Source organism: Rhea pennata, chromosome 3 (assembly GCF_028389875.1).
Source record: "Rhea pennata isolate bPtePen1 chromosome 3, bPtePen1.pri, whole genome shotgun sequence".
NCBI lineage: Eukaryota > Metazoa > Chordata > Aves > Rheiformes > Rheidae > Rhea > Rhea pennata.
The window spans coordinates 19,869,638-20,013,816 of record NC_084665.1 but is presented as its reverse complement, the minus strand read 5'-3'; the positions used below and the strand labels follow the sequence as shown (position 1 = coordinate 20,013,816).

At 40.5% G+C, this 144,179-nt stretch overlaps 3 protein-coding genes across 5 annotated transcripts; 1 reads left to right on the top strand and 2 right to left on the bottom strand.

Annotated features, from left to right (window-relative positions):
- Positions 1–8,902: 8,902 nt before the first annotated feature.
- On the top strand, positions 8,903–30,852 carry KCNK12 (potassium two pore domain channel subfamily K member 12). Its single transcript, XM_062571299.1, has 2 exons — positions 8,903–9,245; positions 29,957–30,852. Exons 1-2 carry the CDS (start codon positions 8,903–8,905, stop codon positions 30,850–30,852), a joined length of 1,239 nt encoding a protein of 412 aa, XP_062427283.1.
- A 35,790-nt stretch (positions 30,853–66,642) lies between these two features.
- MSH2 (mutS homolog 2) lies at positions 66,643–120,421 on the bottom strand. Of its 3 annotated transcripts, none has more exons than XM_062573553.1 (16): positions 120,173–120,421; positions 117,332–117,486; positions 116,695–116,973; positions 116,154–116,300; positions 114,678–114,827; positions 112,216–112,349; positions 93,213–93,412; positions 87,866–87,975; positions 82,543–82,666; positions 81,396–81,546; positions 79,493–79,590; positions 77,828–78,073; positions 76,125–76,329; positions 75,468–75,715; positions 71,346–71,518; positions 66,643–68,140 (listed from the first exon to the last, which is right to left on the bottom strand). In XM_062573553.1, the coding sequence occupies exons 2-16, from the start codon at positions 117,449–117,451 to the stop codon at positions 67,970–67,972; spliced, it is 2,556 nt and encodes an 851-aa protein (XP_062429537.1). In that variant the 5' UTR covers positions 117,452–117,486; positions 120,173–120,421; the 3' UTR covers positions 66,643–67,969. The 3 variants fall into 3 exon arrangements, with proteins under 3 accessions (XP_062429537.1, XP_062429536.1, XP_062429538.1); XM_062573552.1 differs by having other exon boundaries at positions 120,177–120,421; XM_062573554.1 differs by lacking the exons at positions 117,332–117,486; positions 120,173–120,421 and having other exon boundaries at positions 116,695–116,774; positions 116,849–116,898.
- Positions 120,422–127,011: 6,590 nt separating this feature from the next.
- Positions 127,012–132,633, bottom strand: EPCAM (epithelial cell adhesion molecule). Its single transcript, XM_062573551.1, has 9 exons — positions 132,567–132,633; positions 132,099–132,203; positions 131,108–131,348; positions 130,752–130,817; positions 129,968–130,031; positions 129,283–129,384; positions 128,877–129,071; positions 128,425–128,466; positions 127,012–127,758 (listed from the first exon to the last, which is right to left on the bottom strand). Exons 1-9 carry the CDS (start codon positions 132,631–132,633, stop codon positions 127,717–127,719), a joined length of 924 nt encoding a protein of 307 aa, XP_062429535.1. The 3' UTR covers positions 127,012–127,716.
- Between the last annotated feature and the right edge of the window lie 11,546 nt (positions 132,634–144,179).

Sequence of the window (144,179 nt, the reverse complement as noted above, 5' to 3'; positions counted from 1 at the left end):
ACGGATCTCATGCAGCTAAATCCCTGCTCAATACTTATAAAATATAATATAGATACGAAATTTAGAATCTTGATCATAAAAAAACACATTAAATCAACGCAGTATACTTCAGAGAGTGAGAATATATTTCCCTTCATTAGAAAATAATATGTTATGCTGGCATTTGGACAGAAATGAGGCCTGCCCACTGGAGCACACATCCTTTTCATAGTAGCATTTTATAGCCATATATGATTAACAACAGAACTATGTCATTCTAGTATATGATTCTCAAGCCAATAAGATAGTCTTTATTTCCTGCTTGAACGCTGGGAAGCTTATCAGCAACCAAGTTGGGGAGAAGAACCCCTATTTTGTAAGCCGGAGTCAGAAGACCTGGCTACTAGACCAGGTGTCATTAGCTGACAGCACAGTGCCTGCAGATGGCTCAGCCTCTCAGCATAGGCTCAGCCCAAATGATAAAAGCACCGCAAAACGGGAACTGTTGTGTCTTGAGATGCAGCTGAGAGTTCAACAGGAGCCAAGAGCCCCTACCCACCAGCCAGGCATGATATTCAGCTGCCCAGCAGCAGCTTTCTTTTATGAGGGACACATTTCTTACCTCCAAAATGTTGTCTATTAGCACTCTGAGCCTCCATTTCAGAAAAGAAAAATACAGTTTGGTGATCAATGTTTGAAAACTTTCCAACTTCTGCATTAGGCCATGCTGACTATCTAATTTAACTGGAAGTTAACCAACGAGGCTAGCAGAGACACTGTGCAGCTAGGAGAAAGTCTCTTGAGAGGACTGAAAGGGCAACAGAGTACAGAGTCACAGCAGCTACCAGAGTAATCATTAAACATATTTACTCTAGGTCCGAAGCATCCAGTTTTAGGCATCTTTCATCCCACTATTGTTTTATCTTTACCTCATTCCTCACTTGAAGTCTTTACTGCCTGAAATAAACCATTTAGCCAGTTCTCAACATCATATGTTCTTCATTGTGCATTTTTATTTCAGATGTTTCTGCTGATGTATTTTTATGAGATTAAAAAGTGCTCGTTATAAGCTAAATTATAGTCTGGTACTCTCAACTACAGTGACCATATTGGTCACAGTAGACCTACAATGGATTAAGTCCACTCTCATTTTAATGACTTCCCCTTTCCACTGCTTGGACTGCTTATTTGCAAAACGACTGCAAATTGCTGCTGAACAGCTTCATTAGATTCTCCCCTCATGCCCAGGTAGAATGTGGGCAGCGGCCAACACTTAAACTAGGAAAACTAAGGAAGTTGAAGATCACTTACAGGCTAAGAAAGACCACAGATGTGACTCAATCTGGTCTTGAAGGCAGTTTTGCCTTTTTTTCCCCCTATCAAGTTTTGTATGCTCAGTGGCTTAACAGTTCTCCTTCTGTTACATACTGAAAGAATGTATAGTTATTATGTATAAAACATCTTTTCCACAGTTATAATGGAAAAGCTTAACCTGGAAAGAAAAGTCCTTTAAAACAGAAACTCATTGCATGAAAAAATGGACTTTTTTTCTTTTTTTTTCTTTTGAAAGTTTGACACATTCCTCTTCTTGCTCAGCATGTTCTGAAGTGGGAACGGACAGATGTAAAAGGGCGCCCTTCTCTCAGTTATTTTCTTTCTTTACCTTCTGCTTCCTAGCAGAAGTTCAGCATTTGTTTAAAATATGATATGCTGCTTTCCTCGTATGTTCCTCATCCACCCAGATATAGCATCCTGCCATAACGTCTCTTCACAACACAAATGTTCCAGGAGAAGAAGTAACAATAATGGAGCAGCAAAGCAAAATGCCCCCTTTTCCCATCATTTCTTCCTTACATTCCACTTTTCCACAGTGAATTGCGGCCACCGCTGGCAGGGTCTGTGTGAGGTTTGGCTAGATTCAGCAGTCTCTCTGCTGGGTGCACAGCAAGCAGGTGAGTGGCCGTCCTTGGCTTGCTGCCTTAGTGACCTGCCTGCTGGATTTCAAAGCTTTGTCAAACAGCCTGATGCTGGACTGAATATCAGGAGGTAAACAGGAACAGGGCATCAACTCAGAAAATGACCCACACTTCCACTTTTTAGCAATGTTGGACAAAAACAAGGGAGAGGGCATGAACATGATAGCCTGATTAAAGTCGGTTACTTCATGGAATGAGATAAATTTGCTTTGTTACACGTGCAGTGAGACTCATGTCGCAGTGATCCTGCATGACCATTCAACTTAAAAATTTACCCATATTTCCAAGAGCGCTGCCACAACACAGGATGCATTGATGATCAACCACCTATACCATCTTTTCATTTCCCTTGTTTCGTGTACAAGTGCACATATGTGCACACACGCAAACACGTCAACACACACACACACACTGCTGGGTTCAGGCCGCTGTCTAGAAACCCACCAGCCAGTCACTCCCCAGAGTCTTTGGTGAAACACTTCTGTGATAAACACTAAACATTTCCTAAAATTGGCAGCTATGAGCAACCCTGACACTTGCATTTGAACCAAACCACAGTTAAGCTTTGTATGTGCTTAGACTCATGTGTTCTTGAGAACAAATTAAATTGTATGATATTGTTTAGTCAAAAGAGGAATTTAAATTTATTTATTAAAAGCTTAGCAGGATAAATGACCTCAGAAGACTGTTGTCCAGCCTCTACCTGAGCAAGACAGGAGAGACAGGAAGAAAACAAGGACATCCACACTGGGATGGCTGTTTTAACTTTTTTGTTAATATTCATAGCTGTGTGTGACCAGCACAGGGTATCTACCTGCAGCCTCTCACCCTACAAGAGCAGTAGCCCAAGGGGTTACAAATGCTTTCTCAGGCGCTATGACGAAATGCTGCATTAGCCCTCCTGCACTTCTAAAGTTTCGGTCTGATCAAGTGTTAGCTTAGCAGAGCTGCTGGCTGCAGAGACTTGTGAGAGAGGCAGCTGCAGGATCTGTAAAATACAGAGTAAATCTTTAGATGGCAAGAAAAGAAGTATTTGCAACTCCGCTTGATAAATTCTTCAATCTTTTATGTCAACAGGATAAAGCAGGCTTTCATGTCTCTAAACTTCGTCTAGAAGCCTGATTTCCAGATACAGCTGTCTGCTATTTCCCTCGAGGACAGTGAGCCCCTAGGGAAGGCGGGCAGACTTATCTTTGAGGTGCCTATTAAGTGAGCTACGTTAAAGCACTCACCTTACATTTCACAGCCAAACGCAGGAAGGGACACGGAATGGGAGAAGATTCTGACGACACATTTCCATTTACTTTTTCCCACAGTGCCAGTGCCAGGCTCACGCACTGAGCTTCCAGTTCCCAGCTTCCAGGCAGTCGCTCTTGCCCCCCAGCCCCCTTTACCACGCTCTGTTGCAGCAATACAACTGCTTCTGGGAACATGCCGTGGACTGGATCCCAGCTGAAAGTAGCCCTTCAAAAATAGCTATTTTCTAACTGAATCATTTTCCAAATCACACTCTAAAATTACTTCCATTCCTGGCAAGCTCCCTGCAGCTCTTTGGTACACAGACAAGTGTGGATTTGGAGGATGCAAGTTCCTCAAGCACTGCACCAACCCCAGCCTGCAGGTCCCTGCCAAGGGTGGGTAATGAAGCCCCATCCTCTCTGCAGCACTGGGAACCTCAAGCATCTTTGACTATGGGGGCCACGTGTTCAAAAGAACGCAGCACGCGATAGCTCACCTCTCTCACCTTAACAGAGAGGGAGATTTTACAAAAAAAGCTTTTCCCCTTTTCTCCAAGTTACTGTCAAGAGAAATGGCAGGCTGCTGAACACTTTTGCTGCCTAATTGGGCATTCAGCTCTTTTGAAAATTCAGCCATTAGCTTAGAGAGTTGCAAGCTGCCAATCTCTTTTGAAAAAACTGGCCCTGGTTGTGCTGAACAAGATGAGACTCCAAAATAGACAAAAAGGTTATGGTTACCTACCGTTCTACGTTAATTCTACTGTGCGTTGTGTATTCAGAAATTGTCCTTGGCAAGTTCTCAAGATATTACAGAGCTAACTGTTTCTCACTGAATTTTAAAATACTATCTTTCCATTATTAAAATGAATTAAAAATCCTTCGCATGCCTAGACACTGACAGACATTTCCCTGTGCTATGCAATAACAGAAAAAAAAATAGCAAAATCAACAAAGGAAGAACATAATCCAGCAGAGTGGAAGGTGCAGAGGTAAAATGTAAAGTTTCATGCTGCCAAAGATGTAGATGAAAAAAAAGTCATTTGAATAAAGACCAATCTGAGAAGGTGCTGGGTGCCTTCAGCTTCCATTGATGTTACTGCAAGTGAGAACACACTACTTTCCTCAGGAGGCTCTCAGCACTATCCAGGATCAGGCCTTTGGAAATGGGCTATTTATCTCATTTACATTGAATGTAATTGGCAAGGCTGAATAGCTAATTAGATTATTCTCTCAGGAAAAAAGAGAGAAAGCATAGTAAGATTATCATCAGGCCGGGGAAGGGGGGTAGAGGGAAGACCTTTGAATAACTATGTATGAATTAGCAGGAAGAATGCAAGCACTTCTTAATTTAAACAATTGGGTTTTGTTCCTCTTAAATCCGTGGAAAATCCTAACATAAACTTTTCCCTTGATACTTTGTAATTAGAGTACTTTTTGTTATCTCAATCTGCTCTTGCTCTAACAGGGGAACAGGAAGAATTCAGCCTCCATCCCAAGGCATCCAAAGCTCTAACTCAGCAAATTGACATGTTCACTTATTTTATACATTATGACCAAAGCCCTTGCCTATAACGCTACCAACACTCTGGCTGCTTTGATTGCATAGACTAGCAAGTACGTCATGCATGTCTTACAATAACGAAGCAATACAAATGCAGACAAAGTCCCAGCATGAGGCAAAAGTGAAGAAGAGGATCTCTGGGACTGTGTAAGTTTTCAAATACCACACTAAATTTTATTCTCTAATAATGGGACATGATGTTCAGTGTTATGACCTATTTTCAGACAGCAGTTTAATTAAACACTTAATGAATGCATCTCATTTCTTTGCGCGAGCTTTGCTCTAAACAACCAAGCTAATAATGTAGGCATCACTGTTTGATTATTAAAATAATTGATTTCATGAACACTGGCCTCCTGATAAACAAAATGGCTAAAATCATACATATGACCAGAGGGAACTGGGCCTCGTTGTGCCCATTAGGCAACACTTCAGCTTTAGCCTAAAATCAGGGGTTGAAACTACCAGAAGATTATTCAAAGAAGGCAGCGTAACTCCAGTGACACGCAGGCTATTCAGGCAAGTGAGGCAGTGCATAAACTCTGTGAATCCACCATCGGCTGTATTCTTGTGAAAGATACTGATTTTCAGCTGTGGAGATGTGACACTGTCAAAATGTGCACGTAGAATATATCCCACCATTGCAACACACTGAGACACGATACACAGAGAGAGCACCTACTTCTGCTGCAGGAAACATCAATGTTTATCACCCAACAAAGCACTGGACCTAGAGTTGACCACCTACTTCTAAAAATTTCTTAGGCAAATGGTTGTAAACCTGGTAATATTTTGGCTAAATGCCTGGCAATTTTATTCAATTTATCAAGTAAACTTAACAAAACATCATTATTTTAAGCAGACAACTGCCTTTAGGAGTTTTCCTTAGGTAAGGACTCAGCAGCAGCTCCAGGACCTTTCCTCAAACTTTGCTATCGGTATTAGGGCAATACAAACTGTCTCTCAAGTCCTGTAATTGTGCAGCATTTGTATCAAGCAAATGGATTTCTTCCAGGAGCTGGTTACTTTGAAAAGGATCATACATTTTAACCAAGATCTTAAAGGGTAAAATAAAGGACATTTCGATTATGCAATCTCCCCCCCCCCATCTCAATAACCAATGATAAAATGGACTATTTTTGCAAAACGGTGACAAATTTCAAGACTTTAAGTTATAAACTTTAGCGAAAAGAGTTGTCAAAATATTTTGAAAAGCTGTCAAGCAGCTCTAATTCTTAGAAACTATGATTCAGTGATGCTTGGAATATTGTTTTCCTCAGTGCTGAAGTAGCTAAACCATGTTCTTTGCTGCTTAAGCTTAGCTTCTTTTCTTCATGGAAAGTTACCAGGACATCTCTTACCTATTGTGTGATCCTTCAAGCTGATCAGCACCCCTCCGGCCTGATCCCTTCATAGGCTGGACTTCTCCAGAGCGGGTACCACAGAGTCCAGAGTCAGTGAGCTTCTAGCACTTGTAGAACATCCAGTTCTGTTACCCAAAGAAATAGCTAATTTTTCAATTTCTGTATATAGCCCAACCATCACTCAAGTGGGACAATGCATGATCAGACCCTCTTTTTTTTATGTTTTCAATTGAAAAAAAAAATTGATCAGAATTATTTCACTGGTAAACACAAAAAGATCAGGAATCCAAACTCCAATATCCAGCTACAACAGCGTATTTCCAGGGTGTTCAGGTAAGTTATCTTCGATCTACAACATCTGACCCAGTAGATTGTACATAATCACTCCTGGATTACCAGAGTGGAAATTATTTTAGCTATAGCTATTAGCACTAAATGGTCCAAATCTGACCTATTACATTAAGCTCTTGAACAGCAATGGGTGTTTTTCCATTAGGTCTGATATACTTTCTCTGCTTTTTCTCTTTTTTTTTTGTCCTTGAGATCTGCTGTTACTTCCCACAGCTATTGAATTTGGGGATTTACTGGTTTAATTATTTTATTTTTATTTGGTTATAGTATTCACAAAGGGAAGTAACTAACCTTTTGAAATAGCCACTATTTTTCCTAACCTGCCATGTGGTATTAGTCCCTTTGAGCAAAACAGGAGACTGGAAATCTTTGATAGTTCTGGAGACTTTCTTTTCAGCTCTGCTAAACAAAATGCTCTAGCACAAAAGCAACGCAGGCAAAAAGCTAAGTTTAAATGGGTTAGTGGCTATTAGAACATTACATTCCAGGATTCTCACTCAATGGAAGCCTTGAATAGTGTTTATTATATTCCTATAAACACTATTTGGAGTAAAAATGACATGCTGTGAGTAGAAAAGGTCTGAAAGAAGTTGTTATAATACACTCATTAACTGACAACTTGTGAATTTTTGCAAATTCGCTCTATTTGCACAGACTTGGGCTGATTCTTCATGCAGCCACTCAATCTCTGCTTCACCTGAGAAACTACTATCTGCATGAATGCAAGTGCTAGACCCCGAAGGCTTTGGGAGAAGGGCTCATCAATCTTGCCAGTAGAGGTGGTGGTGGTGGTGGTGGTGGTGGTGGCGGCGGTGGTGCACGCAAGCATACTGCAGACACAATTCCTACTCAGAATCAGTGGATGCCAGTGCAGTATAAAAGACAGTACAGGACACAATAGTCTGTGGACAACGTTTCCTTAAATGCTTACGGCTGAATACAGCAAAGACTTTCCTCTGTGATCTAGTTCTCCAACAACTTCTGCTCACACCACGCTCAGTCCTGAGGCCACAATGTATTTGCAGCTGACAACAGTGTGAGCGTTATCTTTGACTAAGTGTCATTTGAGATGATGTTTAGTCATAGTTGGCACTTTGTAAAAGATTTTTTTTTTTTTTGCACTTTTCCTGTCTTCTTTCCCTTGGAAAGCCTATTTAAAAGCATAGGTGCAAGCCCAAGCCATTTTGTTGAGCTGGTAAGTATGAACAGTCCATAGGGAAGGGAGGAAATCCTCTCATTGCGGGTGTTGCCAGAGAATAAATAACTCTGCCAGCAACATGAAAACTCAGGGCAGAACAGATAAAAAACAAATGTGTTAAGAACAGCAATAGAGAAGTACTGAAAACATTAATTTGCTAAAAGGCACCAAGTGGCTACCTAGGGGTAATGAGGATTTCCCTGCATGAAAAATGGGAAACCTCAAGTAAACACACAGGTAACAACAGCCCACGCAGGCACGGCTGCTGTGTAATGACTGTTTGCCCTTTCAAGCCTAGATCTTTCCCACACGCATTATCATCCCCTCTATGTATGCTTGCAGGACTGGCATCACTCCCATCTTCTTTGCAATACTTTATTGGCATGAGTTTGCAATTTTTTTTAATATTAATGTTATTATTTAGCACAAGTCTCTCAGGAGAGGACTGCAGTTCTTACTGCTGCCTAACAGATGAGAAAGGAAATAGGGTTTGAGCAAAAGAGCAAAGAAAGAATCATTATCTTGGGGGGGGGGGAGAAAAAAAGACCTTTCAGATGCAAGCTGAGATCGAGTGGAAGTGTGACACGGAGGGGAAGATTTGCCATTTCCTTGGGTCTAACTTTCCGCAGTCAAGAAACCGGAGGCTGCTCGGAAGCAATAATCCGCGCGCGGGAGCTAGCAGGTTCGCGCTTCCCGACACGGCCACGCGGGAACCCGCGACCCGCGCGGCGGGCAGCGCGCCGGAGGCCACGCTTTAGGGCTGCAAAGGAAAGGGAAAATCAGCAGCCACCCGCCGCGGGGAGCGGGCAGCGGGGAGCGGCCGGGCGGAGCCTCCGGCAGCCCGGACGGGGCGCGCGGCCCGCGGCGCCTCCCGGCGGCGATGCGGCCGCCGCCGGGCGCCGGGGGAGCGGCGCCCCCGCCCCCGCCTCCGCGCCCGCCCCCCGCGCCCGCGCCCACGGCCAGGCGGCGGCGGCCGGCGCGGGCCGGCGAGGCCGCGCCGCAGCAGCCCGCGGCCCCGGGGGCGCGGGGGGCCGCGGCGGCGGCGGCGGCGGCGGCGGCGGGCTGAGGGCGGGCGGGCGCGGCCGGCGGCCCCGGGGCGCCGCCGCCGCCGCCGCCGCCAGCAGCGCGGGCGCCGCCGCCGGGGGATGAGTCACGGCCGCGGCCCCTGCAGCGAAGCCGCCGCCGCCGCCGCCGCCCCACGCGCGGGCCCCCCCCGGGGCCGCCCGCCGCGCAGCATGTCCCCGCGGGGGGCGGCGGGCTCCTGCCGCCGCCTCTCGCCCCTCAACGAGGACAACGGGCGGTTCCTGCTCCTGGCCGCCCTCATCGTGGCGTACCTGAGCGCCGGCGCCACCGTCTTCTCGGCCCTCGAGAGCCCGTCGGAGGCGGCGGCGCAGCTCCGCTGGAACCGGACGCTGCACAACTTCAGCCGCATCTTCAACATCAGCCTGCCGGAGCTGCGCGCCTTCCTGCGGAGCTACGAGGCGGCCATGGCCGCGGGCATCCGCGTGGACGCCCTGCGCCCGCGCTGGGACTTCCCCGGCGCCTTCTACTTCGTGGGCACCGTCGTCTCCACCATAGGTGAGCGCCGCCGCCGCCGCGGGCAGCGACCGGCCGGGCCCGGGGGGCGGGGGGCGGCAGGAGGGGGGGCGCCCGGCGGCCCCGGCGGGGGGGGGGGGCGGTTGTCATGGCGACCAAAGTTTGGGACGCGGCGCGGAGACGCCGCGCGTTGCCCCGGCAACCGGCGGCGGGGCCCGGAGCCCGCGGCCGCGGCGGGAGCGGGCGCAGCCGCTGCCCGGGGGCCTCTCGGCCCCGCCGCCCCCTTTCCGCGAGGGGTTTCGCTGCCGCCGGCCCCCAGCGCCCTCCCGCAGCGCGGCGGCGGCGGCGGCGGCGGCGGCGGCGGCGGGGCTCGTCCCTGCTCCGCCGGCGCCCGGGGCCTTGACGGCCCGGCCGGGACCCGCCGCAGCGGAGCGGAGCGGAGCGGAGCGGCCGGCGCCGCTGCGGCAGCACCTTCTTCCTTCTGTTTTTTCTCGGTTTTTCTTGTTTCTGCCGCAGCAGGTCTCGAACAGAAAATCGGGTTTCTTTTTGGCCGCTGCGTCCGCTGTCCGGAGAGCGGAGGGGTAGAGGGTAGCGCCGTCTGCGCAGGCCGGGGGAAACGCCAGGCGGGGGCCAGTCCGTCTGTCAGGGCAGCCGAACCGGGACCTAAACTTCGGCTTCATTTGCGTGACCGCTGAGGCTGGTTTCTGTGTGCTGATAAAGTTCATACCTGTATGTACAGATACACGTATACAGCCCCTCTTCTAATTACACAATAACATACATTTTTAGTACCTAACTGGTTACAGTCAATTGCTATTAATCATATCCCAGAGTAGTTCAGAAAGAATAGTAATGTATGAGGGAACAGTGGTTTTCTGGGAAAGATTATCTTCTTTTTTGCGAAAATAGCACCATTCAGAAACATTGTGTAGAAGATTTACTTTAGGTAGGACCCAGCTGTGGCTGTCTGAGTATTGCTTTAGAAATCATGTTACTATAGACAGAAGATCTTACTGATTTTTGTTCTCTGCAAGTTTTTAAGTTTTGTAACAAGGAAATTGTCCTGGGGCTTCTGAGCCTAAATAGCACGCTTTGCATTTATTAAAAAGGAAGAAAAGCACAGCTTACCATTGCAGCTACGTTCATTAGATTCTGAAACATCTGAAAATATTTTATCGATAGTGACTGATCTCTATTATAGAGTCATGATGATGGCTACAGCAGTGTTGTCGAGTATTGTTACCTTATGCACTGAATTGTTCAGCTAACTTTTCAAATTCAAGAACATTTAATAATCCAGTCATTAAAACACCAATCATCATTAGGCCATCTTCATCACACAAACATATTTTTTTAAAAAAGATCATTACGGATGAGAAAAAAAATATATTAACAAAATCACTCTTTCCTTACACTCACTATAGCAAACACAAAATCTTTAGAAGGGTAAATGGAGATCCATCCACTTCTTCTCCAATCCTGGCTTCTCCTCTTGGTGGTTGTTAAATAGTTTCCTCTTCATTTGCAAGCATTTGTTCACATCTTCGCTTCATTGCACTGTCTGCAGTCAATGGTAATTGTGGAGAAAGTGAAAAACTCAGCAGGATTTTTCATCAGTCTTGACAGGTGTAAATGAGTGAACGAAGTATTGTATTTCTCACGTTTCTGTGTGTAACCTGGGGCACAACATTCCTGTTATAGCCAATAATGTGTACACCTCTTTGATGCAGGATACAGACTAAAGATTGTTTTTTCCTGAGCTGTAGCAAAGGCCTAATTCTGCCAAGTTCCACTGAGTACCATCTTTTTTGGCTGTATGACCTCCTAATACCTGTTTCTGGATTTCTTAACATTATTTTTTGTGATTTCAGTGGACGTGCTGCTGAGCAAAGTACTGCCCAAGGTGAGGAAATGTGACAGAAAGTGACTCAAAGCAAAGGCTGAGTTGTGCCTTTTGGGCACAGAGCACCGTGAGAGCCACATCAGAGCTGCTGTGCTGGGGGCGGGAATAACATCTGCTTGAATACCTGCATCCAGAAGCTGTTCCACCCCATCTCAGCATAGCTCTTAGCACCAACATGTACAGTTACTACCAAAGAAGAGGAACTGATACCCCCATCTGTCTCTTGTCTCTCACCTCTTCATGTTGCTGTTGCTATTTAGAAAGGCAAAGCCAAAAGTGAGGTCAGCTTCTTTCACATGGTTTCCCATTGCTAGGTTTGTTCTACTACACAGTTGTATTCAGTTACCGTTGTCAGTTGTGTTTGCACAACAAAAGCAAAATGCTAGCAAATTGACTGGCTTTCCTACTAAAAAAAACAAAAGCTGTGCTAATAATGAAGCATGCAGGGAAGCTGTCTCACTCACAATCACAGCATGGGAGAAACTAAACAACAGACATTAAAACATCACCTTGAGAACACTTCCAAAGAGCCATTCTTTTACAGTCCCCTTTTTCTCTCCAAGCCAGCTCTTTTGTATACCTAAATATCTGAGGAATCTTTGATTCCACTGTCAACTCGAATACCATGTTATACTAGGTCAGAACAATTTCACTTGCATTTATACCACAATTCAGTAACTGTGAGAATGCTATCGTTACGTAAGCTTTCCAAGAAGTACCAGACATTTAGAGTCAAAACAGCTTGCCTTCTTAAGCTATGTTATCAGTTACATGTGTCAAAGCAACTTTATTACTCCAGCTAAACACACTCCAATCCTAACAACACATCAGAAAGCTTTCTTACTCACTGCTTAATGAACCACAAGTAGATACCATCCCTGTCAAAGTTAAATCATCTACCAGGTACTCTGTCTCATACCAGTCAAGGATCCAATTTACAGAAAACTCACTGGGTCTTCCTGAGTCCTCATTCCTCTCTCCTTAATGTTAATAAAACTACTACATCCTAAATACACAGCCAACAATGATACAGTCTTCTAGGGACAGGGCTGCTAATTTGTTCCGAGTTTTTTGTAAACTGAACAGAAACAGGGAACCTCAAACTCTTCTGCCTTCTGTGAAAACAGGGGTTAGACACAATCAAGCCTGGAAAAAAACACTTGTGTTGGAGGGCATGATCGCTCATCTCTGCAAATTCCTGTATGTTCCTGCGAGCATTACAGTGGTGCAGTCCTGTGTTCCTGGACAGGTGCTCCCTTCCCTCTACCCTCCTACACAGCGAAGGTAGTGCAGGTGGTCACCAACACCACCCTGGTGACCTGCTGCACAGGGTTGACAAGAATTACCTAGTCTCCATCTGGCAGAGGACAAGGGCTGCACCCTCCAGCCCTCTAGAGCACAACGCCTTCCCCTTCAGGCGGAGCTGAGTGGCTGTTTCCAGCTAGGTGCCTAGTTTCTTTTATTTCCTTGGCTGCGGTTCTGCATCTCACCTAATTACACAGAATGCAAGACACAGTCAGACCCTCTTAATAAGAAATGCATAGCTGAGATCTTTAAGGATGGGGTGGGGAGGCAGAGGGGGAGAGGGAGAAGAGGAAAATGAAATGCAAGGTCTAATTTTACTGCATTTTTATGAATAGCCCAGAAAGTGACTGGCTTATAACCCATAGAATACCTTCTTGCTAGCACTTTGGGCCTTTATTTATTACTACATTGTTTGTGGGTTGAATAACTAAATGTTGAGTCTGTTTTTCATTATACACATTTGGATTTTCAGAACTATTTAAGAAAATTCTTCAGTCCAATTACCTGCTGTCAGTTTACACATTTATTCAGTCATTTACTTGTCACTTTAAACGTTATTTTCTTGTATGCAATTATTATTGTTATTTTTGTTCTAATTTCTTCAAGGAATAGCTAAGTAAAATTTATTCTTGATTCATTTGCCGAACAGGCAATAAACTTTGTTTTTCAGTTGACTTTTTTCCTTCCTCAAATGCAAATCACAAATGGTTCCCTGCAGGTTTTTTTGGTGTGTCTTTTTTTTTGTTTTGTTTTTTTAAGAGAGTGAAAGCAAAGCATAACTTAGACTAATTTTCTTCTGAGTAAAATGTTGCATAGTATAGCGTAATCTATCACGCATCTGCTTTGTGCATAGGGCATGATGCATTCTGCTTTGTGCATAGGGCACTGGATTCCTGACTCTCTCTCTGAGTCTTTACTTTGTACTCATATTTTTTTCCTGTCTTAAAAGTTAGAAAATACGTTACGTACCTACCTACAAAAAACATTTTGAGGCATTAGGCTTATTATTACATTTGGGTTTTAAGCTTCTTATATGTAAATATGCGTTTTCCTGAAACCCATGGAAAACCGGGAGAAAAAATTGCTCTAGCAAAATTCGTACAAAGCATTACAAAAATGAGGTCAGAAGTAGTACTCCAATCATAAATATGATTTTTCAACAAAAGACTTCTAAAATGCCCCACAGTGCAGATGGATTGTTTTGGGATAGGGCATGCCTGGGGTACTGGCTTTTGAGAAGAGGCCGTGGGAGGCTGGGAAGGAACGAAAGCATGCCGAGATGTTCCTTTCACTCCATACAACCCTGTGTGGGTTACGAACATTTAGAGCCTGGCACGGAGGTGCAAGCAGAACTATGTTTCCAAGCATTCCTTGTCCCTTAAGTATCATGTTAGACTCAGCATTAGTATGGACTAACAGCTCCCCCCAAAAGGATGGAGTATGCTTTTCTTCCCTGCTATCTCAAAGAGGTGGCCAGGGCACTCCCCTAGAAGATGAGAGACCATACACAGAGGGGGCCAGTCATTCATGGCCAGCATATGTGGTCAAAGCACTAGGTGATTCCCTTGTAAGGGACACAAATATCAGAGCTACGTGTTAAGAGAAGCATTATCCCTGCTCAGTTCTTTGAAGGAGAGGTGTCTTCAGTTTGGGGCTTGTGAACCTCAAAGTAAACAAGACATTGCTATAGATGTGTTCAATATTTTCTATCAGTTAACTAACTTTCTGCAGCTACAATTTCCTGGCTTAGGACATTGGCTGGATTGGATCCTGTTCTCTCTGGGTCCTCTGCAGGGACCCACTGTATCTACCACATCATTTCTGATCGTGCTCCATAGGCTAGGCTCTGAAGTCTAGACACCATAACCGCTCACTTCTAAAACCTCCTCTGGCTCTCTTAGTCTTTTGAAGAAATCTTGAGATCCAGATCTGCTGAAGGTGATAATTGAATGCTAGTAACATGCAAAAGGCAGCTTGATGGCTCAGCAAGTGCATTTTCAAATGTTTGACTGCATTATCAGGAGTCAATGAGTTAGCCTGCCCAAGAGCAAGTACTTTAAATGGCAATTTAGTTAGAAATACCACAAATAACCTAGATGGTTTGAACCTAGGTGTTTTGAAGGCTTCTTTGGTGTTGTGTGTCAGGATGTGGATTTGAGTGGTAGCTGCGGGAGGATCCAGCTATCTACTGTCAGTGAACACAGATAATTGCTCTTTACATAACCACCCAAACCAAAAAGGCAACAGTCAAACCAAAGTGCAGTTGCGCAGTTCTGATTAGCATGTTACATTTTCTCAGGGCTGTACAATTCTGTGAGGTTTGCACAGGCAGCTTGTGCAAAGGGTTCAAGTTACAGGGCCAGGGCTTTCAGATGTGACCCTCTTGAAGTTAAAAAAAAAAAAAAAAAAAAAAAAAGCCTAACAGGCAAAAAAAGCAATTGGTAGAGCAAGAAGTATAAATCTTTCCTTTTTGAGCTGCAGCACCAGCTTATTTGTCTTTGCCTTGCTATATGCAGTTGGAGCTGGCATGACAGTTTTTTAGAAGGGTCTGCAGTGGGCAGATTTGATTCCTTTGGCACGTGTAATGCTTTGTTCAACGTGCAGGTAGATTTCCGAGAGCTGTTTTCTCATTCTGGCACTCTCAATGAATGAATGAAAGGAAAGAGGCTGAAAGGTTGTCACTCCACATATTTCTCTGGACATAAGCGACTCTACAGTGATTTACCTTCGTGAAGACCTGGCTTTCACATCAACGTTTTCTATTTCCCATAGCTCTATGAGAGTATTAGCTTCTTTCACTGGTAGAAATTTCCTAAAAGTATGGACATAGGTCAATTGCTGTGCTCAAAGCAGGGAAGTAATCTAAATCACAGCCTGTCTTTTCGTAGTTGAGAGTCACTACAGGAAGCTTGACTTGGAGTACATCCACGTAGTTAGCTATACAGGTGACTTGAGATGCCCTCACTGAAGGGTCACAGTAAAATAATTTTAATCCTCAATTTGTTTTTTGGGAAGAAGGAGAGGGGAGGAACTCCAGCACTTTCAATAAAGCCATACTTTTTTTAGCATAGAAACGTTTTCCAAAAATTTTGATGAGTCTCAGTACTGCTTAGGGCTTACCTGCCCCCCCGTAAGATTATGCTAGAAGCAGAAATTGAAACATATTACTATGCTTCTGTAATCTAAACTGTGTGATTTTTACAGAGCATATCCACTCAGATAATTTAATCTAAAGGTTTACTTAGGAAGTTTTGGTTTCAAATGTGATTTTAAACCTCATTTTTACTAGAACTTGAAACATCGTATGAAACAATCCCTATTACTGCCTATAGCACCAGATCACGCTGAGCTTAAGTCAGCTTACCCTTGCAGTCTGCAGACAGTACAGGCTCCCTCCGACAAAACCAGCAGCATTTTACTGCGAATAGAGGAAGAGGGTTTAGATCAAGGACCTCCAGCCGCTGACGCTCCTATATAAAATCAAGGTTTCGCGTTGCAGCAGGCTGTTAACCGTTGTTTCTCTTGATCACCCATCTCGGAAATCTGCACACGCTCACTATACGCTTCAGCAACTTTCGGTCTGTTGAACTCGAGCGAGTGACTCCAGCCGGTTCATCTGTATTACTAAGCAACCTCGCTGTACACCGGTTACCACGCCGGTAATTGCAGTGCGGGATCGTAACCGCGAGGCTCCTCACCTGGGCTGTTTACTGCCGGCTCATAAATCCGAATCCTGACTGAAATTTGCTGAGCTTGTCCCCGTGGAGTTCGGCCAGACCCTAGCCTCTGCCGCCCACATTTGCTTTTCTGCGTTGCTCTCTCAAGGATATGTCCCCTTTTCTTTTGTTACAGCTTTCCTGTACCCCTCAGTCACGTGCCTTCCCCAGGCACTCTTCATTTCTCCAGCTTCTGCTGCCTCCCTCCCCGTTAGCATGCCCTCTCTTCTGATGATTTGTTTGCTTGATTATATTTTGAATGTGTTTCAGGCCTTTTTAGTCTTTTGAGTTAGTTAGTTACCAAAATAATAAGTAAAGATTTATAGTTTCTTTCTATTCCTAACTACACCTGTCTCTCTTCAGTAGTGTTAATCCTGCTGTTGACCCCATTTCTTTTCTCAGTCTTAAGTATTTCTTCCTTCTTGGATTGTCTTTGCCTGTCACCTAACATATGCACTTCTTTTTTTTCCTTGCTTTTACTGATGGGTCATTTCTGCAAACATGCCACCTTGCTCTTATGCAAACTTCAATTGCTCTTCATCATAGAGAGAAGAGGAAAATAGTTATAGATAGATCTGGCGGCAACTTCATGTAACAATATTCACTCAAGCTGTTGTACAAGGAAATACAATTTTTGTTTTTAAGAATGTAATGTTACCTTATCTTTGATCCTACTGAAGTCTATGAGAATTTTACTTCTTGTCATACTAGCATCAGGATTCGCACACAGAAAATACTTGGAAAAATCTCATCTGTAATATTTAGTACAAAGGCAGCATTTTAAATTTGAAATTTAGCCTAAGTCAGTCAGTCATATGAACCTCACACTGTGAACATTGTCTCTTCGATAAAGAGATTAGCAACAACCACAAAGCTGAGTGCATTTTGGGACAAAGTAGGTATGGACAAAGATTGAGGTTCATGTTGGTAACCTTGACTAAAAAAAAAAAAAACCAAAGGTTAAAGATCCCCAGAGACCAGTAAATCCTAAATGGTATTAAATGCTGCTATTGAAAAAAGGTTTTAAGTAACCAAAAAAAAAAAAAAAAAAAAAAGGAGGGGGAGGCAATTGCATAGCAATCTATGCAAATCAAATGTTTAATTTTTGTCTCCTCAGTAGCCTGCTTCTGCTAAAGCAATGGTAATAGGCCTGTGCACAGTGTTAGGAAAACCCATCTTACAATTTTACTGGCACACTAGGTTTATAACAGAACTGCAAGTCTGATGCTGCCAGCACTTCCTAGGGCCTGTTAGTTCTTACTGTATGTAACATAGCTCCCTGAGTTCGGTTGATCTGTTCATGGGAATGGGCAGTACACCTAGTTTTAGGCATTGCAAGGTTTAAATGCAGTATCTTCTATCAGACAAAAAAGTAGAAAGAAAATCAAGTCTACTTGCATTGAAGGAGATAAAGTGTTAGCATCATTTGCGAGGAATGAGAGCTTTAGCATGGAATAATAGATAAGACATTGAAAGGTTTGATGTTAACCTGATTACTTACATAGGCGAGGTACTACTATTACTCATGTTTAAAAATCCATAGCAAGTGATCCTTACTTGAATCAAATAAATAATAATAGTAATACCTTAAAAACAAGTGTAGCCTCACAGCAATTCCTCAATGAACTTCAAACTTTATGAGCTAAGAATTGTACTACTACAGCTTATTCTCCTTTACAAATTATGGGCCAAATGTTCACTCATTCTCAAGTCTTGCCCAAAATTAATTACAGCAAAAGCAGCAATTAAGGGGAACTTGCTCAACTGGATGAGAAACAATAATTCAGTAAATTTAAACCTTTGGGCCTGGAACTGACTGCAGTGCAGCAGTCTTCAATCCACAATGGGTATTAGAGAGAGGGAGGAAAAGCAACCTGTGCAACAAAAATGGTTTGTCCATTCACAAAAACTGTTTCCGACAGAGCTGAAAGGATTGGGAAAAGATTTTGATAAGATTTAAATCTAAAAATAACTTTGATAAATTGGAGAGGTTGTTCAATAAGATCACATATAAAGTAGTTGAGAAAAGTACAAATACTAAGGAAAGTCAAATGCAAAAATACAAAATGAGAAAGTAGTTAGTTAGCAGTACTATAGCCCTGTATGTCTAAGATAGTTACTTAAAATTAGGTCTTTGTGCCTTTATGAGTGAAGTAGGAGAGCTACCCAGTATATCTAGAAATGTCTTCCTTTGCCTTCAGTTATAACTTTTTAAAATAAGGGGTTCATGAAGCCACATTTAAACTACAAAAAGGTAATGTAGATTTATCTTTTTTTTCGCTAATTCATGATTGTAAGTCATTTACACAGAAGTTCAGAAAAAGGCTGAAGTGTATAAAAGATATTGCCAAATGTTAAAGTTCTGTTTGCTACTGCTACACCTTTATAGGTTATTCATAAGTCATTAGATTCACTCCTTGTAAAGCAGAAGAGCTGAGACAGCTATCAAAAAAAAATACATCTTCTTTAAATATCTGCACAAGTATCAGTGGCAGGAAAAAGAAGCCTTTCAAAGTCTTTATTTAATCCAGTGAGAAAAAAAGGTGGTGATTTAACTACTTGACAACCATTCCCATCTGTAAGGCTAAGAAAGCCCAGGAAACACATTTTTTTTTTTTTTAAATCAGACTTCTTACATGGAGAAATAAGATCTGTGCCTCAGACCACTTGTGAAATTCAGATAATGTGTTTCTTGGCCTTAAAGCAGCAGCATCCTGAGAGGTACTGCCACTGGAGTGTGGTACTGGTGCAAGTCTTCAAGCAGAACCATCTTTCAAAGTAAAATTATGACAAGAAAAACAGACATTTAATGTGTTCCTTTCTCTTAAACTTTGCATTTTTTATAGCATTTAATTTAAGTGGCCTGCTGACCAACAAGTCCATAGTATCTCAGGAATATAACAAAATTAAGATCCCTTTTTTTTTCCCCTTAAAGTTCAGAAGAATTTTGTACAGCCTTGGCTCTTTCCAGGCATCGAGAATGCAACTGCAAGTTTCAGTAAACAACAAAAGCAGATGTGAATGCTAATGTTTGAAACACTCAATTTGAGACAACAAGGCATAAGCTTTTTCTTTAAGGGTGTTGCTTAGATACACAATTATCCACAAACACACACACCAAAAAAACCCATATTCTCAAAACCAGAAAGAAGGTAAGAGTAGAAGCAGCTGTAAAAGATGAAAGATTAAGATCTTTAGAAATTAAAATTTGAAACATTTACCTGGAATTATATCATCAGCTACATCAAAACTGTAGGAAGTTTTCAGCTATTTGACACATCTCAAGAGAGAGAGTGTGTGCGAAGGAAATGGGGAGTCAGTGAGCTGTATCTTCATGTATATCCATGGTTACTGAGATACTGACCTCACGTATTTCTTGTATAGACCATTCTTTGGTTTGCTTCAGGTTTTCAAAACAGTTACTCTAAATTCAAAGGTGTTTCCTCTGATAGTGTTAAACAATCTCTAATAAATCTCCAAGTTTCAGCTGGAAAAGGCACTCTGAAATCCTTTAGTGGGGTAAGCTGAGATAAATGCTTCTACACACAACATGAAACGTGAATAAGGGTTTGATGGCAGCACAACAGCTTTTAAAGGCATCATTTTAAAGACCAGTAGCCTCTAATGTGGGGAGGCTAATTTTTTTTTCCTCAGCAGTACAGATTACTCTCTCAGCTGAGGAGTGTGGGGGCTATATTTTTCCATTATTAACACCACCATGATTTCAGAAAAAAATCATCACAGCAAAATGGTTTTCACCTAGCTGTTAGGGTAAAGAAAGAAAACAAACCAGAGATACAACTCTCTGATCCTAAGATGCTGAGACAGCCATGAGAAGCAGCTCTGAAATAGTGTAAGCCAATTCATAAGGACACTGGCTGCAACTAAAAGAAAGAGCATTCTGCTTTCATCCCCTTTCTGGGGGACTTCCACTGCAAGGTGGTTTAGCACCAATTTAGCCAACACTGACACAGATTCTTTCCTGTTCAGCACCCTAGCTGCGCCAAGTGGCAAACTGAGAAAACAAGAGAGGATATAGTATATTTGTAAAGATTTGCTCAAGAAAGGCATAACAAAACAAAGAGTAGTTTCACTACTGATTTTTGTTACTGTAAACTTAACCAGAGTCTGTCCTCAAGAGTTTAGAAGAAACAGAATTATAGTATTTAGAGCAGCAATAAATGTTGAAGCATTGGGGAAAAGTTTATATATGAACTATACGTGTGTACACACACACTGTCATGTATTAATGAAGACATGAAGGGAGGTTGTCACACTGCAGAACACTGCCATGGTTTTCAGTCTAGAGACTCGGCGGCAGCAAAAATAATGCCAGCTTGCAGATCGTGGCTTTCTTTTTTTTTGTTTAGTTTGAATTCATACTCTTACGATTATCAGAAACTCTCTTTCAGCCTCATTCTTGATGGTCTCATTTTAGGATAGGGCCGCTCTCCTTCGTCAGGAACTTTTGTTCTGATGTAATAGAATTCACCAGAAATCCAAATATAAGCTTGCCAAAGATTTTTCAGCCTGAAGCCTGTGACCATCCTCATCTATTCCCCTTTAGAGGGCCTGGCAGCAAAAAATGGGAACTGCCTAGAAAAGCCTTGCTGCTGGAACAGCTTCTCACTTGGAGACACTGGTGGCTTGGCACAAGTCTATGCTCGTTTGCTTGTACAACACATGTAGAGAAATAGCCAGCTCCAGACAAGGAACTGCAAAATGGACACAGAAGATACTTCTGCTTCTTACTCACCTTGGTTCTGTGCCAAATGCAGCTTGGCCAGGCCAGATGACCAGCCTCCTTCTGTATTTATTGGGTTGTGCATTTACAATAATAGCATTCAATAGCAAACAAGTTTTTTTGTTGGCCTTTGATACGCACTTTTTGATCTCATGCACATCACATCGAAAGGACAACATGCAGTACAACCTAGAAAAAAGAAAACTTAACTTCTCTTCAGTGAGAGTGCTGTTGATCCTACAGGTGAATGAAGTCTCAACGTTTTTCCATATAAGGGCTGTTTATCACTCAAGCTTAAATTATTTAAGCCACTTAAGCTAAAATGTGTCCCTGCTGAGTACTCACTAGAAACTGAAGATCTTTTTGGAAAGCTGAACTAGAAGGGATCAGCATAGAAAAACACATTAGACAAAATTGCTATGAAGAAGATAAGGTAAACATGCACAAGCAGACAGGTTTTAATCATTTTTTTCCTCTCCTCTTTTCTAATGGGGAGGCAACAGCAGAGAGAAATCCCCAGTGATCAGACTGAGTTTACTCAGTGAAGGCCACCATCAAGATGATAACACTCCAAATACGCATCTCCCTTGTCAGAGGTCAAGGACAGCTGGCTCTTTAAGTGCACACAAACAGCAGCACAATAGGTACAGATTTTTTTTTTTAATCCCTAAACGTGACATGCACTTACTTTTGAAATTACTTTTCTTCAGAATGGTCAGCATTAGACCCCACACATCCATTTCACAGTCACATATGTCGTCATACCTTCCCTCCCTCCTCTAGTCTGTATTTCTGTTTTAGTTTGGTTACTTCCAGTATTCTACCACTCAACCTCTCATTCAAGGCCCTCCAAAAGCCCCCTCACATCTCAGATACCTGCTTCAGGCTTTCCTCCCCTTCCCCCCGACAAGGTTAAGTCACCCCACCACATCTCCTCTCATGCTGCTGCCATCTCACACTTACTCAACTCAGGTCCAGCACCTCCTTCTCCCTAAATACCTCACTACAGCTCCATCATGCAGAGCACTTTCTCCATAGGCCCAAGGTCTTCTCCTCACCTTGTGTGCCAACACAGGCAGATATCAGCTGTATACAGCACCAGCTCCACGCATAAAGATCCTGCATGCAGGATCAGGCTTTACATTCCCTTCTCTGAGAGCTTTCCTGAGACAGGATTCATTAGAGTTCCTTAACACAACAGCTAGCAGGGACCCTGAGTGGCCACCCTCTCCCCTTCCTTGCAGCACTCCCCTGCTCCCAGCCTGGCAACTTCAGAGCTTTCCTACCCAGCTACTGCTCACACTCAATCACCTAAAACCACTCACCCTCCACCTGCCCCCTGGCAGAGTCCCCTCTTAAATCACAGGGTCAGTCATGCCTCTCGTTAGCCTCCACAGCCCTTTCTGGCACATTTGCATCCTCACTGCTGCAAGAGCCTCCTCCTGAGCAACCTGCCCCTTTCCCACAGGGTAGCTCCTTCTCAGCATCCCATTGCTGCAAGCTCCACCTGCCTTCTATCACTGTATTTCCTAAAGGCTTCAAATCCTCCCTTGCAGCCCCAAGGCCAGCACTGCCAAGGGCTTCACAGGTGCCAGATATTTACAGCACCACTCCCCTAAGTGAAGCCTGGCTACTTACAAGATCCCCTGCTACCCAGCAGACAGAAATTATCAGGAGATTTTCTCTCCTGGTCCTGCTCAGTCAGTGGGAATGAGTCCACATGCATATCTCTGGGCTTCACAGGGTCTTCCTCAGCCAGAGGCTTCCCCATGGCTTGGCTAAATCCTCAGCATGTAGCTTGAAATAAATCCGTTGCAATGGCTTCGCTCCTGCACCTCTGGGCCAGGGTGCAAGGCCCTCTCTGCAAGCCAGACACTGCACATGTGCTGTCTTGCCACAGCCCACCATGGCCCTCGCAGAGCCTCTCGCTGCCTGCCCTGAGTGCCAGATCCCGTGCACAGCGTCGGTGGGCACACCACCGCTTTTTGGCGCAAGCGGTTGTCTTCAGTTCCTCGCTGGCTTCATTGCACCCTTCCCTGCCCCCCCCCCAAAGGTTCAGGGCTCTCTGTGCCCTCCCACAGGGATGCCCTATGGGAGCCGCAGCCCTTGCCCGAAGCTCTTTGCTCGGCAGCCTGGAGCGCCCCTTCCCCATGAGCAGAAACCCGCAGGACTGGCAGGTGCGCAAGCAGCCCAGCCTGGCAGAGGACATGGGTCTGACATCCCCGGCCTGGCGAAGCTGCCCCAGCACCTCCCAGCCCTTCACACAGGATGCTTCTAAGCAGCCCTGTATTTGGTCCTCACCCAAAATTAAATGCTTTTAAGCTCTTTGATTCACTGTGTGGCTTAATTTTAGGTCAGACTATCATTCACCTCTGCAGAAAAGGTTTTGTACCTCTCAGTCTCTTTTTATTCTCTTCACGTGCACAGAAAACTGGCAATTATTTAGTAGCTTTGCCATTTAGTCAGTTACTCCTTATTATGGTTGCCAGTTCTTCCGCAAGGAAGCTTAGGTGTTTTAGACAGACAACTCTATTAACCCTTTTGAATGTCAGAGTACTTTTAAGAGGATTGAAAATGTGGCTGTGACCTTTCCGGCTGTGGTTTAAATCACAGCCAGCCAGCACAACACTGAACATGACTGATGCTGGTTTTCACTGATGTTATACATAGCAACATGCTGGATAACCACTAACTTGATCACAGTTGTGTATAAACAGAATAAAACTGGCACTGTAAACAACCCGTTAAGAATTGCCTGCAGCTCCTAGAAGCTCCTTAATGTTGAAGTAATCATTGCCTGGCTCTCTTCTCCCAGCACGGACTCTTGCAAACAACAGCTGTCTGGAGCACCTCACTAATATTTCAATGGTGGATGCAAAATAAAGAGCAATAGGAGGTGACTTGGCTGGTTTTCTGTTGTATTTATTGGGTTTTTCATAGTGCTCTTTCAGGTCACAGAGTAGACTGGGAATCTTTTCCTCCCACGTCTGGTGAGGTCAGTGCATGTGTGCACATTTTCATAAACCAAACGGTCAGGAGATGGGCGGGGGGAATATTCTAGCCCACCACAAGTGCAGGACTAGTTCACAAAGCAAATCTACAGGATCTCTGACTACCTGTTCACCATAAGTTTTGGGGAGAGTAATTCCATGATAAAAGAACAATAGTAAAGTTACAAAAAAAATTAGGAAATGCCAGAAGCAGCCTGCTTATTCAACTTTAATTGGTGTATATATATTACCAAGTCTGTATATTACAAAAGTTTTTAATTACATAGCCACGTATTATTTTTTCCATGAGATATCTAATTCAATATGTGAGATCTTCAGGACTGCAGCACATTCAAGGACCCACAAGTGGCTGTTACCTGTAGCAATTTTACCTCCTTTGTTGTGGAAGTTTCACTGTATATAGGGAGTAGACAGGGTTGTCACAAGATAAAAAGCAGTTTCCACACTCTCGTCCTCAGATTTCCCTGGGCAAATGAAGACTCAAATGTCGCATTGGTGTTCTTTGCAGTTACTGCAGGGTAAGACCGTGTACATGGCAGGTGATCGCTGAGGGCTGCAAGCTCTAAAACTGCCGTGGTACCTCGTGTCCTCAAACTCAGTGTGAATTTTAAGTTTCTTAGTGCACTTAATGCTGAACAGCCTGATACAGAAGGCCCCCTTCAGAAGCTCTGTTTTCAGATTTTAATATAAATGAGACTAAATGCAATTGTGCAGTGACATTAACTGTAAAGGCTTTTGCAATGCAAAAAAGATCTCCCAAAATTTTAATATTGGAGCCCAGAGGGCTCTATTTCAATAAAGCCATCTGACAAAAATATTAAGGGAAAGTAACATTTTCATTCATAGTCTGAAAATGCAAACCCAGATGGAGAAATTACCTCATAATATTCTCAAACCTTGAGTAAAAGTGCCTTTTGCAGCAGCAGAGTTTTTCATCTGCAGCAGTTTTATCAGTTCTGAGCCGTGACCCTGTATCCAAGGCAACTGTTTCTGGATATTAGAGTGTTAAGGATCTCTAGAATAAATGAGAGGTAGTTGTGAAATGTATATGTATAATTCTATCAAGGAGAGTAACAATGAAATGCTAACATTTGAAAAGGGATGAAGGGAGCACCAGAACCTGAATACGGAATTGTAGTCTCAAAATTCAGAATATAGTGTTTTCTTCCCTCATACAGTACATATATTAGTCAATAAAGACCTACCAAGACTATATGGGAAAGCCATGAAGTAAAATAAAGGTAGAAAAAACATGAAACAGAATTGGTGGCTTTTAGTTTGTTTTCTGTAGTTTTCTGTAACCCATATCTCTAGTGCACCAGCCCTATATCAAGAAATTTTTTCCCTCTGGAAGCAGCATTCCAGTTGTAGATTTTTTTTATTATTTTGAAAAAATCATTTGTTTAAAAAGTATATTCAACAATTCCAATTTGTTTTGGCTCCTTTAAATATAATTGTGTTATTCATAGATGATACTCCTCCCATGCTTTAAGTGCTATTAGACTTTGGAATTTAAGATGATAGTTCAGTTTGCTGACTTGCTGTGTAAACCGAGTACCATGAGAAGACACTTGTAGAAGAAGAGCTGAGAGGCTAGCTGAAAGGGACAGGGACTGCTAATGCTATAGTTACAGCTGAAAATTCTTCTGCATACTGAATTCTTTTGTCTACTTTTTAGGGTGATCAAAACTTTCCTCCATCTCTGGGTAAATATATCTTTCCTGGAAAACTTTCATCCTTCAAATCTCAAACTATACAAAAAAAAAATAGTGATCATCAAAGCAGTTGGCATGAGAGAAGAACTCATGAGTTACTAAAGCCACTATTCCTTTTTGTGTTCTGGCATCAATGATCTCCCGTAAGAAAGTGCAAGCCTTGCTGACAGAAGCACCAGTATATGAAAAGGGACAAGGCCTATGGGATCTGTGCAGAACTACGTGGTAATTGTAGAAGGGCTAACTGCATATTTGTATGGAGCCACAGCACAGCAGATCCCCTCAGAGCTATTCCTAACCATGAAGAATTTTGTCCATTTTTTCACATATCTAGGAACAAGATGTGTTGTCAAGATTTTTAAGAAAACTACAGAGTCACTGATTGAATATTCAGGAGAACATTCTTCATCTTTCAGTTTAATAATCCAAGAATTCAAAATAAAATTTAAATATAATAAAAAAAAGCAAGGGGTGAGCATTACCAAACTTGTGATCTTCCTGATAGCTCTAGAGACAGTTGAGGTAAGCAGAAAATTGGTTATCTGCTCAAGGACATTTCCACTAATCAAGACTCTAGCCCCATGCCTTCCTCCCTTCTATCCCTCTTGTGGTGTACCCACCCATTTCCAGAGCAGGAGTCCATCTCTATGAATCATGAACTTTTACTGACTGCATTTCCCCACTCTAGTACCTCAACCCTATATCCTCCACTTCCTCCTACTGCATAGCTCTGCATCCAGCTCCTGCCTTACCGTCCAAGTTCATCCTATTCTTCTCTTGCCAGAAGCAGAAATATTAATCTTGAATGAGTTCCTGAGTGTACTTAGCCCACACTTGGAAACTCCTTTCAACATGCAACTACTTGTTACAACAATAGATACTTTATTTTTTTACTACTTTTTACTAATACTTAGACATATAGAAAGCTCTCACAGAAGCATGCGCTTGTGCCGTTGGCCTCAATGGGAATCCCATGGGCTGTCCCCAGCCTACAGAGACAGGCATGTGGCAACCCTTTTGGTGTGAGTGTGAAGCAGGGGCCAGTAAAATTACAAAGTTCAAAAGATAGCAGCCATTTTCTTCTGTTTTGCAAATAGAACAACTAACTAGTCTTGTCTCATTAATATTATCTTGGTAGTGAATAACCTATACTGTTCCTGTTTTGTTTAATACAGTTCTCTTATATTTCTGTTGCCCTATAGCCAAGTAAGGAGGACCAGATCAGATACCAAGCTGATGAACATGGTACAGATGGCTAGAATAACAGATAGCCACCTACAGAAAAAAAAAAGCAAGTGCAATGAGAAGCAAACCACAGGCACATAAGTCTTTCAAGTGTGTCCAGTTGCACTCTCTCTTGTATCTATTACCAATTTAAATAAGCAAATCAAAAACCCCCAAAGCTGAATAGTAACTACAAGACCTATCATGCAAATCAGGATGAGGGACTTATTAATTAATGCTGGCGCTTACCCATGAGAGGCTACTGAAGGATAAGAGTTACCTGAGAGTTTTTATCAGCTCATCTCTACTAATTTTATTTGTTTGGGGAGAGGAAGTATTAAGCACTTGAAATTAATGCTGCTATAGAGCTCGTATCTGAAGTGCTAGGTTGGAGTGGCGCAGAATTAGCATGAGGTTGATTGAAATACTGAATCCTAGTGTCTGAGCCACACAAAATCAAGGTACCTATAAAATATGTATTAGCACCATGCATAATGCACAGCACCTTTCTGCTTCTTTCTGTGTACTAAATCAGAAGCACAGACAGCTCTGAATGAATTTATTTCATCCAGGGATCATGACATATTTAGCCTTGAGAATAGACTGAACTCAAATGTACCAGGACTAACTCCTCACGATCCCAGTGGTGTCAAAGAGATAAACACAGATAATGAAGGAAGACCCTGTATGAAGAGTACATGAGTGCACTTCTCTTGGCTAGCTGTTGAAGGAGTCTTACTTTGCAGATTATATGCAAGTCTTAGCTCTCTTGTTGTAGTGGTGTGCTTCACCTTGCATCGCTGACATTCTGAATTTTGGTAAAATGTGCTTCAGAAATCTCAATTAAACAAACTGTCGAAATACAAAACTTCACCACCTCCCATGCATGATCACTAGGAAATTCTAAAAAGCAGATTTACAGCTTGATCTAAACTGTCACTATCATTTTTGAATTAATAAATGTGTTTAGCAATATGTGTTACAATAAACCCATTTATTTTGATTGTGATGTTCACACGCTTACACTGAAACACAAGTTTAAATGCTTTGCTGACGAAGCATGGGCTAACAGATGCCAGCTCTGTAATTAGTTGGCCCTGTATTCCTAGCTGGCAACTGCAACCAACTTCCTGATTTCTGAGGACCAGGCAGTAACGGATATTGATTGTCAGTGAGAAGGCTCCTCCAAGTAGCAAAACTGATTCAAATAACAGCTTCCTCCCACAGTCAAGAAACTGAAAAGAGCATCCCATCCAGCCATATTAGGTCTGGGACCCGCAAGGTAGACTTGGTGGAATCTACTCAGAAGATAGTCTATTAACATGAGAAAATGGAGAGCCCATGGGCCCCCAAAACAACATGTAATTACCTCATTTTTTTTATTCTCTGGTAATATTCTGCAAACTTGTCATTTTCTTTTATGGAAAAGATTATTTTTCTACTGTGAAGGTATTAATGATGCAATAGAGCCTGAATTACTGGAACAGAGATGTCTCTGAGCACAGAGAATCTATTGGGAAAGCAGGAACATCTCTTTCCTCACACACCTTCCTTTAGTTGAGAGGCACGTTTCAAAGTTTACTTGTCAACCATTTAATTTCTTTTATCAACAAATGCAAAGTTTTGTATCAATGAAATATGAGTATATGTATACACACACACACACACACACACACAGAGAGAGAGAGAGAGAATTATATTTCACAGAAAATGCAGCATTACAAAAATCAATAGAGTTCAGGCAGCAATGTCAACCCATTGTATATGGGAAATATTTTTCTGTTTCTATTTAAAGGTGCATCATCATAATAAAGTGGATATAATGATTTCAGTATGATAACATTATCCATTAAATGTAGCTCTTTTTTCTTTCCTAGCAAAAATTCTACTGATGTGGTCTGATGTTGATATTTACTTCTCTATATATACATATATAATATATTCCTTGCTCACTATTTTCATAAAACAGTGAGGTAAAGAAATTCCAGCATATGGATTTTGGCAAACCATTCATTTTGATTATATCTGGTTATTCGTTCATGGGACATGATCAATCACTTCAGACCCGTCAGCTCAGTTTTTGACTGAATCGCCAAGTATTTTTAAAAAGAATAGCTGTAGCAAGGACAATACCTACAGAATTAAGTTTCTGAAGAATATTCCTGAGATGATATGTGAAATAAGTGTTATTCATTTTTATTAAAAACTGATAAATATCAACACATAACATGGAGAAAACTTACCATACTTATTTGAAAAAAATAAGATAACTTTTGCTGTTACTTAAGCATCTATAGCTACAAGCCATTACTGCTTATATTTAAAATAATGTGTATGAGTAACATCAAAACATACTTCATGTAAAGAAGAGGTGAATAATGTTGCTTCTGGATCTTTCCAGAGTTTGTACACTCTGATTTTTCTATTTAACCTTGTAGCAGTGGTCTACATTGCTCTAATTATCAGGCTGCAAAGTCCTAGTGTTCCCAGTCTGACACACGGCTCTGCAGCGTGGGTATCTTGCCACTGACTTAAACGGGGCCATGGCTTTTCCTCTGCTCCATTATTAATAAATCAGGTGGGCTAATCAGAGTTGATATTTGGTTAAAACTTTAAAGTGATGTTATTTTTTAAATAATATTCAGGCTTTGGGGAGGTTGTTGTTACACAAACTGAAATCCCTATCGTCGCAGAGGGGTAGAATACCACGGTAACAGTGAGGCTACACTGATTGACTGCTTGTGAATAGCGTACTTAAACTTTTCAATATGCCATGTCAGTTCGTATGAGTAGACACAAGGAAATGGCCTCTTTACCTGCTCGTGCCACCAAGAAGTTTGGGCTTAAGAAGGATTTCCACACAAATTTGCAGAGTTGTGCCAAATACCATAGTGTTACTCTGTTAATACGCTGCCTTTCATCTCTGCAAGACCTTTTTGCTCCCTCTTGAATTCTAGTCATCGTGTTGCCCTTTGTGTCATTTGTCATTCTTTACAAAACTTGGTTTCAGGCTGGCCTAAGCTGACGTAGAAATAGCACTCTTTCTTTTGTCTGGTGAAATGGGACCTATGATAAGAGTTTATACGGGAACGACTATGCTATTAATGTTACCCATTTATCTCCATGCTTCTGCAGGTTTTGGAATGACCACACCAGCAACCGTGGCTGGAAAAGCATTCCTCATTGTTTACGGTCTTTTTGGGTGCGCTGGGACTATTCTTTTCTTCAACCTCTTCTTGGAGCGTATTATCTCTCTCCTGGCTTTTATCATGAAGGCTTGCCATGAGAGACAGCTGCGAAGAAGTGGTCTCCTACCTCCCAACTTCCAAAGGGGGTCAGCTATCTCTGGGGTTGGCAGCCTTGTCGGGTGGAAGCCATCCGTTTATCATGTGATGCTGATCCTAGGAATTTTTGCTATCACACTTTCTTGCTGTGCCTCAGCAATGTACACAGCAGTGGAAGGATGGAACTACATTGACTCCTTGTACTACTGCTTTGTCACCTTTAGCACCATCGGCTTTGGAGATTTGGTAAGCAGCCAAAATGCTGTATACCAAAATCAGGGATTATATAGATTCGGAAACTTCATATTTATATTAATGGGGGTATGTTGCATATACTCTCTTTTTAATGTAATCTCAATTGTAATTAAGCAAATTTTGAACTGGGTGTTGAAAAAATTTGAATGCAGATGTTGCCCAAAGTGCCATAAATCAAGTGCCCGCCTTGGACGTCGCAATGCCATTACCCCAGGAGCTCGCCTACGTCGACATAACATCTCTGTGGAAGCCGATGGACAGTATGACAGTGACACCGAAGGGAGGAGGCTCTCTGGAGAGATGATCTCTATGAGGGAGCTCACGGCATCGAATAAAGTCTCTCTGGCCATTCTGCAAAAGCAGTTGTCTGAGACAGCCAATGGCTACCCAAGGAACGTTTGCATCAATACAAGACAAAATGGTTTCTCTGCAGGGGTGGGTGCTCTAGCCATCATGAACAATAGATTGGCAGAAACAAGTGATTCTAGGTAGAGTTTTTGAAATTCTCTTCTATTTCTTATTGTTTCTTTAATAAAAATAAAATGGTGATTAGGGTGGAATTATCACCATAAACTCCTGGAAAGTCTTAACTTCAGAGACAGACTTGGTATTCATTGGAACTTTAGCAGTTTAGTTTCTGGGTTTTTTAATGAGTTTTCTCTAATATGCAGTAACATCTTAACCATAACATTACAATTTTCCCTATAGCAGGTGTAGGAAAGACATTGTACAGAACTTGATGCAGTTTTAGAAGGATAGTGTGCATAGTTAAGATGGTGTCTAAAACAACATATTCTTTTTCAGAAAATAGCCTGAACCAAACTCTGGGTTAAAGTGCATTTCGGGCAAGTTCAGTTCCAGATTCAAGCTTGAAGGCTTAGGGCCAGCTAAACCAGTATCTCTCAGTTTGGTGACAGGTGGATCTGTCCCTGAACTTTGTACTTAATGCTCTTCACCAGCTCCTCAGTCCAGGCCTTTATATAACATACATGTAGGTGACTGCAATTACACCATCTTCAGGGTGATTCTGATTGTTCACTTGATTAATACTACTGATCTCAATGGTAGAAGATCAAATTGACTTAATTCCCCTGACTATGAATGATGTTTTTCAGCCAGTCTTGTCTGAAACACTACCTGTTACCTGGCTTTTAAAAGTCAGGGAGTTATCAGTTAGAACGACCATGTTAGAACATGCAAAACTATTCCTACCTGCCGAGTAACTGAAAACAGACAATTGTCAGCTTCAGTACTGACCCCATCCATTGCAAGAGAACCCAGTATTCACCTCTGATGTCAAATGTTTGTATTGCCACTGGAATGTAAGGCAAACAGTTTATTTCTTTAGTTTTTACAAGAAAATAAGCTGCTAATGTGAATATAGGCTCTATTGTCATAAATTTGCATCTTCAGCAATGTTATTGCAGAGGTTCATGCAAACATTTTCTTTGCAGTTCTTGACAGCCCCTAACACAGTACTTGTTTTGAACAAATCTGACAGTGAAGCTTACAGGAAAGAACATTGCTTCAGAACTCCCCCAGAAGCCAACTTCTTCCAAAATGTTGATACCCAGTCATAATTTGGTCCATGCTACTGTGTTAAATTGTATTTACTCTGTGTTAGCGCAAACTGCTTAAAAAAAACAAAAAATCTTTAAATAGAGCTGCTCTAAGTGTCTAGTTTAGCTTGACAAATGACTGCAGAGGAATTTCTGCAGATCTCTTTCAGAAATATTTGCAAAGCTCTAGGTCATTTCTCTAAACTATCTGTAGTATGCTATTCCTTTAATTCTGCGAAGATAGTAAAAAGGCTTCAGCTGATTTTAGCAAGAAACAATCCAAGTTTGAAGTCTGAGAAACCATGGTGGCCTATTCTTGCAAACTGCTTGGCTAATAAGAGGCAAGGTCATGACAGTTAGGTTGATTGCTGAATAAATTGAAAAAGCTGGAATATTGGAAATGTTTGAAAAATATTTCCATGAAGTTTCATACAGAGATTTTGTTGTTTTGTTGTGCATAGGTTTGGGATCTCCACCATTTTGGTTTTCTTTAAATCTGTAGAAGTGCAAAATGTTTTGGAATTTAACCTTGAAAAATTAACTTTTGACAGCCTGAGGTTTTGCACACCTGAGACTGCCAGCTGAAGTGTAACAGTGATTATATCTTTTGTCTAAAGGAAAGGGAATTGGAGCAGTAGATAAAACATCATGCAAGGATCTATATCATACTGTAAATGCAGTCACCCCTTTATCAAGATACATGTGGCAAAAAATGCTCAGTAATGTATGTGATCTGAATCTACGATACAGAATCATAATTAATACTTGGAGACAGCATTCAGGCAGCATTCATCTGGCCAGAGCTTCCTTTCTGGCAGAAAGACCCCCCTAAATGCACTCGCCTGTTTGAGTGCACTCACTGTCTCAAAGTCTACATTTTAGTAGACTCCACCTTCTTCCAGAGGTGGTGGAGAAGTAGGTAAAGGTCAAAGTGGTGGTGATTGATCCCAAATTAAAGTCCAATGAAGGTTTAGTTTAAACTGGATCTATAGGTCTAGGTCCTGGTCTGCGAAAGACTCAGTTCGGGAAAGCTGCTTCCAGAGCTGCAGGGACCGTCGCTGGAAACAGACAGCAGAGGCAGGGTGCTGAAAGAACTGAAGATTTTCCTTCTCCTCCTTGGGAATACCCCAAGGGGTAAAATCTATTTATTATTATTTATGATAATAAATTATTATTAATAATAATTATTATTATTAGACAGGCTCTATCCCAAAGGACTCAGAGTTTAAACGGATAGGACTCCAAAACACAGCAGAATTATTTAGGTTCGGTAGCTAGGCACTAAGGTTTATTCATTTTACTCATAAAAACAAGTTAAATTATGTTAACATTGTGTTCTCAAGAACTATATTTTTGTGATAACATTTGCAAAATAAGGGGTTTTATTTTTTCAGTAAGATTTTTTTAAAGGATAATTATTATAACTATCCTTCAGGACTTGTTTAAATATTTGTAAATTGTTTTCAAACTACCTATATTATTCCTGCGTGCAAAATGTGAAGAAGTAATATGAAATCGTACATACCTCTGCTGATATTTCTGTACTTTTTCTGAGTCAACACTGAGGCAGACAGAGTCTGCTGTAACACAGTTTAAATGTTTCTGATTCTTCTTGTCTTCATCTGATCTGGATACTATACTGGACCCAAGGCAGTACCATCGCAAGACTCTCTGCAGTTCCTATTGACTTCAGTAGGAGTTGGATTGGCTCCCAGAGCTGGGTTCCCCAAGGGATTTGGGCATCTGGTTGCTACTCTGTGCACTTATGTCTGACATTTCATTACTCCCAAGATCCTTGAAAAACTCCATTCTGCTGCTTCTTAATCTTAGAGGCGTGCAAAGAAAGTACATGCCCAAATTTCTACCAGCAAAGTCTGCTCAAAGCCACTGTTCCTTGCAGTCCAAATATCCCCAGATGCTGACACCCCTCAGTCACGTGGACCCCTGTCTTGTACTTAAGCCCATAAAGATTTATGGAGCCTTGTAGCTCAGCAAGCCCAGTTTATTGGGGGTTTCAGAGCATGCTACTGAATTAGGTCTCACTGGAGAGCTTCTGACAAGGAGTGGCCTTACAGTTCCCTCATATTCATATTCGGTGGCCAAAGTATTTTTCAGGGATGCATGAAAACCGACTCCAAATCTCTATTTATCTGCCTAATAGCATGGCTTGGACACCTGTCATCTGTGTGCATAAGTGCACTAGCTGAGAGGAAATAGGCGATTCTGGGATCAGTTTTTCTCAGTCCTGCCTGCCCTTTCTTTAGCTTTTTTATGGCAACTTCTCAATGAGTTTGCAAGACTTGGACACCTAATTCTTCCTTTTTATTGCATATGGTCCAACTCAGGATTCCCCAAGGCGGTTGGTTCCATTTATGAATTAAACCCTAAACATGCACCAGTTGCATCAAATGCAGTTCCTGCTGGTATTCCATTTTCACAGACAAAGCAAACACCTGGACACAGACTGAAGCACAAGAAACGCAGAAGGAAATGGAAGGAACAGAGTAGAAAAATGAAAGCACACTGCACTAGATTGTACTTTCTTTTCAGGTAACTTGGGAGTTACATTACATTCTCAGTATGTTTTTTTACAAGGTTTTATTTTTGGCCAGCCTCGTAAAACTAATTTCCATTTAAAAAATGCAAAAACTTAGGATCAAAAAGTTTCTCCTCCCTAATATATGCTCTTCTGCATCACAGTGCAAAGTAGCAACAGTGACTCCTGGCTGATCCAGACCCAGCCATCACAGTTGTCTGATGGGCAGTCATACAGGCAGTTCAGGGTGGGTAACTCAGATTCTGTGCTCAAAATTAGTCTTTTGCTATTTGAGCCTGAGAAGTACATTCATGAGCATCAGAAAAGTACAGTACTTAGGACTTCCTTTGAGCCAGCACCTAACGAGAGAAACGACTGCACAGTAAGGAGCTGCTCAGACCTCCAGCAAGAAGGGAGAAAAGACTGTAACCTAACCCATGCACTAATATCTTGCTCATGAGAATTAAAATGTAACTGCAAAATAACAACAGAGACCAAATTCAACAGAAGTATTTTCCTTCTCCTGCAGAAATGCTCAGAAAAGAGCATTTACCACCTTCCTGTGAAACCTGTAGTGTTTCCTTGCTTCAGGTGGCTTCAAAAAGTCACCAAATTTATTTCTTAGTATTTGTCTTTCCCTGTGTGTCTCAAACAAAGCTTAGAGTCACATTGACATATCACTAGATTGAGTTTATTTTTTTTCTCCATCTGAAAATAAATTTGAAGATTTCTGCAAAAAAAAACATATTGCATTTTATTTCCTTGAAATGTAAAGCATGTCCTTCAGGCAATATAAATGTTCAAGTAAGTCATCTTATTGACCTCAGTAACAAATGGAAGTTTTTGAAGGACAAGGCTCTAGTTTGTCTGTCTTCCTCTAGAGGAAGCATTTCATAAGTAACTCCCATCAATGGTAACAAGAATTACAAATGTACTTCAGGAAGTAATTGGAGGCAGCGCAGCAGAAGACAGAATTAAAGTGGAAAAAAGAAGGTCTATTATAAAGGATATTTATGCCTCTGATATGTGCATACTAATTGATAACCTAATTGCCAATGTTTTGCAGACAAATTTATTGGGGAAACCCAAGAGAGGTATAAGGATCATTTTAAAGTGCTTGGTGAACACCCCATTGCTATGCTCTGGTTATGCAGAGATGCGTGGTGATGCTGCCTGTCAGTTTAGTATATTGCCCCAGCACAGCTTTAGGCCTCAAATTTGGCCTTAATCTCTTCTCCTGTCTAGGGTTCTGTGGGTGAAAATTTGGCTATATTAGGACCATTTACATCTATTTCTGTCATCTTTTCATTTGTTACTAAAAGGAGAACCTAAGCAACAGCAGAGGCCATATAGCCAGGCATATGGTAGAGGTTGGATATAAGCCCAATTGCTTGTATGGGACTAATTTACAATTATATAGAAATTATCTGTCGCACTGAGACAATTCTCACTTTTTTGTGTTTTCATAACCTTTTAATTTGAAAAAATATTCAGTAAATAGTTATTCTGATCAATGTTCAAACACAGTTTAAACAAAATCATGCTTTGGGTGATGTTGATTGTCAGCATACAGAAAATCTATGGATATGGCTCTAACGGCTTCTGCCCTAATTAGATTATTAATGTGCCTTTCCAATCCAACACACATTTTCAATGCTATATTTAAATAATACAATTAATGTTATGTTACATAATGAGTTCAGTTAGGGCCTATTAATACTTGACTTACAAAGATAACTAATGAAGTGTAAACTGCACATTTTACAACTACTATGTAATTTATTTTTTGTGAATACTTCCACATTTGAGCTTACATTCTGCTTTTGTGAATATTCATCCTAGGAAAACAGAAGCATTAAATTATCTATGGAAAATACATGAAAATTTGGCCAATTCTACAAGATTTTACTCATATGCATATTAACATATGCACAGTAAATGTTTCATTATGCATCATAAATATGCTATGTAGCAACAGCACAGAGATCATGCTACTTCCAGTCTACATTGCCACAGTCAGAAGGCAGCTACCAATAAAGACATATGCCTTTTTTCTTACTCTTCTTATTTACTAAATGGTTAACTTCTGCCCTTTAATTAGAATATACTTTTAAGCCAGGAAAAGTGCCAGTTCCAGAAGTATTACATAGCCAAAAATAGGTCTAGGGTCAAATCAAAACTGGTGTCCTCAGCTCTCAGGAACTGAAATGGTATGATTTTGCTTTGAAGGAGTAATGCGCCTGCAGTATATAGCAACTTGAAGCCTTCATATCTATCACATTAACTCCTTCCTTAGGAAAGGAAAGATACTGAAATTATGGATACAGTTTATAGCAGGGTACCCAGCAGTTTAGCAATTTAGTTTGAGAATAAAAATATAGACTTTTATCAATGTATATCAAGAAAGAGGCCTTCTACCATCTGTTGATCCCTTTTCATTTCCAAAGCCTTCAGCTATTCACGCTTCTGATTTTTCTGCTGTCTGTATTATGATGATGCCATAACACAGTTGCCCCCAGAAGAATGAAAAGTGTGAGGAAAGGGAAAGACTTGGAAGTATTTTCCAGCAAATCCAGCAAAAACCAAAGACTTGTTTTGCTATAGACAGATGCATGTGCATTATGCCGGTGTCGTAAAACGATGAGAAAATACCACAGCCCATAGCAGCTCAAGTTGCATCACGGCTCATTGACCTCCTATGGAACATTAAGAAAAGTATTTAGTGGCGTATGAAGGGAAGAAACAGAGAACGCGCGCTTACATGTGCTGTCTGTGCTTCATTCGAGAGGTGAACACTGTCAAGGCCTGATTTGCAAATGTATCACCAGGCATACTACTAAAAAGGCAGCCAAACCAATATATTACAGAGATGGGCATTATTTAGCCCAGCTGAGATTTCCATACCCAGGTTCCACCATCATCCCTGTGCCTCTGTCGTGCCTCGGCTAGCCAGCTCACAAGCCTAGAGTGAACGCGAGGAAACCCTGGGCATGGTGATTTAGGTGGATTTTAAATTGTGCAAGTCTTAGTCCATGTGTTTTCAGGATTAGGCTTTAAAGCAGCTGATGCTTTATCAAGCCTTCTAAGAAATATAAATATGATATTCTCATAATCTCTTTGTACTTCACAGACTGTAAGATTACTTTTTAAAGCCAGTGAGCCAATGCTTTTATAATACAGTAAATAAATTGAAAAGAATCACTGATACTTCTGACACATGCAATTCAAACAGCAAGTATTTGCTTGATGGATCTCATTTCCTAGTTTTTACATTATTGGATCAACATTATTCCCTGCAAGTAAAATATGTCCGGAAAATTTTTGCTTATAGTAATATCTGTAGGCTGTACAGGCAATGCAGGACTTCAGTTCTAATTTTACTGTAAACTTCAGTATTTGAAAGCACAACATCTAAAAAATGTTATTTTTAATGGAGATATTGCTTATATACAAAAATAAATAACATGATTGCTTTACATATAGACACACTACTTTTAACTCACTAGCATACTACCTTGTTGTAGACTTCTTGCAAAAATTTTAGGCCAATATAGAAAAACTTGAATGACATAAAAATATATCTGCTCAAAAGTATTTCTATTTAATTTCAATTTCTTTTTAAAGGGCACAGCTTGGTAGAAATCTTTAACTGAGCTAGCATTATTATCTCCCATTATGAACATCAGAAGAATTTTGCTTCTGCAGTTAGGTTTACTATTTTTGGTATTTATTTACTTTGCATTTCAGTCAGTGTGAATTAAAAAAGGAATGACCAGTTCTGTGCTGGCTTCTGGTTGGTACCACTTTCTCTTTTATATACGTTGCAAGCTGCTGAAGTATTGGCTTGACCAGCAAGTGTCCCCAGATACACTTAGGAGAAACAGCAAAACCAGACACTTTTCTGAGTACTTTTTGTTAATTTAAATTCTAACTTTTTATTATGATGTGATTGTTGGAATTAGTAGACTGAAGATTCTTACTTAACATTAATTCAATGAAGGATGCTAAAGACATAGTTTTATATAAAGTCATTCCTATTTTATTTGCTATTTTATCTAACTTGTATAAATTTTTATAAGAAAAAAAGAAGGATGTAAAGTCCATTTGGAAAATGCCTTATACCATACATTCATTCTTATGAATAAAACTTCTAAAGGGAATAAAATAGAGCATACCGAATCGCTGTAAGCATAATTATACTTACAAACATTCAAAACTTGAGTATTTTTACCTGTTTGGCAACTACCAAATAATGGCATGGTAATGAAATTCTAATTTGGCCAAGTAAACATAAATAATAAAATACCACATTCAATTAACCTCTTCTACAAAAAGATCAGTAGTAAAAAGCTGCCACATCAGGCATAATTTACTGACTCATGATATACAAATGTGTTATTTGCAGATTGGTTCAGATGTGGAAGTTTAGACTGGTACTTAGGTTATTCAAGCAGCTTGATTAGGTGGCTGTGTGCTAAGGGGCAATTCATGTCCCTGTGCCTCAGGGCACGGTTTGCTGTCACCTCAGGATGCTGCAACATCTAAAGACCATCCTCATCTTCCCCTGCCTCACCTCTAACTCCTGTCCCTGCCCTTGCTTCAGGGCTGGCTCTTGTCCAGCCACAGGATGAGTTAGTGTAATAGGCTAGCTGGTGGAATAAAATAACAAAAAAAAAAAAAAAAAAACACTTTAGTCAGCTCATCGTACAGTGACAGACTTGACAGACAGTGCAAGGGGAAGGAGATCATGGTCAGAAACAGCAGCAGGAGCAAGGCTGCCCTTTGCGATAGCCGCACACAGTCACAACAGAGCAAAGGCAATGTACATCTACACCCTCCTTCACCCCGTCTCTGAAATGGGAGAGGTAACTTCCTTCAAGGTCATCATATGAAAAGCATTTGAAAAGAATGAGACATTTGATACTGGCATTTTCCACTTTTTGGCAGAAGAAAGCTGATGCAATTAAAGGGAATTTTTATTCAAATTGCCAAGATGTAAAGAACTAGAGAAAGGCAAAAGGAAAAAAGAAGGAGACTGAAATTTTATTCAGTCATTATTGAGAAACATAGCAAAATACTATACATGTTGTAGCCTATTCTAGATTGTTTCCGGCTATCCTTGAGCCCTGCTTGTTCCTAAAACTGGAATGTTTTGAGTCACAGAGCAGCTATCGGCTCATTTTACATTCAGCCTCTGCACCAGGAAAGCCATAATGCTGGAATCCTACTTTGCTAGTATGATGAATGGAAAGACTTTTTCTGGCTTTCTCTGTGATGATAGCACATATAAATATTACAAGATGAATCAATTACCAAGTCTGGTTTTATTTGCTAAGAGGTCTATAGTTATCTTTAACCAGTGAAACTTGAAGAATAGTCTTATCACCATACATTTACAAAGAAACAACAAAGGAAGTGGTGCTCTGAACAGGTGCTAAAAAATACAGTTGGGCCCAAAACCTCTGAAATATGATACAAAATCATAAGCATTACTTTTTCATGCTTAGTTGTACTCTGTGGCAAGCTAGACCTATTTCTTGAGGAAAAGCCTCTGCTCCTGGCAGCACTGGGATGGTAAAGACTCACATTTTCTTCTTCTGTATGAAAGCAAAATACATTTGGGGACATACGTAGTCTGAACAAGACCTACCTGAATAGGATGTGTTGGACTGAGGAAAAAGCAGTTTTAAGAACTCCTGTGGTTCGGGACCATGAATACTGGTCGAGCCTCCAACACAAAATAGATCTGCTAGAGGGCTTCTGTATTTTGCGGGGACAAGCTGAATGTCATGGCAACTTGCAGCAGCCTCTTCTGGCCAAGCCTCTCCAGCAGAGGGGCCAGGAGGCAGCGTGGGATTCATCTCACTGCCATCCACCGATTTGTGGCCAACGAATGTACTGCCAGTAAACTGGTGCAAATCATCAGCAATGCGGTCATAATCCTGGCTTTTTAATGGGCTAAAAACATCATAAAATAGAAAGATCATTTTCTATTTTAATTATTAAAAAGGGTGTTGCCTGTTATTCACAGCCTACACGCAAGATGTCATGGTTTTCAGTTTTCCTGTGCTGATCATTCAGTCCATTTGACATTGACCTTCAATTGCCTTGCTAATTCTGTCAAAGATGAATGATTACCCAAACATGCCTTGTTATTGCTTGATAGTTTTGCCAAAAAAAAACAAACAAACAAACAAAAAAAAGACCATCCCCAGATCAATATATCAGAAAAACAGTGTAGTCCTAAATGAATGAAACAGTAATAATCACACATGCAACAGCTCTGAGCAAAGCTTTCCCTGTCCATGTCAGCCAGCTGCTCTCCTGGCATTAAGGAGCTTGATGTTTAGGGTACTGGATGTTTAGTTGCTCTGTGAACAGCTGCAGGAGCAAAAATGGCATTTTCTGAGAAGAACAGTCATTTCTACACTGTTCTGAAATTTTTCCTCAGCAACAGATTGAAATCGGAGTAAGATGGCAAATCTTACACACGCACATGCTTATTAAGAGAAACCATAACAGGTAAATATAGATGTTAGCCAGGGAATATTGTTAAGGTCTGAGAAGAATTTCAGCTGATCCTTGATCAGAAAAAACAACCGTTCTCGGACCAGAAACAGCTCTGGCAGTTCCAGGTGTCTGATGATCAGTCTCTGTTTCCAGATAAGTGAAACTCTGAAAACCCGCCCATTTATTAACCTCCCCCTCAACAAGCCATTCACTCACTCCTAGCAAAATTCACTTTTCAGAAAAACCTCTCATATGGACCTCAGGAGGATTGCAGTCTTATAAAAACCTCATGCACTGGAAGTCTTCCATCCCTCAGAGCTCAAATTTGAACAATTTTCTAACTGCAAAAGTGACATAACTGGTTAATGTAGAGAAGCAGCTGAAGGCTCCCTTAAAATAGTACTAATTCCCTTTAGGTTGTGGTTTCATGAAGCCCAGTAGTCTGTTGAAATCTGGAAAAATACAAAGTGGCATATGAAAACGCTTGCCCACAAGGATGGTACCTAGAGGTTTCAGGGCTCCCTTTCCAACCTGGCCTTTCTGCAGGCATCACTTGTTTTTCCTGGGAGAAAGGCAAACAAACTTTCTCCTTCATCTGAGTAAGGTGAAGTTGAACAAAATTCTAAAGTGATGTATGATAATAGAAATTACATGATTAAGTAGAAAGAGTTGATAGGTTTTAGGAAGCAAATGCTGCTTGAAGATGAACTTGTCTAGACCTGGAATAACTTTGATAAACTCCAGATAATAAATACAATAATTAAATAGACATAATTATTTTTTTAATTTCTGCTAGAAATCAAAAAGCTGCGTGAATTTCCTAGCACAACTTCAGTTGCATTTATTGAGCCAAGAGGTGAAATGAAGAAATAGTAATTCTTATAAATTGTTGATTAGAACATACACATTTTTCTCCTTCAGAGGATGCTTCCTAGCAAAACATTACACCAAAATAAATTTTAAGATTGAAATCTATTTAAACTAGTTACATTTTAAAAACATAATTTAATTCCGGGTTGACAGGAACTTTGTGATTGCTTTTGACTAATCAGTATTTTTGTCGTCAACTCAGGATTTTTCCACTACAAAATCTTTGAACGAAGAGGACTAAAAGCCATATATATTAAGCTAATTATATGGATCACATTTCTACTGGTAATGATATATACAGTCTGCAAACAAAAATCCATGTACACTGAAGTATGTTTAATGGAGCTAGGAGGCAGAAACAGACCGTCAACAGATATATTACTAAGCGATGCACTGACAGAAAATGCATTACTGATAGTTCATGAGTAAATAGAAGAACCTGCTGATTATATTCAGTGAACATTCCTGTGTATTTTGATGTGATGTATGACTGCTTATGAATTCTGTACACTTGAAAGGATATCAAATTCCAAATGACATTTGGATTGTTGCAATTAAGGTATTACAAAGACTTTTGAAATAAACAGAAAAAGTATTGCCTGGAATATGCATGCAAATACTCTTCTTTCCTGAATGTGAGAAACAGGAGGCGAGGTGGAAGCATCTCCCAGCAAAGGTGGCCTTTTCAAAATCTGCTATTTCGGGATAACATTGCTGACAGGGGCCATAAGGGGAGATTGCACAGCCTTCCAGAAAGACGCGTCAAGCATTTACCCACTGCATTTCATGGGCACCTCTGCCTCAGAGGGCTCCCCCTGCTTGTGCCTCCCATCCCACAGGCTAGCCGTGCCTTAGTCCCCACGCCAACAGCTCCGATTTTAATTGCATTTTATTTTCTTTCTGGGAGAGAAGTTGCCGCATGTGTAAAGTATGTTCATTTTCCAGTGTACAGCTGGGCAGAGCTGGGAGGACAGTAAGCATAATGACATACATATATATATATAATTGTTGTATGTTAATGATTGCAGCTGACTAATCCTTTGCATTACACTAAAATGGAGAACAGACGGAAACTGTTTGCTCAGTTAACCAGCTATGAGGAAGTCCCTGTATATCCCCCGCCCCCAGCATTCATTCAAATCAATAGGCTCCTTCTGTCCAAGACATTAAAATAAATCCTGAAAATCTTGGTATCGATTAGGTAAATGCTTAAAAAATTGATGACACCACAAACAGAGAAATGTCACCGAGCTGAATGTGGAAGCTTGCTACACTTGCCAGATGATAGGGAACCAAAGTACAAACCATTTCTGTTCACAAAACCCCAGTCAAAACTTGGATTGCTGCACCCATCGCTCCACCTAATTTAAGTAAGCTGCAGAGGGTGAGAGATGATACTGCAAACACGCTCTTTGTGGCACCTGTTTTCCAACACTGCAGCCTAGTGCAGGAGCTAAAAGCGCTGATCTGACAGCTCCAGCTTGCCAAAACAGAGACACATCACTTTCCGGGCAAAGAGGACGAGGGCTGAAGAGACACCACCACCAAGCACTACACGGGTAGAGGCAGCCCAGGGGGAAGGGGAGCCGCTGGCTGCCAAGCACTGACTCCAGCGCCTACACTGCAGTACCCGTGCCCCTGGGGTTTACTGGGGGGGGGGTCTCTCATTCTTCCAGTTAGTTAAGATTCCCAGCAGGTTTCTGTTTCTCCGCACCTGCAACCATGAAGTCTTCCATCACAGAATCTGGAGACTGCTAATCCGACGCATACTTGTGCCCTCATATTTACAGAAAAAAAAATCCCTCTATCTTTTTATCTGTATTTTTATTTATTTATTAGTACCAATGTGCTTTCTACAGCATTACATTTTAAAGCTACCACCCTCACGGCGGTACTCAAGTCACTGAGCAGGCCTCACCTCCTGCCGGGCGGCCAGCCCCAGGGCGCCGCTGAGCGGCCACGGTCACCGCGGAACGGCAGCGCCGCGCCCGAGCGTTGAAACGGCCGTTACCGGGCGCCGCCCGACCGTTGGGCGCGCGCTCGCGCCTGCGCCGCGCGGAGCGCCCCCCTCCCCGCCCCGCCCCCGGCAGCGGCTCCGCGGCAGCTGCCGCCAGGAGGCAGCCGCGGGCGCGGCAGGGCAGGCGGCGCTGTGGCGCCCCCCGAAATGGCTGCCTGGGCGGCCGCTGCGCCCCCGTTTCCCGCCGAGGAAGAGGGGCCTCGGCTGTGGGCGGCGGTGTGGCGCGGCTCGGCGGCTCCCCCCCTCCGCACTCTCGGCCTCCAGGCTGTCTGGGTGAGGAAGGGTGATGGATAACATCAGTGCCGCGGCTGGCGCTGAAATGAGGAGGCAATTACGGATGGTTGAGGAGACCTCGCGTAATACCATTTGGGCCTAAATGGAGTATTAAATTTTTAATTGCTCCAGTCACCAAACCTCACTGTGTTGGAATTAACTGCCATTCCATTTATTTGAATTTCCTTCTCCCTCTGGTGGAGATGTGGTCGCATGCTGAGAGATAGGCAATCACCTCCTTGGCAATTCCGGATCCCACATGGAAAGTGCATGTTGTGCCCTCTCCTAGTGCTTTGTCAACATGTGGTAAAGCCTGGTGTCCCACCCCTCCTTACCCCGAATGGATATGTAACTATTTAATTCATGTGGGAAAACTGCATAAAGATTAAAGTCCTGCTCACCTTATTCGTGTAATTAGTTATGTTGGTAGAAATCGGACTGTTTCAATGAATGAACCAAAAGAAATCAACATCGAAAAAAATCACCTGAAATACTGTCTAAAAGTGCCTTAGAAATCATTAAGTCACTCAACATGCTTTATATTTGTCTCTTTGCTTCTCAGTAGTTTAACTAGTCGCTTAACCTGTTTATTCCACTACCTGGTTCCCAGCTCTGCTTCAGAGGTTCCTGTTTCCATCCTTGTTCTTCAATCTCGCAAACAAATCCCGAAGCGTTGTGTGAAACTGCAGCCTGCTGAAACCAGTGACAACATTTCCATGTTAAGCTCATCACTGCACCAGTTCTGAAAGGCAATAATAAAATGAGCTTTGTGAGGAGCATAAAATCTCACCACAGGCAAAAGTCAGTGGATATGGAAGCAAAGCTTCCATATGCGTTGACGGATGTTAGGCTTTTGGCTAACAAAGCAGCTGCAAAAGGAGATCTGTAACTTTAAAAAATCCCGTGGAAAGTGCTGCCTCCCACTGAGCTCTTATTGCAGCTCGCCTTTGAACGGTTTCTGTGAATCTAAAAAAAAGGATATTCCAGTTTTCAAACCCTTTAGCTTGTTATAGTATCAAACCTGAAAGGTATTATTGAATTCTGGGTTTATTAGGATTTTTTCTCAGATGCTTAGAGGCCCAAAGTTATTACAGCTATTGGATGTGGTTCAAGCTCCAGCTTTATAATTACGTTTTGTCTGCCTAAAATTTCCCATAGTTGCAAGGGGAAATCATATTGTTTTTCACCACCTATTTCAGGCTGTCTGGCAGGACTCCCACGTGCTGTTCAATAGTTAAAATGTTCCTCTGCAGAGGTGTCAGTGCTTCAATATAAAGTGAAGTTACTCTTGTCTGCCATACAGAAAACTTAAATTTGTATCCTGTTAGGACTGCAGGTTTAAAAATTCAAGTGCTAGGAAAGCAAAACACATTTTCATAGGAAACGAACTCCCACAAGAAACATTTAACTCAATTTTGCTGTCTTCCCACAGACTTCTCTTGGAAGTCAGTTGAAGTTGTACATATACATCTAAAATAAGTTAGCCCTGTAAAAGTTTAATTTATATTTAGATTGTCATAAATTTCACTCAATCAGTGTAGCCAATATAAGAGTTTTATTAATTACAGCAAGCAAGATATAGGCAAATATCAGCGCTGGGCGACAGGGGAGTCTCCGCTCTGCCAACTGCGGCGCCGGGTGGATCCCAGTTCCTCTTTTTATATCATTCTGTCTTCCTGTTGTAACAGCATTCTGCGCATGTGAGTCCTGTTGCTAGGGTTCTAGTTTCTTCTCATTCGTTGGAGGTCGATCGTTGACCTTTAAGGGTATAGCCAAGTGATTGGCCAAAGTTCCTTCTCATTCGTTGGAGGTCGATCGTTGACCTTTTATGGTATAGCCAAGTGATTGGCCAAAGTTCCTTTAATCTTTTAAACCGGTTAGGCAAAGCATCTTTTTCACAATATGTATTACTAGGTTCTTTGATGTTTTGCAAAATGAAAACAGGATACCTATCTGGTTCTACTACAATTCCCCCATTTCTCTTATCCTGATCCATTTTGCTCATTATATTGGCGTAATTCTTCCGCGGCTAGTTCTAATATTTGCAAACTATATCAGGCAGGCGGTTATATCTGGTGAGATATGGACCCAACAGCACCCGCTAATTGTACAATCAACAGAAGAATTTGCAGAGTCAAGGGGGAAGTCCTGCGTTGAAGGAGGGAGCGCGCTTCGGTGGATCTACAGGGGGTACCAATTCCAGTCCCTTTCACGGGGCTGTATCCTGAACGTCCTACGGGTGTCCGAATCCGGAGGTTTCGTTCTCCACTAGCTGTTACCCCTCTGCCTCGCTCGTCGACCCGGTTGCTTCGAGCCACGAGGTGAACCATCTTCTCGGCAGCAAGGATATTCTTCAGGAGCCCTCCTAGACAATACCCGTGGTTCTTTATATAAATTTTAGTTCTGGTGGTCAATCAAGGCGGAACTGCACGGGATACCTCTCAGTAAGTTCCCTAGATATAAGCGATTCCGCCAGTTTTCTCGCCAGGAATTTTCTAGCCACAATGGGCTTACCACTTGCCTCTGCAAATTTTACAAAGGAAAAGATTCAACCATGGGTACCTCATACATTCCCTCCTCCCGAGTGGAGATTCAGTTCCTCTGGGCATTTGATGTTTGAGTTCTGCTAGTCCCTTTCCTCTGTATTTTTAACTTCAGTCCTCCAGGACTTCCAATTACTTGCCACTCGGAAGTTGATTCGAGTTCGGGGCCAGGATCTTGGATTTCCACCGGTCCCTTAATTCTGCTGGCATGAGTCCATCCTTTTTCCGCCGTCCGAACTGCAGTTTCTGTAGTCAATAACACAAGGTAAGGCCCCTCCCATTGCGGGGTCAAAGTTGCTTCCTTCCATGTTTTGATCAATACCCAGTCACCCGGCCGTACACGATGCAACTTTAGGTCTAACGGCAGTCTCTGCGCTAAGATTCCTTTTTTCCATAACTCTTCCCTGTATTTCATTAATTGAGTAACATAATTGGCCATGATCTGATCTCTGACTATTGGGTGATCCTGCGGTTCTCCCATATTGTAAGGCATTCCATACAACATTTCGAATGGGGAAACCCCCATGTCCGTTCTGGGTTGTGTCCTAACATTTAGTAGAGCTAACGGCAGACATTTTATCCATGACAGTTTGGTCTCAATCATGAGCTTTGTTAACTGTTTTTTTAATTTCCCCATTCATTCTTTCTACTCGCCCTGAACTTTGGGGATGCCAGGGGGTATGATGGTCCCATCTAACCTCTAATGCAGTCATAATGTCGGTCACAATTCTAGACGCGAAATGGGGGCCCCAATCAGAATCAATAGTCTCTGTAATCCCATAGCGGGGGATAAGTTGTTCTAAGAGGATTTTGACTACCACCTGAGCAGTGGCTCTTGTCGTGGGAAAAGCCTCCACATAATGGGTCAAATGGTCCACCATTACTAATAGGTATTTATACCTTCCAATCTTTGGCAGTTCAGTAAAATCTACCTGAATATGTGCGAACGGCCGCCGCACTGCCGGTCGTCCCCCTCGCACGGGGTGCCGTAGATGGGCCTTATTCACCTTCAGGCAGGTGACACATCCTCGTACCACCTGTTTTGCCAGGTCATCGGCCCCAAAACACATGTATTGTATAGTAAATTGATCCACTAGCGCCTGCGCCCCCCAATGTGTCCGACCATGTATCCTCCTCATAATTTCCATAGCTACTGATTTTGGTAATACTATTCTGTTTTCCCCCGGAAGTTTCCACCGCCACTGGGAATCTCTCCTCAGCCCCATCTTTTCTAGCCTTTCCTGCTCACGCGTGGTAAAACTGTACACTCTCCAAGGTGGGTCATGGACCGATTCCTCAGGCCTCCGATCCTTACAGATGCAATCCGTCACAAGCAACTTCCCATTTTCTCGATAAACATGGCAAGGAGGTTGCAGATATATTCTCCCACAAATCTGACATTGTGTTCCCTGGGAGATACGCAAAGTTAATAGTGCAGCCCTCTTTGCTTCTTGGTCTGCGGCATTATTCCCTCTACTTCTGAAATCTTTTCCTTTCTGGTGCCCTTTCAAATGTACCACAGCAATTTCCTTAGGCCCCCTCAGAGCTAGCAATACTCTTCTGATCAAATTCTGATGTATCAGGCTCTTGCCCTGGGAGTTCATCAGTCCCCTCTCTTCCCAGATCTTGCCAAAAGTATGCACAACCCCATATGCATATTTCGAGTCGGTATATATAGTACCTATTTTACCTTGCAGTATCTGCAGGGCTCGTAGTAAAGCATAAAGCTCGCAGGCCTGTGCCGACCAAGACTTGTGCAGTGGCCCCGACTCGAGGACTGTTAACTCCTTTCCTGAAATTATTGCATATCCAGACACCCTTTCACCATTAACAACCCTAGAGGACCCGTCCACAAATAGTCTGTCTCCCACCTCTAATTCTTCTTCTTCCAAATCTGGCCGTATCTTTGTTTGCTCTTCTATGACTGCCAAACAGTCATGCGTCAAATTGTTCTCATTTGGTTCTCCATATAAAAATTGAGCTAGGTTCTGCATGCTAGCTATCTCTAAGGATAATTTTGGGGAGTCTAATAGAATGCCTTCATATCTTAAAAGTCGGGCATCTGTTATCCACTTCTTGGCCTTTTGTTGTAATACTCCCCTGATATTATGAGGGGATAACACGTGCAGCTGCCCGGTAAGGGTGATCTTGTTGGCCTCTTCAACGAGTAATGCACAGGCTACTATAGCCTGCAGACAAGTAGGCCATCCCCGACTTACTGGATCTAGCAATTTGGACAGATATCCTACGGGCCTCTTTTTACCCGCCCATTCTTGCGTCAATACTCCTTAAGCCGTACCGTCATCTGTGTTGATGAACCAATAAAAGGGTCTCTTAACGTCAGGAAGGCTCAGTACCAGAGCATTGACTAAGTCATGTCGCAATTCCTTTAAGCGTTCCTCATCTTCATTGCTCCATTTTAATAGTCTCTCCTGGCTCAATTTGTCATACAGGAATTTGACTTTCGCGCTATAGTTTTCTATCCGTTGTCAGCAATACCCGGCAAGTCCTAAAAGTTGGCGTATTTGTTTCTTATTCCTAGGAGGTGGCAGCAGTAAGATCCCACTTACCCTTTCGGGGTCTATTCTCTTCTCTCCCTTCCGAAGATAGTGCCCCAGGTATTTTACCTCTTCCTCAAAGAATTGTAGCTTAGCTTTTGACACTTTTAGCCCTTTTTCATTGAGGAAGTTCAGGAGCTTAATGCTTTCTTCACGGACTCTATCTTCAGTCTCACCTGTGATTAAGAGGTCATCCACATATTGGATGAGGGTGATTCCTTCCCCCGTCTGATACTCCTACAAAATTTGTTCTAGAGCTTGTCCAAATAATTTGGGGATTCTGTAAATCCCTGGGGAAGTACCGTCCACCTCAACTGTTGTCTTCTATGTGTGTCTGAGTCTTCCCACTCAAATGCAAAATAGTCTCTACTCTGTTCGTCCAGAGGACATGTCCAGAATTCATCTTTGAGATCTATCACACTATAGTATTGTTTTTCAGGCCCCAATCTACTCAATATAGTATAGGGGTTTGCCACTACCGGAAAGCGGGCCACAGTTCTTTTATTAATTTCCCTTAGATCGTGCACTAGTCGATACGACCCGTCCGCCTTTCTCACGGGCAAAATAGGGGTGTTAAAAGGAGACATACAAGGTTCGAGGAGACCTCTCTCCAGTAACCTCTTTATCTCGGGTTGCAGTCCTTTCCTGCCCTCAGGGGAGATGGGATATTGTTTAATTCTTACAGGTATCTCTGGGTTTCTAATAATAACTGAGAAAGGCGCTATATCAAGTTTCCCAACACTGTTAGGAGTGTACCAAACTTCGGGGTTAATCTGTCCTTCATCTTCCACCCTTAAAGGGCAGAGTTTAATCCTTATTTCTTTGTCTATTACTTTCATATTAATACCTAATTCCGTAATCAGATCCCTCCCTAACAAGTTAAAATCTGCCTCTGGGACTAATAGCAGGTTCCCCAGTCCCATTTTAGATTCTGTTTCAATTAATACATTCTTAATTGTGGGGACCTCAAAGGGTTCCCCTTTGGCTCCCACTACTTGAGCTATTTCTCTAGATATCTTACATCCCTTTGGGATTTTCTGAACAGTCGATCGTTCGGCTCCGGTATCTACCAGAAACTCGACCTCCTGCTGTTGATGATTCCAATTGGGATTTTGAAGTGGCCATTTGGTGTCCGCTAAAGGCCTCTGAGCGTGTTGGTTATCCCAAATCCACATTCCTGCCCTTCTAATCATATTCCTTTCCTCGGCTGTGAATAGGATATTCATTATAGCCTGCAACTCCTCCCAGGTATAAATGCTGGGTCCCAAAAATTGATCTAATCTTTCCGATACTCCTAGTGGGTCCTCCAGAAGGTTCCCCATTTCTTTCTTAAAGTCTCGCACATCTCCGGAACTCAATGGGACGGAGATGAATCCTATAACTGGGTTTGGACCCCAGCCTCCAATGGGCATTTCCTGGAGCGGGTATAGATTCTGCTGCTGCGTCCGCTCTGGAGTTATGAGATCTTGACTTAGTTCATCGACCCTAGAGGAATCTTGCGATGCCTTAGGAAGGGGATCGTCTTGGGGCGGTACATAAGGGGGGGGGGAACTATTGGTGTTTCTTCTTTTCTCCTGTTCTCCTTTTCCCTCAAGGAAAAGAGGGCATCTACGCCCGGTCTAGTCACCCATACGCCAGCATACTCGCTCTCCTCCTTACTGAAGGGGATTTTACTTTTCACAATCATCTTTGCCTTATCTTTATCCTTTGTAGTGAGGTAGTGTTTCCAATTGTCTAACATAAACCCCAGTGGACTATCCCTGGGTATCCGAGGAAATTTTATGGAACTCGGGGGCTTGCTTTTCCCCTGTCCCATCTTCTGGGGCGCCTTCTATCGTGAATGTATCCACTCGCTTCCCCTGGTTTGTGGCTCACACCCTCGCGGGCAATGAGAACCGCACTACTGAGGGTCCACACTCGCTTGGGGAATCCGGACTACCAGTCCCCCTCTCATGCATACATTTGCTGCACCTCCAGGATCCCTGACCCAGACCGAACGGATCTCCTTTTTCACAAAATACTCACGCGTCCCGCATCTTCGTCCGGACCTTTGTGCACAAAGTTTATAGGGTCTGCCGGCCTCCTTTGCCTAATATCTTGAAATTTGGGTTCGTCGGTGCAACCGGGAGGGGAGATTGGACTGCCAAGGCCGCCTATTGATAGGCAGGGCGCCTCCCTGGTAGGCCAAAGAAGATCCCGTCTCACAGGTTACATCCGAGTCACGGCACCAAATTGTCATAAATTTCACTCAATCAGTGTAGCCAATATAAGAATTTTATTAATTACAGCAAGCAAGATATAGGCAAATATCAGCGCTGGGTGACAGGGGAGTCTCCGCTCTGCCAACTGCCGCACCGGGTGGATCCCAGTTCCTCTTTTTATATCATTCTGTCTTCCTGTTGTAACAGCATTCTGCGCATGTGAGTCCTGTTGCTAGGGTTCTAGTTTCTTCTCATTCGTTGGAGGTCGATCGTTGACCTTTTAGGGTATAGCCAAGTGATTGGCCAAAGTTCCTTTAACTTCTCATTCGTTGGAGGTCGATCGTTGACCTTTTATGGTATAGCCAAGTGATTGGCCAAAGTTCCTTTAATCTTTTAAACCGGTTAGGCAAAGCATCTTTTTCACAATACGTATTACTAGGTTCTTTGATGTTTTGCAAAATGAAAACAGGATACCTATCTGGTTCTACTACAAGATCATCAGTTAATTATGTACAACGACTATTTTAACAGTGCAAACAGGACTAATGAAGAAAGTGGAATGGACCTAACGCATTTGTAAGTTATGTGCTTGGAGTTGCTTTGATAACCATAGCCATCTAATTGCTAGATGTCTCTTTTCTTTCCTGGACTAATTCTTTCAGTATGTTTTTACCTCTTACCATGTATTACGTCGAGGGGAGGCATTTGTATTAAATGTACCTTGACTCTGATAAATCGGTAAAAGTGTGCACCATGCTGCCTGCCAGTCCCTTTGTCACACAAATTTGGTTCCTCAGATCTATTACCAGACACAGTGACAATTCTCTGCAGTCTCTCTCCCCTAATGTCAGCTGTTCTGCTAGCAATACAAACTGTAACCTGTGCGTCTTTGTGCTGCAGCGCTCTGGCAAGGCGCACCCAGCCGGTGGCCACGTCTCAGGAGCGCTGCTGCAGGTGTTTGCCTTACTCAGTCACCAGTTACGGCTGATTACTGAGACTGAGGTACTGTCAGAGACATACTTTTCTGTACGCCCTGGCCACTAAGGCCACGAGGCAGTTAGATCTCAAGAGGAATGCAATCAAAAAGTCAGACAGTATCAGTGAATTCACCGAATTCCTCAGTTGTATTTGAATCATTCTAGTTTATCGCATCATATTCACGTGGAAAAGCTGCATATTCTAAGTATCCATGCTAGCATGGAATATTTCACTTATTCTCTTAGTTCACTTTGCTTTCTTTCCTCTGCATTTGTTTCATTCTTATCAACTGTTTCCCGTCACTTTCTACTCCAGTTCAGTGCTGACTTCTCCCCCAGCCCCTTATATTTCACTCTTTCCAGTCCTGTTTCTCCATCCAGCAAGTAGCCCTGGGCAGAAACACACTAATTGTAAGGGTTGTATTTGCCTCCAGGGGCTCTGCATGGCCCCAGGGCAGCCCAAGCAGCTCTTGCAGCCGTTCTGCACCTCTGACTGCCAAGGACCTGCAGAGAAACGCAGGGCCACAGTGCTAAACCCCTTGTCCTCATCCAGCCACAGACTGCAGCCCCTGCCCCTGCCTAAGGAAACTTATCTGGGACAAGTGACTCAGAGTCGCTCAGAAAGGCACTTTAAGTAGGAAATACGTGGCAACTTGATGATAAGTGTCTTTCAAATGAGGGGTTTCAGCTAACCTGTGGTGTCTAGGAAGGGGAAAATGTTAGCCTATTATGCCACGGTAGTTTAATTTTGCCATGAAAAAAAAGTGATGAAATCAATGGAGGAGCAAAACCAGACAGGACTCCTTTGCAGTAATGTGAAGGGGATACATTACAGAAGTCAGTAGCTTTGAGCTCTCCTCAGCTCACTTGCACACTAATTACGCAGTGTCTGAAGTCTTGTCCTGCACTCCAGCCCAGAGTTGCATTTATGAGAAGAGCTGTAACAGTTGGTGTCTTGTTACATCTATTGGATTTGTAACATTCGTTCCCTATGCAGAATGAAAACAATTCATCTGTATTGTAAGAGGAGATAAACACCCATTGCTGAAATCTGTGCAAGTAAAACCTGTCAGCAATTATAAAGGAACAAAACAATATTGGAAGAGATTATTCCTACCCATATAATGAGGCTGAAGTCGTGCCCTTGGCTGTCATGACTGGAAATAATATCTTGGTTTTACCTATAGTTATTTTTCTCTTTCATCTTCCCAAATGTAGATAAAATTAAACAAACTCCCATGAGCATCAGCTGCACTTTCACAGAAGAAATGAAATATTCCCATGGAGATCTAATAAATGGTGGTAAAATCCTTGAGATCTGCAAGAGCATTTTAACAGAAGTTACCTTATGTTAAAATTGTGTTATAGGCAGTTACAGACTATATCCACAGCCCTTCAGAGACAGAATAAATCAGGAATCACTTCTTAGTGACTGCCTCCATCTGAAGTGCAGTCACCTTTCCCTAACTTCTCTGAACACTGTTAGTAACTAAGAGCTCATGGGTGAATTAGATATTCTGTCCTCCCTCCCCCTGTCCTCAGTACTTCTACTGCTCATGAAGTCCAAGTGGCTCATCAACAGCCACAACTTTGTTCTCAAGCCTCCCAAAGAGAAGCTTTGAGCATCCTCATTTTACATATGCTATATGCACAGACCAAGACACTGAGAGATTCATTGCCTTGTCCATGGTAATACACGAGATCTGTGCAAGAATCAGAAATCAAGCATAGCTCTTTGAGCTCTAGACCAGTGTCTTAGCAAATATTTCTATGTAGTTTTTACTTTAAAAGATAAGAGCAAAAGTCCCAATTCTACAAATCATGATAAATCCAGGACACCTTGGCTTCAGTAGAAACTGAGATAATCCAACACTTTCAGGATCAGCCCATCACTGGCTCTTTGCAAAACCTGGTGTGACTGGGTACTTCATACCAGTTCAAGTGGGATGGGGCTCGATGTATCTCTGCTAGAGCATCAGGCCAGTCAAGAGCTATTAGATAGTTTGGCTGACTCACGAATGCAAAGCTTATTAAAAAGGATATCAGGATACAGCATTGAAAAATTAAGTGTGATTAAAGGCAAATGAAAGAGTTTAAAGCAGATGTTGCCATGTATGAAGTTGATGGAGACAAATTCCCCCCATCATGTAGGTAACAGAATTGGAAAGTAAGCTGTAAGTTAGAAATCGTTTCAGCTCAGTGGGATTTTAACAAAACATCTGTTTGTCAAAGTAATCTGAAAAAGCATAGCTCTAGATTTTGAAAATATCAGTGAAAAGATAGCTACACCACTCAACATTTTTAATATCCTAAAAAATTACTTTTTTTTTGCTTTATACCTAAACATTGAAAATACTGATCTTCAATATCTCCAATAGCTCTTTTATGATATTGTCTCACAACCTGAATGCATTTTAATCTACACTGCTTTGCTTTAAAAATATTACTTCAAAAGTGCATATGAAAATTATTGTTTGTGATTGCTCATTCTTTTTTGGCTACTTTCATTTACAAAACAGCAATGATGACAGAAATATTCAGGGTCACATACAGATAATGTTGGAAGTCTCTAGCAATGTCATAGTTGTGTTACTGCTAGAGCACACCAGTTTACCAGTTTATTTTCCAAAGCATCTGGAAAATAATTGATGAAAAAATCAATTTAATATAATGAGTGTTTTTGTTAGCATGCTTTTCCATATGGATGTTGAAGTCTAGCGTACTGAATAATATCCAACAGGGATCAGGAGAGAATGTAGAGCCTTGTGGCCTGGGTCAGCTTGGTGACACCTCCTGCTAAAATATACACTTCATAGGAGCTCCACATGGACCTTCAGAGGAGAAAGCGTGGCCTAATACAGCCAGAGTTAATAGCCAACACCTCAAGCTCTCCAAAAAAGAGTACCTATAGCAGCCTATAATACCGACTCGCTGGGCATTACAGTGTGCGGGGGTCACTTCCACCAAAGGACCTGTGGTCATCGTAGGCACAGCAGTGCAGCTCCTAATATCGAGACCTCTCTAAGCCAAATCTCATGAGGGATCTGGGTGTCTCTGGTGGGATTCAGGTCCAGAGGTCTGACCTGAGAGCCAAGGAACATGCAGAGTCATGTTCCTTCTACCCTGGCCAGGCATGAGCAGGGCCACGTGCCTGCTACAGCATGATACTGCTGGGAGCGATGGCCCCTTCTCCCAGTGCTTTTTGGACGGACCTAGCAGAGAGGGATGGGGTCAGCCGGGGTCTCCGTTCATCTGGCTGGCATGATTTAGACATTCCTTCCCTCCTCTGCCCCTCATTTTGGTAATGCCTACGGGCCACCTCAGGACACCAAAGCTGGGCATAGCAACACTGGCTGTTGTGATGCCCAAGCCTCCCACATGAGCCCAGCTCCCAGATATCTGAATCACCTGCAGCTCTTGAGGTCTTGCATCAGGAATGAGACACCCAAGCTGCTGCATCTCCTGCCACCCCTTTGCCAGCCATTTAAGTTTCAGTTGCCAGACATATAACTTTCAAAGTTCAGCCAACATTCAGGAACATCTACCAGCAAGCAACAGCATGGTTCAGGTGCCCTAAGAAGTGTTTCTGGGTGCCCTTCCAGGCAAAGCAAAAAAATGTGTAATGACTTGAATAGAGGAGGCTCGGGAAAGATGTCGTAAAAATGTAACTAGATTAAAGAAATTATCTTTGCCTAACAAAAAGCAAGGAAAGGTGGTGCGCTACCAGACCACTGACATTAAGCACAAGGCTGCTGCGCAGAGCGACTGGGTGCTAGTCCATTCCTCAGCTCGGCGCCCAGCACCACCTGCTTAGCATGATTTGAATCAGGCTTTGAGCTGCCCTGCACTTCCTCTGCATTGGCTGGCTCCTCCGAGTATAACATTTCCCTTCTGAGCGCAGGGAAGAGGAGATGGCACACATGTCGAAGGAGGAGTGCTGGGATGGGGGAAAGGGGCCAGTGCCCTTCAGGACCACCCCAATGTCCTTCTAGCAGCCTGCTTTCTCATGTAGATAGAAAGTTTGTGGTGAATATTACTAAAGCGGCTGCAAAGCACGTGCTGAGACTGTGAGGACAGACCCTGAACATACAGCATGCGCCTTTTGAGTGGTGCTGTGTTTAATGCAAACCACACAGCTTTTCTCCACTGCAGTTAAAACATATGGTCTGCAAAGCTGCCCGAGGGAGAGGTAAACAACAAGTCCCAATATGGATTTTCTTCCCCTGCTGTTCCACAAATTCAGTCATTCAAATCCTAATGTATTATTGATGAGCACTTCAATCTGGGAAGTGGATAGAGCTGCAAGCTACTAAAAATACACCTTAAAATAACTGACGCTCTCCACAGAGCAGGACTGAGTAAGGGTGCAAGGGTGACACCAAAATGATTTTATTCAAATTATAACTGAAAGCATCAGCTGTTCCAAGCTCCATTTTCCCCCCAAGGACTGTTCACAAACTCAGCCCCTGGGACATGGCGCTGGGCTGTTGCGAGGCAACCTGCCCTGCAGGAGGGCCAGGGTGGGAGCAAAGCCGAGGTCGCCCCATTCTCACCACCCTTCCTTAGCCCCGGTTGACCTCTCCACCCAGCGGCACCAGCGCGAGACAGGCCAGCAAGGGGGAGCTCAGTCTGGGTGCCCAGGACCAGAGAACCGCCCCCGCAGCCAGAGGACCCAGGGGATGGCAGCGGCCGCTCACGGTGTCCTTGCAGTCACCTCCAGCAGACACCAGGGCTGCTTCCGGAGGGAAGGCGAGGAGTTGGCCCCCTTTCAGACAGACTGCTCTGCTCCCTGGCGCCCAGAGGCGGTGGAGACACCAGCTCACTTTCAGATTCTCCTTGCTAGATACTGGATAAAGGTTCTTCATAAATAGTTTTTCAGCACAGCTTTGGTCTGCTCCCTCAGACGTTTTCCATCGCTGCCTGACAGGAAAGGGCAGAATGGTGCAAGAAAGCTTCTCTTCGGAAAGCTAGCCCTATAAACACATATTTAACACATTATTTTGTCTATATATTCCTTCTCCAAGTATTTCCCAGCTGCCTGTCAAAAGTGTCAACACAAGCTGAAGATGATGATCTCATCATATTTGACCATTTTGTTTATTCAGCTGGACACATGAGAGATCCTATGTCTTATTTGCTAAACAAACCATTTATACTAAACTTACATAAGCACTTAACATACTGCCATGGTTATTTACTATGACAGTTGACCCGGCAGGTGGTTATAAGCCATTCTGACAGGCCACCCAAGTCTGCAAAGATATTAAACATCTCCTGCCTGCTTTCCTTTCCAGCCTGCTGGAGGAGCTTTAGGCTCTCTGGCTAACAGGCTAACTCCTGCATATGAATATACTCTTCAGTTCATTTATTCCCAAGTATTATCTCAGGCCTGTATTTTCCCTACAAAGGTAAGTTTTTGGTGCAACACAGCTGGATTATATGAGTCCAAGCCCTTAAGCCATCCTGCCTGTGTATGTTCAGCAGCACTGATCTTTTCAGTGATTTTCCCCATTAGCTGAAACTGAAAGACTTTACTAGAATACATATTTCTCAAAAGCAGAAGTTGGACTATTTCTGAGTGCAAACAGTCTTTTTGTTTCCTTTGGTCTTTAAAATGAGAGCAGCACATGAGGTGCATTGAAATCTCAGCTTGTCCGTCCCTGACCTCTTTGTGGATGATTAGCTCCTGGCTAAGCCACCTGCCTCCTTTCTGGAGGAACACCCGTGCGGTCCCTGCACAGCCGCCTTTGAGCCCGCAAGCTCAGCGCCCTGGCTGGCAAGCAGGGCCCAAGGCAGAAGCTGAGCCCCGCAAGTCTCTCCACGAAGCTGATCCCCGTGGGACGTGCCTGCTCCCTCCTGCGCGAGGGAACAGAGCCAGCAGCCACCAACCAGCACAACACTCAGCAGGGACAGGGGCAAGCAAGAAGAGAGAGCTGGGCCAAGACTAGGAGAAAGGCAATGATGAGAAGGAGGAGGCAGACCCCACGTGTGAAGTCAGGGTGAAACAGGGAGATTGGAGAGCAGGGGAGGTAGAGCAGTCTGGTACACAACAGCTCTCTCCTGCAGCTTTCCTGACAACTAATGAAAGCTTGATGTCTAATTAAGATGCTATCCTGTCTCTAGTCACCTATCTCCACAAAGTTCCAAATATTGAACCCACCTTGCTCAAAGTCTATAGAAATTGGCCAATAGACTAAAAATTTGGGGCATAGGAGGCTGCAGCACACATATACCACTTGTAATCTTAACTCCCCTGGGAGATGAGGATGCAGCCCCCTGCCAGCACAGAGGGCACTCCTGGGCCCACACCAGTCTTCCTCCCTCTTTGCACCAGCTACCTGCCCTTCTCCTTCCCTGGAAAACCATGCTGCAGCACCATTCCTCAGTCTTCAATTTTAGGAGCCCGCTGAGCCTCAAAGGCTGCAATGTTTGCATTTTCAAGACAGAAGGAAGTGAAAATTAATTTCCCTCAAGTGCTTGGTGACCTAGTCGTGCTCTGTTCAAATCAATGCAAGCTTTGTCACTAACTCCAATAACAGTAAAATTAGGTAGATTGTGGTATATCATCCCAAAACACTATTGTTTCTTATTTGAAACACAGCCAATTTAAAAACATGCTCTGCTTGGATCAGCTCTTCCTGTTCTTCCTGTTTCTCTTGCCATTTCTGTGGTGCTGAACAAAGAGGAATTATTCACAGGGGCCCAGTGACCATTTGCAAACATATCCAATACAATGCAAAGAAGCACACTATGTTTGGGTATATGCTTAATTTTAGGAGAAACATAGAACATAGAGAAAGGGGCATCCCTTGCTTCAGCAAACAAAGATATCATCTGAAAACCAGACAAGGCACTTGACCCCCTAAAGCTGCAGGAAGATTTCCCAAAATCTCCCTGACTGGTGGTTGCAGAAGTTGCTTTTCACTCTCAGCCAAATATATTAATATGCATTCAACAGCCTTTTGTTCCCAAGCCTATATTGTTCTCTGGCTTAAATAGCTCTTTTGCCTCCCTGGCAATTACCCCCTAGTGCAATTTACAGAAAGCTGTAGCACCTGTGCTCCTGGTGCTCCCTACTGGGGCTCCTATTCTGGGATGACAAAAAGTCTTTCACTTCCCTGAGTGTTTGGGGGCTGGTTAGTTCCAGGTATTTTTTGCTATATTTTTCACTGACTGCAAGCTGTAGGAAGGATGGGGTTCCAGGGCTGGTCAGGCTGTGGAGAGGCTTGCTTCTGTTTCTTATCCACCAGATGCATTGAAATCGATTTTTGAAACTAAACTTCCCCATTTGGATAAAGGTTGTGCTTATACTGACCTCCTACAGGAAGGCTGCTATCTTTTAGTAGAGGGGGAGAATAAGGAAACAAAAATAGATGTTGATAAATTGACAGAACTGACAAACTGAAGATTGAGGAAAAATACACAAGCCCTAAAGATCAAAAAATAGTTTTCACAAACCTTTTAAAACATTAGCAGCAATCTGTTGTTCTAACAAATGTCTTTTGCTTACAAAGACACAAACAACTGATTTCTATTTATAAAGTCTCAGCAGAGTGCAACCCAGCTGTTTGCTGCTAGCTGTACTGAAATCAGGTAGGTTAACAGCTGTGCTAGAGCTGAGCTCCCCTTTGCAGAGGACAATGTTTATTTTTAGCATTATTTCAGCCTTTTTTTGCAGTGCTCATTAATCTAGGAACTGATCAGCAGCTAAGCAATTGATGCTCAGAGGTAAGAAAGTGTGCCTTTTCGGAAGCCTCTAGTTGTTCCAGGTTTGCAAGGGGGAGATGTCAGTCAGTGTGAGCAGGCGCCTTTCCAGTCCCTGCCACAGGGACCCGGCTGTCTCTGCTCTGCAGAGTGAGCAAGGCAGCAGCGCTCACCCCCCAGGGCGGCCAGGGCCTCCTTGCTCAGCAACACTGCTCCAAGATGCCCGCACAGTGCACAATGTCTCCTTGCAACCCAAGGGAAAAGATGCATTGCTTTTAATCAGGCTTATGTTGAAATGCATGTTCACAGACAAACAGTACTTGCAGCCTAACTCAGTTACTGCTGGTAACCAGCATTAAAAGCTTTTTAGGCTATTCCTTCCAAACAAGAGGTTTGGCTCATTTCTCTTCAGTCCTGGTAGCTGGGTACTGATCCTAGGGACTGTAGCTAGACTAACAGCTAAAACCTCACTTGCTTCAAAGCAGCTTAGCCCCATTGCAGCAACCTTGTGCCAGAAGAGGAACCCAACCTGGAAAGCAGTGAAAAATGGTCTGCAGAAAACACGGCCAGCGCTGGCGAACCCTTTGGCTGGTGAGCCTGGCGCAGTGAGGCCTCCTGGGATATAGAGAGGGGAGAAGAGCTTGAGTGGAAGAAAACCACCTCCGCAGTGCCCCACCAGCAAAACAGCTCATCCCAGGCTGTAAATATGTTGGTGACAGACTGACTCCAAGGACAGGAGCACATACTGCCTTCATTCTCTCTACAAACATGGTGGCCAGAGTGCTGGCTGATAGAGAAACCTGAATTTAAGGAGCAAAAGCAAAAGACTCTACTTCTCCCTAACTCGACACCTGCTGTACACACTGTGAGGCCACTGACCACGTCAGTTCCTCCTGGTCCCTTGCTGTTTAGCAGGCAGGTGAATTTGCTCCATCCACGTGGTACACAGAGCGTAACACGTTGGCTAACGTAGCTTACTGACCTGCACGCTACACGGCAGCAATTACCTGATGGCCACAACCAGGTGGCTAGCTACAGCCAACAATACGTGCCTTGGCCACGGACAACAGCTCTGGGGAGCGCGGCAGCTGCCGCTCCATGTCCATGCAGAGCCTCACGCCACATGGCCTGGTGCCAGCCTGGTGCCTGCTGACACAACACAGCCAGCAGGAGCAGAAAGACTCACAGAAACTGCTTACGAACCTCCACTAGGAGCGATCCTTAGGGCATTTGGAAGGGCTAATGAGCAAATTTTTAGACATAATCTGCAATGTCAGATTTGCAGATGCTGAGGATATTGCTAGAAAAATGAAACAGTTTTGAATTTGCTCATCAGAGTCGTATTTGTAGAGCTAGTGAAAGCCAACACTTTCTGAACAAGCATGTCTGCAAGCAGGGAAAAAGAAAGGGAAGGGCGCCAAAGGGGAGAACCTGCTACGAGGACTTCAAACTCTTGTTCATGCAAAACAATTTTAAGCAACCTGGCATCTTACCTGATTTCTCTTGATGGGGAAAAGGAAAAAGAAAAGTCATAAAAAGTATATTCTTCTGTATGTGCTAAAGAAAAATTTTGGGTGGCTTTCATTCTCAAGACACAGAATAAACCAGTGTCTGATCGTCTGCCTAAGCCAGTTCTCACTATGTTGCTGAGATTCCTTAAAAATCATTAAAAATAAACTTTGCAATTTTAACAGTGAAGATGTTCATCAGCTTGTGAGGTTTTCCTTTCTGCAATAAAAATAGACTTTTATCCACAGACACACTCTATACTGAGGAGGGAAATAAACCATTGAGAACTACTAAGAGCACAATAGCATTAATATGAACCCATAGATCAAGTCAACAGCCAGTATAATCTCAGGAAAAGAAGCCGTTTACTTCATGCAGCTATGTCAATTCACACCAGATGAGTATATGCCTTACAACAGAGATCACCAAGAGCTAATCCTGTGTTTTTCTACAGCAAAAAGATAAACAGAGCTGCAGTTTTCTCATAACCAATATTGTACCATAACATAGTGTGCTAAAAATCCAGTCCTTGCAAGAAAAAGTGAGGTTTCTGAAAGATTTCCTTTCTACAAGTTAATTTCCTTCTCAAAAAGAAAAAATAAATCAAAGATAGTCAAAATGAAGAAAAAGGCCATTCAAATACTTCTAAGTGAAAAAGTATAACAGAAAATCAGGAATAATGCTCAAATCTGCTATAAACAATTTATTTCTGCTCTATCTGCTGCTTTGCTGAACTGAAAGAGGCCCTCACCATGACAAAACATGCAGATGAGATGTCTGGTGGCTTCTCCCAGCTGTGGGAGTCCAGAGGCCACTGTAGGAGCTGCAGAGAAACATCCACTCATTGCCTTGAGCATTGACTGCAGCTTAGATGCTTCCCCTTCAAGACTAGAGATCTTAAAAAAGCTAGTAGTTGTGCAAGGGTGTCACAGTCTTCGGGGTCCCTAGCCTATCTGGTAAGTGTTACTTGTTTTCTGAGGACTTAGAGCCAGCACCCAAGTTCTGTGATCACAGCTACACTTTTAATCCTTTGGAGGACACTTATAGAAACCACACCCCACCAGGGGAAGAGGTATATCCAGTCTCAAATAACTGTTTAAATTAAATGAAAACAGTCAAATGAAATGTTAGTGGCCACAGGACCACAGAAAGATCATCCATGCAGATTCCCAGCGCCGGATGCTGTTAGCACAGGTGGCCCTCAAACCCTTGAGGAGAAAGGTAAACTTGAGCTATGGACCCGGGCTCCATTAAGGGAGCCTGGGGAGAAGCGGAGGGAGCTGTGCATTAGGGAAACAGTAAGGACTGCAGGCGAAAGCCTTCCTGGAGCTCCTGCCCATGAAGGGATGTGCCTTGGCTGCAGCACCCAGAGAGCCTGGAGAGCTGTCCCCAGCAAAGACCGGGCCCTGCCCCAGCCCGGGGTGGCACAAGCTGCCCTTCACCCCCAGCCTGAGAGAATCTTTAATTGTACCAATTAGTTTGGTTTTGCAGCGCCCAGGACATCATTACAGGAACTAACATAAAATGAAGAAATAGCCCTGGTGTCTCTCGTGCCCACTGCATGAAGACTGGGAGGAAGGTGGACTTAGGTGCTGTGGATCCTACCTGGAGGTCAAGAAACAGCAGACCTAGTGCAATCCCGCTCCCAAACCATCTCACACCCTGACCTACCTGTTCGGCACCAATGTTGATGGAGACCAGCGCTCCTCACAGTTGCACCGCAGCACCACTACCGATTCCTGCGCTCCCTACTCCATCAGCCACTCTAAGGTTGGGACTTCTGTGAAAATTGTAGTACCGGCAGCAGGTTCACACACAGCAGACAGGTTGGGAAGTCTTTGTTTTAGGTTCAGTGTGGACCTACATCCATGGAAAGAGGGAACATCTCACACAGCTCGTGTGCACCTCCTTGTGTTTCTACACGTAGAGCTCCAGCCATTTTCACTTTAAAAGACCCCCTCCACCCCACCTCCCCCAGGATGCAGGGACAAAGTAGGCAGCCTTTTTTTCTTAATGTCATATATTTTTATTAATGTGAGTGAACTGACACTGTATTGGTGTCCCTGAAGAGAATGATAAATGCCATAGCAAAATGCAAATACAAGAGATGATTTACTGCAAGCAAAAAGAGAGCATTAGCTTGAAAAATCTGTTACTACCCAAGATGAGAAGAAGAGCAATCAGCAGGTAAGTGGAACTCTCTTCCTCTGCCTCTCTTGCTCATGGTAGAAAAAAAGAGCTGAAACATGCCAGAGCATGAAAATCAGTGTGCTGGTAATTTTAGGGTTCAACAGTGAAACATAAAGCTTGGATTTTGTTTTGTTTTAACTTTTTTTAAAAAATTACATCAGAGCATAAGGAAAATATTTGCCCCTGAACTGGACACCTTAAAACAAAGGAGGGGAAATTTAAGTCAGTGAAGACCTACACAGAAAGACATTAGGAAAAGTGACTGAAAATATTGAGGGAGTATTACTTCCAAGGGATATTTGCAAGGATTATTTACAAACAGAGACCTGTATTGTGGTAACAAACTTTGTTATTTCTTGGGGCAAAATTCTGTGACCTTAGCTACGTTTTTGATCCTCCGGAGGATACTGGTTGTTGAAAGTATAGGCACACACCCACATACCCCCAGGGACAGAGGTACAGCAGGAGGCCAAGTTTGCTGTACTTGTAGCTCCCTGGGCACTTCTGCATAGTCATTGCCCTGGGAGCAAGAGGCACCCCAGCAGCTCTGGGTGGAGCCAGGTAGGTGCAGCTAGGTTGCAAGTTCGGACTCTCTGCTAGTGCTGGAGTAGCCGATAGCGATCACTGTCCATAGGTGGTGTTCTGAAGCAATACGTATGTAAACGCATACTCCTCGAGGCATCTGGATATTGAGAATGGTTAAAGTTGATAGTCATCAGTACCTACCTACCAAGAGCAAAATCAGCCTAAGAGTGAAAGTTACAGATGCCTCTCAAGATCAAGAAGTATCTATGACTATCGCTATCTGTTGATGCCAACTGATAGTGAAAACTGCCCAAGATCAACTGCAACAGATGCATGTTGAGATTGAGAGATGTCACTGGAAGCACACCACCAACACTGTCACTTCCGGAGTGTTTTTCAACCCGGGAGAGCGACACGTGTTGAATACATCATACCAGAGCTAGTACAGTGAGGATGTTCACAAAGACCAGGGCACTAACTGACCTGCTTCTCAAGGCAAAGACTGAATACTTCAACACAGGGATGCAGAGCTCTCTTTAATAGATATGGCTGTTATGAGGCTGGAAAAGTCACTCTTCACAAGCCAGCTTCAGGGCACTTGTAGTAGCCAGGGGCTCATCTTTGTTTTGTTTCCTCAATCCTACTTCCAGAACTGGCAAAATGCTTTTACTGGATTTATTAGCTTGACATCCAAGTTCCCAACCATAACTGGAGCCTGCCTGATCAGCAAGATCCTCACCTGCTTTTGACCGCAAGACAAAAGGTAAACTCAGCATTCTCTCATCATACTGGTACCAGCTGTATTTACACACACTCACGTCACCTGAACTCCTGGCAACTAGAACATACGTTGTAAAGCAGTAGAGACAGAATGACATTTTCACAAGAAAAAATTCTATTGGTGTTTGATCATGTCCACTCTTTTCTTCACATCACCTAAAGCAGTTCTCTTCATATAAAGAGCCTTCTAGATGAACAATAACAGCACAGACTAAAACTACCGCACATGCAGTAAGTATTCAGTGTCAAGCTTTCTCAAACATTGGAATGAATGATCAAAGAGAAAACTGCAACTTTATTCAAGGCTGACACTAAGTGGCCTCAATGCTTCTTGATAGCTACGTTATTTTGTTCTGAAGCTTTGATAATCTTCGCATTCTTGGCACAGCTCTGCAATAAGCAGACAGGCCTTCCTGGCATTGCTCCTGTTACAGGTACTTTTCTGAAAGAAAAGCTAAACTGATATTAACAGAAAATAACCACTCTTGCTCACATAGGATCACGCTATCTGTAACCCACTTTGCAAGTAGCACTGACATATGGAACCTAAACTATGGCAGATTCTCTCTTGCCTCTATCTGGCAGCAGCACTATGCTCTGAAGGGGAGGGTGCGTGCAGTGCAGAAGGAGTCTTAAAATTCCATCGACTTGCCCCTTTCTGCCCTGTGGAGGTTGAAGGGCACAGAGGGAGAGAAAACAAGCTCATTTTTTTTGGCAGAACTCCTCCTTTGTGGCACAGAGAAGATGCTGCCTGGAGCAAGTATAATCAAGGTCCTCATCACTCCTGTGTAATGCACAGAGTACTGCTTTCACTCGTGGGGAGGGGGGAATCTGGTTTCTCATAAGCAGCTCCATCAGCTTCCAATTGCAATACAAAAATAAAAGCAGTGCTTCCTCAAGATATTGCAGGCATGCTGTACTTGCACATCACAACCAGCGTGGAAAGAGTGGACGCATATAGAATATAAAATAAGAAGCACCAAATGTAAATAGAATTGGGCTTAAAGAAAACAAAAGGAACTGGGCCTTCTTGCAGGGGGTACTTCAGTGCAGAACTCCTTTGGCCAAGAATGCTGGAGATGCTAAAATTCACACAGGGTCAAAGGGGGAATAGACAGGTTCCTGGAAAAGAAAATCACTGAGGATTTCTAAATGGTTATGCCTACTCCTAAGTGATTCCCTAAGGCCTATGATTAGAGACAGGATGCCAAGCTAGAGGCTCCCTTAATCTGACCAAGGATAACTCAGTTTTCATAGGCAGAGGTTGCAAGTGATTGGAGCGGCAAGTACTTACAAGAACTGCTTGTTTCTATCATCACTTAAAGCTGCTTGATCTAATACAAAAATGTGTCTATGAATTTCTGCAGTAATTTTAAATTGATTCTCATTGTCTATTTTATTTATCATTCTGTATTTTGAAATAATTTGTGCTTTAACCAATTGAATTTGCCAAAACAGCATTACACCATTATAATGGGCTTTTCCATTCAAACAACTTTCCAGACACAGCTACTAAATATATACGACTGCTTCACTGTTTATAAATGAAAGTCTTTATTTTTGCCTTTAAAAGCAGACAATATTCTAATTTAAAGACCAGAAAGGTGAGATTATTTCAGATTCTGCCATAATACATCAAACCAACCTTTATTTTCTTACATTGAGAAGAATGTTTCTCTTCCAAGTTCTAGTCTAACTACAAGTAAAAATTATCAATAACAAGTTGAGTGAAACAACTGTTCTACAATATTGCTGGAATGTTTACATACAAACTGTTGCAACACACTGCTCATCCCTGATGCAGAGCTATAGCACAGCTTTAATGGCAACATGCACCCACTGCTGTAATCTCTGCTTCAGGACACAGCAAGAGCTGACACCTTGCACAAGACTTCAGCATAATTTTGTTCCTATATTCTCAACATGATAAACACTTTTTCCACTAATCTTTCAACACTGCCAGTTTTAAATACAAATAAAGCATTCTAGAGCTATAATTTAAAGTGCTAAATTTCAGAATATAAACCTATGTGCTCTGAAGAATATAAACCTACATGTTCTGTTGCTTCCAAAATGTCACAACATGAGAAGTGTATTAGGAAAAAAAGGGAGAGGAGAAAGGAAAAAAAGCTTTTTCCTCTTCAGACTTATATCAGGACAAATTCAGAAGTTCTAGTTAAACTGTAACTTCATCCAAGCCTCTGTTTACATTACAAAACGATCAAAAAAAAAAGTCAATATAACAGGGTTGCCACTACTCAGACCTGAAAAGCAGGCCTCCAGTATATTTGGGTTAAATGTTACCTGTCCAAACATTAAAACAAGAAACAACAATTCTGTCCCCCTGCCCTGTGTGTGTACACACACACACACACAACTGTTATGACTAATCCCTGAGATCACATACTTTTTCCTAATGGAGCACTATATAGCACAACTAGAATTTCGTTGATTTAATGGGTGTAATTGCATCACAAAGAATCACGGTATAAGGCTGCTACTTTTCAAGCCTGTGATAGCTGGACAGCTGTACGCCATCTGAACCGTTACACTTTCTAGCAGACCTTTTCTGGTAAAATGTGTTTTGTTTGTGCAGTTAACAATTCTCTCAATAGTGAAAAAGAATTTTATTGAACACTTCCAAAAGGGCACAAATGATAACAACTAAAGAAAGAATCTGGCATAGAATGTGCTTAGAGGTTTTTGGGTTTTTTAAAAACAAAATAATTACAATCCAGCAAAAAATGCCTACCTAAATCAGTACAAAATATCATAAAGTATAAAAACTACATGACAAGAAAACGATAGTTCTTGTAACATAAAACACTTCAGGAGCTCCATCCTGTTCTCGCATCTTTCATGATGTAACTTTTGTTCGGGAAATTATTTCATTCACAAAACTGTTGTTCTTTGCCAACACTTCAGTCCTCAGCTGCTTCAGCTTGGTCTTGATGTCTTCTTCTGACATATCTGCCAGAGGCAATGCTTTCACTTGACAAAGAAAGTCCTGAATTATTTTCTCACCTTCCTGAAATGGAGGAAAGCAAACAGAGGAGGGGAAAAAAAAAAAAAACACAGAAAGGATGTTTAACTTGTAAGAATTTTCCCAAAGTATGCAAAAGAATGAATTATTCTGTATCTAAACTTTTTGCAGGCAAAAGACTACTACTTCTGCATTTACTATCACATTCTCACCACCAGAACAATCCAGTTACTGGCAACATAAGTTCTTTCCCCTATGGATACGTAAGCAAAAAACATTTGTTGGTCAGCAGAAATAGCTGTGCATGGAATATTTAACACAGAGTTCCTATGCATATTTCACATTTAATTCCTGTGTACAGGTTAGGTGCACATTGTGTACACATTAGGTGAACATTGCTGACAATAGCAGCACCAGGGGCGGCTCTGTTACCCAAACTAGTTACTTTTTGAATGAATTATAAGTCAAACCCAGTGTTCCAATAGGCAAAAGCAAAGAACAAATTGTTACCAAGCAACTGGAGACTGGCCATCACCAAGAACAGATGATAATTAAGCTTTACACGTACACTTTTACACAAACAGGCAAGGGGGAACTTCTAAACAATCTGAATTCAATAGTAAGAACAAACATTTCAATGACTAGTGTTCAGAATCTCCGTACTAGAAACAATTTGCCAAGAATACAGAATTCTGTCCAGTCCATTTTGTATTCTGGGACTCCAGTACAAACCCTGTTCAGTTTATTGTTTTTAATATTTAGGGTTAACAGTGTGCTTTCTGTGTAAAAGCCTCCAAGGGACTTGGAAATATAATAGCACATTTGTCTCCCTAAAGGTGATGTCAATGAGTATAAACAAACTACCTGGGCAAGGCATCTAAAGGTGTGCCATTTTGTTGCCTGCAGAGCTTATGAAATATTATTATTTATTTCTGAAATACTGAAGAAAGAAACATAATGCTGCATTTGTCTGAACTGTTTGCCACACCAATTTAATTTATACAAAACTAAGAGACAATATCTCTCCTGGATCCAACTGATGGGAAAATACTTTGCCATGATACCTAACAAAGTTGGCAAAGGAATATAAAGCAACTGCAGTAGCTGGAGAGAAAAGCATAAAACAGAGGGCAAATAAACTCTTACTTTATAACAATACTACTCACTTCTCTCAACTTTAGATCATCATCATTACTGAGACACTACCATTTTTGATAGGCCACAACAAATGCAGATTGAACACGATCAAAGCAGGAAACACACTCACGCTGGTGGTGCACACAAAGCACTGGGAGAGCATTTCACTAGGTCCTGGTGGGGAGCTGCATGTATGCCCCTCTGACTGACACCTGCAGACTTCAGTGTTTCTTGTAAGTCCCTGTGTCCCCCCCTTCCTCAACTCTGGGACAAAACTATAGCAACAGTATTTCATAGAATCACAGAATCAGTAAGGTTGGAAGGGACCTCTGGAGATCATCTAGTTCAACCTCCCTGCTCAGCAGGGTCACCTACAGCATGTTACACAGGGTTGCATCCAGGCGGGCCTTGAAGATCTCCACAGAAGGAGACTCCACAACCTCTCTGGGCAACCTGTTCCAGTGCTCCGTCACTCTCACAGGGAAGAAATTCCCCCTCATGTTCAGGCAGAACACTTCCTGAAATTTCATTGAAATACATTTAAGAAGCGGTGTGAATTTAGACCACTACTACCAAAACCTGACATCTTTTGCAGTTTTGCATACTACTTATCCACAGATTTCAGAGCAAAACTCTTCCAAATGCTTGCTTTCCCTCCTCCTGGTTCCAAAGGGAAGGAAAAAAACAAATCAGAGATCTGTTTATCTGTTCATCCACAACATGCAGCAGATCCACCTACTGAGCCAAGAATGAACACAGTGGATCTCTACAACTGAAAATTAAAACAGCCATCACTGCCTAGGGCAAAGCCTTCTTAAATAGAGAAACTGCTTTGGATGTGGACTAACACAATTATTTCAAGGCTTCCACATATTAGAGCACTACCAAGGCTGCAACTGATCTACAGGAAAAATTAATAAGTTAAAGCTGAGAAGTTTCAGGCTGATTTCAAGGACACAGAACTAAAATCTGTAAACAGATTTATGGGCATGCACAAATGTAAGAAGGACCTTACTATTGGCAAAAATCAATGCAAGCCTATAGAGAGCACATGGATTTCCTAGGAGGCTGCAGTGGATGTCACTGTGAGGATTCTTGATTGAGGAAGGGGATTATGACCCCGGTTGTTCTGAGAAAGCCTCCCACTAGCTATTGCTTATACTACTTACTAACAAAGCTTCTTTTAAGAGAAAATGAAGAGAAAATGAAAGAAAATTCACTCAAAAAAATCAAAAAAAAAAATCCATATGGCTTTATGTGACTGGGTAGTCTACAATGCAGACGCATTCAGAGCTATGCTGAGGTGTGGATTTCCGCAGTTTCTACCTGGAGTCTGTGCAAAGCCAAGAGCTTTTCCCTCCACAGTTGAATAGAGAAAACCAAACTCAAATTCTCACATACTGCGAATTAAACAAGAACTTTGATATTCCTGAGTCCAAAATGACAGTCCCTTCAATATGATCAGCTGTTTGAGATATCTTAGTATTGGAGGAACAGGGAAGGGTGCAAAGGAGAAAGCTGTGCACTCAGCTTTTTTCTGATCTTAACAGATCTGAAAAGATGCACACTGAGCTTCAAGAAATTAGTGCTAATGAGCCCTCAAAGCAGGGACAAGAACATACGCAGTCTACCTGCAGAGCCAAGAATAATCTAAACAACAATTAACACAAAATCTACAAACTTTAAAAGTCCCAGGAAATACAGTACACACACTACATAATCAACAAAAGAGACCAACACAAAATACTGGCTTTGGTTCAGGGCATACAGAAAACCCTAGGGCACAGCTGGTCCTCATATGCCTTCTGTCCTTACCAATTATACTAACTTCTGATTACTGTTATTTAAGAAAAAAATAGATTTAATTCTCATGAATGTGTGAGCTTTTAGGTTAAATTCTTCCTTATGTCAACTTGAAACGAGTCCAAACCAAAACCCACTATATCCTTGAATACGTCTTCAACTCCTCATGAGCTTCAAAACTAAATCATTTCATTAGGGGAAAATGAGGTTATAGTTTTTATCCTCAAGCTTTGGGGGAATCTGAATCCTAAAAACATTTTGGTTGGGCTACTCCATCTAAACAAAACAAATAAATTTTTGGTTAGCAAACCTCTCTTTCTCCATATTGTTTCTTGGCTGGCGGTTCTCCTTCAGATTCCTTGGATTTGCCAATATTTTGAAACTCCTCCAGCTCCAATGCTTTCTCTCTCGCACTTTCTATTACATGTTTTGGAAAAGCTGCCAACTCTGCTACATGTATTCCAAAACTCTGGTCACAAACACCTGCAGGGTGGAGAAAGAAAAACAATCTGTAAAGAATTCTCTAGACAATAGTAAGAATACACAAAGATTATATGAACAAATTTGCAATTATTCTCTGTTCTGAAGAACTGACTGTGTAATATGATTGGGTTCTCCTTATATTTTACGATTTACTTTTAGGACTACACATGATAACAAAAATAAAGAACGTACTCTTTTTTAATTAAGCTCTCTTGGAGCAGTAATTGTAGAGCTCCAAAAGCACTTGCCAAAGAAATGGAAAACTCTTCAGGCAAATGAAAATGAATGGAATTGAATAATTTTTCTATTAAAGTACTTCAGTACCATCTGTAGAATATAGTCACTTGCACCAAATTTATACACTCTCTCTCTCTCTCTCTCTCTCTCAGTCCTCTGAATTTACATCAGTACCATCTAGCTCCCTAGTCTCCAGGACTTTTAATTATGTCAAAATGCTTCAAATTTAACTTTGTATTTGCTTCAATTAATATACTGTTTATAACATTTGGTTAAGAAAGTTCTTACAATTGCTCAAAATATGTACATAAAATCATTTTCACTTCTACATCAGAAGCTCTCTGATACAGTATGCCAACTCCAATCCTTTATGTTGCTATCTCTCTGAAAGCTCACCCAGAAATATTACTACATCCTCTTACTTTCAGTTTCCAGCAATACTGGAAATTGGTTGAATTGTACATTTAAATGTATACTTAAATAATCATCTTTTAAATACTGAATAATCATAATATAGGCAAAGGAAACAATTTAGCATTAGATATTTTTCTATTTTATTAACATTGTAATCTCTGTTTTCTTAAAGGAAATTACTTTTTAAAATATAAATTAATTTTCTTGATTTTTATATTAAAACAAAGTTAACTCAGATATATTGAGAGAATCTTAAAAAAGGTCTAGAAAAGAAATATTCTGTCCCCACCCTCTTCCACTGATTCTGTCACAGTCAAAGCATGAAGACAGGAATGAAAATACTGCATGAAAGCTGTCATACAGCGTTCATTCTGCAACAAGCAAGTTCTCAAAAACATGAAGGAATTTGGAGGCTTATTCTGAATATACTTGTAGTTAAATAGAAAGTTCTTCATTTTCATGCTGTTAATATTTAATTATACATTTCAAATGGTATATATGAAATAGTATTTCAAATTGTTTCAATTACATCCTTGCTTTAATAGTACGTATATATAAAACTTCAAAAAGGAAAGATGCATAACACTAAATCCACAACCTTGTATGAAAGACAACCAATTTGAGATCAGGTATTTTACGCTCAGCTTTTGAAACATTGTATTTCACCTGACAGAGATTTAAGACAATAGATACAAACTATAGTGTCTCTATACTCAATAACACTTCCAAGAAAATGGGTCAATGAACAGACATTGTATGTATGATGAAAAGATGCATGACTAAAAATGGCCACTGAAGAATAATATGAAGCCTGCCTTTCTGAGTTTTCAGCAAGGACCTGAATGGGCAGATCGATACAGTTAAAAAAAAAAAAATGGTGGGGGGAACTGCAGTTCTTTCACACAACTATTTGGGAAGTAATATTATTAATCTTAAAAGTTGCTATTATAAAATATCCAGGCATTAGAAGGGAGATTTAGATTTACTATATACTATTTTTTTTTAATCTAAGCACTCAGAATAAGGCATCTAAATAAAGATAATAATAAAGTCTTGTTCAGAGATTCTGACCACCTCCAGGTTCTTACTGCATTGAAAACAATCAGTTTAAATGTATGCCTGTGGGAGTTTATGGCTATACTCTTCAGTTCCATGCACACTAAGTGCCTGTTTTAAGCCTTGACTTGAGCCAGGCACTCAGAGGGCTTTGAACCTTCCCCCCTTGGTGGAACAGGCTCAACATTCAACGGAGAAGATGGGAGCTGCGAACTACAAGAGCCACAGACATTGCCTCTCTACTGGAACAGGCTGGTTACCAGGGCCGCTGACTTGAAGCTCAAAATCAGAGTCTGGATGTTGCCCAGCAAAAGTGCTGGAACAGAAAGGGAAACTGAAATCATTTTGAAGGAAAAAAAAATCTTTCAAAATAAGACAAGGACACTCCACTAAGACAACTGAGGTGGCTGAAAGTTCTTCTATTAACTCAAGTAGATTTAAAGTAAAGCCAGCAGAGAACAGTTCTTCTGGTTATGCTTTGATTCCTTGTGCTCAGAGCAGTCTTCTAGCTTCACAGAAAAGGATACCAGAAAGATAATTGCAAGACTTTAGTCACGGATGTATATAAAATTAGAAGCAGTTCTAACAGTAATCAAAGGGCAAGAAACAAAGTCACCTCATGGATTCAAAACCAGAAGAAATGAGAGAGTAAGAAAGTCAATTAGCAATGTCATAGGAAGAAAATAGCATGGTGTCATTTGAATGAGGCTTAGAACAGCACACAATAAAATATAATTAACAATTATCTAGAGAAAGTTAATAGTAAGGTGATAAACTGCAAAGATTTTAAGAAGTTATCCTTAAAAGCACAACAGAATTATGTAATAATTAGCACATTAGACAAATTTCAGAATCATATATTTCAGAAGGAATGAACTGAAAAGTCCTAAATCAGCTAAAGAAATCTGGGAATATTCGAGAGAGATCCAAGAAAACACAAACTGAATATGCAGCAATCATGAAAAGCAGAGCTGTTATCATGAACTAGGCAAGGGAAAGCAAATATTTAGTACTATGTTAAAATGACAGAACAGCTCTTTATCAAGAAATACGTCAGCTGCACCTGTAAGAGTAAATCAGGATATAAACAATCAGTTTTCAGGATTTAAGATACAAGACAAGGACCAGCTCCTTAGCCTTAATAAGAATGGATGATAATAAATAATCATTTTAGAAAAGATTTATAGCCTGATTCCACAAGTAGTTATTACTTGAGACAAAATTATTCTACAAGGTAAATTGTTACTCTGATCCAGTATAGCCATAATGTTCTACAACAACTACGTTCCCATTTGATTGTCATCTAACCCATTCCTTCATTGAGGAACTAAGGGAAAAAAAAAAAAAAAGAGTTAAGTAGAAATACTAATAGTACTCTGCACACATTTTAAATCAAAATCAGACTACAGGCAGGAGACCCGATTGAGATGCTCTTACAGTAATGTCACAATCACTGTAGAGTTTACAACTAAATTAGAATCCCATTTATTACCAAACCTTTCAAGCCACAGTTATGCAGTCCCACTTTATCTAGCATAAATACAGATTTCTGCTGAAAGGAACAGGAACAAATGATTAGGGATAGAGGGAAGCAGGAAGAGCCACTTATTGTAGTTAACAGACATTTATGCTGATTTAAAAATTGTGTAATTCAATACCAAAAGGAATCCCTGGATCCACAAAAGGATTCCAATAAAACACTTTTGCATTTTCTGATACTCACAAAATATCAGGCTACTTGTTGTTTTACTATGATGCCATTTCCTAAAAATTAAACGTTTTTTTTTCTAGACCAAACCGTTGCATAAGTAGGTAACACCTTCAGGGATCAGTCTCCTTATAGTGAAACATACATTAATTATTAAAACTGTCAGTAATTTGTACTCATTTTTCAAAATAACAGTTTAAATAAGGTGATAAATCTTTTCTCTATGATTTACCAAAAATAGGCTTTTCCAGAACAAAAATGAAAGCAAAATCGCAGCAGCAGGTAAATTCCTCCTGAGAGAGGAAAACAGGAAATAATGGCATTTGGAACACTTCCATTCCAAAAATAAGAAAGTAAGTATCCTACTGTACAAGTTCTCCATCCATAGAGAAGAGCATGTCCATTGCATTCAGATAAAAATTAAGCTGCTATACTGCATATGAAATACATTTTCATGTTTTTTACCCTTAAGATTTCCTCCTACCTGTCTCAGAGTGCAACAAAATTTATCTTATTCACAACTAAAAGTCTTACCTTCTTTGACACGGTAAAGCATCGTCAGTGTGTCATCACTGGTCAGAGCAGTTACATGTAAATTATTAACTGTGGACACTTGGTCAGCAAGCGCTGTCAGTTCATGAAAATGTGTAGCAAACATACAGAAAGCACAAATTTTGGTAGCAATGTACTCTGAAATAGCCCATGCTAAGCCAAAGCCATCGTAAGTAGAAGTTCCTCTTCCCAGTTCATCAATGATTATTAGGGAGTTTTCAGATGCAGTCCTAAAAATAGAAAAGCATTTTATAAAGTTTGAAAACAGCATGAACTCTAGATATTCAAGTAATGCAAGTTACGTTGTAGACATATAGCAGAAAAGAGATACCAGGCACACACTTGCTGTTTACGTAACAACATATGAATAAAGGGCATATAAAGCATCACAAAGATTATTCCAAGTTAGAGCTTCTTGGCCCATTTAGACTCTGGCTTCCTGGTAACAGCCCTGTATGATCACTGAAATAAACAGACAGCTACTTCAAGAACTTACGACCCTGCTAGAAAGGACCTGATCCTCCATTTTGCGTCATAACTCCTCATCAGCTCTATGTAAGAGAAAAGTCCTACGTTACATCATATTTAGAACATGTCCTCAGGTTTTCATCAATGAAATCAAACACACACAGGGCTTACCTAAGGATTGATGCCGTTTCTAACATTTCAGCCATAAAAGTCGACACGCCTTTCAGCTGACTGTCCCCAGCTCCTACACGAGCCAGGATACAATCCACAATGGTTATTTCTGCGGAGTTGCACGGTACAAAACACCCAATTTGGGCCATAAGAACTATCACCCCGGTCTGTCGGATATATGTTGACTTTCCCCCCATGTTAGGGCCTAAAGAAGAAAAATTTCAAAAGGAATTCAAAATATATTAGAAGTCTCTTCTAAAAGAGAACAGGTTCTAAACTAAACCAACATGTAAAATTCTCATTCTTTTGCCAGGAAAGAGTACCAAACTTGTCCAACAGGTGCAACAAGTAGCTCTGCTAGTACAATGGCCTACTTGTACATATTACCGAATGCTTTTTCAAAAGAAAGGGGATATGAGGAGCTTCATAAGTTTGGTGACTTCTCAAAAGCATAAGCAGTCATCTAAAAAATACGTTCATACCTAAAACTAATAAGCTTTCATTTAAAGGTCATCAGCATACCGTTTAAAAATGATAATAATTTGCTTTCATCGCAATAACTACAGTTGTCTGTAAAAATTAAATATCCTAGCTACAGACAGGGTAAGCTTGTTTGTGATTTAAATCACCATCCAAAGGGATTCTGAATCAGCAAAAATACAAAGATATGCAATTGATTTTAACTTAAGTACAAATGAAATAAAAAGTATTCTCCTAAAAGCTGTTCATTAAAACTAATTTTAGGTTTTTGCTAAGCATAAAAAAAATCCAAGTTTGTTGTATTATCCATTTTACCATGCATTTATTCAGATTCTTAGGTTTTATTTTTGATTATGTTAGAAGTCATTCACTAATCATTCTCTAATTTGAAGATCTTTCCTACTCAGAATGTGTCAAGGACATCTGGATGGAAATTAAAATTCAATTAAACATATAAACACTAGAAATGTTTTCCTATGTAGTAAAATTATCTTAATTGCATCAGCAATAGGGGGAAAAAGGCTACATTCATTAAAACATATTTTGCATTTAAATTCACTTTAAAGCTAAACAAAGAAAACATTAACTCTAATGAACTGACTGTTTAAAATCTTACCTACAAAAGCTGCCTATACAGCTACGATACAATTGATGCCTAGTGGAATTTTCCAAAGCATTTAAGTAGGTTCAGATTCTGTAACTCCTGAGGTTGCCTGGCTCATTGAGTGACATTCAGTAAGGCAAAAATACATATATTAAGGAAGGATTAACTTCTTGTTCCTAGTATCCTAACAAGTAACTTTTCTCTTCTTTCCAAATTAGTATTTGTAAATTAATTATCACCTTCACCAAACACTGTACTATAACTACAACTGTAACAAATAATTCCAGGACTAGTAACTTAATAGGTGGGAAATATGGGCGTATGTGCATAAGCACACACAACATCCAGTATCAAAGGAAATATTCAACAAGAACATTGTAGCTTTTTTAAAAAAATGCAATAATTAACAATAGTTTACAAATACATTCCTTTTTTTTTCCCCCAGGGCTAAATCTTATACCACACACAAATGAATAACTTACGGCTGTTCACCTTTTGTTAACTGCATAAATTGTTTTGACTATTTTTTTTTAAGGAAAAGATATCATTATTGGAAATGGTTAAGATACTTAGGCCCTAAACAAAACAAGTGAAAAAGGTAACACACACAAACATTTACCAGTAATAATGTGGAACATCTGCTTGCCCTTCTCAAACATAACGTCATTGGGGATGAAGGCTACATCATCTTGCACTTCAATGCAAGGATGCCTGGAACCTTTCAGCACAATTCTTCCTCGTCCCTTTTCCAGAACGACAGGACGGACATATGGCACTGGTGCTCCATTTGACACATGAGCAAAACTGACAATTGCATCTAATTGAGCTATCACATCATTCATTGTCTGTATTGGCTCTGCATAACCTGAGAAATACAAATTCAACATAATTGAAGATTTTTTTTTCTTGCTGAGGAGATAAACTAAATCTATACTCAACCCCCCAAATCAGCTAATTCATCTGCCTTAAAACTCAATTTTGTTCAAGTCAGTCATCACCCGTGAGTGTCTGCAAGATGTAACTCCAAACTTTCCATGCTTTGACTATAAAAGAGATTCCAGTTCAGAAGAGGAAAAAGGAAAAGGTGAGGCTATGCTGATTGTTTCACATTAACACTAGACATAGATAAAGCACTTGTTTTAGTACTGGAAAGCAAATACTTAGAATTGCAAGATGGCTGGAAATTCTATAAATTTCCTTTCCCATAATACAATGAATTTTGACGTGCATGAAAGTAAAGGCAACTGAGACAACACTGTGCAACTATTTAAGTCTGTGTGAATGATGTTATGGAGAGGCTGGTAAGATACAGTGCCTGTGATACCATGCAACAAGACCGGATGGCCCAGGTTGTTCAGTAGTGTTTTGTTGGTGGTGGTTTTGTTTTGTTTTTAAACACACATGAAAGGGACAAGGAACAGTAGTCCACGGTGACAAAGCATCTAACAACTGCAGGTGGGATGCATGTCTCGAAATAAGTAGTGATCTGCAGGAAGAAAGTCCTCATTATATAAAGTATGCCTACTGTTCTAACGTCATCTCTTGAACCAGTTAGGTATAACTCAGCAAGATGACTAAGTCACTTTCATTTAAGAATTACATACATGAACCAGTCTCTTTTCCATTAAATTGCCTTCAGGAGCAAGGGAGAAAAATGCTTTTTAAATACATGTGTACACTTCTAAGTCTATGAATGTACACCACAGAAGCTTTTAGCAGCAGCAGCAGACTTATTTTTAAACAGACCAGCTACTTATAGATGACCTACTATAGCTAATCCTGCTACATAATAACCAATTAGTTCTCCACATAAATATACAAACTTTAGTATGTTACACATACAAGATATACCACCTGAAAACTACCAAAACAGGCAAATGAAAGATCCAACCAGTGACGGATTTTACAACATACTTATCAAGCAAATTCCTTAGCATGACAGCAGCTCATAAAGCTCATTAAGATTTCCACTGTAACTTAATACATTCAAATATATTAATAGTTCAGATTAAAAAGTGTTTTCATATCTTTAACACATTTGTCCTTAGCTTAATAGCATCGCTGCATACTTGTAGCATCACCAAGAAAAGGTCTGACCATAGAAGACAGCAATACATTTCAAGCTCTCAACAACTGTTTAAATGCCATTAATCATTTTTACAATAATTCTCTGGGGAAGGTTATGGTCCTTCTCTATAGGAGAAACTAGGGAAAAAAAAAAAAAAAAAAAAAAAGTCCTCCTAGCATTCCAGACTGCAATATAGAGCAATACTACCATATTCACCTGAAGCAATGTTAATGATTTCCTTAACAATTGCATCCTGAGCCTCTTCATACTCTTCTCTGTTCTTTATATATTCTTCATTGACGGAGCTCAGTTTGCTGTGAATAAAACCACAACATTTAGAAGCTGTGATGTTCTCTCAGTCTTCACTGCTACAATGTATAACTTTTGGCCTTCTCACTCATGAGTCAGATCCAGTCATCCTCAACCATTTTAACAGGAGAGTTCAACCCAAGAACCTGTAAGGCAGCTAATCTAAGAGTCATCCAAGCTAGGATATCAGGCAAGGTTAATTCCAAGGTGAATACCATCCACAAGGGCCAAATCAGCAATTTCAGCACCTCTGAATAGAACCATTCTTAAAATATTACAGTTTATTTATTTGTTATCAACATGCTATATCATGCTCTCAACTGAAGTATTTCTCACAATCTTGCAACAAAATGTGGCATGTGACAGACCTGGAGGAGGAAACTTGCCAAGGAGTAAGTAAGTAGTCAACCCAGAATCCTGTAACGGATTCTCATCAGAGCTGAAGGCATTTGACTTCTTCCCTTCAGTAAAAGCCTCAACAAATTACTATCACCAAGAATAGGTTCTAATCTTCAAAAAAAAGGTAAGCTGAGATCAAGAGGATATTCCAACAATTATTTAATCTTCTCAAGCTACTCTCACCTCCCTTTTCAAAGCAGAGCCAGTAGGACTATGAAACACACACAAATAGCGCACCCACGCTACAGAGGTCAGCCTCATTTAAGAGGCATTGAACCTGGAGCAAGTCCAGCAGACAGCCACCACAATGGTTTGGGGCTGGAGTACACAGAATATAAGGACAAGCTGAGAGAGCTGGGTTTATTCACCCTGGAGAAGGGAGGCTAAATGGGGATCCAAATGCTGCCTTAGACTACCTAATCAAAGGGAGTTATGAAGAAGACTTAGTCAGACTCCTCCTAAAGGTACATAGCAAAAGAAGGAGACACAGAAGATCCAAGCTATCACAAAGAAAATTCTGATTATATGCCAAATAAAGTTTTCTTTTGTTGTGAGATCTTCATCCTTAGTGGATGGGCAGCTGGCCAAAGCCTTGAACTACTTCATTAACTGTGAAGACGGATCTAATTTCCAGGATGGCTCTGATTTGAGTGAGAGATAGGATGAGCTAAGTTTGAGAAGTCCCTTTCAACTTGAGTTATGTCATCATTTTATGGTGTTTCTGCAAAGACAACTTTTTACTTCCTTGTTTGCTTTTTGTAAAACACTGAAGTACAGAAAGCAAGACATCTGATAACTGAGGCAGTCCATGCTCCTTCCAAAAACCCTACAAGAACTCAAAAGGCAACAAAAAGTGTACTTTTTTGCATGGATGATCTGTGACAGAATTGTTCTCTGGACAAGGAGGCATTGAAACAATATCAATGCAATTAAGCTTCAGACAAATTTTTGAATAGCCTAGGCTATAGAGTCAAAACAGAAGTCCAACACACAGGACGAACGTTAGTTAGAGCATAGTTTGGAAGAGAAAAGGTAATTACCAACACAACAGCTACACATCATATTTGGTGATAAGCTTTCTTCCTATTGCAGCTTGTGAGACTGTCTGTATAAACAGTGAATGTGGCTAGGCAACTAAAACAGAGAAATTAGCCAAAGTCAAAAGAACAAGAATAGCTGAACAGTTGGCAAAGGAAACGTGGAATGAATGTGTGTGCTGTAACAGACAACTGCAGGAGTACTCCTCCCTCACGCCAGTCTTGCTCAGCATTTCAATACATGAGTTAATCAAAAAGAAGGTGAAAATTCAGCCACTGAAGATGTAGGAAAAATAACCTATTGGGATATTTACAAAGAAAGGAATGGTTGTTTCTCTCAAGAGGCTTGAGAAGCTATCTGTATCCTTTCATACCTGTTAGTAAATTTCACACCATTCTTCTGTGTATCAATTATTCTGTATTTTGAATTATTCCGGAGAACCTTTTCTTCCTTGCAAGTAATTCGAAAATGATGTCCAAATTGTGAATTTGACTCTAGTTTGATACTTTTGCCAGCTTCCAAACCTTTTAAATGAAAATACAGAGAAGGATAAAGAAAGAAAACCATCATCCAAGAGCCTGCAGTCTGTGCTACATTTGTGCAATAATTCCCAATTTGTATGCAGCATATCTTAGATATGTTATTCTGTAGACTTGTTTTGGGTTTGCACACATATGAGAAATACTCAGACCTAATAGAAATTTAGTGGTTCATTCTTTGTTCTTAATTTGGTATGCCCTCAAACTGTGTATTCAAATTAAGTACGCCCTCAATGTATTGCTACATGTTCCCCAGAAATAAGAATAATGTTCAGAGCACATTACAAGAATATTCTATATTGATGCAATAAGCACAGCACATGCAGCCTCGTGATTGTTTTGCGAACACATACTTCTGCAGGTGAGATTTCTCACTCCATGCCTATGCAATCTTTTCTTTCCTTATTTTTTATCCAGGTACCTTGTTTAAACTAAAAAAACAAGACTGCTAAATATGCAAGCCCTTAAAGACACAATCTAAAGTAACCATGGTCTTACCAGTTTTCCTTGCCATATTTACATTAAAAATGTAAAAAGTTGAAGTTGCTCTTTGAATGCCCAATTCGTTATACAAATGCACACTGGTTATACTAGGTAAAACTCTTTTAAATGTCTCATTTTGCTTCCAAGAATTACACACTACATTTTGCAAAGAACTTCACACAGAAAACTGGCATGGCCTGAACGGACATTCAAAAGAATGGACAGGACAAAAATATTTCAATGTACATCCTCAAAGGGTATAAAATAAAATCAGATTTAATCAAGAGTTAGATGAGTTACAGTTCTAGAAATGAAATTTCACAGTATCTTGCAAACATCCATGATAACTTATGAAATAGTCTGTAATGCCATCTTTAAAGAAAAGAATAGGGATAGTTATAAATTAAACAGCCCTTAACTCCTTTATAGTAGTTTTTGTTATTTGATCTCAAAATATTTTACGAAGAAGATAAGAATCAATGGTAGTTCATACCCTACCTAGTTCTTTGGCTGCACTCTTTAGAAAGGACTGCATGTTTTCTTCCAGTTCATTCATCTTCTCTCTTAATTCTGTCAAGTTAGGATCAAAAGAAGCCTTGACAAGAAATTCATGATTCTCTACCTAGGGGGAAAATTATTATTATTATTCCCTCTCTGATTATACACAGTGAAATTAATTTATTTTAACTCTTTAGGTCAATCTGTTTTATTTATATATACATACTTATATTTATATTTTTTTATACACACACACACACACATTTTGTAATACATTAGTATTTGTGATAATTGTATCCCTGGTTGACTTGAGTCTGATTCACTTACAAAACAAATAAGGCTTAAACACTTTTTCCTCAGAGAACATACTTTATATAAAAATAAAATATACCAATTTAACTGACTCATTTACTTTGAAATGGATGTGATGTTTGCACATTTTTCATTTGCATAAAAGTAACAGCAGTAGTAAACAGGCAGGAAAAAAAAAACAAAAAACAAACAAAAAAAAACAAAGTGGGGGGGAAATTACTTGTTGCATATTTCCATGTTGCATATGCCAGCCTAGGTTTAGGCAGCTAATCAAGACAGACTGTAAGAGGAAAGAGCATTTCAAAACAAGAAGTCTTTAAAATGGAAGCTTCTGAGAAAGATGTTTCCTGCCCAAAACACATTCAGCAGGTTATAGAAGGAGCTCGTATTTTATCACCAAAAATCCTATCCAATTTCAATCCAGTTCTTTTGAGCTGAAAAGCATACATATTTCCCTACAAACTAAACATTTTCAGAGGTGCAGATGAATGAAATTGTACCTCATCTTCTTCCCTTTCTTTTCCCCATGCTTCCACTGTTTTGCATGCATTCCTAATGACATTATAGGCCTCCCGCAAAGGCCTTAAAGTTTAACTTGCAGGCATGCATTTGTAATCACTAAACAGAAAAGAAACTTCATTTTTAATATACATACTTTTACAGTCAATAAAAATATTAGCATTGTGGTCTGTGACATGGAAACTAAACACTGGCTTTCACATTACTAACATTTCTTCCATTTAAGTTAAAAAAAAACAAAACAATGCTTTCATGAATCTTCCTCTGGCTGGAAATTATCTGCAAAACTGTACTTAGAGCAGCTGCTGCAACTACTTTGGTTAACATGCCTGAACAAGATACTAGTTTACATATAGTTTACATATAGTTTTACCCGTAAGTATATTTTAGCAGGAGAAGAAAAAGGGGAGAGGAAGGAAAGAGGGTTTGAGGGTTTCACAGCTCCTTTATTCTTTCCCCCTAGAAAGCACTGAGCAAGAGATGCTGTAACTGCAGGAATGATAACTGCAACATTCATTTTTAATTTACAATCAAAGCTTCAAGTCTAGAATTGACCAAGGCAACTTTAAAAGCATTAGACTGAAAACCATCAGGTTTTGCAGCACCTTGGAACAAAGATCTGAGAACACAATCTGGAAATGAAAGCCTTAGGATTACTTACTCACTTTGAATTTGAAATGGGGGCTAAGTAAATTACCATATGAAGAAACCACATAATATACTGCATATTCAAAGGATTCCTAGTTTCTTCTGGGAATGACCTTCCCCAGACAAGTAATTACATCTCCCACAGAAGCTGCATGCATAATGGGGATCTGAACCTTTGGTGTCTATTTCCTTTGTGCAAATACCTGCACTGCAAAGTGTTTCACTCAGTCTGGTATTTTGATTACATTTCTGTTGTGTGCAAACACCCTGCAGCAGCATGGTTCTCTAGGTGCCTAACCAGAGATATGGGCTTCACAGAATAATGAATCGTGAGTTTTTTTTTTTTTTTTCCCTCAGAGGGCCACCCTAAAATTTGGAAGCATTAAGAAAGTAGTTTAACAAATCTATTCTCTGCAGAAATGCCCCTGTTGATAGGTCTCCTCCTCTCATCCCCTAAATAAAGGATACTCCTGCAAGAAGAATGAACACTTATGACAGAACATACAGCAGAAAAGACCATTCCTGGTTTTGCAAGGCTGGTTCTGAAACAGAAACCAAACAGGCCTGATCGCAGTGGCCATGTACTCCCACTATGACTGGCTTCATGAGACAACTTAGGTTGACAGCAGAGTGAAAAGTAGTTTTGTTATATGGCTTCAAAGAGTTTTTTGAAACCTAGAATAAGCTGCAAAAATCCTGTGATCTCAGAACAAAGAGATTACATTCCTAAGCATGCACATTATACCAGGTCTCAGCACATTACTTGACCTGGCTGCAAATTCCACTCTTCCCTCAAGCTACGCAGACCTCAAACACTGTGTCAGACAGGCTGACCAGAACAGAAGCTGCACTTCCACCCTTCAGACCTCTCCTGCGCAGAAAGGCTTTTGTTTCACTGCAAACAAAGATCCATGTGTGGTCAGAGCTTATAATGTCCAAAAGAGCCTATGACACTGCCCCACCTACCACTCAGCCTAGCACTCATTGGGACGGAGCTTACAACAAGCATGTGGAAAAATCTCTGCATTATGATTACAGCTCCAACAGGTCTGTGATGACAACTGAACACAGATCACGGAGGCTGCTAGTGTGAGAGAGAAGTCCCAAACTGCTCTAAAGCTTCTGGTATGGAGTATTAAAATAATACTATTTCAGTTTCTGTTTACCTTTACAAGCCTCGGCTAAGAACTATGGGAGTTCAGGAGCCCATCCACAGCACAGCAGACACTCCACACCAGACACTCCAGCCCAAAGCTAAATGCCTGGCAGCATTTCCAGGTGTAGCTACTAACACCTTAGGATGTCTAGCAGCCTACATCCCATGACCTTAGCCTGAAAATCTGAATCTACAAGCGTGTAAGAGCCAGAATTTAGGTTAGCTTCTAACATATTCCCAAGTATTATAGGGAAGATCCTTTATCATTAAGGTCTTGTTAGATAATCATTAGCAGGTATTCAAACAGAACTACTTCATCTGATCGCATCCTCCAAGAAAAATCCAAATGTAATTAACAGAAATCATTTTTAAAATAACTTAAAAGTTCAGCTGAATTGCTAGAAAAGGAAAACAATTGTAGTTCAATAAATATATTTAAAAATAGTGCTACTAATTAATAACAGGCACCCACAATTATATTATACTCAAATTTTTTTCAAGCTGTTCTCCTATAGCAGTACTCCAGCTGTAATTAAGAGATTTGCTTAAAGCAAAGCTTTGCTTTTCTCTTCCATAACCTTCAGCTGTGGATGCATCCAGGTGGATGTGGCCAACAACCTGGCAAAACAAGTGTTAACAAGAATACAGATTGGCAAGTACTTGATTTCTTGGTGCTTTACACATAACAAATCTACCATAAGTTAGTTCCATTAAGGCTATACCTCTCCAGAAAAATGGAAGAAAATGAAAATGAACTAGACTAACTTCCCTCAATCTCCCTGAACAACAGAATAAAAATATCTATCACCAATGTAACATTTCACCAATATACTGACAGGTGAAATGCACTGAAGTCTAAATTACAACTCACTACTCTTCTAAATCCAAACATTAAATCTGCTTCAGAGAGTAAGAAAAGCAAAAGACACGGGTACTCAAAATTGTTCTGAATACTGTATTATCATCTTCACTCTCTACATAACATGACCATGGCAACAATTATCCATACAAAGTGGGTTATATTGAAAGCAAATCTCATCAATTCTATATGGTAAAGGGCCTTAGTACCTGAACTCTAAATTCAATTTACAAGAACTCCTAACACATTTTGACGGTAGCCCTCCTTTGTGCAGAAGGTTGAAGTAGATGACTTTGAAAGGTCCCTTCCAAACTAAATGTAATGATTCTATGAAATAGAAGGAACAGAAGTGACAGTTTATCAACATTTATTACAGCTCGGTAAATGAATAACCACATCCCACACTTTTTGAACTCCGTTGTTTCTTTTTATGCTACAATGGTTATCCTGAAAGGATTAACATAAGTTGCTATGACAACCTATGCTGCAATCACACTCAGAATAAAGCTGAGTATTTTACGTGAATTCCCTAAGAACCTAAGAGGAATTGCAAGTCAAGGGTTCAGATTTTAATATGCAAACAGAACCACCTTTATTCTTCCAGTAAAATCAGTGCTGGTTTATCTACATAATTTTAATCAATTCTAGTATCTTAAATACAAAACTCCACACACCAGATCCAACACACCAGATTCTGTGGGACTTAATTAAATATAATTGACTCAATATTCTGTTTAGAAGGACAATAAGCATTTTAAAGTAGAAGTTGAAAAGGAATTTGAAGACATGGATTATGATGGATGAAGGCTTAGAACAGCTGTTAATTTTAAAGAAAACAGAGTCCTAGGGCATACAAACTGAATCAACAGATGGTCTGGAACTAGTATAAAGCTATAAATTTCTTCATTTGCGTATATCATAAATTACAGCAACATGTCAGTCAAGCAGTCTTTTCTTAAACAAACAATTAAACTCAACTGATGAAAGCATATAAAGATCAAAAGTTGTGCTTTTGTCTTTGGAGCAAAATACGCATGTTAAAAATTCTAAAGCCTGTGCAGTTTCGGTAAGTTACAGTCTTTGTTCCACAACTTGCCCTCACTACCACGCTTGGCAAATGGGTAGATAGATCTCATGTTTCTACAGTCAGCTGAGAGAGACATTTGTAACAACCCTGAAAAGCTCCTCAGCTTTTTGAAAAGAATGAAACATCTCATTAAGAAAGAAACATTAAATATAAGTTATTACTAACTGGAAGAAATAATAATTTTATAAAAATATGCAACTTTCAAAATATATTAAATAGATTCTCTAAAAAATAGTGAGAAAAAATGATGTATAAATGCTACAGAAATCTTGGCATTGCTTCATCTATTAAGCAACAGGACACAGCCAAAAACTTGAATTAAGTATTTGATTTTAAACAATGATAAATTTGTCATCTATACTCATCCCATCGTCTCTCTGGTACAGATTTAAGGAACAGATGTTCCTTCCAGTTTCATTTGGCCAAAAAAGCCAAATTTCCCCTGTAAGCTTAGGCTGATCATCAGTATTATTTTATAAGCAAGTCCTAATGCAAAGCTAAGTTTATTTAACTAGCTTTCTCTCCTCTGGGAAATTTCATTGGACTAAATAACTAAGCCAGTGTGTGAACATTCTCTTGATATTCAACTGCTATACTAATATCTGTCCTCATTTACTCTATTGCTAAACTATAACTGCTTAATGTGGACGATCAATTAACTTTGTGAATGTGGAACAGATTGTAAAGTTCAATAAGAAATTTCAATTGCTAAATAAACTCCCTCCCACATGCCATCTTGTACCTTATCCATGTCTAATGTTGTTTCTATCATCTCCAAAAACTTTGAGAAGTCGGAGTGGATATCATTAAGTGGTGTTATAAACACTGCCAACAACAACATCTGGTGATCTCCTGTTAAGAAAAAAAAAATTGAGAATTATCATTCACAAAAACCCCACAACTTTCCAAACAGTTAACCAGAATTCACCTATCCAAGACAAACAGCACAGCCATGCAGATGGTTAATTTCCATTAACCATCTTCACAATCACGTACACAATTACTTCTTGGCACATTTATGCATTTTTTTCAATGGCATTATCGATTTTACATTCTGATTAAGCTCATAGCTATCCTGTCACCTTCAATCATATCTGGTGGTATTAACTCCTTAATAAAAATAAAACTACAGGCAAACAACAGGTAAAATACAAACTTGCTGTCTGACCATTACCTCTTCCTGCCCCACGGAAAGCTGAAATGCCTTTGTTAAAACTGTATTCTACAGCAACACATTTTAAAGGTATGAAGGGAAAAGAAATTAGAATTTCCACCATCCACACTTGAGAGTTTTTAACTTTTCTTAAATCTCATTTTCCAGAAATTAGGAACACCTGTTAAGTTCATGTTTGGACACAAACAGAAATTGATTTTTTCCAGTCTTTCCTCTCATGCTTAAAAAAAGATCACCTACTCTAACCAGGTCTTTATAGTCACTGTTCTTTACACTAAACAAGAAGTCACTAAAATTAGTCGTGTTTTAAAATATATTTTGTCAGTACAGATACTATGTATTAAGCATAACTGCACAGCACATACGTAGGTCAGAAGTCCACAGAACAATCTATGAGCACCAACTGTAAAATGCAGCTCACAATTCACTTAATGCATATATATTTTGCCAATTTCATGAAAAAAAAAATTCATCAAGCCTAAAAATAAGCACCTCTTCAACAGCCAACTGTGAAAACTCCATCAATAAATGTTTAAAAATCTCTCAGACACTTCAAATTATAATTTAATCACAGCAAGATTAGCATTATTGACTATATATTTATGAAACACCTCAAAGAAACTCTAAGGCTGTGTGCCTGTAGTCACTGGATTATGTACAGAATTATGAGATCTGCCTCTGATATTCACAGATAAACCTTTGCAAATTAACAGATAAAGGCAGAATTAAGCTCCAACTATTCCAGCGCTTCCCAATTTCTTACTAGACTAGGCAGAAAAAGATCCTGATCTTTCCTAAGAAAATATTTGTCAGTAATTGATAAAAGTCATATGATCAGGACATGATTATCTAAGGGAATCCCTTCTCTCTCAGCTCTGCAATTCAAATGGAATTTTGGTTTCCTTTTCTTTCTGTGTCCTTTTATTTTTTTCCCCAGCTTTTGATGTTAAAGCTCTTAACTGATCAGTATCTATTAGTAGAGGGGGGAAAAAAGCTTCATGTTATTGAGAGACTATTGAACTTGTAAAAATTTAAAAACTGAATCTTTAAAAATATTTAATCTAACTGAAGAACACAGTAATACAAGAACAAGATAGCATCAGTAATGGACCATTTGCTATATAGACTTCAGTTATTCATTTGAGTCCATGCACAGTTGCTTCTATTGCTTCTGTGTGGTGACTAACGTTTTTATTACAAGGAAGTAGAAGAACGAACTGTGATGCTAGAGTATAAACAACTGTAAACATCCACAGCTAAGATCTGAAATAAAGTAGGCTTTTAAAAAATTATTATTCCAGGTTTCCCTCTCTCTCTCACTTGCTCACTCTAATATCACCACTCCCACACCCCACTCCCAAGATGACAGATCTGAACCAACCTAGAAAATAAAAGGAGGCAGTAAAGAAGGAAGCAGAAACTGCAAGAGCAGGAAAGTTTCACATTCATTCTTCAGAGCGGATCTCAGTTACTAGGGCACCAGCTGACAGACTGTATGGCACCCACAATACAACGATTGCAATTATGCTCTAGCTAAAAGTGATTGTTCTTGAACTTAAAGTAACAATAACTATTTCCTTCTTGAAAGGAATAAATAGGCAAGTTTCACGATATCACTTCATTATTGGAGCTAGAACAGCACATCTTCGGACATTGTAGAATGATGCAGAATCAAAAAATTACAAAATAATGGTTTATTTACATGTATTTATGACACAATTCAAACTGAAATATTGACAAATTAATTTGAACTTTCAACCCAAATTCAGTGTCCAAGACTTAGAGGAATTAAGATTTGACTCATTAATACTGAGGATTTATAAAAGTTCTATCAGTATGCTTTCCCTAAAAGCATAAAACTTTACATAAAAAGAATCTAAGAAAGAAATATTATTGAAAAATTCTAAATTAAACTCCCTTGCATTCTGAAGTCAAACATGTTATTAAGAAAAAAAATCCCAATTTTGCACCTACTTGACATCATCAGTATGTGAGCTGCACATAGAAGAGATCTATATACCTCCAAAAGCACAGAAAGATGCATTTAGTGATTACAAAATGTATCTGCCTCTGAGCAGTTTTTAATTTAAACCATAATTTCCTTACTGAAGCACAGCTAAGTGCCTATTACATGCATTAAAGACTTTTACATAAATTTCATTTAAGATGTTTTATAGAAAGCAAAAATCAAGCACTAACACTTTAAAAACAAACATTTATCCAGTCAGCAGCCTACTGAATAGAGGTATGGAAAAATCAACATTATTATATCACAGAGATGCACTTAAACTTGACACTTTGATGGTACACAGTCTTAGAAAAAAACGGTGAGGAAAGAACACAGAGCAAAATGGAATTTGGATTAAGTGACAAGTTTACCAGAGATAGATCACGGCCAAATATTGTAAATTCTGTCTTTGAGATAAGACAAAGCAAATCTGTACATCTAAGCTGGACTCTTCTAAAGCATTCAACAGGGTGTCACATCGGATGTTAAGATGGAAAATAGAAGACTTAGGGTTAATACAATGATCAGAAGGCAGATAAAGTGGAGATGGCTGACCTGCAGGAGATCTGTTTCTTGAAAGGATATTAGCAGGACAGTTCCATCAGAGTTCATACAAGCATTAATCTTTAAGATGTGTGAATTAATGATGTTAACACACAAATGAAAAAAAGCTGCTTATGAAATTCACTAACACAGAAATTGTGGAAGGTATCAGTAGAGGAAACACCAGCAAAGTCAGTCAAAATTATTTTGAAAATTGGACTGAAAAAAATGAAATAAAATTTAATAGCAAGATGATGCATTCATAAACAAAAGAATTCCATCACCAGTAGGAGAATAACCTGCTGAAAATGACAACAGTTGGACAACATGGCTGACCCATCAATGCAATGTAGTCATAGAAAGTACAGTACTAGAATATGGCAGCAAAAATAGTTTCCAAAAGCAGTAAGGAGGTATTCAAGTCTCTGGAGACAGTATGGTAGCAATGCTACTGGAATATGCCATGCAATTTTTGTATCCTCCATACAAGCAAGCTTGAAACAAAGAATGTCAGACTGAGTTGAGAAGGAAGATTCCTAAGGAGCTTCTTAAAGATAAACTTCTTGAAAGTAACTAGATTTTATGCCCCAACAATTTTAGCAATGAACAAACGTTCCCTTCTGCTAGCAACAGCAAAGTAATTTGATGATTCAGTGTCCTTTCCTGTTTCTTACCAAAAAAAAAAAAAAGTCCTCTTCACTCATCATCCATAAAAACAATTATTTCAGGAAAGCAATGTTTTTTATATTGAAGAAAAAGTAATCACTGCTACACTGCTACTTGCTTTATGTTACAGTTGATTCACCTCCCAAAAAACATTAATCAGAAAATAAAATTCTGAAACTCACAGATGTTAAGAGTTGCCCCAAGATTTCTGACTTTTCATCTCCCAGTAAAAGATTTTTTTTATAGTCTCAAACAGAACAATCATCAGATGCAGTCTGAATCAGTCCCATTTGAAACTACCAGGACATTTTTGTATTTTAAACAAAGGCATACAAGTACAAAGAAAAATAAAAATAACACACTTCACCAATTTTAAATTATTTTAGATGCACTGCTGATAAATGCCCTGCTAAGGCTAACTGAGTTATGTGTAAAACAGCAAGAACCTTTTGCAATCCATTAATTTACACATAAAGCAAGGCTTAGCAGTTTGCCTCACAGCTTGGCCCTCAAGACATCTAAAATATGGATTGCTTTCATAGCCAAGAACTATGACAAAAACAAAAAAAAACTCTGATTCAAATGACAAGCAATAGAAAAAGAAGAGGAGATACCAAGAGAATATGCTGAACTAATGAACTAACTGAAGACAGACTTTCCAGAACTCCAGGCCAGAGAAAAAACAAGAAAAGTCTGCTTCGAAGTGTCAAAGTAACAGGGTTGAGGCTGCTAAATTGTGGCACAGGGCTTGTAAAAAAAATTGTGCTAGTTTCCTCACAGTTTTAGATTTTAATGGCTTTTGAAAATAACGCAGCCAGTATCCAAGAATTCGTTCATTTTTAGATGAATATTTTAGAAGATAAATTTTATTACTTCATAAAACCACAGTAAAGTATAAGGTATCTTGGGTAGTATCACTGTCTGCTCAAACACACAAAAAGAGATTTTTGTATTTGCACCACTTCAAAAATTCCTCCTCTTTGATTTTAGTGTTTGCTTTATTGAAAGAGATTTTAAAACAAATTGATAGAAAACCTGCTTTTATAGAAGTCCATTAGTCTATGATAGGCATGGAAAGGACTACTATTGCTACATTGAATCACATCCCTATCACAATGGCACTATATCTTATTTTGCTTGTTCTTGGCACAAGAGAAAAATGAAATAGCAATCATTCCATTTTCTAGATTCATATGTCATAACATTGAGCTTTCTATCAATATTTATCTCAATAGAGATCAGAAGAAAATTAATTTCCAAAGGAAATGAGTAAATGTGTTTCAAGTTATACCACAAAAATTAAGATGGAAAAATTTGTTTAATTACAACTCAGTGATACGAAAATAACTGTCTTCAAAAGGCATGCAACAATGTTGTATGGAGGGTTTTCATTATAAACAATTGGTCAAGATTTCTTAGAAACAAGCCAATCTCAAAGACTACAGAATCATCACCTGACAGCTCAAATGTTTTAGCTACACACTGATTGGAACACTTTTGGGGGGTAAAGATTTTGTTATATTTAATTATCTGACTGGTATTTCACAATTTCATCACATTTCGAATTCAAATATCTTTATGCGTTTTCTGCCACAAAAATACACAGAACAAAAGTAATCTTTAGAAATGCACACATTATTTCTTGGCATTCTCACTCTATTATAAAACACTGAAAAACAGACAAAAGGATGGCATTACCTTTATGTTTTTCTAGTGCTTGCACAACATTAGGAAGTTGATTAATAGCCTGATACATTCGGTAACAGTCCTGTAATGTTGCTGCTTGTCTCTGAAATTTCTTTGCTAGTCGGTTGAGATCTGGGAAGCGACGTAAAAGATCTTCTTGAAGGCACTGACGTAGTTCTGGATCTACCACAAAGGCTTCAACCAAATTCAACCTAAATGAAAAGTTCAGAACATGAATTAGCATGACATGGTCTGCAAAGGTTTTGTTTCAGTAAGTAAAATGAAAACATTAACTGGAAGTTTTTATCTATCCTTTCTCTATGGATGTATCCACTGGCCAATCTCCTGATAAAACAACAAATTAAATTAGAACAACGCATGAGCTGAGAAAGCAAGGATTTTTAAATTATGTTATGCTTTTGTAACATATGCAATTGGGATAGTTAATTAACAGCTTTGGAATGAAAGTGTTTCAAGCTCAAATATCAACATCTGTTCAGCAGGTATGTTGAAGGCCAGTATCTTCTTTGAGATTAATTCCTTCCTTGCACCATAGAAAGTCATCCCCTAATCTACGAAAGAACAGCCACTAATTTGGGAGTGGGGGAGCCAGCAACATTGCCAAGAGTCCAGAGTCCTTGGCAGAGTTCAGCTGCCTGTGTTCAAGGCCAACTTTGATACACTGCATGTGTGCAACCCTCAATCACAGAATCAGAAACCTTGAGGTTGAAAGGGACCTCCAGATATTGTCTAGTTCAAAGCTCTGCTCAAAGCAGAGTCAGCTAAAGCAATTTGCTCAGAATTGTGTCCAGTCGTGTTTTGAACACATCCAAGGTTGGAGACCCCACAACCTCTCTGAGCAATCTGCTCCTGTGTTTGACCACTCTCACAGTTAAGACTTTTTTTATATGTTCAAATGGAATTTCCCATATTTTAGTTTGTACCTGCTACCTCTTGTCCTTCCACCACACATGACTGAGCCAGAGTCTTCTCAGTATTCTTTACTCCTTCCCACCAGGACTGATAAGATCCCCCTGAGCCTTCTCTTTTCATGGCTGAACAGCCCAAGCTCTCTCAGCCTTTCCTCATATGACAGACTACTCTGGTCCCTTAATCATCTTAGTAGTCCTTTACTGGATCCACTTCAGTATGTCTGTGTTTCTCTTGTACTGGGGAGCCTAGACCAGGATGCAGCATTCCAAAAACGGCTTCACCAGTGTGGAGTAGAGGAGAAAGATCACCTCCACTGACCTGCTGGCAGTGCTCCTCCTCATGCAGCCAGCATGTGGTTGACCATCTTTGCCATATAGGTGCACTACTGGCTCATTGTCAACTTGGGTGTCCACCAGGACCCCAAAGAGCTTCTCTGCAGAACTGTTTTCCAGCTGATCATCCCCAGCCTGTACTGGTGCATGGGGTTACTTCTCTCTTGGGGCAGATTCGGCATTTCCCTTTATTAAACTTCATGAGATTTCTGTTGGCCCATTTCTCCAGCCTGTCAAGGTCCCTCTAAATAAATGGCGGCACAACTATCTGGCACATCAAGCACTCCTCCCAGTTCCGTATCACACACAAACTTGCTGAAGGTGCGTTATGACCCATCATCCAGGTCATTAATGAAGTTATCAGTATTGGACCCAGTGTTGACCACTGGGGGATACCACTAGTGTCTGGCCTCCAGCTAGACCTTGCGCTGCTGTCTCACAATCCTTTGAGCCCAGTAGTACAGGCAGCTCTCAGTCCACCATACTATCCAGTAATCTAATCCATACTTCATCAGTTTGTCTACAAGAATGCTGAATTGTAGAAAATTACATCCGTTTCTATAACATGCTCCTGAAGTACGCATTTGTAAATTGCACTGGAAATTTTGAAAGTGATAATCTCTGCACTGCACAATGCAGTGTTCTGCAGAGAGAGCTAGCTGCTAGAAACAGGATATAGAAGTTAAAATAGCACATTGCCTTAGCTAAGTATTAGAGACAGTCACTGCAGAAACTAAAGCTATTTCTAAGGTACACAAGAGACACTCCTGGTCAGGCAGAAGTACATTTCTGTATACACAGATTTCAACAGGGATCTTTTTTTCAGTTGCAGAAAGTGTTCTACTCACACTGTTACAATGAACTTTCAGTATTATCTTTTTTGACTGATTTTGTTCAGTATAAGAAAAGAATCCTACCTCTACATTTATCCATTCAGCTATTACCTTATTAAATAAAAAGACTGACATTGTTGACCCATAATGGTGCTTTGTTTCCAAAAAACTTTCCAAAAAGAATCTTCCTTAAAAGGTACATTAAAACTTCTGCAAGCAGACAGAGCTTGTGAGAAATAAACAGGAATACACTTAAGATGCCTACTGCAAAAATACAAAAGAAGATTTTTAACAGTGAAGTTATTATGGTGTTACATAACATCATAACAGCAAAGTAAACTTCGGTTCTCAACTCTCTTGGTGTTTCTGAGCACAATTTCTAGCTTTCAGGTTTCTGTCAACTGGCTCGGAAAAAGAGTTACATGATTCTCTATGTCAAAGTAGATTAATTGCAGAGATTTTTAATAAACATGGCAATGTATCTAGTAGACCTGACTTAAGATTCAGCTCATGCACTCTCTTCTCTCACAAGCTGCAACAGTAGCAATTAGTGACCTAGAAGACTTTGTAAAGACCAAATGTTGCTTCATATATATATATAAAAAAAAGAAATATACAAAAGATACTTGATGCAACTGCTTAGTATCCTAAATATAAGCCCACTAAGTGCCTATGTACTTACTCTGGGGATTCCAGAAGGAATAAATCCCATCTGCAAGGCTTTTCCTCAGGCTATCTGCAATCTCCGTCAGAGCTTACTGAAACCTGAAACTAGCAACAAACTCTGGCAACATGTTCCTCTTCAGAGGAACCAGGACACTTAATCATTTTTGGTCTTGTAACCTGGAAATACTTGCTTTGGCAAAAAACAACAGAGGATTCATTGAAAGCTTGTCCCTAATGCATACCCACATGTTCTTATCACTACCCTGTTTGTTCTTTAACACTCACAGTTATTGCAAATATCAAAGTATTTTATTATTTTAAAGTTCTGTCTTCCTACTTCCCAAGTGACATGCAAGATTCATATTACTTCTCAATAATCAAAATGTTACTACATACAACTCCAGATACAGAGGTCACTAGTCATAAATACCTTTGTGTTTTCTTACCTGCAAAGCTGCATCACATTCTAGTTTAGGAAAAAAAAAAAAAAGCAAAAACAAAAAACCCTCACCCCTCTTCACTTAAAGAAGCACTGGGAAGAAAGTAAAAAGACATTTGGAAAATTCACCCAAATGTAAAAAAGTAGTTTTGATCTAGAAAAATTGCTACTTTTGACTGGGGCAAGAAACCAGGGTTTGATCATTTTATCACAACTGACTAAGTTACAGGCAACTCTATCACTTCCACATTAAAATTTCTAATATAAAAACTATTTATCTGATTTTTGATGACCAATCTCAGTCATGCAAGAATGTGCAACATTCAAGTCTGTCCTCTATGTTACATTACACCTTGGCTTCTGATCACTTTTGTTTAAGTCCCAAGTTATTTCATTTAACAACCCTTCCAAGAGGTCCTTACTCAATATTCCTGGCAGTTATATACACACATTCAATCATTTTGTGAATCTTACTACATTTTGTAGCAACAGTTTCTAAAATAACACATTATCTTATTTTTTAAAATTCAGCTGCACAGTTTTATATAGATGCCTAACGCCTTTTCTGAGTCCATGAAAAGCTCTCCAAAGCAGAGACAGATTACCTTCTTTCTTCCTAAACACATTGTTTTATATTTATTCTCATTAAGAAAACAATCTGTCCCTGTTCTGTCCAATCACTCAGCCTGTTTTGGTTTCTATTAAAAGCTGGCCATTACTTGTGTTGCCTATAAAATGTTGGTACCTTATTAGCAAACTCCCTATCCCAACCACTAAAGAGTAATTCAAACGCAACTCTTAGATACCCCTGAGTTTACCTTTGCCAACATTAAAACTGACCTCCTGTTTATTTCCGCTTGTGCCTTTTACATAATTCTATGCAAACAACTCCTTCACTTTCATCCCATGACTCCCACAGCTTGTTAAACAGCCTCCCAGGGAAGAGCTTGTCAAAGGCATTCTGAAAGGTCTAATTTATTCAACTTTTTCCTTTTGTCCACTACAATGACAAGTTCAAAGAGTTCTCAGATCAGCAAGATACAATTTTCCTCTGCCAAAATCATGCTAATTAGACTAACATCTCACGACCTTCCTAGTACTGCTCTATTTTCCCTCTCTACGTTTGCCAGCCACAAATATAAAGCTGACAGGTTTATGCTCAATCCACAGTTTGGATAACAACTTCCTGTACTGTTAGAATGCATACAAGGATGCCGCACAGAAAGGCCTTCATTAAGATAATACAACTATAAACCATGCCTTTTGCTCACACATAATAACAAAAGCAAGTGGCAGTTTTTATTTAATGTAACGCTCATGACTGAAGAAACAAAAATAAACAAAAAACAACATCCAAGAAGTATAATCAAACAACAGCTGACAACATTGAACATTGAATATTGTCTCTCCTGTAAAGCAAAAAGGAAAAGAAAAATGTACCAAACTTTGTATCACAGACCTAAAGAATCATAGTAAAGATAATTATAATCAGAGAAACTTTATTAGGAAATAAACTATAGAATTGGTAAGGTTGGAAGGGACCTCTGGAGATCATCTAGTCCAGCCCCCCTGCTCAAACAGGGTCACCTAGAGCATGGTAGACAGGGTTGCATCCAGGTAGGCCTTGAAGATCTCCAGAGAAGGAGACTCCACAAGCTCTCTGGGCAACCTGTGCCAGTGCTCCGTCACTCTCACAGGGAAGAAATTCCCCCTCACGGTCAGGCGGAACTGCCTGTGCTTCAATTACTGCCCATTGCCTCTTGTCCTGTCACACAGGACAACTGAAAAGAGTTTGTCCCCGTCCCCTTGACACCCTGTTTTCACATACTTATACACACTGATAAGATCCCCCCTCAGTCTTCTCTTCCCCAGGCTGAAGAGGCCCAGCTCTCGCAGCCGTTCCTCATAGGGCAGGTGCTCCAGCCCTCTCATCATCTTCCCAGCCCCATGCTGGACTCTCTCCAGTAGCTCCGTGTCTCTCTTGGACTGGGGAGCCCAGAACTGGACACAGTACTCGAGATGAGGCCTCCCCAGGACTGAGTAGAGGGGCAGGATCACCTCCCTCCACCTGCTGGCAACACTCTTCCCAATGCACCCCAGGAAACCATTGGTTTTCTTGGCCACAGGGGCACATTGCTGGCTCATGGTCAACTTGTCATCCACCAGCACTCCCAGGTCCTCCTCTGCAGAGCTGCTTTCCAGAACGTCAGCCCCCAGCTTGTACTGGAGCCTAGGCTTACTTCTCCCTAGGTGCAGGACTCTGCACTTGCCCTTGTTGAACCTCAGGAGGTTCCTCTCCGCCCAACTCTCCAGCCTGGCCAGGTCTCTCTGAATGGCAGCACAGCCCTCTGGTGTGTCAGTCACTTCTCCCAGCTTGGTATCATCAGTAAACTTGCTGAGGATGCACTCCGTTCCCTCATCCAGGTCACTGATGAACACAGTTGAACAGGATGCGACCCAGTACTGAGCCCTGGGGGACGCCACTAGCCACAGGCCTCCAACTAGACTCCGCACCACTGATGATGACCCTCTGAGCTCTGCCTTTCAGCCAGTTCTCAATCCACCTCACTGTCCACTCATCTAACCCACACTTCCTGAGCTTATCTAGGAGGATGTTACGGGAGACAGTGTCAAAAGCCTTGCTGAAGTCAAGGTACACAACGTCCACTGCTCTCTCCTCATCTACCCAGCCAGTCATTCCATCATAGAAGGCTATCAGGTTGGTTTCACATGATTTCCCCTCGGTGAATCCATGTTGGCTACTCCTGATCACCTTCTTTTCCTCAAATGAAATCTTAGTTCCAAGACTGTTGTTTAAATTTTCAAATTAAACTACAAAGTAACAAACAAAATCTCAAAAAATGTAACTCAAAACCAACACAATTACTTCGCCTGAACTGGGAGGGAGATAGAGAGAGAGAACAAGAACAGTCTCCTCTCTCTGTTTTAGACCTAATTAATGAGATAGGACAAACTCTTTGCGAAGTCTCATCACTGAGGTTTATGTTCTTTTAGATATCACAAGAGATTGCTTCTTCCATTGCAATGTCTATGAAGCATTTTTCATCACAATTTTAAGGTTATCACACTGAATGCTGTCTTAACACAAAAGATTAAACTATATTTCTAAGCTTTTGAAGAGTGAGACATAAAACAGCTTAACGGGGAAACATTAATCAAGCCCAGTGTTTATATAGAGTTCATTAAGCACGAAAAGAATTCTGCCCATAGGAGTATCTGAACTAATAGATGGAAATAAACAACCAAACAAGTAGACTTTTTTAAGAGTGAATAGGGCATTTTTAAGTGCCTAAGCAAGGATGCCCAAGACAAAGCTAATAATTCAGTGAACTGCACAACAAGCCAAGTTATAAAGCACTGAAGTTTGAATTCCTCCTCCCCACACCTTCTGCAAGACCTCAGGCAATTCTCTGTTCTCTGTGCACACAGGAACATTTCCTTCAAATAGTTCTGCTCAAAAGAAGAATCCTGAAATTTTTATTGTATTATGAAATCTGGATCCGTAAATAAATCTCTATGGCTTTTAATTATTACTAGAGTAATTACTTAAAATGCCAACTTACATTAGCCATTTTCATGTGAAAAATAAAAGATCTTTTCAACAACAGCACTAAAACATCCACATGATATGAGAAAAAGAAATGTTAGCTCTGAAATCAAATGAGGAATGCACTCTTTTGAGAGAAGATCAGTTACTTCTAAAAAGGTCTTAAAGATTGTACATGACTAGACAACGGTGGAATTTTCTGAAGAGTATACGACTGTATCCTATGTCAGCTAAAAACTTTTTATGACTAAAGACTAATAGGATTTTTTTATTTTACTGTTCAATCTAATTACAATGAATTTTGGCAAGCAAGCTCCACTTACATAAGAAGTATATTAACGACTGCTTTAAGATGTGGCAAGGCTTCAACTCTACTATAAAAGTTTCACTATGGGTATAGTTACGTCAGCTTAATTTTAGATTTCATTTATACAAGAGAAAGCGGAAAAATACTTTGTGGACCCTTATTTTGGTTTCCATCACATTTCTTTAAAATTCAAATATCTTCTTAATCCAAAGTAACTGAGTTAAGCCCTCTCTGGACAAACTTAACCTAGATTCTTAAGTCCAGCACTGAGATTCCCTTTATTCCTGTCGACATTATCTTAGTAGCATAAAATCATACTGCCTAAGTAGCTGCCCCAAGCCATTTTGCTAAATACAATCAGAGTTGTTACATCCATTTATAAAAATAAATCAAAAGCTCCTGGACAAGAATAAAGAAGTAACAATGACTGCCAGGAAACATCTATTTTTAGACAATCTACACAAGCTTTTGAAAGTCCTTAGCTTCTCAAAGCTTTTATACAAAAGATTTTGTTACAAAACTAAAATAATTATTTTAAATTTTAATTTGAAAGAACACAAATCCTGAGTAATACACAGATCAATCTGAGACAGTAATACAGACAAGAATCAGTTCAATTTACTCAAACACTACAGACGTAACATCACTAAGCTTTTCCATCCCACACTCACTTTGACAAGCGGTTTCCCCAGATTCTTTGCAGACAGAAATTGCTATAACTTGTGACATTAAGTGAGCTTCCAGTAGGTGGCAATATTTACCTAACAAGCAGGAACAGCCTTTCATGGGATTTGCCCTGCACATAGTTCTTTTAGTACCTTGAAGACGCAGGATTTGAATAAAGGTTTTCGTTTCATCAACAGCCAAGAAGTGTGTTCTCTAAATGATTTGTATACATACCTCTCTAGTGCACCTTACATACGAGAGTCTCCAAAGCAGGGGATCAGAATTTTTCTTTTAAATAAATGGACACAATTTATCACCCCAATATTTCTAGGGTCCAAAATTTAAAGTCTAGATAAGCGTCAGAAGCTGTTCATCCTTGAACTGAGTAAGTTCTCTTTCAACCCCCCCTGCCCACGCCTCCTCCGCAAATATGTGTGCATGCACAAAGGCCTGTAGTTCACAAGCGGGCAGTCCAGCAAATTCCAAAGGCCTGTGCAGGAGGCTTGCACCCAGGTATGCAGCAAGGTTTTTCTCCCATTAACTCTGCCATAGAGCTGCCTGTATTAGATGCATCCACTTCCACACTGAACAGTTCAAGCTCTTTTTTCATTCTTCTTTCAGAAGAAGAATTTTCATTTCTTCTTCTGGTCAAACCATGAGACCTGCTGTCATTTCCTTCTAGTATGTTAACAGAAAATTGCTCATTTCCTCAATTTAAAAACATATGCCTTTTATTATCGCATGACCTCTCTATGGCTTCCCCCTGTCCCACTCCCAAAAACCACTGTTACAACCTAAAAAAAGAACTAAAATAAGAAAAAATGCAACTGGTCAGAAAACACTCTTTTGAAGAACATAGCAACAGAGTACAACAATGTATACATCATCAATTCAGTTTAAGGTGTATCTTCCAGTATTACAGGATAGGTCTTCTCACTGAACCAACTGTTTTTTCTTTTGGTTTTTTTTTTTTTTTTTTTTTGGTTTTTTTTTTGTTTTTTTAATATCAAATGTGCAACTGAAGGCAACTGACTATTTCTTGCAACTCTACTAAAGTTGTCCCTTGTCATGCAGAGTACAAGCTTTTATAGGTAGGGTTAGCCCCTCAGGGTGGCAGGAGGGAGGACAGAAAACCTACAGCGCACACATTTGCAGAACACTTGGTGCACAGTGTGCAACTAAGTAGCTAGAGCAAAGTGCTCCACAACAGGCTACCTACTGTTTAACCTGAAAGATTAAGCAACACTATAGAGACAGAGACATCCAAGCCATCTCCTGCCTTTTCTAATTCTCCCAATTTAGTCTCCAAACTATCTTACTATGCAAAGAATACTTGAAATTTGCAACTTCAGAAAGGTTTGCTTTTAAGTAAGTTTTTAAAGGAACTCTCTTCCAAAGATCTGAGTTCACTCCCTTACATCAATTACATTTATATAACAAAATTAATAGGTAGTAGGAAGGCAACAAACTCTTCTCCGCTCTATGTGAATTGCTGTATATATTATTTGTGTATTTTGTCAAAGTCTACAGATTGCAAATTAAGGCTCTGAGATTACACCAAGGATTCCATGCACAAATTAACTAAGCAAAGCTTTGGAAGCTGTATGCATTGGCTGTAAGGCTTACTACAAGCCAGTAAGCTCAGAAAAAAACAAAAAGGATTATCAAAAAATGCACCATTACCTCCAATATAATATTTTCTCCCCAGATACTTTACAGTAGTCTTACGTATTCTGAAATAGTTTAGCAAGAAGTCATTATTTTTGCAGAAGTAATTAAAAATTTTCTGACTTCTGCAGATTCGAAAGGTAAAGAAGAATAACAGATGCTTCAGTAGAAAAATAAAATCTCAGGTCTTATTCTTGTGATACCGTTAGATGCAATTAGGATTTTGCTCCTGAAACAAACTGCTGCAAAGGCAGTATTTTTAGACTCAGATGGAAGGGAGTGCCTGGTATCACTCTGAGCCACAGGCATGGAGAGCTCTGCTCTTCCTTTTCTAGCCAGAAAGCAGCTCAAAACAAAGACCTGCCCGACAGAGGCATACACACAAATTCCACCTCTCCCTCCCCAACACACACACCATGAGAAGTTGTAAAAGCAGAAAGACGCTTACAAAACATTTGTCTTCATTTATAAGGCAGGGCTGGCAACGTTCCTGATGATACCATCACACACCTGTCTCTTCATATAGCCAAAAGCTCCAGGCTGCAAGCCACGTGTTTCAGAGCAATAAGGAGAAGGATCTCCGGAAGCATTTCTTTATGCTATATGACCAGAGCTTGTCAAAGGTTCCACTGTTTCACTCCGGATGGGACAAAGGGCTACCCATGCTGTGCAGTAGAGAGCCTAAGAGACCTACTAACCTCACTCTCTGGTCAGCTTCCTGCTGATTCAGTTCCAAATTGGCACTACTCCATAGTTCCCACAATAGACCTGCCCTGCTCTGAGATCTGAACTCTGAAAATAGTCAAACATGTAAAATAAAAAGTAGTGTTCCTGTTTATATTCTAAAGAAACTTTAATAAAAATGCACATCTAATGAAAACCTGTATGTTCAGTTCATAAACAAAAGCAAATGTCTCTGTTTCACAGCCTAGGTAGATTACTTAGGGTAACAATCAGCTATCCAAGTTATAGGTAAAGGAAATAAACCTTTACCTACATTGCCCAAAAGTTATGTTTCCCAGATAAGAGTTAAACTTTTTTTTTAAACTATTAGTGAGAAATGCTGTTCAGCACAAAGACAAATATGAGAGCACTATTTACACTTGACACACTATTCCTAATTCTCAGTTCAGAAAAAACAAAATTGTGCTTTTGGAGTTAAAGAGCACCAAAAAAGAGGAGTTGGAATAAAAATAAAATTTTCCCACTTTATAGCTACTTCACATGATGATAATCACAGTTCCCAACTTTTAAACATGCATGTTTTTTGAATAAAAAAAAAAATCCACATTAAAAAATCATTAAGCAAAGCTGAGTTTTGAACACAAAACGTTTTGTAAAGCAAATCCTCTCCTACCTCAAAAATGCAGCAGACACTTGCTAGACTAAATGGTCTCTTATTCTCAAGGAACTGTACAGACAAATGCAATTCACGTAAGATTCTGTGTCTCCTAAACACTTCAAAAACTTGGTATGTTTTCTTTCTTCTCTGTCACGAGACATTTATTAATTTCCGTACATATGTGTGTGTGTGTGTGTGTGTGTGTGTGTGTGTGTGTGTGTGTGTATAAATAATTTATATTATTCACAATGGTAGCGAATAGTTCCATTCCATAGATTTAGAGAATACTCTTCCAATTTTAGGACAGGCAAATATCCAATTTATCCTCCTGTAGCAGTTATATTGTGAGATCCAACTCACAATAATACAATAAATTAGTATGAGCTCTTAAAAAAGTCAAGATACCAACAGAAAACAAACATACAAACATATAAACATATAAATCAGACCATTAAATATGAAGAATAGACTTCTGATATTGCCTGACTTGCAGTTAAAAAAAGATTAACATTTTCGTGATGATAGTAGGTCAAGGACCAGCTGGCAGAACAGCAAAAGGATTAATTTTAAATGACAGCCTTCCTCACTTTTTCATGGATTAAGTTTTCCTCGGATGAATAAGCTGAATCATATTATTCTATGGCTTCGAGACAGCTAGACCAAAGCAAGGGAGCAGCAGGAGCCCAAGACCAGGAGATTGGGGATTGCCCCCTTTTGGCAACCACCCAGTTTTATGGTATTAGATGCTATATGAAATTGTACCCTTACTTATTTTAGTAGGTTAAATTCTCCATCGAGAGATGAACTGAGCAGCCACATAAACACTAGTGCCAGAGCCAATACAAGAGGAATAGTGATAACTCATGGCTGGGAAAGCATGACTACACCTTTTGATTTAAAGTAGTTGTGGCCAGTGTCAGCTAACTACAAAACAATTCTCCCAGTATAGCAGGCTGCTGCACGATGTGCGGGAGTCAAGTAAAAAAGCAGCTTTAGCTGCACACTGAATCCTGTGAATCACACTGAAGGCCAAGCAATTCTTACATATACAGCAGCTATCTGTGAACACATACCACGGACACGAAGGCAAAGAAATCCTACTCATTTAAAAAGAGACAAGAACAGTTTCATGATACTTCTTTGAACGCAACTAACATTAAGATTTAGGCTTCTGGAAAACAACTGCACTTTTTTTTTTTTTTGAAACTGCTAATAAACTTCCACTTTTCATTTGATAAAAAGAGACAATGAGGACAACAGAGCAAGTGCTTAAGTATTGTACAGTCATGGTCAAACAGTGTAGTGAAACTGCCCCACCCAAAACCTACCAGAAAAAAAACAAAGCTGGAAACCAGACAAAGCGGCTTCTCAGTGTAATTCCTCACACTGTGGAGGTTTTGTGCCAGTCTGCCTTCTTAATTAAATACAGCACTTTGGGAGCCAGTGATAAAAGAACATTATTGCATGGTCTTTAAAAGACCACAGAACATATTTCCATGATTTTTTTAAAAAATGTTTTTATTCCTTTCAAGTTCCTTACATTATTAAATTTATTATGCTCCATCTACACGAACATTCTTTTAAATTGTTAACCTAGAATACTTCCTTAAACTTGTACAAACTAATAACATACTAAATAAGTTTTCATTCTTCACTGGAAAAGACCAGCATTTCTTCATTTATATTAATTCTATATAATGAAAAATGAAACTCAAAATGATATGCAAACAAAGCATTAAAAGGCTTTTACAGCTCTTATACGTGGAAAAATTAAATTAGATGTCCGGACAAAACTATCTTGCAAAGAACTTGCGTTTCAGTTTCCTAGCATGCCACCTTTCCAACATTTGTGAATATATAAAACAGGTCAGAGACAAAAGTACATTATTTATTTACTTATTTATTAAAAATAGAACACCATGCTTTTGTATAAAATATTCAAAGTAGTGATCACTAAAGACACTGGGACAAAGCACAGAGCTCTTTACATGTATGTAGTAAAAGTAATCAAATATGGATTTAACTACTGTAGTAGCTGCTCTTCAAAAAGTTTAAAGTTAAATTTAACTTTAACTACTACAGTAATTACCATCCACCTCTTTTTGGTAGGCTGAGAGCAAAAGAACAGTATGGCAGCTAAATATTCCCTATATATTTCCCTAAATAAAAAGCAATTCTCTTATTTAAAATAAATGGAAACCTGGTTTGACAGTTTCAACCAAATTTCAATTCAATTTCACTTGAACCTCAAATTTAGATGTGAAAGAAACTGATTAAACAGTTTTTCTTTGCATTTGTTTTCTACCAAGCAATGAATGGTCAGGGTGAACTGGGCGAACTGAAAGCCCCAACTAAGAGATACTACAACTACCTGCTCCAGTGCTGCACCAGTCTGTTTTCTGTTTTACGTCACTTATAATTTACAGATATGAACTGCTGATTACTGATCCTTGCAGATAAGCATGCAGAAACAAACAGCTTTTAGGCATTTCTCCCATCCAAACACCAACACCTGTAGCTGTCATAAAAGAGATCTTGTTTCAGGGGTTAAGTTTTTCAGTTTTTTTCACATTCCCCTGGCATCTTCCTCAAACAAGGAAACTTGCAACACAAGGATCTAAACTTTTCAAATGGCTTTCAAGCACTTTCAATTTTGAAGGAAATTCTTTCCTAAAGTGGCCTATCTGGCATGTGCTAGATCAACAGAGCTTTTGTTTAATGTTTCTAAATAGCATTCATCCTCAACCTCAGTTTTACAAGGAAAAACAAACAAAAATGAGGTCTAAAAGCAGTTTTGCAAATATTAAGCATAGTTAAAGAGAAGGCAGAGGCTTAAAGAAATAGCATTGAGAGCTTCAAGTTCCAAATATTTCATAAAAGGACTTACAGATAATAAAACTTTTGGAATGACAAAGGTGACATTTTGCTACATTTCTAGGGGCTTACTGGGAGGCCAACAGAGTTTGTCACTGGAATGACTTCTTTCACACAAAACATTTATCATGCCATGCTCTGCATGACAATAGCAAACATCCATCTTCTAGCTAGTTTAGATTCAAATTATATCTCAGAACTTTCTTCACAGGTATTAGGGGCACAGGAATTAGTGGCACTCCAAGTGTTTAGCTGAAATACATTTTAAGTCATTCAGGGAAAAAAAAAAAAAAAAAAAAAAAAAAAAAAAAACTCCAAGATAGTTAGAAATTCTCCTCTCCTCTACTTAAAATGCAGGCCATCATCTATCAATAAAACTCTTTGAAATTAACATATTACTTTGGAGAGGAACCAACTTTCAAAAGTCTTTTGAAAGCTGCCAAACACAATGACAGAAGCAAGAAATCCTGTCTGCAATGCTTTGCAGGGATAGTTTTAGAAAACAGAAGAACACAAACAGTGAAAACCTATCACAAAATAATTTAGGTTGGAGGGGGACTCCAGGCCCATCCCTTGCTCAAAGTAAGGCTAACTTCAGTTGAACACTGAACATCTCTAAGAACAAAGATCCCTCAGCCTCTCTGGGCATTCCAAGATCTCACCATCCTCACGGTGAAGAATTCTTTCCTTACATTCAACTGAAATTTCCCTCGTTGCAGAGTTGTGCCAGTTTTCTCTCATTCTTTTGCTGTGTCCTTTCAAAAAAGTGCCTGACTCCACTTTGCCTATAACTCATTTGGTTTTTTTGTTTGTTTGTTTGTTTTTGTTTTGTTTTGTTTTTTTACTGCTTGGTGGCCCTTCGCTGCACTGGCTCCTCTTTCACAGGATCACAGAACGATTGATGTTGGAAAGGTCCTCTGTGGATCATCTAGTCCAATCCCCCTGTTCAAGCAGGGTCACCTAAAACACATTCCCCAAGACTGCATCCAGATGGCTTTTGATATCTCCAAGGATGTCTGCCAGTCTCCCTCCAGTACCACAAAGCTCCAAACTCGACACAGTTTGCCAACTAGATGGGAGCAAGTATTTTCCTCAGCCTGCTGGCTACGCTCTTGCTAGCATAGCCCAGTGCACAGTCACCCTTCACTGCTGCAAAGGCACACTGCTAATTCATATTCAACTGACTTGTCTGCTAGGATGCACAAGGGTGGAAATGTCATGCTGCACTCCAGCAGGCTTCAGGGTGGTTCAAGTCCTCCGTGAGAGCCAGGGCCTACTATTACCATGTTCCTACTAGTCCTCTAAAGAAAGCTTTGTCCGCTTTCTCATCTTAATGGGGCAGGTCTGCTGCAGACACTCACCATGATATCTCCCTCACTGTTCCCCCCTCTAATCCTGACCCATAAGCTCTCAACAGGCCTGCTGCCCTTTCCAAAGCAGAGCTCTGTACATTCAAGCGATTCCTTTGCAAAAAATGCAACCTCTCCATCTTCCCTGTTGGCCTTCCAAAAGAGCACACAACCATCCACCGCAACACTTCTGTTGCATTAGCTATATCACCACACTTCTGTGATCCCAGGGAGCTTATAGCCCTGCAAACTCACAGAGACTTCTAATCTCACCTGGCCATTTCTCCTTTGTGCTGTGTGTTTACACACAGCTGACAGAGGCCCTCAGTCACACTGCTTCCCCAAGGGCACTGTAAGCACCTGCCCTGTTAGCACTCCCATATGCACTCCCCCACTCTGCCTCTCCATTTATCTGCTACAGAAAACAGTTAAGTTAATCTGTGACTAAATAAAGCACTGTAAAGGCATTCAAGCCTGCCTACACCAGCTAGCAACAAGTTGCTTTTTTCATTTTTAAACAAGTTGTTATTTTATTTTTCAGCCAAGACTGTGACTCATTTAAATGTTCTATATACAGGAAAATTTTACCCTGCCATCCATTTATTCACCTCAAGCACCCTAATCTAACTAAAGGAATTCCAGAAATCTGTCGTTTTCTGACTCTGGTAGAGATTGCACTGGTTTCTATAATATAGCCTCTGTGCAGCATATCTAAACAAGGTTAGGAATACAACTCCATGTAGGGTTGAATCAGAACAAATCACATTTGAGTACGGACTGCAACTTCTGTGGAACCAAGACTCTTGTATCTTTTTGGTACCAGACATAAACCTATAACAGGTTCAGCCACAGTATGCACAAAGGACTAGAAAGGTTAGCTGGAATCCTAACTCCATGCTGTACACAAATTCAGAGAGAGTTTTCCCCCAGAAAGAGAAAAAATTTGAAATTATATTCAGCATAAGTTCTCTTCTATGGACAATAAAGAACAAACACTGTATTACATTCAGCCACATTCCTCAGACTTTCTAGTATCTGAAAAAGAAACATAACAAAACAGAGCTGTTCGCTGCATTTTACTCAATTATGTTATCCAATTTATTTATCTATTCCCAGTTACTGTCTCTGCAGCTACAATTTATTTTCAGAAATATGCTGACAAGGCAGTAAGTAAAAACCTCAGGTACCTGTCTTCTGAACTCATTCCACGGGAGAGGACAGGACTGTATCTTGTACATTTATGACTGATCATTAGCTTTTTAATCACAGAAAATCAGCCAAGCATGGGTAGAACCCTGTGTTTTTCAAGGTAGACAGGTATCAGGAACCCCTATTTAATTTGTTGTCATTGGAAGCTGCTCTAGTAGGTAAACATTATTTTATCTGAAGCATACATACTGCATACATAAATTTGTACTGTTACTGTATCTTGTATCCATAGTTAATATGGCCTACTGACATGATATTGTTTCATTCATCTGTAAATGGACAACACATTGCTGGCCAAACTGCCTGAAGTTTACCCATTTAGCTCCAAAAGATGACTTGCACCATCTACAGGTCTTACAGCGTTACAAGACTCTTAACTGTCAAATTCTATATTACTGGAATAAAAGTTAAGCCAAAGTATTTCCTAGAAAAGCACAATGACAAGCTTATTCTAAAACAGTGTCACATAATATCAGTCAAACCTAGATAGTTTAGCCTAATTTGAAGAGAGATTTGCACTGGTTAGTGCTGGATGGAGCACCACTGCTTTAATGTGGCACACTTCAAGCTAAGAAATAATTAGCAACCCATCTCTGTGACCATGGAAGCACTGCTCTCCTAGAAACAGTATCATCTGGAAAGGAACAACAGTCCAAGTATTTTCCTCTCCAAGTATCTAAAAACCCTGAATTAAAGTGCTTCTAGATTCTTAAATTAGCCATAATCTGTATTACAGTGTACAGAGAACAACTTGGCAATTCAAATATATTTTGAAAGATTTGCCATCTGTCAATATACTTCATCAGCCCCACTAACAATTTATTATATCTGTTTTTTTCAGATTAAAAGAGAACAGTTCTCTACACTTTGAACAGCTTTACGGTTGTGATAGTGTATCAGTAGTTTAAGAATGAAATACATTGCTTTTATTCCAAAGCTGAAGCATTAAATTAATCAAAGTAGCACTGAAGAGCCAGATAAAGTCAGACAGGCTTAGCTATGTTATAAAAATGCTGCAGGAATACTCAAAAAAACACTATAATGGAATTTCAGTACACATAAGTACAGATGAAAACAAACTATTTTTAACAAATTACAAACCCAGGGATTTTACAGTTGGACCAAATATAGGAGGTTATCAATGATCTCTTTCAAAGTCTGAACAACTGGATGCATCAACTTTTAAAAAAACTTCACTTACAGTTTAACTCAATTTAATTACTGCCCTTTAAATATAGCATTTCCCTGAATACAATTAGTATTAGCCAGATAGAATCACAACACAGAATGCAGAGATGATGATCATAACTCTACAAAACAAGTCAAGTTACTTTTTCTGCCTACCATCATTAAACTCCAGCTCCAGAAAGCACTGTTTCTTTTCCAAACTTGTAGTACTTCAGACACATAGTAACGAGTGAATGAGTTTGATAAAAACATCAGAACTCCAAATGTTTACTTTGGCATTAAAAAAAAAAAAAAAGTCTACAAATGGTAGCAACAACTTTCAACACCTTAAAATTAACGTAGCCATTAAATTAAAGTTAGTTTGCATTTTAAGGTTCAAAACTGACTAAAGAAGTAGATCCTGGGCATCTAATCAAGAACTCAAGTGTAAAGCTCTTGTAATACAACATTAAGATACTACATTTAATAAATTGGGGGACAAATATTATAGCTTCACATTAATAATATTTTTAAGTGTGCTTTGAGCAACTTAGCCACCAGTCTGCAAATGGTTAGAAAAATAGAAAATATTGTAGAAGAGAAGCAGAATAAGCAAATCTGCAGAAATCTAGAGAGAAAACCACACTTTGCACATAACTTCATTAAAGCATGAATGTGCCCAAGTCAGAATTTCATTTTTGGCATTGCTGATCCATGTTAAAGTCCTACAGCATCTGAAATACAAGCCTTAAGAGAAGGTTTCAAAGTTAAATTCAGTTTTCTGGACTTTCTGCTTTGTTAATGATGCACATTAACATATATTTTGCAATGTACTAACCTGACATTCACTTGAGCTTTCATGCGGTCTGGTTTTAGGTAATAAAAGGATAACTATATTTTAGCAAGAGTTTTTTTTTTTTTTTAATTGTATCATTTGTTTGCATGGTGAATATAACCAAGAAACATACACACACTGTAGAAATTTGGTCTTTAAGAATCTCTTTCTGAAGCTGAGAATTATCTGCACATTTTCTGTACAAATCTGCCATATTCTGTAAAGCCTTTTATCAACTGACACCACTATTTATTAGTAGGATAGACACTTTGTGACAAGCAGCAGTATGAAAGATGACGAAAGATAGAAACGGTCATCTTTGGGCCACAATCTCAAGGCAAGATATGGTAAGAGCACCCAGCTGCAACCAAAGGCAGCTTTTTTCTGGAAATACAATGAAGTTATTACCACTTTTTTTTTTTTTCTTCCCTCTTAGTAAACTAAAAGTGGCATCACGATATTATTACACAGAATGAGTATTTGCAGTATGGAAAATAATTATAAAGTGGTTGCTAAACTACCTCAGCCTGCAGCTTGAATTATTTGGACATCTAAATGCACCATATCCTCTCCCTTTAAAAGGTCATAATTGTAAAGTATTTAACTTAACAGTAACTTGCCAATTTCCATTTCACAGAGCAAAAGACTTTCTGTTCCGTTTAACTACATTGCACTAGAGGATAGCACACAAAACTGCAGCCACCATTTATAATATAGTAAGATAACAGTATTAAAGTTATTTCTTTGTTGTTTTAGTGTTTTGCTTAAAAAGGAACAGCTAAAATAGTTACTAAATTGTATAAGCCTATCAAATATATAACACTTACCTTTCTTCAATTCTATTCTTGTCCATAAGTGGCTGTTTGATCCACTGATTAACCAGTCTTTGTCCTTGAGGGGTTCTGCATTTATTTAGTAAGCCAGCTAGTGACTGTGCAGTATTAGCGTTTTCCATAGAACTCTAGAAAGGAAAAAAGAATTGATGAAGATTACTGACATCCATCGAATGGCACTCAACTTTATTAGCTAAGAACAGATCAGTGTCTTTTCTGAGTTCACTTGGCATCCGTGAAAAAGTCAAATTAAATAGCATAGCACTGAAGCAGTTACACTACGTTTCCAGGAACATGGCAAGCAAGGAACACGTTTGTCTATTTTGATGTTAGCTTACTGAATAAAAAAGGTGGAAATGCAGCTAGACATTCACTAGATTGTCCTTTGTAAGGTTAAAAAATAATGGTCCTGTCCATAAGGAGGGAAAGGGAAAAGAAAAAGGAAAAAAAAAAAAAAAAGCGCCTTGGGTTCAAGAGTTTTCATTGGGGAGATCTTTCTTTTGAGGGAAGATGGAGGGAGGCAACAGAACTTACATATGTATGATTTTTATTCAGTCTCACTAGGTTATCTCTGTGGTACTATAAACATCTCCAAACATACTCTGTTCAGATTATAGCTCACTCCCTACAACTTTGGTATAATTTCAACTTTACTCTCTTAAGACAACCTTGTGGATGTTTTTTACTAAAGCAAGTGAACTTGCTTTAATTTTAACTTGAAAATATCAGATCTACCAAAGAACACTTGCAATTAGAACAGCAGGCAGGCATTCAACCAGTACCAGGTCTTGATGTCTGTGAACAGCTGCAACATAAGACTAGCATTACGGTAACAGGAGATGGAGCAAGAGGGTATATTGAGGGATTTAACCCCTAGAAAATCTAAGCTCTAAAATGTATACACCTATATTCAGTGCCCTGGACAGCACTCTATCAATACGAAAAATTCCAGAATCTGAGAAAGCATCAGGAAGAGTACAGTTACCTATTAGTACCCCAAGTTTCTTAAAGCCATGTTACAAGTGACATTGGTTTTTGCTACAGGAATAACATACTTCAATATGCCCAAGTTGAAAGGCTATGTTTTCCTATGATCTTATATAATCAACTGCATCTGCTGCACCATCAGAATTTCACTCACACACTTCACAGTGACTCCAATTATGAAACATTTTGCCTCTGGCTTCACTGTCTGCCCAAGAACCTCTTCAGAGACAGCCTGACACGCAGGCCATAACACAGCTTCCTGCTACACAGCAACCTCCCCTTGTTCTGAAGCACACAACCACCCTTGAGGACAGACAAGGCAGTGCATTTCCTATCACAGACGCTTAACATCTGCAAGGACTTACAAAGGGAAGTAGCAAAGAGGGTGTCAAATTTCCTAGAACACCTCCATAAAACCTGGGAAGAGGTCCAACTTCTCCTTCACTCTCTTGTAACACAGAATCGGGAAATAAGGCAATGAAGTCAGAATACCTTTCTCCACATTTAACCACCGGATCAGATGCCAAATACGTATTTTTTCACCATAAATCCTTCCAAGGTAAACAGGGGACCATATTTGTGATTTTATCCAATAAGCCTGAAATTCATGCAGACTATGCCCAAGAAAGGATCACTAAGTAGCATTTGCTGCTACAAAAATAGAAGAAAAAGGCTGATACACCACTGTATCAACACACCAGTGTGAGTCCATGTTTTCCTAGGGCCACATAGGGCAGGGAACACAGGTCCGGTTGAAGATTGGGAAAAATGGTAACTTGGATTTGAAAATGCACATAAAAAGCAAAACCAACACTGCCCAGTTAACATGCTATGGTGCTTTCAGCATGTTCTTAATCCTGTTCTGCCTGCTGCAGTTTTCAGCCAGCCCTCCCCTTCCATCACAGAAAGCAGTTCTCCTGGCATATCCCTCCTCTTTCCCTATTAATTCAGATTGCTATTCCTTTTTCCAGAAACAGCACTACTGTAGAAAGTAATTGTGCTTTGGAGTTTCTTATCATGTCACATATCTATGGAGCTCTCTTCTTCTCACCCTGAGTCTGCTCCTATCATTGCAGCTGTGAACTTCTTCATCTCCAACTAAAGACAAGGATAGACAAAGAATGCCAGACTCTTCAGCAGGTACAGCCATGGAGTACTTTCAAGGCTCTTTCCATATCTTCATTATACATGTAGACACTTATTTGTAGTCACTTCCTACCTCTCTTATGATCTTCCCTTCTGTATTCAAAGCAAGCTGACTGCAAAAGAAGGCTATAACAGTGGACAACAGTGTTTCTAGAACACTAGTGAATCTAATGTTTGTACAAGATAGCTGAAAAAAAAGAAGGCTAAAAAGTCACCATTAACCAAGATATGAGGAGCTTTGACTGGACTGTCAGGATGTCACTTATCAAGCAGCTAAACAAGTATATTGCAAATGCTTATCAATTAAAATGTGTATTTCATACCTGGAAAAGGTTGAGGGCTTGGACAGCTGCATTGTCAAGAACCATATATTGACTAAGATCAAAAGTAGTCAGTTCAAATTGTCCAAAGTTAGACTCATCTGACAGCAGCTCTAAAAACTTGATAATAGCTGATAAGGATGAAATGGCAACCTGAAGTTAAAAAAAAATAATAATAATCTAGTTAGAAATATTCTTGAATCAGGGAGCATTTGATAAATGTACCTATAAAAACACAAAAAATACCATCAGAAAAGGTCTCTGAGTCGAGTCCTGTGTGTGAATTCCAGCTGGGACATATCTTGTTCTACAGGACCTTTTCTTCATTGGCACATTCTAGGACAATGCACTTTCTTTCTAGATAGGTGCAAGAACAACAAACTGGCCATTTGCATAATCTGATTAACAAAATAAGGTGTGATGTACACACCTTGCCAGCTTTTCAAAGCTGTTATCAATATGTTTCAGGCTAAGGAACTCAAACAAGCTATAGCAGATAAACGAGATCTCGAATAATCTGAGGACATGCTTTCAGGGTTAGTCTTCAGCCACAGTAAACATCTGATCCGGCTCACTGCATGGCCTTACAAACGCTAATGCCAGCACAAAAGAGTGAGAACACCATGACTGACTTGTTCAGCAGTAACAGACTTAAAACAATTTTAACCTGTGATGAAATCGTATGTTAAGGGAGAATAACTCAGCTCATTGCAAATGCAAGCTACAATGAAAAACATTTTAAAACAAGTTAAAATATGTTATCTCAAGCAAATTACCTATTTACAACTAAGAAAAAAACATGCTCAGTAGACATGCAGGCACTAAATTGTGTATTTCATAGAATCATAGAATCGGTAAGGTTGGAAGGGACCTCTGGAGATCATCTAGTCCAACTCCCGCTGCTCAGCAGGGTCACCTACAGCATGTTAGACAGGGTTGCATCCAGGCGGGCTTTGAATATCTCCAGAGAAGGAGACTACACAACCTCTCTGGACAACCTGTTCCAGTGCTCTGTTTGAGCCATAAGATGACATAAAACCCCCAAAATATTAACATGAATAGTACTCTACTTCCAGATATGAGATTCTCTCTTCATCATGCAAGAAAATTAAAGGATTGTATTTCAGTCTTCAGGCTAGATAAATTACGAATAAGAAGCATCTCCCACATACAGTCAGTTTGCTTTCTAGAGTTTAGTTCATTAAATAAGTGAAGAGTGTTCTTAATTTTTTTCTAGAGGCCTCGTGTATCCCACTTTAACATAAAGACCCAGGGGCAGCAGAACTGCTAAACACTTCAGCAAGAATTTACCTTGATACATCATGTGCCTTACAGAGTAATTTCAAAGTATGTGAATACAACATAAAATAGGACTGGAAAGGGTAGGGATATCAGCTCACAACAGGGGCACACACCACTCGCTATCTTAAAACAAACAAAAAAAAAACATGGACCCATCAAAGAGTGCTCTGCACTAACCTGCTTTTCCATCTCTGGCAATGCTGCACTATTCATTTGTTCTTCTTTTTTAGATTTTAATAAGCGATTGAGATCCTGAACGATATCTTTTGTTGTGAATTCTGCCTTCTTTCTGTCTGTAATCAGAATTCCTCCTCTCTGAATGACCTGTTGTGCATAAACATACATAGTTATCAATTACTTTCGATTTTCAAGAGATGAGCATTCATCCCTTACAAATAAACCCCAACGATGTACATTTATTTATGGCTAGGCTGCACAGAGAATAACAGACAGGATTTTAGCCTTAGCACATCTTTTGTTGATTAAAATGCAAGTGAGACAACAGAAAAATACTACATTTTTGATGCAACAAGTAAAATTTCTTCAAGCTAATGAATTAGTCCTTCATTTTTCTACAAATCACAGAGCCTAGATAATAAGCTCTATGCCTTTAGTTTTTTTTTTTTTTTTTTTTTTAGTTAAAAAGCTAAAAGTTTTCTAGATAAAATCTTTGTCTAAGCATAAGCCACGAGGCCATGGTCACAGGCAATTCTCTTACTTGTCGTAGTTTTCCCATCTCTCCAGCAGTCTCTCCTCCTGGTAGCACACACTCCTTAGGTCCTAGCTGAACCAGCAGAGCTTCAAGGTTTGAGAATTGATCGTTATCTAGAAACTCACAGACGCTCAATTTTCTCAGTGTAGTATCAACATACCCCACTCCAACTACTCTTTGTCCATCAGTGGTAGAGAGCTTCACCCCCACAACTCCAATGGCCGTTGACATATCATTATTGGCAAAGAGAACTTCCTCAAACTGGGCAAGATTTCCTGGAGAACCCTAGTTAGGAAAGAAATGTATTTTTTAAAAGAACATGTGTTTCTGTGTGTGTGTGTGTGTGTGTGTATACACTTCTTTTTTCCCCTCAAAGGATGCCAGTGAGTCAAACTAAGTAATGAATATTCTGCTAGAAGAATATATATATGTCTTATTTTTTAAACATTAAGAATATACCTACCATCTACACAAACTCAACTATCTCAAGCTTCCTTAATCTCCCAATTTACAGCAAACAAAACAAGCTCCTCCTACTGTAACAGTAGAAAACATAGGGATCTGTAACAGATCACGTGATTTATCATTGCCAATGTCAGTCCCTGAAAAAAATCACTAAGACCCAAACTGAGGAAAACTGTACCTTGTATGCCAAATACCAGTCGTTTTCTTTGGTAGATTTACTCCCTGCTTTGTTCTTGTAAACTTCAACTCTGTAATGACGAACCAGCAGCAAATCTCTCACAAAAGATTCAAAGTTCATTTTACTAAGCACAACACTCTCCAGTTTCTGATTTCCTACAAAAAAAAAAGGGGGGGGAAAATAAGATATCCGGATTTTCTTTCTTTCTTTCTTTTTTTTTTTCCTTTTTTTTTTTTTTGCATGTTATTCTAATAGTGAATAAAGAAAGCATGTAAAACCCATGAAACAAGACAAAACCACAACACTCAATTAATTAACATTACGAATGAATAAAGCACGCACAATATGCAAATACAAAGCAACGTTCATTGCTCAATTCCAATTTTCACTCATTTTATACATGTGTATGTAAAAAGATAACTTCCTCTCACCCTTCCCATCTTCTTATAGCATTCTTGATTTGTTTTTTCTAATTTACCTTTCACATCTTTTAATCTAGTGAATGGTGGAAACAAACTACAGATTTTCCTTCTTGATAACCTGCTTTTTTTCCTGGATAAGCCACTTCTGTTAATGAATGCACAAAACAGCCCGTCGCTCCAAAGACTGCTAAGACACACATGCCAAGACATCTCCCTATTGCCATAGAAAATAATATATTCTGTAAACATAAACTAATCATAAGAAAGTTTACATTAAACCTAATTTAGTGAGTGCACAGTTGGGAAACTTCTTGCTTTTGCAGCTACAAAGATGGAGGCAGATGGAACAGCTAGGCAAATTTAATTTCTTACAACTGCCAAGTGGAGCAGTACCACTTCTATCTCCCTACCTCTCATACAACCTCGGGACCAACCTAACAACAGAATAAGATGATTGCATTACTAATCTACCCAGCCAAAAACGTAGGTTGTTTAATTTTCTGCCAGAGCAGTAAACGGAGTTAACTCAGAGTGGTGTCAGTCAAGTAAGAGCTGTAAGACAAAAAAAAAGTAAAGAAAGACTCAGGATAGGCATCTTCACATCTCTTTTCAGTAGCACTGTTAGTTTAGCTATCCAAGCAGGCATTCCTCACATTTAAGATTTTATGTACCCCTTTATGTACAAGATGTTAAACAGACAGTTCCTAATCCTAATAAATAACTCTGTAAGACATCATTTCAAGTAGGGTTTTTTTTAATTATTATTATTTTCTTTGCCCAGAACTCCAGTAACACATTTTTTGGAAGCAGGTAATTAAGCCCACATAAGTAGGTTCTTTTTGCCAGTGCAGAACTGTCCAATAAAATACATTTTTTCTTTTTTCAGATGTGACTAAATTATACACTACCTAGAGAAAAAGAAACAGATGTGTGATTTGAAATCCTTCCTGAAAGCAAAAACTGTAGTTTTATGCTGATTTTCAGCTGGATATTCTAGATAAGACTATAGTTTGCAGCATTTTAGCACTGGAGCTGATAATCACAGACTTACATGTGCAAAGTTATTATTTTTAAATGCAATTCAGACTCTATATCAATGCATGTGTTTCTAGTCCGGATGCTATTATTTCAAATCCTATACTTGAAACTATCAAGCTCTGCAAGTTCTTCATAAAGCTTTTTTTTTTTTTTTTTTTTAAGTTACTAGCCTATTACTTGCACTAGAAGGTGAAAAGGCATGAGAACATCATTCCCTTTCTAAAGCCAGTGCATAAGGCTTCAGTCAAATTTATTTTGCCACAAACTTTCCAGTAGTTTCTTGAGACAAGGAACAATACCAAGGTTTTCATCTTCTGAAAAAAAAAGATATTTTATCTTGATGCTCACACATCTGGTGTCTGTCAGCTCTACTCTCTCACACCAAGAGATAAATAAAAAGCAACAGGGGAAGAGAAAAAAAAGCCTTATCCATTACATAATTAAATATGCTATTCACTGCTGCAGGCCACCAAGAATCAAGCACCTGATCATGGAAACTCCACACATTTACATTCTGCCATTATTAGTCAGTCACCTACACTACAGAACTATGTAAATCTAGTCCTCAGTTATCACAGAAACGTTATGCAATCCTTTTCATAGAGATCTACCAAAGGTCTGAAAAAATGTTATTAACTGCTGTTAGTGTATGCAACAAATTTTGTTGAATTAATTATGCACATCTGATAGTCCTGCAGAGAACTTACATCAAGAAAAATACATATGCAGAGCCGAGCTTTCTGCTATAGTTACTTTTCTACTTTTGTACACCTATATCCATCACATACATCCTACTCAGAATGGCCAATAATTATCATTTCAAAGCAGTAAGAGGTTGAAAAACTAAAAGATTTGCATTCTGTATGCTTGCTTTGAAGCAGCAATGAATCACAGCAGACCTCAAAACTCAGAGACTGCTTAGCGTCTTCTCTCCTACACTTATCAGAGCAACAACAGCACAGATTACTCCAGTTACTCAGTTCACAGTGCACAGCAATCCAGTACCTCTGCGCAGTTTTAACTGCCTACAGCATAAAGAGGTGAGCACCATCTTATGCTCTCTTATCACAAAAAGGTATTTATGTTTAAAATTGACATCAAAGATACCTTATTTTAAATTAAGATGCGAACTGCAGCAAACGAACATGAGAACAGTGTACCGATCGAAGAAGCACACGGAGGCCTTCCTCCTGAGAGCACAGCAGCGCTGCACCTGCTGCCCAAAAGCAGCTCCTGACAGCGGCATCCAACGCACAGCCCCACGCCCCACACACACCCCGGCTCCCCCCTCAGCACCCACGCCACCGCCGCTCGGCCCCGGGGGCCGAACCCAAGCCACCCAGCTTACAGGGCCTGCGGGAGGGTCAGGGCCCCCGCACACCTACCGGGTGCCCCGGCCAGCTGGCGGATGACGGCGCGGGTGCGGAAGAGCTCGCGGGCGGCCAACCGCGCGTCGCCGCCGTGCACCGTGTAATAGTCGCCGCGCTCGAAGAAGCGCACAGTGGTGTCGGGCTTGTCGGGCAGCGAGAGCACGGCGCGCACGAAGCCCGCCTCGGCGCCCGCACCCTCGGGCCACACGGCCTCCCGCGGCGGCTCCACCGCCATGCTGCCGCTGCCGCTGCCGCTGCCGCCGCCGCCTACCCGCCAACGGCCGCCAACCGCCACCGCCACCGCCGCGCGCGCGCGCCACCCGCGCCCCGCCCCGCCACCGCCGCGCGAGAGCGGCGCCACCCAATCGCCGCGCGGCCGGGGCCACACGTGACGCCCGCCCCGCCCCTATAGGGCCTCTGGGGCGGCCTCCGGCGCTCTGGAGAATGTGCGGGCTGAGCCTCCTCGCGCGCCGTATGCTGCCACGGCAACGCCGTGGCGCGGGGCTCGGCGGGGGCCGGGCCGCCAGCCTCCCGCGCGGTGCAGAGATTGATCTTGGGCCAGGTTAATCATACACCAGACACGTACAGAAGCCATATGTTTGTTTTTATACACAACCCAATGACGTAAAAAAGTTAAAGGAGTTAGGCAGGGCCTAGCTACACTAAGGGGGGACAACCACGTCCCTGGGTACACAGCTCCCCTCAGAGCCGCTGTGTGCCTCTCTCCCTGCTCCCGGTTGCCAGACTCCCTCTCTTCCTCACAAAAGAGATAATTCAGGTTCAACATAAAAAAAATGAATAAGTAAAAATCTCATTTAGTATCTTCTTTGGGCAGACATAACAGATTTTCTGCGCTGTATCTTGTACAGCCTTAAAGTACCACAACTGATACAAAATTCCTCAAAACAGTCTTCTGGATTGTGAAAAGGCAGTTTTTAATCCATTTTCAATACAAGGTTGCAGTTATGCTTCATTGCTTTATTTGTTTAACTAGGACAAGCTCCAGCTTCTTTCTGAACTTTAATTAAAATAACAAAGAAAGAAGTGATATCATTCAATAATTTACAGAGTTCGCTCTTGCAATAAACCTTGCTTGTTTCCCACATAGTGTCACAAAGTGACCCTTTCATCAGAATATATTTTAGGCAGAGCAGAATTAACTCTGCTTAATTAATGGTTTAGCTCGAGACCAGATTTCTCTAAAAATGTTATGATTTCTCTTGAATTTTGAGTGTCAAGCTTGCAGTGGCGCACGATGGTGACGGGGAGCATTTCAGTTAACCATGACCCTCCTCAGCCCGCTTAGGCGGGCAAAAAGGGGCTAAAGTAGCCACCTAGGTCAAGTCTCCTCGCTTTAGAAAAGCCACCTCACATCGTTAACTTTCCACATCAGTCCCATGACACCGTACAGACAGCCTGAGCTTTTCCCTCTGCACTGCGGTTAACAGCCCCTTACAGTTTTTATCCGTTCACAAAGGTGCCTTCTTTCCACAGAAAGAAGAAACCTCAGAACTGAGCCATCGCAAAATTAATCACTTCTGCCATAAAGATGCATCATGAACAAGCTGCTGCCTGAAACACTTCCATAGTGTAACTGGGAGTCTACTCCAAACTAGCTAGAAATAAAGTCACGCTATGCCCAGAAGGCCCCAAATGGAGAGGTGGGAAGAACTGGGACCATTGGGACCCTCACCCTGAGGGCAGGCAGGACACATCCTTCCCCAAACAGCCCTGCCCCACCCCTCTGAGAGCCGGGATGGAGACACCCACCTCCTCACAGGGGTCTCTTCTAAACCCTGATGAGGAAGAAGTGAAGTATGAAGTCACCAGAGCTTCAGCAGCTTGCACTTAGAGTGAAAAAAAATCAGCCTAAATAATTAACATTTAGCAAATATATAGGTTTCAAAAAAAAAAAAAAAAAAAGAAAGAAAGGGGGAGAGAGAGAGAGAGAGAGAGAGAGAGAGAAAAGGCTCTCATAAAGTCGTACAGGTCAGGCAACATTAACCAAGAAGGGGTTGTACCCGGCCAACCCATATTAAGCTCTTTGTGAGTAGATGGATTGCTTCTCTTTGTACGTTCTCAGGACCGCAAAAAAAGCAGACTGATAAGGGAGAAGATAGGGCAAGAAATAAAAAGCGTCCTTGTACACATACTTGGGGACTAGGTGGGCTCAAGGGACCTTATTACCACCTTCAGAAGAGATAACTAACAGCCTGTAAGTTATAATTGCTGCAGGCTGAAGTGTCTCACGCTCTCTCCCTTGGGCTGGTGACGCCCTTTCTCACTCTGTTTGCTCAAGGCAGCTCCTTGAAACACACTGTCTCATCCAGAGAAGGCCCCTACCTAAATCAGCCACTAACGGCTCTTAATCCTGGTGACTACAGCCCATGAAAAACATGCATGCTGTGACACCCGATGTCTGAAATGTTGCTGGATCAAGCAACAGACCTTCCTCTGCCTTTGCCCCACGTGGTTCTTCTAGGGCAGCTCAGCGCCCAGGCTGCTCTGCACCCATGTAACTCCAAACCCAGATCGTTTCCCTGTTTCTGCCTTGGGTTGCTTCATTACATCACTGCCGATGACAGAAAACGCTTCCTGCTCTCTCTCCTGCACACCAGGAGTGATGAGAATGAGAAGAAGGGTGCACTTATTAAGCACGTGGCAGGAAGAAAATGGATGCACGCACAAGGCCTCAATTAATTTTGTTGCTGCCTTACACTTAACTAGCATACACAGGAAAGTTGAAATGTTTTTCAGTGAAGATACGACAATGGATATCCATTAACCACTCTACAAGGGGGAAAAAAGACAAAAAAGTAATTAGTATTCAAGTGTAATCAATGGCAGTTCTAATGCTTTTCACCTGGTGGGGATGTCACCAGAAAATCTCATGGCAGACTTGTGTGCATGTGTGTGCACACATATAGCAACAGAGGTTTAAGAGAATGCTGTAGTGCAAAATAAGAATAAAATAGATTATTTATTATCAAATAATATTAACAAGAGTATTTGATAGTGATAAAAAGATAAGAATAGGTGATACATGTGGGAAAACAGAAAACATTGCTGTTACTTTGTAATGGACCTTACAACTTTCTTCCATGAACTTTTTTCATGCAGACCAATTGTCAAGTGCATGCCTCTACTGTGTGGGCACCTGAATGCAAATGCATGAGGACTCTGCAACACTTTGGGGGCTTAGCAGGGGAAAAAAAAAAAAAAAAAAAAAAAAGGAACTTCTTGCATGTTGCAACAAGTTGTTGCATGCCACAACATGTTATATGCTGCCTCTGCCATTACACATCACCTACTTTTTACCTGCCACCCTCTCACTGGCGTGCAGCTGCCACTGCATGTCACTGTGAGGACAAAAGGACAAGGGAAGATTTTAGCAAAGTTTATAAAATCTTGTGGCTATGGATCCCGCTGTCCCCAACGTAAGAGCCACCCCTACAACATGCATGATTTTCTGCACGCCCGGCAATGATCTTCGTGATACTAGATCTTAGCCTCTCCTGGAGGTTGTTAGAATTCAATAAATATCAGCTGTAGAGTTAAGTCAGTGGAGCTGCTAGCATTTTTAATCTCTCCATTTTTTTTCCAGACTATTTGAAGCAGTCAGTAATCCAAAGGTACTGTATATTATGATGAACAAAGTCCAGTAGGTAAAGATATAAATAAACATGGTTCACGGTGTTGTTTGTCCTAACAAATTTGTTATATTTGTTTATGAGAACAAGCATGCTAATGTCAATAGACCCTACATATGCAATACATCATCTTTTAATTGTTTAGCTGTGGAAACTGCACTTACACGCTACTCGTGTCTTTGGGAGAAAGTTTGATGAACTTTATTGATCATGCTTTCCCAAATATGTTATCCATATATCCATATATATTCTCTTCTAAAAAAGTCTTTTGTTGTCTTGTGTGGTTCTCAGTAACTAATTTCACCTTCCATTTCAGCTTTCTGTAGAATGAGAATACTACTACTTACCTGTTTATTTCACAGGAGTATTGTAAGGAAATGAATAGCACTATTCACATAGCACTTTCAACACATAAGATACAATGCAACATTTATCATAGGAAAGAAGAGCTTGCTCTTTTTCCCAAACAGTAACTGTAACTACACATATGGATTTTATAAGAAAAAATTTTGCCCCACAAAACTCTCTTGTATATTAATTAAAACATTCTTTCAAAAATTGATTGCATAAAAATATAGTTTTCCTCGGCAATAACAATGTTAATATAGTAACACATTATGCATCTATGTTAGTGTAATAATTTATAAGGAAGTGATAGATTTGCCCATGCAAACTATTTTCTCATGTTGTACGCATGCACTAAAATAAGCATTATCATCACTGGGATTTCTGGTACAGTTTGTGTGGACATAACCTCTATCGCAAAGGTCTCATTCATTCATTCATTCATCCTCAATTTATTTAATACATTTTCAGTCTGCTCTTCTCACTTTCTGTCACAGCTGACATTATTTTACATTAAGAGAGAGGAAATATGATATTAAACTTTGTGTAGAATATTAAAGAGATTTTAAAAACATATTCCTTTGCTGAAGGAACTTAATGAATTAGACAAATGGAAACATTAAAATATTTACTTTCTCATAAATTTGATGCAATGACTACAAGTGTTTTATGAAATTCTTTTGGTTTGTTTCTTTTACAGGAAACCATTTTTTTAACCTTTATCAAGGATTTCTAAGTATTCATATAGGGAACACAATATTTTGATGTTTCATCTCTGAGTATTTTGCCATAATAATCAATTTTTGCTGGCATTTCAAAACTCCTCTGAAGAAATATGAGGAAAAAACATCATATGCATAAGCAGATGATAAATCAAATTTTATTTTATTTTTTATTATCAAGTTAGCCTTCTTAAGCTATAAAGAAATACAAAACACAGCAAAGTTGCAGGATTCCTGTGCTAGTTTCTCAACTCTTTTCCCCCTCACTCTTACATATTCCCCTACACACTTTTATTTAGCTGGACAGTTGCACAAGTGCTAAGTTTAGTAAACAGAATAAAAACAGTATAAAAGTCAACAAAATTACTTTAAAAGGGAAACTAGGGGAAAATCTATTATTGAATCAACTGTGAACAAAAGACAACAATTAGCAGAGCTGAGAAGCGTGTTTGCAGCACAGTAGCTGAGTTTAGAAAGAGACCTAATGTTCTCTCTTCAGTTGTTGAACTGTCTTCTATTTTCAGTGTAGTTTCTATAAACTTTTCTACCCCATTGGCTAGTTTCAGTCAAATTTGACAAAGATGACCAAGTAAGACTAAATTCTTGCAAATGTCTAACATGAAAAGCAGCAAGTAATCCTTTTTTTTTTTTTAAGATCTAAATGTCTTCACCTATTACGGGAAAAGGAGGGAGAACAGTCTTCAAACAGAACAGGACAACAGTAGCTTCCAGGCAGCTCAGCAGGTACATACCAGCCAGGCAGGTCAGCACATGTGTAGCCCCTGCCTAGCCCCTAGCACAGGACATCTCCTCCCACCCTGCAGGCCAAAAATTTAGGTATGAAATGGGGATCTGGGGGTGGGGAGGGAAACTCCAGTGTTACAATCTACAGAAGAAGAGAGGAGGGATAAAGGCCACCAAACTGAAGAAATGGAAGAAAGCAAAATATGGTATGCAGAAAGAATGAACAACCGGAGGAGAGAGACAAAATACCAATGGCTCAGCAGAGAAGCTCACTGAAAACTAGACTTCATTTGTTTAGCAGCTTACAGAGCTACAAGCAGTTGAGCGTATCTCAGCAGACCGCACTCATACATGCCCTAGGCAGAAGGGAGTAGCATCTGCTGGCAGAGGGGGGGGACTGTCTGGCAGAAGGTGTTACTGACAACTGTCACTAGCCTCCTGGAAAGCTGCGATGCACTCCTGTAAATTCCGTTTCAGGATTTCTGTGATTAGCAGGAACAGTAGCTTGACAGAGCAAACTTATGTGAACGTTCCCACTTCCAAAACACACTACAGCCACCTAAAAATTTGGTATAATCTGGAGGCTGCAGGAGCTCTGTGCACATGCCAACATCACAGCACTAGATTCTAGGTGACCTAAAGACACGATGTTGCCTGCCAAGAACAAGTCCACATTTCAACATCTAACACATCAATGCACATAGGCCTGATAGCTTCCACCCTGGTCAAAGGCAGAAAGAACACTCAGGGCCTGTGACAGCAGAAGCATGTTCAGGAGTCTAGAAACTTTAGTAACTTTTCAGGAGGCTTACGCAAACTCTCTAATGGGGTATGTGACACATTTAATTTTATGAGCACAGTACATATGATATGCTACTATGTGGATATGCTACTTTTCCTGTTTCAGGGAGGGTGAACAAACAAAACACTCTGCATTAGTAATAAGATTTGCCATTCAGTTCCTTATCTTGTATCTCATTATTGCATTGGCAACAGCAGTTAGTCTTTCCTTTGTAAATCAGATATGCTGGACAGACTAGACATGTTTACTTGCTAGCTAATATATACACTGCATAGATTACTGGCTGCCAAAGGAAGCTTAAAAAACACTCTGGAAGAGAGCTATTGCTTTCTAGTGAAAGGTAGAGACAGTGCAAGTTTGGTCAGCCTCCAGGACAGTCAACAGGAGTAACAGCAGAAACTTTGCAATTGATAGCTATGCAAATCATGGCAATAGTGCAACAGCTCTTCCCCAGCAGTGTAATTTGATTTTGAGTCTTCCAACTGCCTACCCCACCAGAGATGTTTTGGTTAGTCTTAATTATAAATACATATGTAGCATTCCTGAAATTGTTACATGCACAGCATTTTTATTTTACACATATATAATATAAACAATCCATTTTATCATTTTTACTCCTGTCACACATTAAAAATGGGATATGAGATAAAGCACACTTCACAACTTCAGGAGAAGTCAGACTGCAGAGAGAGAAGACGTCCAATACAAACTGCTCCTTACTCGGATTTCTAGGCTATAATCTTCACTGATGGTAAGGCTGCTGAACTTTAAGTATCACAGTTGATCAGGTATCATCAAAACAATGCAGTAGAAGAATTAAAAGCCTGTTTCAATGTTTTATTAATTCAAGTCATAAAAAAGTTACAGCAAGTTCAAATATGTACAAACAGCCATAAAAACAAAGCCATGTTCAATTATACATGAGCCAGGCAAATGGTCCTGTTATGACACAGCTACAAAAATCAGAATGTTTTCAAGAAAATTCCCACAGGGTTACACATTTAACCATGTACGTTCCAAAATCCTAGTAACAGCAGTTGTCAAACTTGTTTTATCATCATCATAAAATCATGGATAGTTAAGTCTGACTTGAGCAAAACGAGGCTTTTAAAATTCAACTGTCGAACAAATAGCAATAGTAGGATGGTTGCCAGCTTAGGCTTCGTTAGAGTTTTAACGATCATTAAGTGAACACATTCCCTTTTCTTACAGGGGTCCTTTAAGAATTAAGATCCATGCCTCCAGTATTTCTCGTCTTCTTGTTCAAATCTTGGTGTCTTCAGTTAATGCAGTTATGCATTCAATCCTCTATGCATTTCATTCATTTCCTTTACCTGGGGAGAGGTAACAGGAAGATCAGTATTACCGCTATTCCTTAACATAACATCTCGAAGGTTGATATAGCTTAATACTCCAGATTTTCATTAGCAAAAGGGATTTGAGGAAATACACTTAACAGAAGTAAATATGCCAAGATCAACATTAATACTTCAGCTTTTTACAGAACACTGGGTACTGCACAGGGAGCAGACGGCACTGTTCAGTTACAGCACTCCTTGGATTCCTTTACAAATGGTCCACACTCAGGGCCAAATGCAGTATGCTAGTGCCATTTGTTACTAGTTCATTAGTAAGCAGCTCTTCAAAAGAAACTGCAGGCTCAGTGGAAATATTCTCTCAAATAGAGCTCTTCATGATTAAATAAGACTATCGGATAGCATTTCCCAAGGACTTCATTGTCTATTAAAACGAGTATAACAGTAGTTAGCTTTTGCCCTCCCTCCCAAAACAGGGAAATCCATGTTGCCAGTGATCTTTGAAACTACTGCAGAGCAAACATGGTTAACTGCAGAGATGAAAACTAGCTATAGAGTATTTTGACACTACCTGAACGCATCTGCAGCATCCAAAGCAAGCTGTTAACCTACACTGAACCTAGTTAGGAATACCAGGATTCTAGCCAAAAAGTCTCCCCAATTTCTCTATGCCACATAGTTTACCTCTGCTTTCACGTACTTCCCTTTCCTTCGTCTTGTACAGACCTGTAAAAGAAAGTAATTGTAAGGGTCAAGTCTTCACTTAAAATTGCAACCAGATGTAAATTACACTTAAACCTCCAAAATGAAAACTGTCCCTTTCCCATCCTTCTAAGGGGCAGAAGAGGAAAGGTTGTTTCTTGAGATCAGGAGGTCAGACAGGTACCCTGTGTCTCAATAAATACTTTGCTTGCAGTGCAACACTTCTGCCATAATCTGAAAGAGTGACAGTGTGTCCATCACCTCTTTCCCATACTCCAGTCCCAGAAAAAGCAACATAAGAACTAGTTGGAGATTTCAGAGTAAGTAATTTTCAGAGGAAGACTGATCCTATTCAAGGCCCATTACTCTGGTATGTTAGTTTTTCCCAGATGCTACTGTTATCCATTCCATTTGGTAGCTTTGTTAGAACTTACCAGTACAACAATTCCAGCAACTATTGCTAGTATTACTACTACAATGACAGCAATAACACCAGGAGTCAGTGACTTCATGGAGAACTCTGGTGCTACTTCATCTACATAGTAAACCACTGTCTTCTCAAAACGCAGCATTTCATTATCAATACTGATGTTTAATCTGTCATTGTGAAAGATGGAGTCACCTTTTACCTAAGAACAGATACAAAGATTTGCTAGTCACCTTGCAACAGACATCATCCAGACACTGCAATAATTTGTTTTAGCCAGTGCACACACACGTAAAAACTTACACACACACACACACACCCCAAAATAACCCATACCACATATACGACACACACTGCATGTAATTCAATATACATATTTAATCTTTGGCTGACTTGACCCATGATGCACTCACATCTTTTTCAAAGTAGTAAGCCACATCAGCTATATCCACATCTCCAGGAGATTTGCCTGAGGTATTTTGCTTCAGATCAACAGTAATGTAAGGGTTTTCATACTGCAAAAAGAAAGCATAGTATTAGAAAGGTGCTAGTTTAGATTAGATCTGACTATCAAATACACAACAGAATACTATGATCCAACTTGTGAAGTCGCATTTTGAATCAAACTTATGGTTCTTGCTCTCAAAGTGTTTGCAGTATGATTCAAAATTTTTTTTAGAACTGGAGCAAAGATGGAAATCATTAAAAGACTAGAAGTGACATGCATTTTCCTAGTATCTCAGACACAGCTATTTGCTAGCTGCTCAACGTGGTATTACTTGGAAGCGTTACTACAAAAGGTGAGCAGACAGCTCTAAGACTTTCTTTCAAGAACACACCACCCAGAGAGTAGAGGACAAGCAGAAGACAGGACGACTTCCTCTTGTACATTGTAAAGCTATTTATAGGTTCTCTGCTTTAAGAGATGTATTCCATACACTTAAGTTTTAAGTGACACTTTTGAGCGCACATGCCCAGCCACACTCTACTCATGCTCTAGTCCTGCTGTACTGCATTTGACAGACCAGACTGGAATTTGTAGTTATTCACAACAGAGAATGAAGTTCTCCCATTTTAGCAGAATTATGTGCCTCTTACCACAATATCACCTATATAGCGTCCATCCAACATGTAACGACTGGTAATTGTTTCCACAAGGGCTCTACAAAAATATTAAAGTCACAACTGTCAAGAGCAGAATCCTATTTTACACACCTATTTTCAGGTGTATGAACAACCAGTATAATTAATTCCTTCTATAACCTCTCATTATTAAATAATACCAGAGCTCTATCAGCTCCTAATAGTGAAGTTGTATTTATTGAATAGAATTCCTGAGTTTTGGATAGCAAAAAAGTTTAAACAGTTTTGAGAGTTCACAAGGAGGAGCTACACAGTAGCAGCTTTTGTTCAAGAGGAAAAAAAAGAAGAAAAAACAACCCTCATAGAACAAGAAAAATGCGCTTGTAGCTATGACCTCTGACAAAGAAAGAGGATTTTATTTTATAGCCAAAAAATAGCTTAACTATTTTTTTCTCCTCTTGCTTCTTTATTCAGACCTGCACAGCTCCCCCCAGTCCCAATCAGTTTACTTTTTTGGTAGTTTCACATTATTACCTTCCCATTTCCCTCAACATCCGGAACTCACCAGCAGTCAACGTAGCAATAAATCAATTGTAATAGAAATTAATCTCCTTAGTTAAAATTTATTTCCAATCAAAATTTAAACAAGTTCTAGAAAGGACTGTATGCTATTTCTACAGTGTTCAGCAAATGAGTTACAGGTCTAGCCACACATTTTTATGCTTGTCTACAAATAAACAAGACATCTAGTAGAAAGTGTACATGTTTTCATAACATCTTACTGATGATCACCACCTACTTCTTTAAAGACTCCGTGTTCAGAGGAGCTTTTCTCTCACCATGTTTCATTTCAATGATGATCCACCTGAAGCAAGAGACAAGTACAGTAAATAGTCTTGAGAGGGTGTGCATGTAACATATTGCATACTAAACTTCTAAGACTGGTGCAAAGTATGCAAAAACAAAGCAGTGAGAAAAACAAACAAACAAAGTCTCATTGTTACTAGAAGAAAAAAAAATCCAGTAGAAGAGAATTTATTGCTCCATGTTCATTCAGGCCCAGTGTTATTCATGCAGGTACATTCTCTGTAATGCTGAACTTAACACAGGAATGCTCTTACATCATAGCACACCCTAACCTGTTGAAAGACTTACGTTGTTCTGACTAGCTGGTTGCATTTCAAGTTAGTGTCATGTTTGTCAGTTCTTCTAACACCAGCTGTATTCACACACCAGCAGGAGGTTCCATTGCATTGCTTTGCCTTGAACATGCCATTATTTTCACAGTCAGGATCATAAAGGCCATCAGTATCTTCAAACGCCTCTTTCGGTTTCTCACGACGACCTGCTTTTGAACCTGTCATTTCTGCTTTCATCAACAGGCATTTTGAAGTCACTAGAAATAAAATAATAATAGTAATAATTAGAAAGTCATGTTATACTTTAGATCATTTCAAAACAGGTTCTAGTTGAGTATGTAAAAAGTGCAAGATTAGGTCAAAAGCAACATTTTAAGCCGTTACAGGGAAGAGCAGGTGCCTATCCAAAATGTAGGTGTGCACTAAGTCAATATGGTTGGGATAAGCCAGCTTCTGAAGCCAAATATAAAAGAAGTCATGTGTTCAGTACCACATCCAGCCACCTTCAATTCCTTTCACCCAGAGGACCATTTAGGGCTTAGCTGAGCTTGCAGTAAGAGTCAGGTTTCGATGCAAGGCTTTCAACTCTAGATCTGAAGGAGGCAAGTCTTTCCAAGCAGGCTAGGAACCAGTCTTTGGGAAATCCTTGTCATTGGATAGGGACTAAACATTAAGGATGATGGGAGGCCGCCTCCGTATGGCCAAACACGCACATTTACAGAAGTTGCTCAGTACGGATTATAAACCCTTATCTACCATTATCAGTCGACCTCGAACACCAGGAAGAGGCTTTCCTTTCCCTTCCCAAACTACCTTTTTTTTTTTGTCAGGAGCTCATTGTGCTTTTTTTTTTTTTTTTTTTTTTTTTAAACACAGTCGGCTTTCGTGGACACCATTTAGCACCCCTGAACATACGAGAAAGCATTGCCAATGCCCCAACAGCAACAAAACAATTTTAAAAAGACAAAAAAAAAGACAAAAAAGACCCCCCCCCCTCCGAAACTTACGTGTGTCACATTCTACAGTTACACGGGACCCGATGGACTCACACCGGCAAATGCCTTCCGTCTTCACACAGTTGGTGACACGCTTGTTTTTTGTGCAAACGCACCCTGCAGGAGAAGCAAAGTCGTGAATCCCGGTGCCCCGGAGGGCCCCCCAGGGGTTAGGGTTGGGGGCCCCGAGCGGGTCGGGGGGGGAAAAAGGCCCCCTCGCAGCGCCCCGCCGCCTTCCCTCGGGGCCGCCGCAAAGCGGCCGAGCGCCCCCCACCCCCCGCCGCCGCCTTCCCGCCGCGGGAAGCCTCTTCTCCCCTCCCCTCCCCCCGCGCTCCGCGCCCCCGCGTACAGGGGGCGCCATTTTGTGGCGCCGCCAGAGGCAGCGCGCAGCGAGGCGGTGGGACGGCCCGGCGGGGCAGCCCGGGGCGGCGAGCGCGGCGCGAGGGGAAGGAAAGGGGAAGGGGAGATGCGGGCTCTCACCCTCCTGCGCCCAGCAGGCGGTGGCGCAGAACAGCAGCAGGAGCGCAGCCCCGCGCAGCGGGAGCATGGCTTCGGCCGGCGGCGGGGCGCGGAGAGGCCGGGCGGCGGGCGGCAGCGGGGGATCCGCCGAGGCGCGGGCCGGAGAGAAGGAGCGAGCGAGCGGTGCGTACGCGGCGCGGCGCCGGTGTGAGCCGCCCGACAGGTTCCGCAGGTGCTGGCCGCGCCGCGCCCTCCGGCTCCGGTTACACCTGCGGCGCGCGGGGGGAACGGCCGCGGCGGCTCCGCCTCCGCCTCGCGGCGGCTCCGCGCTGCCCGCCCGCCCGTCTCACCTGGGCGAAACTGGACGGGGCGGACCCGCTCTCACTTCCCTGCCCTGCCCCTAGCCACATTTGGGCTTTCCGGAGGAGCTGGGGCGGGGGCAATGGGAGAGGCGACGCGGGGGCGGCGGGGTGATAGTGGCGGCTCGTCAGCGGGGGAGGGGGCGGCCGGGGCGGCCTCCGCGGGCCGCTCGCGCAGCCCGTTTGGAGCCAGCCGAGGGCTAATGGGTCATAAACGGCGGCAAGCGCCCGAGCATTAGACCTGTGCGAGTCCAACGGCCTCTTTAGAACTACCCCGAAAACGTTTATCTCTTAAAATATTGCTGTAATAAATAATTACCGATAATCCCTCGGTAAACTCAAGGGGGGAAAAACACAACTCCTACATGCTATTCCCTACAGATATTCCTGCCAGCACTTCTATTTATTTATTTTTCAGAATCCTACAGCAAAATGTGACGCTAGGTAACTCCATGTTAGGACTACTCTGAAGGGAATCGCTTCAGGCGCTGAAGGATCCGCACCTCCTCCTCCAGAAAATGCACTCTTCACTGCTTCACCTCAGGACAAGGTGGCCTTATGGAAACTTATAAAATGAGGCAGTGCCAAAGCCCTGCCAAGGTTGCGGAGGAGGAAATGCAGCAGCGCCTGCTTCTGTGTTCAAAATGGCTTCCCAAAGTGCACAGGCGATGCCAAAACATAAAACAAAGGATAGGCTAAGGTACATTGAAATTATTTTCTGAAACTGTTCTTGATTTTTTGTGTGTGTGTTTACTGGCAGAATAAAAATAAGAAAAACACACAGCACTTCCTGAATTATTAATGATATGTTTGTGTCATTGAAAAACAAGTTCTTTTAGGCAAGGGGAAAACCAGAATGACATCCCTCTAAGATTGTTCCTATGCTTATGTGAAATAAACGATGTTTCCAAAGTAAGCACTAACTTTCTCTTACCAGTGGTTATATTAACTATACAATAAAAATACATCGCCTCTCCTTGTATACACAGAGGTCAGTTAAGGAAACTTCATACAAAGCTTTCACATGTGCAGGTTAGTGATCTTTGCAGGTTTGTCCGTTTGTGCCACTGTGTGGCATCTTCATTTTAGCATCGAATGTTTTCTACAATGCCCTTGCAAAGTCAAGGGAGGGCTGTCTCTGATGGGTCAGGATTAACAGACTGTTCTTATGTCCCTCCTATAGTACACTGTAGGTTAGACTTGTGCAGCACTTACCTTCTTGATACCTCGTGCAGTTTTGAGTGGCTTATTAATGCCCCTTTGGTCTAGTTTGCAAAGACTGTCAAATAAGCAGCCTAAGTTTACTTGGCTTAATGAGTTAACTTGGAAGGACCTTAAAGACTCTGATACGGACTTCTCACATTATTGCTGTCAAATGTCAAATCATTCTTTGTAAAGATGAATGGAATCAATAGCCTCAGAAACGTTTACCTGTTGTAAAGCTTATTTTCTAGGTGTATGTATTGGTCTATGCAAGGTGAGAAGAGTTACCCCATTCATTTATCAAATTGCTACACTGAGCTAGGTAAGCCTTGAAAACAAAAAAATTATTTATGACAGCCTTTTGTCTTTGTGTTTCTTTAAATATTTTACATTTACAAAAACAGGACAGGATGACTACATATAGTTCTCCTGGCAATCTTCTGGGCCATATTCTGCATAGATAAACTTATGTGCTAATAATAAAAAGTTTTACACTGCAGTGGTGTAATGTTTACCAACCATAGTGGCTACTACAGGTAGTAGTTCTTCCATTTCCTCCAAATATCAGACAAGCCTTTGTTATTACTATGAAAAAATAACCTAAAACTTTGAAGTCTAAGAGTTCAATGGACAGGATATTTGCATGTTGAAGAAACATGTTATAATGTATTTTGGTCTTTTAGTATGACACCTAAGATGTTCCTTGAAATGCTAGTTACCAGCTGTAGAAAGCCCTACCGTAACTGCAGTGCAAAGCTAGGTGCAACATGCTGCTTTTTGAAATACAGCATTTAATTTGTCTTCAATTTACAGGAGCTAATGCAGAGCATACATACATTTCCTTAGCTTTCTAAATCGAAAGAAAATCTGTTTATACATATGAACTTTGCTCACTATTATAGGAATGGAAATAGTCACTCTACATGATGTCATTCCCCAGAACAGTAATAGAAATTAGGGTCCATTCTCAATGGCATTAACTTCACCATCTTTCCAGGTTATTTTGAGGGAAACTTTTCTAAAAAATCATAGCCACTGCAGCAGATATCCGCTTAAAAGAATAAAAGGGCCCAAGCATTGAAGTTAACTTCATTACACAGATACCCCAGTGTCTAGGGGGTTGAGGAGTAATGGCTTTTTTGTTCCTTCTACAGTGATAAAAACGCCTTTCTTCTGGAAATACATGACTTTACATGACTTTACTTAACTATAATTTAACTTTCCCCAGTCTACAGCTCTAAAGGCAAGGCTTTGCTTACTGGTTGTAATAGGAAAAAGTTTATCAACTCTTGGAGATATGTCCTATTATCAAATAAATGAATGCTGATTAGACAGTACAATGTAGGCCAGTTGTGGTTTGCAGTTCAGATAATGTGTTCATAACATTTATTATTTATGAACTTTATCATACAGCAACAAAAATAATAAAGAAGTGTAAATCACCAGCCTGTATGGCATATGGAAAATTGAGAATGCTCATATCATCACTTTTTGAACTTTCACACTCTAATTTACATGCACTCCAGATCTATTTAGAGATTGAAGTTCAGTTCACTAAAGTATTAATTCTAGAGCCACTGAGGTCAGTGGGACATTTTAATTGACTTCAGCAGATTGGACTGGTGGCGGATCAGATCTAAGGAGGTATATCCAGCTCTTTCAGAAGTCATTAAGAGCATTGGTATGATAATGGAATCTGGCCTGGGGCTTTAGAAGGTAATTTCCAAGTGTTCAATGGAACTGGGTAAATGGGCTTGTGATACTACACAGGGACAGAAAAAGGACAAAACCGACTTTCAGGTAAAGTTGCAGGAGAGTATGAGTCATCCCTTAAGTATCAGGAAATGATGCTAGGTGGGGCTGTTGCATGCACAGATTGAATAGATGAGCAGAGGGAGTGTGATTAGTTCAGCTGGAGAACTGGCAATCCAACTTCGAGATTTTTCACAGGCTCCAAACTTGATCAATTTTAGGACTACTCTTTTAAAGATAATCAAAGGCTCATCCCTAAAAATGCTATGTATTATGCCCAATTTCAAAACAATAGTACTAATGTTTTCCCACAAAATTAATAATTTTTGAAAATTCATGATGATTTATAAGAGGTTGATGTGGTAGAAGTTATAAACAAGCAGAAATAGTCTTGTGCTCAGAGGTGTCAAAAAGTTGTGTCAGTAGACATTATATACATATATATGTATATATAGTCTGTATTACAGATGAACTCAGGAACTTCATTAGATTTTCAACTTTTATTGCTGACTATGTATCTTCCACAAAGAAAGCTTTGAAAGGATCGTACCGAGAGGGCAATACTGAGAAATTATACATAGATTCTTGTCCTCGATGGGTTTCTGAAAATTTCATACCTTCATAAATCAAGGCATGTTGCTACTAAAAGAACTGTAGTAATGCTGACACTTCAGCATCTTTTTCTGCAATTTGGAAAACATGACATAAACAGGTAAGTACTATTATCCCTATTTGAATAATCAGGAGCATAGAGAGCTTAAATGTTTTGGCCCTACAAAGCTGCCCAAATATACAGCTAATAAGGAAATAACTGAGCAATCATGTCTTTTTGCTATACTATGTATGAACAGTGTAAAAAGATACTTTACATGTTTTGTTTATTATTAGTCTGTTTCTAGATCTCTTTTTTTCTTTGAATAACAACATGTTTTGTTAAAGAGGTAACTGTCTGTTTTGCTGAAACTGGCAACACACTGGAGATGGAAATTAGCTCAGTGCTTGTGAGCTTGTCCTCTGCTTAGCCCACAGTTGCTTCCTTCTCCACTGAGTTGGACTCCTCTGGCTGCAAGTAAGAGTATCTACTAATAAGAGGTAGATGACTGCTCGTTCAAAGGTTCATAAAACTAGACAGGGTGTAGCCACAGAAGAGAAACGCTCATGCAATTAATGTGTGTTATGTTTGCATCTCTGAGGATTATAGAAACCAACCTGATACTTTGCCATATCCTAACTTCTCTGCCAGGCTTAGTCTCAGCTCCTTTGGGTGGGTTGCTAGCTGGCTGTCACCTTTGTCTTTATTTACATGAAAATGTCTTCATCCCTCTTTCACCTACAGCCTTTCTTAGCACATCTACTGTCAGCATTTAAAACTGCTTAAAATGTATAGTATGAACTGTTTTTTTTTTTTTTTTTTTTTTTTTTTAAAGCCTCCATCCAACCATCCAAACTACTTCATAGCAGAGAGGCAAGGACATTAATTTCATACTGTGCCCAATCCTTCAGAACACTGACTGATTTAGTGTGTTGTGAAAAAGGCTATGAGGAAAACACAAGAACTCTAGTTGTAGTAAGAGAAGCTCCAATTATACTAAAATGTTTCAATTCTGACTTGTAGTTTAAAGCACTTTTCTGTCCTTTACTCTGTGAAGGAAGATACAGATGGACCTTTGTCAAAACACTTGTTAAAAACTGTTTGAGAGAACCCTAAATAGTTTTTTAAACAGATTTTATAGCATTACAGCATCTCCATGCTGTAGGCAGGACCAAAGCAGATGGATATACAGTTTGTCCTATTTCTGAGTATGGTGTCATCAAAAGGCACATGCAGTACCTTTCTCACTGCTGGGAGATATCTCTCATTACATTTGTTTTGTATAAAAAACTAGGTATAAGGCAAGCTTTGGTGTCCACAAAAATAACCTAGGACAGAGTTACGCCCAACAGTAAGCCAAAGAAATTCACTCCTCATTGAAAACAGGGACACAGAGCACACACAGACAGTTGCTGTGGAGCAGCTAACACACTATAAATCCCCACCCAGTCTTGCATCATTGCAACTTGTATGTGTAGCCATACCCAAAGCAAAGGTTAATAAATATAGCAATGAGATGAGCCAGCAATCTAATTCCACAAACTAGGATAAGAACAAAACAGATAGAAGAGAGTCATGTTAAAAGACATAGATGTTCCACAGGCCAGAAAATGCTTTTTTCCCCCTTCACTGAAATACCCTGATTTCACGTTGTAACCACTGTCCTAGCTCACAGGTTTCCCTTCCCTTTTCAGACATTGGTAACGGCTGTTACCAAAGTTCATCTAAGTCTCTTTGCACTTTAATTTACAGCCCTTATACTAGTCATTTTATTGCTTCAGTTGCTGAGTGAGAAAGCTTTTACAGCTTGTGACTACTGAACGAGGAGAAACAAGAAAGCTTTCTGACTTTTTGTGGAGTAGTTGCAGAGCCTGTTGCTTCTTGAAAGGGGAATTCAATGTTTAACGAACTCTGGGAAGTCTGATTTAACTGTGTGGGCCTTGGGAGTTAAAAAGATTCCAGAAGTGAAAAAGATTCCAGACTGCTCACATTTTGACTTGGCTGGTTTTAGTCTAAAAGGGTCCATATGAGTCCTGCCTGCATACCTCTGAACATCAGGCTGTTCAGTTTTTCATAGCATGAGGGGATAGGAACCAAAATATTTGCATACAGAAATATTTTTTTCCTGACTTCAGAAACTATAGCTACATTACTGTTGATCAATTCTTTCATGAGATAGGTCTTCTGAATGCTGTGCCATCAAAATAAGGCTCTTGACAACAGAGAAATTATACCATCTTAATTACTACTATTATTTCATATTTCAGGGGTTATGGTCACAGACAAGCATTCTATTGTGTTTGCCAGTATAACAGAGGAAAAATAGGTGGCCTGTGCTTTAAAGTTTAGGATCGAAATTACACAATCATTAAACTGAGAGGTAAATCTAAACTTCAGAATTGGAAAATGAGATGAGAAAATTTTGATGAAATTTACACATTTAACCCAATTATACAATTATAAGCCATCTAGCCAAAGCCTGAAGGCTTTATCCACTCAGTCATCTATTAACGTAAGAAATGATGCACTCACCTTCACAATTAACTTATATTATTTTGAAAGCATATATATATATGCGTATATATATTAAAATCAGTAAGAATATACATGTGTTGTTATTCACTAAATTTGAATGGAATATTTTCAGCTGATGTCATTTAATTTTATTTAAGTAAAACTTCTTTAAGTTTTATAGTTTCAAAAATCTTCCTGGTGAAAATGTAACTGAAGTCTAGAGCTTTCTAGTCATTTCTGAGAGGAAAGCAGGGAAAACTTCCAAGCTGAAGAGCTCACATTTTCCAATCCAAATCTAAGTACGTTGCACATGTGCAATACACTGGGAGCTCCTGGGCACAGCCACTCCTTGCTCGTGCACCTGTGCCTCAGGAAGCCTGGTGCTCTCAGCAGCTGAAACAAATGGCTCCAGGGTCATTGTGGTATAGAGGAACCTGCTTTATTAGTGCTCTTTGCACAAGACAGTTTGAAGACTGTTTGAACTGCATGGGTACAACTGGATAACAAATAACTACACTTATTAAATACTCACAAATATGCAATGTAAAATTTTCAGTGGCTTTTAAAAGTCTGAATATGGTGTGTGACAGCAGAGAGTTCAAAAATCACGTAAAGGGGTATTGTGCTCTTCATCTCCTGTCCCTTTAATGCAAAATACTCACCTCAGAGTTTTAAGACACTATTATTGAGAGATACAACATTAGTTCATCAATGGCATTTTTGCGACAGTATGGTGAGGAGCTAATATGTAATCTATCTCACCTATCTATTTTGACAAAAGGATGTCTTCAAGTAAGACCATTTCATTTACAACCAGCACAAAAATGCCAGTCCTTAAAAATAATTCTTCAATGCTTCCACTGTTTGTTTTGAATTAAATTCACACAGAATATTTCAGTCCATTTACAGCAGAAATGAACAGCAAGCTCAAACTTAAGTCCTCAATATTGTATGTAGATTTGCTGCCACACAGCATTTGGCTGTTCTGAAGTGTGCATAAGCAGCATGTTTAGGCATGTACTGTGATTGCTGGTGACACTGATATTCTTTTACCACATGCTATACTAGTCTAACAGTACATTACCTGGTCACTGCATAATTTCCAAATGATATTTTATATGATTTCTGAATTTCTCAGTACCTGAGACTAGCCACAGCTACATGGACTTAGGTATCAGAAAAGACTTCTTTTCAGTTTTGTTTACTTGAAAAGAACTTCTAAACAAATAATTTCCACATGCATTCATCCATCATAATGACAGATTATTAAGTGGCATTAGACCATTTTTAGTTTTAATCATACTGTAACATTTGTCAGTTGCAAAGATATAGCTGTAAAGCTCCTTCTCAGTGTCCTTACTTGCTACTTCAAGTAGCAAACAGGTAAGCTATACTTGGACTGTTGTGCTTAGTCCTAGCCCAGGTACCACAATGCTTCAACAGTCTGTTTCACAAAACTCAGCTCAATCCTTATTCTTCCTTCTCACATGAAAGTAGTATGAACCTGAACCCACATCTATCACCAGTAATCAGTGCATTGTACCCCTTGTTATGAAAGTGTTATTGCTTGTCCAAAGTTTGCTTTTTACCTGAAAGCTTCAATTTAATTATTTATCTTTAGGAATCAAGCTGTCATCTTGCGTGTGCTCTGTCTAGAACATACTCGAATGGGAGGCTGGTTTCCCCACAGCAAGGTCAACAGTACTGTTTACAAGGAACAGATCTATTTTTCCTCTTTACATCTTTCAATACTTCCCTTTTCACACTTTACAATAGGTCAGAAGAGTCTATCATCTGAAAAAAAATATTTTGAACAATGGTTCATATTTAAAGAAGTCAGTGTTTCTTCTTCATGCCTTCCTTTGAAAAGTAGTATCTGGTGCTCTTCCAATGCTACTTTATCTTTCTCAAAGGAAAAAAAAAAACTTCACTGGAAAGGACAGACATAAAAGCTTTCCTACCTTACAAATGTTAAAAGAAAGAAAAAAAAAAGGTATTTTTCCTTCAGTCAGGCTTCTGAATCTATATGTAAACAACTCAGTAACTGAAAAAAAAAATAGGATTGTCTGTTCATTTAGAAGAAAAAAATGCTTTGAACCTGCCCCTTTTGGACCTAGCTACTGTATTTAAACAACTCGGTTCCATAATATTTGTGGGAAAAGAAACCTTGCAAAAAGCAAGATATAAGAATTCAAAACCAAGTCTTACTGGTTATATTAGAAAAGCAGTTCACACTGTGATATCATACACGTGAAAATGAGCTAAACTGATTTACCTGGACAACATAAAGCAGTGCTAAATCCATTATATGAAATCAGACAAATGATTTCCATTTAAATTGCTTGTAGTGAAGCAGTGCCCCCTGATGTCCAGTGAGTTACTCAGAGAAGTAAAATTACATTCTAGGTATTATTGGAAGAATTGAAAAAGCATTTAAAAAACTGTAATTAATATAGTATAGATTTTTCCTTTAGGACTCGATACCTTTCCACGTTGATGTTTTTCCTCTTGAATCCTTCAGTCATCCCTCTCTCGACAATCCCACCTCAGTCTGTAGAGTCCCACAAGATAAGAAAGGTAAAATTGCAGACTTTCTCACACCTTTACGATTTGTTCAAGAGTCTGGGCCAGTGTTACGCAGCTGGGCTCTGCGTCAGAGCTCAGTCCCAGGTCCTGGGGTCCAGGCACAGGTGCAGCAGGGGTTGCCAAGAGCAGATCACAGTATCTGTTGAATAGCTTGATTGTTAACAGACCTGAGCAAGTGGAAAAACAAACAAACAAACAAACCCCTTTAATACTTTGTTGCAGAATCACTAGCTCCCCCAAAAATCCATTCTAGAAAGGAAAAAGCTCCAAAGAAATAGAACCCCAAAACATTCAAACTTTGCAAACTCCCTTATATTGATAAGGTAAAGGATACAATCTGAAGATGAAAAATACAAGAATGCAAACACTTCAGAGTTATCATAGCACTTCCACATTTTCCAGTATCGCAAAAAAAAAAAAAAAAAAAAAAAAGACTGAAGCTAGCTTCCTAAATTGTATGGTTTATTACAGAAGTTTTTATAACTTTTCTTCAGTTTCCACAGTTGCCAAGTGAATGGCAACTAACTGAAAAGTATTTTTAGGGCCTTAGATGAATAGTGTTATGCACAAAGGGCAGCATGCACATATCGTAAATTCTGGGGAGAAAAATAGAAAAATCAACTTGACGCAGGTGGACCCAACTTGTAAAAACCCATGTTTTTGAAGAGAGAACCTCAGTGGAACAGACTTCTCTCTGATTTATTTATCTGCTCCCTGCTGCCAGGTCTCTTGCTTTGGGCATATTCTCCACAGAGATGGTGTTAGTTCATACTTACTGTTTGATACATTCTCTCCCCCTCTGGAGTACAGGATCAGAAAGTTGATATGACCTTTCCCAAATATAATCACTAGCTTGGAGCATCTAAACATACATATCTAGTGAAGTGTTAATAAAAGATGAAGGAATAGTAAAGAGACCTGTCCTGTCATTACCATAGCAAATGAGACCCATTGCCCTTTAATTGGCCTGTCTAGGAGGAAGCAATGAAACTGGATGTATTTCTTGCCATCTTCAAGACAACAGTGAGATTTCACATGGAATCTTACCTGTTGGGAAAATTTTTCATTCTTTTTATTACATTTCAATAGGCTGCATTAGGCTAATTGCACAGTATTACATGTAAGTGCTTGCTTGCCTGGAAAAGTAATAATAAGATACTGCATTTGTGCTTTTAACCTCCTTTGGAGTAATTGTATTTTCTTCTCTCTTATGGGCTGTGTTTTTTTGCAGAGATGTTTTAAAGAAACTTTTACAATGTTGTCGGACAGCAGCAGAATCAGGTTTTAAGCTGGCTTCTTACACTGGAAAGGGCAACTGCAACAAACCCAGCAAGGCAGCACAGCCACGTTTTGCACTGAAGAACCGTGCTGTGTAGCCAGGGCCCCTCTTCTCCCATCACCAAACCTGGACGTGCCCCAGTCTGCTCGGTGCAGGGCTGTGACACCAGCGCACCCCAAACTTTCCATTGGGGCCAAGCTGCAGAAAATACGCATTTCCAACATGCTCTAAACCCCAGCTGCAGCGTTTTGCCTTGCACACAGGCCCACGCTAAGCAAAACTGCAAAACAAGAGATTTTTAGATCCACAATGTCTCTCTTTGCTGCAATCTGAGCTCTGCCGGGTTGGGGTTTCCAAGCTTTTCTGGGGAACCAGGAAGGAGGGGAAAAAAGAGCTGCATCCTACTTACCCGTGTGCACCCAGAAACACAAAAACTCATTACATCGTCATCACATTACACCACTTCTTATACACGAGCAAACAGGAATAGAGCATCGAACCGCATAACCCCCCCTTTTTTTTTCCTGAATCAACTTTTTATTTTTTAACATTATTTCCTATAAACGCGCCACTTTGTGCCCCTTCCTGGGGCACCCCCTCCCTGCCCCGTGCCCCCGCTCCTCCCAGGCCGGGAGAGGACGGCCAACCCGCCTCAGCCGCCGACACCACCACCCGGCGGCCCCTAAACCAGGTTTCTGCCCTGCCCTGCCCGCACCCGCCTAGCAACAGCGCTCCCCTTTCCTGATTGGTTGGGAGGACGCTCCAACACCTCCCCCTCTCTTTCCCACCCCAGCCCACCCGGCCTAGCACCCTCAGTGCGGCAGAGAGGTAAGGCAGGTGAGCGGGCTTCGCCTTCCGATTGGCGGAGGCGGCTCCCTCCTGCGCTGCGATTGGCGGCGAGGAGCGCCATTTCGAGCTGGGAGGCGGGGCGCTCGGCCGCGTGCGGAGCTGAGGCGCCGCGCAGCCCGCCCCGGCCTGAGGTAATGGGCGGTGAGCGGCGCGGCGCACCGCCCTCCCTGAGGGGCTCTAGCCACACCCACACGTGAGGGCTTTTAAATTAAATGAAATTATTTAAAAAAAAATATAACTTATTTTTAATTTAAATTAAATTTTAAATTATTTTTATTTTTTGATTGTAGGTGGGCTGCTCTGAGCCTGCCTGAGCCCACTCGGTATCCTGCAGGGACGTGCTGAAGATGTGAGAGTGCTCCGTGCCCGGCGGTCACTTCCTACCCGAGCTAGCCTGCTGGGGGGGTGGGGGAATTAGCCCCTGTAGGAGTCATCACTGCCTCCTGCTGAGGGTTAGTAGCCGATTTTTGCCTCTGGAGTGGTAATTGACAGCTTCCCCC

Excerpts from the sequence above, each read along its gene's own strand:
- EPCAM (XM_062573551.1), bottom strand. The coding sequence starts at position 132,633 with ATGCTCCCGCTGCGCGGGGCTGCGCTCCTGCTGCTGTTCTGCGCCACC. Across the intron at positions 131,349-132,098 it reads AACTGTAGAATGTGACACAC|TGACTTCAAAATGCCTGTTG; the intron begins GTAAGTTTCGGA and ends TTTTATTTCTAG. Across the intron at positions 127,759-128,424 it reads GGAAGTACGTGAAAGCAGAG|GTAAAGGAAATGAATGAAAT; the intron begins GTAAACTATGTG and ends ACCTCTCCCCAG.
- KCNK12 (XM_062571299.1), top strand. The coding sequence starts at position 8,903 with ATGTCCCCGCGGGGGGCGGCGGGCTCCTGCCGCCGCCTCTCGCCCCTC. Across the intron at positions 9,246-29,956 it reads CACCGTCGTCTCCACCATAG|GTTTTGGAATGACCACACCA; the intron begins GTGAGCGCCGCC and ends ATGCTTCTGCAG.
- MSH2 (XM_062573552.1), bottom strand. The coding sequence starts at position 120,396 with ATGGCGGTGGAGCCGCCGCGGGAGGCCGTGTGGCCCGAGGGTGCGGGC. Across the intron at positions 76,330-77,827 it reads GATGTTCCACATTATTACTG|GCCCTAACATGGGGGGAAAG; the intron begins GTAAATGTTTGT and ends TTTCTTCTTTAG. Across the intron at positions 71,519-75,467 it reads GCTTTACCGTGTCAAAGAAG|GTGTTTGTGACCAGAGTTTT; the intron begins GTAAGACTTTTA and ends TCCACCCTGCAG.